This window comes from Melanostigma gelatinosum (assembly GCF_949748355.1).
Source record: "Melanostigma gelatinosum genome assembly, chromosome: 4".
Lineage (NCBI taxonomy): Eukaryota > Metazoa > Chordata > Actinopteri > Perciformes > Zoarcidae > Melanostigma > Melanostigma gelatinosum.
The window spans coordinates 4283136-4406222 of NC_136637.1; the positions used below are offsets into that span (position 1 = coordinate 4283136).

Sequence of the window (123087 nt, forward strand, 5' to 3'; positions counted from 1 at the left end):
AAGCACCAGACTTTTCCCTCTCGTGTGTATGCGTCACCTCTTACAGCAGAATTCCATGTCTCATGACTGTTTTTCCGACCCACACCCAAAAACATCTGTTCCTGACTCACTCGGTCTGCTGACACACATTTTCCACATCTCAGCTCCAGTACACAGAACATTATTATAATCAGTTTTTACATTTGTTATATAATGATCATAAACCTTATCTTTTGATTATACTTTAACTATTGATTTCTGAGTATATGCTTCCTGCTTTTATATCCTGTCTTTCCCCTGAACGTGTATGCATGTATCCAAGGCGGCTTTCTCTGTGAGCTCAACTCTTCTTGACAAAAGGAAATGACTGACCTGTCTGAATGTTGTTGCTTTGTGTTGCAGGGAGGATGAAGAGGGGTTGGGTTACGAAAAAAAGGCTGGATGGATGGATGAAGGTGATAAACAAACCAGTCTGTAGAGACCCAAAGGAAGAGCACCACAGCCACCAAATCTAATCACCTGCTCATCAAGTGAAGAATATTTGTCATACTGACTTCAGCAAGTCATTATTAACGTCTCTGTTGATCTTTTAAAAAACAAATAGTTACTTGCTTTTCCTTTTCAAATATAAAAATACATTTCTGAAAACGTAGTTACTTTGGTTTAAATTGTCAGAAATTGCACAAGACATGTATGGAATGTTGCAGCCATAAAAGGAGTCTTTTGGTTTGAATATTTCCCTCCACATTCATGAACTGCTCTAGTTTTCTGGCACCACCAGAGGGTTAACACAGAAGAAGAAGTGATAGAATGACTTGACTCTATGGGAATTAATAAGGCTGTTCATATGATATGACACCGAAGCTCTCCGAGTGGTTTGATGAGAATGAAAATGATGTGAATTATATGCTGTGGCCTTTTTGGTCGTAACATCTCAACCCAACTGATCATATGTGGGGGCTCTCCACCACCATCAAAACAGCAAATGAGTGAATATCCAATGCTAATCCCTCCAGTTTGCTTCCACAGAGAATATATGACAAAAAGCAGGAAGGCTGGTCTGGAGGCTCACAGTGGAACAACATTTTGTCTTTATGGTTGGTCCTTCCATTTGTGACTGATCTATTCACTGGCTTAGATTGTTCTAGTGAAAGAACTGGAATTCTTCAATCACCTACAAAATACGTGAAAAATAACTATTGTTGTCAAAATGTCTGTCTCAGTTGTCTGTATTCCTGTCACATTCTGCCACTATGGCCGAATCCCTATCCGGCCCCTACACACTTCCCCTACCCACATCCACTTCATTTGCATTTTTGCGGTGAGCGTCCGCCATATCCCAAACCAATTTGCGGGGAGTTGAAGTGGGTTATAAAACTCTCCAACAGCGAGTCTATATCAATGCTGACTGAATCAGCTGCGCTTACTGGCCACGAGCAAACCCCTTTTGTCTTTGTCATGTAACATGCTCTGTACAAAAATATACTTGTCACTGCTCAAACTAAGTTTTTAAAAGATGTTAATTTATGGGTTACATTTAGGAAATATATTCATATCTAGAGGTGTTCTTCCAGACGTGTTCATTTGATTGTAAAGTACTGTTTATTTAAAGGGACTGTTTCAGAAACTAAGCAGTTTGATTATCTGAGACCTGAAACTGGATAACAGTTACCTGCCTGTTTTGAACCTCTGAATGATCTTTTTTGGACTTTGGTTTCCTGTCCGCTCCTTTGGATTTGTTTAGACTGCCTTCCGGGTTTTTACCCTTGCCTGCCTCATGACTTCCTTCTTCCAGGTTATCAATGAATGAACTCCATCCCTCTGTCTCTATTGTCTACATTTGCGTCCTGTTGTTGTTGCCTGTATTCACCAGCCATGTGTGACAAATTCTGCATAAGCAAGATTTAACCTAATAAACTAAGGAAGTATTAGTTTTTATTAGTCTTGATTTCTTCTCACTTAGCCATTATTAAACAACGTATTTCAGTTTTTTCAGAAGCTCAGCTAAAATATTTCAATCAGGAGAGACAAGTCAGATAAAGAACAGAAAATTGATTATTAACAGATTATATGTGATGATAAAGTCTTTGGCACTTGGACTCTGCAGGGAGATTTGTAATCGAGGAGTGTCTGCCCTGAGCAGCAGAAGATAAATCCCCCAAAAGGAAAAGTTAAACCACAGCCTAATATTTCCTCCAAAGAATGTTTACTTACCAAGACGGAATCAAACGGGTCACAGATGATTATTGATGACATGAGCTGCTAAGAGATGAGGCATAACAAGGAGCATAAGATAAAATAAGATAATCCTTTATTAGTCCCGCAGTGAGGAAATTACAGGATTACAGCAGCATAGTAGAGACATAGTAAAAAAGACATAGTAAAAACAATGTATCAAAACAAGTTTCATAAATAAGTAATAAACAGTAAAGTATATTGACTAAGTAAAAAAGTAAAAATCCACAATAACTAAAATATAATTTTAACTAAAAATATAATATATACAGACAGAATAAGTGTTGTATTGCACAGTGTATTTATATTGCACACACTGTTTTGTGTTTGGTGGTCTACTGGGAGCATAGCTGGTTGTGCAGCCTGACAGCAGCAGGAAGGAAGGACCTGTGGTACCTCTCCTTCACACACCGGGGGTGAATCAGCCGGTGGCTGAAGGAGCTGCACAGAGCTGCCAGGGCGTCCCGCATGGGGTGGGAGGTGTTGTCCATCAGGGATGATAGCTTAGCCATCATCCTTCTGTCTCCCACCACTTCCACCGTATCCAGAAGACACCCCAGCACACTGCTGGTCTTCTTGATAAGTTTTGTTTAGTCTGTTCCTGTCAGCTGTCGAGATGCTGCTGCCCCAGCAGGCCACTCCATAAAAGATGGCTGATGCCACCACAGAGTCGAAGAAGGTCCTCAGGAGTGCTCCCTGCACTCCAAAAGACCCGAGTCTCCTCAGCAGATAGAGTCTGCTCTGACCCTTTTTGTAAAGTTTATGTGTGTGGTCAGTCCAGTCCAGTTTATTGTTCAAGTGAACACCCAGGTACTTATGAGTTCTCACGATCTCAATGTCCATTCCCTGGATGTTCACTGGTACCTGTTGTGAAAATAAAGCTGTCTTTCACACTTAGAGCGGGTTTAAGAATGAAACAGAAAGCTCTCAGAGGCGTATAGTTATATCAAAGCAATAGATTTATTTATCAACAGAGTTATTCAGCCCAGCAATTAAACATGCATGGGATTTCTAATAGTTTCACTTCGCAGAGATCCACCATCAGAACACACTTCAACACGGCAGTGTGAAGCTTAATAAAGGGTTTCACCCCTTGATACACATTGGTCAAAGTCAAAGATGCAGGCGTGGCACATTTGTATGTGTATGACACCTGGATGGAGGCCGTGGACGTCCGTCCACCTTGGCCCCTCCCAGAAGGCGTTGGCTTCCATCAGTGTGTGTGAAATGTTGCATGAGTGCGGACCTGAGAAACAAGTTGTCAAGAAAGAAGGCTACTTAGGGCGTTGTCCCTGAATCTCTCTGTCTATTGTTCCTTCCTTATCTTCTCTAAAGATGGCGTCCTGTTCCTTGTGGCGCAGTTAAGTCAGTAATCTCCCTCCTGCTTCTCTCTGGCCCTAGTGTGTGCTGTGGGCACTGTATGAGTGGTTAATAGAACTACATAAGCTAATGGTTATTAGAACTACAAATATGCTAGTGATTAATTAAACTGTATATAAGCCAATTGCTACTTAAAGCTGCATATAAGCCAGCTGCTGATTAAAGCTGTATATAAGCTAATTGCTGATTAAAGCTGTATATAAGCTAATTTTATCAACAAATCGGAGGAGAGTGTTTACCCTGGCAGAAGTCCACCACCAGCTCTTTGGTGTCACTTTGGATGGCTTTAATTCAGATACTGAGTTTGCTAATGCCCTCAATCGTTTTTATATTAGTTTTGATACCTTTGATTTTAGTAATGAAATTTAGTAATGAAATTCAGGAACTGAACTACAAACTGGAAGACAATCAGCACTTTGACATAGACCAAAAGGATGTGGAAAAGGCCTTCCTTTCCATAAGAGTATATAAGAGTCATGGACCTGACAACATCTGTGGTTGTTTACTTAAATCTTGTGCAAATGAACTGAGTCCTGTATTCCACTACATTTTTTACACGTTTTTACAGCCACAGCATGTACCTAAGGTCTGGAAGGATGCTGTGGTAGTCCCTGTTCCAAAATCCAGTTACCCCAAAAGTCTAAATGATTTTAGACCGGTTGCTCTCACATCAATTGTAATGAAAACTTTTGAAAAAATGGTAAGGTCAGAAATTTTAAGGAAAACTGAGCCAGCACTTGATCCCTTGCAGTTTGCTTGTAGGTGACACAGAGGAGTAGAAGATGCCACAGTCACTTTGTTTAATTTACTTTTTAAACACTTGGAGGGAAATGGATCTCATGTTAGACTTCTATTTGTTGATTTCTCCTCTGCTTTTAACACAATTCAACCCCATATTTTAACCAGTAGGCTTTTAGAACAATTTGACTTAAGTCACAATCTTGTGGGCTGGATTCTTGACTTTTTAAATAATAGGACACAAAAAGTGAGGGTAAATGGAATTCTGTCCGACCAAGTTTCCTCCTCCACTGGCTCCCCACAAGGATGTGTGCTTTCGCCCCTATTATTCATCCTCTGCACAAAAATGTGTTAGAGCAGGTATGAAAATAGGACCATCTTAAAGTATGCAGATGACTCTGTTGTTGTTAGTCGGCTCTAGGACAATGAGACCAGCCACGGCCCGGTCATCGACGACTTTGTGAAGTGGTGTGAGGAGTCCTATCTTCAACTAGAAAATGCATTTCCTGCTGAAAATGCGTTGGAATGCTGAAAGCTGAAATTAATCTCAAATTTTTTTTTGAATGGGTTTCTATGGAGAAGATTTTCAAATCCTCTTAAACTTCTTCAACTTTCAAATCCTTCAACTTCCTCATACTTTCAGCTACAGACACCATTTCAACTTTCAAATGTTGAGAAAACCCTCATCTATTGCCAACATGATTCAGCTTTTTGATATCTTTTAAACTTTTTGAACTGCAGCAATTTAACTTTTAGGATTTTTCAGCCCTTTTCTGACTTTATAATGGGTGTGTATTGCGCAGCTTAGAGTGCGTGATGTCATCGCTAGAGTGAAGAGCAGCTTGAGATTCTTGTGAAAAAAACATTTGTATTTTGCCACTGTGTCCACAATCTTCACTCTTCATGCATAATTTCTGGATGTAGAAGTAGCTAATATTGTCCTTGTCGTAGAAAAATTACTGTGGAATCCCACAGATTTCCACATTTGACACGGAAGCCGTTAATTGAGAGGAAAACCAACTTTCTGCTCCATAGAGACCAATGTTGACCAATTTTGCTTCAAAAACATCTTCTACAGAACACGGTACCCCATTTCTAGATCGCCAGTTAAGCCACATTTTTTACACTACAGACACAGGATTTTTTTTTACAGGATCTGTTCTTCAACTCATCCTTCCCCTCAATTATTAATATCGGAGCAATAGGAGCTACGGTTATGGGAGTTTTGAGGATTTGTTTGAGAGGTGTTTCCCTGTTTTATCTCCATGAAATGGCTTCAGGCATACAGGTGTTCGCGATTGAGCCAATTAGTGATGTTGATAAACACACAGACTCACAGACACATGCGCACATACACTCCTCTCCCTCTATCTCTCTGTGTCTCTCTCTCATACAGTCATTCAGGTCTTAGGCTGCGTTCACACCGGTTGCGTTGATTTTTTGACGCGCGTCGAGATTACATACAAAGTCTATGCACAGACGCGATGAGACTGGCGCGCCGCGATTTTGCGATGGCGCGGCGCGTTGGACGCGTTATTGCAGTGCGGTGGACGCGGTGGACGCGTTGGACGCCGCAAAATCGCCAACGCGCGAGTTGAAATTTTTCAACTTCAGCGACATAATTGCGTGACGCTGTGGCGCGATAGCCTATCAGCGTTAAGTTGCTCCGCCTGTCATCACTGGCTTCCTGCCGTTGTTGAATCAGGAAATAAATCCTGTAGCCGTCTGTGTTCACCCAGAGCTCTACGATACCTCATATCAATAGAGACCGGACCAAACTATGTGTATGCATGTGTGTGTGTAAACCATACGGTACAAACAATGAATAGACGCTGCCGTATTTACGTCTACGTGACGTTATTGAGTGCTGGTGGAGCTGCTACGATGTTAGCATAGCCTAGCACCGATCCATCAGAGCTCCATTGAGAAGACCAGTAACCTACAAATCGGTATCATTACGTAGTTATTTCGGAGTCCCTTTTTGTCGGTTTATTGCCGTTGAATCACAGCCAAATCACTTTATTTTGTGTTCCTACAGCTGTAGTAAACAGCGACCGGTGGCTTGCTAGACAGTGAATACAGCTCGATACAATCCACGGAGCTCCTCTGAACAATATTATGAACCAGACATGACGGCGTTTGGCATTCCGATGTTTGAGGGACTTCCACAACACGTACAAAGCAGCAATTGTCCTTATTCCTTTCATGGTTGACAGCGGAAAGAAATGGCGGCCAGGTGAACGGCTTCCAGGACGATAAACCACGCCCCCTCTCCGGCGCTACGAGATTTTGCGGCGTTTGGTGTGAACACGACCGGCGGCGCGTTGGACGCGATTTTGCAGTGCGTCAAAAAATCAACGCGACCGGTGTGAACGCAGCATTTGGGATCTTTAGATGTCTTTCCCCCCTCCTCCACCCCCCCCCCCCCACACACACACACACACCCCATTTTAAAATAAAAGCCGCACACACATGATTTGTTGCAGCTGTTACGTGTTGCATCTCGGCCAATCAGACATGAGTATTCTGATAAGTTTCCTGATTCGAGTGACATTTACACACACCGCGACACAAGAGGGAGAGACGAGGAAAGACATGGCAGAGCAGGACAACAGTCATGTAAGCTGTAAAAGATAAAACATCGGACAATCTCCAAATGAGAAAGTTTGCCAGAGATATCAGAGCCTCTCTCTCTCTCTCTCTCCCTCCCTGTCTATGTCTCTCTCTCATACAGTCATTCAGGTCTTAGAGACTTTTAGAGGACCCCCACACACCCCATTTCAAAATAAAAGCCCCAAAGAGTGAATTCTAATTGAAATGCTTGTGATCAAGCCAGGCATTTAATAACCTCTGTTTGTGTGTTTAACAGCATTCCAACAATTAAACATATCTAAAACCAAAGACATGATAATTGATTTTAGAAGACATGCCCACACACATGAAGTAATATCCATTAAGGGTCAGACAGTGGAATGTGTGCAATCTTACAAATATCGTGGGACAATTATTGACTCAAAGCTGAACTTTGAAGCAAACTGTGTAGCCGTGTGCAAAAAGGGGCACCAGCGTTGGTTTTGTTTGAGGAAACTGTCCTATTTCCACGTTGACAAAACCATGATGAACTTATTTTATTGTGCTTTTATTGAATCGATTTTATCTTTTCCTTTGGTGTCATGGTTTGGAAACCTATCTTTAAAGAACAGAAACGCTCTGTATCAAATTGTGCTCACTCTACTGTGTCTGTAGTGAGTGACTGCTTTCTCTGTGTCTGTAGCCTGTGTCTTGTGTAACTGTGTCTGTAGTCAGTGACTGCTTTCTCTGTGTCGGTAGCCAGTGTATTGTGTAACTGTGTCTGCAGCCAGTGTCTTGTGTAACTGTGTCTGTAGTCAGTGTATTGTGTAACTGTGTTTGAAGCCAGTGACTGCTTTCTCTGTGTCTGTAGCCAGTATATTCTATAACTGTGTCTATAGCAGTGGCGGGCCGTCAGGGCCTGCAAGGCGTTCTCTGCTGGCCTAAACAGAATCACAAAGCTATTTATATATATTTTTTTAAACAAAAAATAATAAATTATAATTTATTTTAGAATTTAATAATTTTTCTTAAATGCACTACATGTATTATAATTTATAAAAATATTTTCCCCATTATCTTATTTTCTCATTGCACAGCTACTGTCTTCCTCAGTTGCTCTCAGTTGCTCTCAGATCTCACCTCTGTGTGTTTATGTAAGAACAGAGCCAGAGGCCTGCAGACTCGGCTCTGCCGCCAGTGCAGATTAAAGTACATGGGGACGATATTGTTGATTGTCATAGTGTTCAACCAATCAGATCTTTAGTTTGCCATGTTGGGCGTATTCTTTGACGTGTCAGCGCCGTTAGCGGCCTATAATGACGTCAGCATTACGTGCAGCTCAGTGTTCATCTGTAGCTAGATGCAGTGTGCTGTGATTGGTCAGTGGGCGAGCACGTGACTAAAGTGAAACTTGTGCTTGCTAGTAGAACTGAGGTTGTTAGCAGTCAGAGTTCAAGTGGAAAGATATGGAAGAAATTATGGCATTTTTAGTTTTTTTTACTTAGCTTTGTTTTTTTAACATCAAATGGCGGAAGGACGAGAAGCTGATTTAGTGGCGGAGTTACTGGGAACGCCTTTCTCAAGAAGGACATCAAGCTTGTAAATAAAATATATTCATTCACTGTTAAATAATATGCGCTATACTTGTAAAGCTTATATTGCGGAGTTGTGAGGTCACTGTAAGTAGGTCAAAAACGCCGAATGGGGCATTCCGTCACCCGTTCGTACGATAGGAACAGATACAGTGGCCCTGAAAGTAACGCTTGCTTAAACCACCAGATTAGGGCAGAAACTGCCATCGAAATGAGTAGGAGAAGAGCTCTTTTTATCTATTCACACAGAGACTTCGAAATAGTTTAGAACTGCACCCTTTTTCCTTTTTCCTCAGCACCTTAAGTGTTAACAATATGCTGTACATCAACATTTCACACACACTGACGTTCCAGAGAAGGCGGGTTCCGGACGTGAGCCATTGTGGGTGAAGTTGCCCAGTGCTCCATCAGGCTATTTGAATGCTAAAAACAAATCCGCCTCTGCTTTGATTTTGACCAATGGCTCCACAAGGGGAACCAGATGGACATGCCTGCTTACTCTGTATAAGCGCTTTTAGGTTTCACTTTTGCACTCTTTGCTTTTGCTAGGGTCCGTGCACGTTTAACTGCTGGACATAATACTTCTGTCACAAATAAATGTTATTGCTTGAATTGCGCTAAACGCCTCGATCTCAGTCTGTTCACTCGATCTTCATTCTTAACAAGCTGCCTGAGCACCAAAAGTACAACACCAAAGTACGGCGGGACACGTTGTCTGTAGCCAGTGACTTGTGTAACTGTGTCTGTAGCCAGTGACTTGTGTAACTGTGTCTGTAGCCAGTGTCTTGTGTAACTGTGTCTTTAGCGAGTGACTGCTTTCTCTGTGTCTGTAGCCAGTGTTTTGTGTAACTGTGTCTGTAGCCAGTGTCTTGTGTAACTGTGTCTTTAGCGAGTGACTGCTTTCTCTGTGTCTGTAGCCAGGGTCATGTGTAACTGTGTCTGTAGCCTGTGTCTTGTGTAACTGTGTTTGTAGCCAGTGACTGCTTTCTCTGTGTCTGTAGCCAGTGTCTTGTGTAACATTGTCTGTAGCCAGTGACTTGTGTAACTGTGTCTTTAGCGAGTGACTGCTTTCTCTGTGTCTGCAGTGTCTTGTGTAACTGTGTCTTTAGCGAGTGACTGCTTTCTCTGTCTGTAGCCTGTGTCTTGTTTAACTGTCTGTAGTCTGTGACTGCTTTCTCTGTATCTGTAGCCAGTGTCTTGTAACTGTATCTTTAGCCTGTGACTGCTTTCTCTGTCTGTAGCTAGTGACTGTTTTCTCTGTGTCTGTAGCTAGTGACTGTTTTCTCTGTGTCTGTAGCCAGTGTCTCGTGTAACTGTGTCTGTAGCCAGTGTCTCGTGTAACTGTGTCTGTAGCTAGTGACTGTTTTCTCTGTGTCTGTAGCTAGTGACTTGTGGAACTGTGTCTGTAGCTAGTGACTTGTGGAACTGTGTCTGTAGCTAGTGACTTGTGGAACTGTGTCTGTAGTCAGTGTCTTGTGTAACTCTGTCTGTAGTCAGTGACTGCTTTCTTTGTGTCTGTAGCCAGTGTCTTTTCTAACTTGTGTCTGCTGCCCCTGTGCCAGCTGCCCTTTTGTGTGGAAAGCAGTGGTGGCCGGCCAATAGAGGGCCACGGTGTATGGCCCCACCCACCTTGAGCCACAAAAAAATAAAATAAAAAATGATAATATTAAAAATGTTTTTTTTATAATATTAATAAATTATACAAATTGTCAATATTTGTGTTTTTGAGCTATGTAATATACCCAGTAATATTTGTAAAATAGGATATCTGCGCAAAATAAATGCTTTTCCCTGCTTGTCCTCTCCGCTGGTGCACCTCTCAGCTGTCCCCGTGCAAGTCTCTACTGCTTGTACATGTGCTGGGGCCAGATCGATTTGGCCCAAGGAAGACGGGTCTAATAAGCAGCTTAGCCAATCACTGATTAAAGAAATAAATGAGTGACTTACAATTTAGCCAATTGAGAATGACCATGGCCATGAGAATGGCCCTCCCGGAAGTCTTTTTCTCCCGGAGTGCCCGTGTCTAGTTCTCATCTCGCGTGTTCTCGCTACCCAGCTGGACGACGGTCACCAGCTTGCGGTAAAGAAACACAACGAGGAGGTGGATAAAAACCGGCACATTTTATCAAAAATAATTGATTGTGTCAAGTTTTGTGGGGCTTTTGAGTTGGCTTTGCCTGGGCATGACGAGACTGACTCCTCGGACAACCCTGGCTTGTTCAAGGGACTGGTGGATTTTGTTGCGTCCCTCGACGGTGTGCTGGAGGAGCACCTGGAGACAGCCAGCGTTTTTAAAGGGACGTCGAAGACTGTACAAAATGAGCTGTTGGACTGCATGCTGTCGGTTGTAAGGGATTACATTCTGGAGGAAGTAAAGACCGCTGATTTTATCGCCATTCAAGCAGACGAGACGACGGACATTTCCACCCACTCGATGCTAACGGTAACGTACAAGAGCGTTTTAATGCTCTGGCTATGCTCTCCATGGAGAAGGAACTTGTCACATGCCTGACTTCAATAAGAAGGTCATTGAGAGGTTTGCCACTCAGAAGAGCAAAGTTCCTTTACAAATAAAAACATGCAGGTTTCCTCACCGCACTGATTGGGTGTTTCTCCAACAAACAAGGTTCATAGGGGCATCTTAAAATATACTTGTTCTATTAGACTATATATATATATTTATTATAATATATTCATGATATTTATATTGTATATTTATGATTATATGGTATTTATATATCATACTGAATATTATTATTATATGATATATATATATATTAATATACTGAATTGTATGAATAAGATGTCCTTATTATGTCAGTGTTGGAATAAATGATAACAATGTAACTGCAAAGTACTAATGCGTTTTTGATACCCTTTTTTTTTTTTTTGCATTGAATTATACTATTTGCTGAAATTGATTGGATGGCCCTACCCAAAAAAAATCCAAAAAAAATCCACCAGCCGCCACTGGTGGAAAGTATTGTGACTGCATCTTCCACGTTTGTGACTCTATTGTCCACAGACAGACAGACAGATAGACAGACACCTGAAAAAGTACTACACACCACTCCTTTGGTAGTTCTACTACATTCCGTGTCTCCAGGACCAAACTTTGCTATGATGAATCACACACAGACTCACAAGGTGAAACCAATACCAGCTTTGCTGTCATTGCTGGTAAAAATAGGCTACCATTTCCCATAGTTGATATCATGTGACTTTCTGTATATGGATGGCCATTGTGGTTAGTGTCCACCATCTCACAACCAGGTTCTGTTGGGGGTTTAAAGACTCTGACCCAACAACAAATACTTGTCAAGGGGGCAATTAACAGATGAATACAGTGACAACTACTGGTGACACAGCCATAATAGTTTACAGGAAGTCCAAAGTTCTGTTCAATGATACTGAATCAAATCTGTCTGGTGAGCTTATTATTTGATAATAAACAGCATTTTAAACATACAGCCATAAGAGAACATATTTAATTTGTATCTGTTCCAATTAAACTCTTAAAAAATACAGTTTTCACAGTTTTTATGGAACAGTTTTATGAGGGCTGAGAGCGTAGCACTGAATAAAAGCTGTGCATTGACAGAAAAAGCACAGCAGATTCTAAAGGCACAGAGGACAGAAGAGAGGGCTGTTCTGCTCTGTCATTCTGTAAATGTAAGGTCTGTTTGGGTCAGGGGTTTGGGTAATGGAGACTGTGTTTCTGTGTGTGCATTCTATCCTGTAATTTTCTCTCTTTATGTTCTCTTTGTTGTTCTTCTGGACCAACACTGATTGGCTTTGGGCTGCTATATTTATGCCTGATTGGCTGGATGTTTACACCTCTGAGGGCGGTTAATTGCTAATTAACTTGGGGGGTGGGAGCCAGGAGTTGATTGATTGGACAACTAATTACAAGATTGTGTTTTAGTTTACAGTATATACACGTGGCAGGTGGGCTGTCTCACATTGCTAAATTCTTACGGTAAAGTTTCCGTTCTTTCCTCTCCTGCTGCAGTAAATAGAATGTAAAACGCCACTGAAAAGAACAATAAAGAGCAAGGTTCCATAAATAATGATGCCAGTTAAAGGCGAGCCTAAAACAGCAGTTTGACATTTGGTAGAGTAGTCCTGACCTTCTCCACAGTAGGCTGTGGTTAGTCTAATCCAGACACATCAAGCCCTCAGCTGAAAGGCTCTAGCTCTGTGGGCTGACATAGACACTAACCTAACCACATTGTTGCCACACCCTGAAAAACCTGCGGTCCTCCACAGTATTCTCTGCTGAGGGTAACACACTGTGAAAAGGTTGGTTTACAAAGAACTTTTAAGTTCACGGTGGTCCAGAGCATTAATAAAGCAGCAAACCATTATCTATGTAAAGATCAGTGACCAGACCAGACTCAAATTGGGGAGAACAGGATGAAAATCAACCAACGGCGTCACGTCATTTTATCTAGTTATTTCTCTTACTTTCCACCTCCATTTTATGTATGAGCTGAGTGCTGCTTGATATATGTAATCCCATGTTCCCAATGTATGTATTTCACACAAGAGGCTTACATGTGCTGCTGATTTAAAACTGTTATTCAGTAAATATTTGAAACTGAAAAGCACTTCTCTTCACATCTCTACTTTCTTATATGTAACAAGCAGTAAACAATGGCTTACAATATTTCTTAAAATAATCACTGCAGGCTCTGGATCGGAATGAACCTTGTACGTGTAATGTGTCTAGAAGCCTGTCAGTGAACTGTTGTGCAGCAGTCCGTTGCCCATACAGGGATCTAGTTCCGCAAGCCATAGTCCTGGACCGGTACAGGCAACGCACTGCTGCACAGGTCCTTCAGGGGTGCTACAACAAATTATTGCGATGGTTCGCACAAGTCGAGAGTTACTTCTCGATTAAAAAGGGACAAGTACGTCTAAAAAAAGGAAACTGACTCTTTTGTAAAATGGATTTTCTTTTGTAATGTGTTTAAAAGCAGCCCACAATCTGTTATGTTGTTATTGGCATGTTATTATTTATTTTCTAATATGCTACTATGTTTTGTGCAACTGCCCTTTTGTCACATACATACAGAGATAGAGAATTGAAGGTGACCTTTGGAAATTATCATTAGACCAATACTATGTCGGTATTGTAACGACTGAAGGGAGGATGTCCTTATTACTAGATGATCCAGTATTACAAAAAGCTCTGCTCATTTAGAACTTCTTGTGCTTTCTTAGGGTTCTCAACAACACCATGAAGGGTTCCAGTACAAAGTCACAGAATTATGTGAGTTCTCCTGCAAAACCCTTTTGGGTGTGAGGAATTAAAATTAAAATGGGCACTGAGTCACAGTGGATAGACAGACAGACCATGTCATGTTAAAAACGGGTTTGACCTAATTTGTGTTTTGACAATCTATGATACAATTATTATGTATTTATGTCATACCAGCTACAGGAGTCCCTAAGAAGCATTTTCTGTATGCATGTGTGAGTGTGTGTGTGTGTGTCTACTACTTCCTAATCCGCCTCTTCAGAGTGACAGCCTACTCAGTTGGTTGCTGGTACTTTTCTCCCACTTGGAATCAGATAGAGTGACTGGAACTTGATTGGACTTTATAAGCTGGGAGTCCCTGTGTAAATCACTGTTGGGCAGGTGCTGAGAGACGCTGGACAAACAACTTTCGGATCTATTCAGGACTCACAGAGGACTAAGAGTGAAGTACTGAGCCGTATATGGGGGTGATCAGAGTAGACCTAATTAACAAAAGCTGCAGTCTTGTGGAGTTTTACTTGATTAGAAATAATTCACAAGACTTTTATTTCAGCTCATGTATGAATCTTTTACAGCTTCTGTGGGGAGGATTTACCGGAGGCTGTGGGAGATAGGAAGAGTGGCAGGTAAGAGGCTTGGTGAATAAAGAAAGAACTGCTACAAGTAGAACACATGGTGGACTGGGACTTGTGAAAGTCTCTACTGTCAGTGTTTTGGTTCAGTGGGAGTCTAGCAGGACAGAGAGGAGGAACAGAGCTGGATCAGGCTGGCTCTGTAGTTCAAAGGTATGTTTTATGTTGTGTAGGCTGTGTGGTTAAAACTTCTCTGAGTGAATAATCTCTTGTCGGAGTTCCTGAGACTGGATTCATGTGTTGAACCAAGAGCACAGACTGTCAGATTTCAGATGCATCTTAAAATATTAACGCACTATTACATTATCACATAATCTCTACCAAGCTACAACTTGGATTTACACGAACTGGGATCTCCCAGGACTGGGATCTACAAGGACTGGGATCTACAACAATTGGGATCTCCCAGGACTGGGATCTACAAGAACTGGAACTGAACTCAAACAGGACAGAAACATTATTACTGAGAAAAGGAGCAAAAGCACAACCCTGTACTGCTAGTTGGTCGGATTTACCACAGATCCTGTTTTTCTCCAAAGCTGTCTCGACAATTCAACACCTCCTCTGTTGTCATAGCGATGTCAGCTACACCTGGAGATTGCGGTGAGGCAGACAGCTCAGTGAAGTGGCAACTGTGTTATGATGTCACTGCCAAGACATGGTGGATGGTGAGTTTGACCTCTGACTCTTGACTTCTCTAGGGGTCTTACTGGAGAGGGAATCACTACGTCTCTGGTTGTCTTCTAAAACTGATTCTAATGGAATGTTTTGATCAGATTTATGACTATGTTTAATCAATATTAATATACACACACTAAAAAGAACACTGGACACTGCAGAAACATTTTTCATCAGTAGTTTTATGATATTTAAACTGAATGAAATTAAACATTTTCAGCAGTCAACAGCCACACAGTCTCACTGCCGCTGAGATGTGCCAGATTACTGATTGTTTTATTTGCACACAATTGATAGCTGGATTGTTTGTACAGTTACAACTGTTTATGTTGGTAGCAATCAGAAATAATAATACTGTTCTGGGAACACAGTTAACAGAGGTCTCTGATCTGGCAATAGTTTAGCAAATGTTTTTGGGAAAAAAATGCCTAATTTGTGTTTCAACATTACTTACGGTACTTGAATTGTGCACACAGTATTCCTGCACAATGAGGGACTATGAGCGATATTTCAGGGTGACCTCTGCATAAAGTGGCTTAGATCATCTGGATTGGCTGTCGGCTTGTTGATACTCTTTTAAACTATTGTTAGTCATGCTATCACAAGCAATAAAACCAATGACACAAGCTACAAAAATGAAACCTCCATTGTAATTAAGTGTAGTTTTATTTTAAGGAAGAATATGTTCGCAAACACACGAGTCAGATACTGTCCTTTCGATGTCCTTTTACCTTCTAGTGTGTTGCAACACTTTTGACAGGCTATAAGCCTCCCCATAACGCTCCTGAAAATATGTATTACATGGCCTGCTTATTGTATTTTGTATGGAATAGCCAACCTAGATTATTTTTGTGAGCGAGCAAGCGAGAAAAGCAGCTAAGAGGCAGAAGCTTTTAGTCATTAAGGTCTGTGTGTAAAATGATAAGAAACAGAACCAAGGGCTACCCAATAATTGAAAAAGAATGGCAAATCTAAATGAAATATAAAAAAAACTAAAATTGCACTGTAGATCAATAACGTTTTAATTTCAAGCCATGTGTAATATATATGATATATTCCTATTCGTGCACATCTGGTAGAGTATAGGAACTCTACATCACTATGATATTTCATATTTTTATTTTAACTTGTATTTTTCTGTCATTAATGACTTTGTCCAATTTTTCTTTTTTTATCATATTATTATCTTCATCATTTCAGTATAATATTACTGGGACTGTTTAACAGCTTTCTGTCATGGTACCCTGTTAAAGCTCAACACTGTACAATAACAGGTCATTCATGAATTTCTAACCCTCTTAGTATTATGGCTGCATGCTGCTATCATGTTGTTCTGTTTTGTGTATAATTATTGTGTGGATTTTGTCGTACAAAAATGTGCAGTGTTGGATATGCTACACAACTGCAGAATTTAAGCATTTTTTGTTTTTCTTGTCAGTGAGATGACAGCGAGAGCATGATAATTCTAGTATTTATTGTTCCGTTTTGTTGCAAACTAAAGGGCTAGTGCCTCCAGTCACATCCAGTTAACGTTTAAACTCACTAGGTGGCAAGGGATATGTAGGAGGGCAGCAGACAGCAATGATCATTATAATGAAGGGGGAAGACGAGGGATCACACACAGAGCAACCTGCATGAAGAGACAAAGCAGCATTGACCCAAATACACATTTCTTTATATCTGCTACATGTTGAATATTTTAAGAACCAGTATTTTGGAAAATTTACTTTTTACAGTAAATGAAAGGAAGGCCACTGGCTGATGATCAGAGGTTCATGGTAGATAATGGTCAGAGTGCCAGGGCTCTCTTAATTTGAACATCTGTTCTGACACTGACAGACCAATGTAGCTAAAACTCAATGGTTGTGATCAGGTTCCCTGGTTCCAGTTAGAATATAAGAAAATATTCTGGGAAGTGAACGGAGAATGTACCGGTAAGTGAATGCTAGTTGTAGCGTAATGGGGTCAAGCGTTGTTTATGATGTTATTTATCAATGATCCTGGAGAATTGTGAGTGTCTCAAAATGTCTTCTTGTTGTTATAGTTAATCTGTAAATGTCGCAGAGGATCTAAAGATTGAATAGATGCCATTTGTGCTCAGCCCTCTGACTTCCCCTTCTTAATCCTCTCAACTGTTCAAATTTCTGCTGGGAGGCTTTTTGATTGTTTTGTTTTTTGTGTTTAGAGCATCCACAACACCAACAGTGTATTACTCAGTACTTTAAGTCAGTTAAAAAGAAGTAGATGCAGGAGCACAAATAGTTGTTCTTTTGTGGCTTAAAGCCACTGAGGGGCTGCATAGACTGTAGCATTGTTTAGTTGTATCTAGTGAAATATCAGAGTCCAGTTTCTGCTTCTTTGCCTTTGATGGAATATGTCTTGCTCACCATTCATGTACTTCAAAGTGTTACATGCAAGAATCCTCATCAACAACACAGCCTTCGCTAGAGAACTGCGGTGGCCTTCAGATAACATTCAAACAAGAAAGGCTCTCTCTAGAGCCAGTGTTTCATTTGTCCGTTCTGGGCTACTGTAGAAACATGGTAGTGCAACATGGTGGCTTCTGTGAAGAGGACCCGATCCCCATGTAAATATGATGGGCTCATTTGAAGCTAACGAAAACAACCCCATTCTTAGTTTCAGGTGATCATACACTAATCAAGACTTAGTTATGAATATATCATTCTATTGCTTTAACTGTCCATCACAGACAAAGACAGTGAGAAAGACCTGGACTTGTCACAGAAAGTCTCATCAAACACTCTTACTGTGGGATGTTTGGATCCAGCAGAAAGAGGCTGAGCTCTGTAAGCCCAGCGGATGAGTCTTAAAGCAGATCATTTGTGCACCAACATCTGTCCTCTGGATGCTTAAAGAGACAAAGCGCTGCTTACTCCTCCTCTCCCACATATCGCAGCCCCAGAAGGTTATGCAGATGGCACTCTGCTGCATTCATGCACCATTGACAGTGAAATGCTGCCCTCTAGCAGCTAAAGAAAGGGTTTACCTATGTGTACCTCTGAGTTTTAATTCAGCCACAAATTATATTAGTCAGGACATTCAAGTATACTTTGGGCACTTGACCACTACTGCTAAACTCTTTTCACTGCGTCTGCTGTACTTATTTAAGAAATGGTGTCAAGTTTCTGATCAGGTGTATTCATTTCCAGTGTGTGCAGTGGAAGTAAGTGTGGTTGTGTTTTCTTGTGGCTTTCCTGACACAAAGAGCACCAGTTTTATATAAATCCCTTGCATATGAAAGTACATGCTGCCAAACACTTGTCTTTGTATGTAATGATTTTACAGTTTTAATGACCACAAACCTAAACTATTGGTCTGTGTTAAAGTTATCGGGTTCATTAATAACGGCGATGAGCATGCAACATAGATGCAATAGTAAGGAGAGGATTTTTAACATTGTTTTAATTTCTGGGCAGACAATTATTACATGATTAACCTCAACCATCTACATCACTTTCATTGCACCACAACGGTACATGTTCACCATGCAGTAATGAAGAGCCATTCTGAAACAACTCATTCTGTCTGCTGACTCCATGGAATTAATACTGTATTTCTTGTTATTCTTATTCTGCAACCACCTTTAACTTCGGTTTGTAGGAAGAGTTTCAGGTATGTATGTGTGTGTGTGTGTGTGTGTGTGTGTGTGTGTGTGTGTGTGTGTGTGTGTGTGTGAACCTCCAGGGGGAGTCACTATGCAGATTGAAGGAGGCTGAGTCAGCAACTAACTGCTCCACTTCTCTTCAAGGACACACACATACACGCGCACACACACACGCACGCACGCACACATACTGGTACTGATCATAATACCTGGTTGATTCAGTGGCAAACCTAGTATATGTCCTTTGTTGGTAGGAATGCGGTAGAGCAAGGTAAGCAATGGTCTGGTTTTTTTTAAGGTGTACAAAAACCTCTTAGGGTCTACTAAAATTGGGATTGCACTGCAGAGACTACACACGATGTGTAGTTGTGAAGGGTGCACAACAGTAGTAGTGCCAGGGGTAATTTTCTGCTTAATATGGTCCAGGGATACCAGATACACTGGAAAAGGTACACCGCTCAGGCTGTTGACCGAGGAGCTTACTTTTCAAATGAGGTCCTCCATGAAGTCTCTGACTACTCGCACATAGGTTATGTTCTCTTTTACAACTTCTGAAAAAGTCTCTAAAGCATCCATCCATCCATCCATTATCCAAACCGCTTATCCTGTTCAGGGTTGCGGGGCGCTGGAGCCGATCCCAGCTTACATTGGGCGAAGGAAGGGTACACCCTGGACAGGTTGCCAGTTCATCGCAGGACACATATAGAGACAGACAAACATTCATGTTCACATCAACGGGCAATTTCGAGTCTCCAAATAACCTAAGCTGCATGTCTTTGGACTGTGGGAGGAGAACCCGGAGGGAACCCACGCTGCAACGTGCAAACTCCACACAGAAGGACCACCCGGGATCGAACCCGGGTCCCTCTTGCTGTGAGGTGACAGTGCTAGCCACTACACCACCGTGCAGCTCTCTAAAGCGCTCTAGAGCTCTAAAGCTCTCTAAAGCATGCCAGGTGTAATCGTATACATTGCAGAATGTAAGTTCGTAGTGACTACAGTACCCTGAAACATTTTACCCAAGCTTTGTAATTGTTCTTGTTCGAGGAGGTTTTTTTTTTTTGGGAGGCCCTGAGGCTGAGATTCAAATTAAGTATAAAGGCCTGAAGGTTGACGCCCTAGGGAGCAGACCATTTCTGTCGTTTTTGGCTTTTCTTGCCACTTCTTCCTCTGTGACTAGAACCTTTGTGCAAATAAATAAACATCTATTTAAAAATAAATAAATAAATATACAAACATATCAGAGATAAATAATATCACATTGCAGGAAGAAGCAGAAAGCTAACTGGGCTTATTTGAAGCCTCCACCTATATAATATTAAAATTTCACAATATTACACAGAACATAAAATGAACATGCATAATATATGACTACCTAAAATAGTATTGACAAGATATGAAATATGATAACAATTACATTACAAACAACAAAAGAAAAAGAAAATGTAATTGTGTCGATGTGTTAGAGTGTGTGCGTGCACATGAGTGCATGTGTGTGCGTGTGAGAGTAAGCGTGGGCTTGTGTTTGTTCAGGGGATATTGGTTTATACTCCTAAGCAATGGTAATGCTACAAGTCCCTAAGAGTGAAACAACTATAAATATAATATAACAGCTAAAACAAGAAAGACATGAACATTCATACATAAAATTACAGCAATTACATTTCATTTTAAACACCTTTTTAAACATTTTTTAGAGGAACTTTTTTTGTTAGGTGGGAAAAGTCATTCATAATTTGGTTCCCCTAAATCTTACTGAAAATTGACCTCTGCTAGTAAGTAATTTAGGAGGATTAAGGTCTGAAGATTGATGAGTTGAGTAAGAGTGAACCTGTGAATTGACTTTAAAGTAGGTCTTGAAATTATCAGGAATATTCCCTTCACCTGAAAGTATCTTATCAATAAAAACACAAATTTGAGAAATATTGATGTCATAAATAGTAAGAATCTGAAAGTTTCTGAAATAGTTTTCTCTGAGCTCATCCACTGCGCCCGCTCTCCCTGCTCTCCCACTCACTAGCTACGGTAATCCTTTTATTGTCAAGAAATGTTCGCCCATACAAGGAGTATGTCTCAGTGAATTTCTGCATAACAAAAGACACAGTGCAAAAGTCTAAAGGCATAGTAAAAATTTGGGTAATTTAGCTAGTGTCTCTTTCAAGGGAGCAGACCTTTCTAGTATCACCGGCCTGAGCAGCTTCAAGGCAGTCTGGCAAATAAATCTACACACTCAACAGAGCAGCAACGTGCTCACACAGTGTGGGTCACGGAGCAGCTTAGCTGCATTGCAGTACAGTTTCACAAAAGGCAACAAGGAAAAAACAAAACAGTTACCCACATCCAACCTACCCGCCGACTGTCTTTACTGGCTTCATATGAGGCTAAATGTCCACACAGTCTCTCTGTATTACCTAATGTTACTCCATTACTCCAGCCTGTGGACCTACAATTGAAGCTAGTCACATTAGCAGTGCAACATGCTAATATTAATAGGCAAACAGTATAAATATAAATATACAGCAACCAAAATTACATAAAAATGGCAAAACTTATAGCTTAAGTTTGACGTTACAAGTTTTTTTTTTATTTGTCATTGTATGACAGGGTTGCACATCAAAGTTTAGATTGTAGTCCCAATTTGCTACATAAGAAAAAACTATATTGTAAATGGAGGGTGGAGAATGAATTAAGGAGTCTCACAGAGGAAAGAAGCTGCTTTGAAGTCTGGTGGTTCGGCAGCTGATTCTTCTGTATGTCTTTCCAGACGGCAGGTCAACAGGATGTGTCTGGGGTGGGTTTTGTCTTTTATTATCCCCTTAACTCTTCGAAGGCTCCTCTTCTCACCAATATCACTGATGCTCAGTAGATGGTACCAATGCTGTTCTGGGTGGTTTTAATCCCCCGCTGTAGAGCCCTCCTGTCCTGGACCGTGAAGATCCCATGACACTTTGTAATGTTTACAGTCAGGATGCTTACTATTGCACCTCAATAATAACAACAACTTGGCACAGGAATTTAGCCGTCTTAAATGTCCTAAAGAAATACAGCCGTTTCTGAGCTTTCTTCACCAGGATGGAGATGTGTGATGAGCATGACAGGTTGTTTGTGATGCTGATTCCCAGGAACTTGAAGCTGCTAACTTGCTCCACCTAAACTCCATTCATGTAGACAGGTCTGTGTGTCTTCACCTCCTATTTTCTAAAGTCAATCAGCTCCTTGGTTTTATTGACGTTGAGCAGTCGGTTGTTCCACTCTCCAAGATTGTTGATTTCCTCTCTATATGAAGTCTCATTGTAGTTTATGTCATCAGCAAACTTCACAACAGAGTTCTCTTCATGTTTGGAGTAGCAGTTGTGGTTGTACAGTGTGAACAGGAGGGGCTGAGCACACAGCCATGGGGGGCTCTGGTGTTCAACACTAGAGTGGAGGTGCTGGGGTCTCTTTGTGAGGAAGTCTAATGACCAGTTACAGAGTGAGGTACTCAAGCCCAAAGTGCCACGTTTACTAATCAGTTTCATGGGGGAGATTGGGTCGAAGGTTGAGCTGAAATCAACAAACAACATTCTGATGTAGGTGTTGTTATTTGTAAGATGAGTGAGGGCTAAGTGGAGAGCAGTGGAGACGGCATCCTCTGTGGATCTGTTGGCTCTGTATGCAAACTAGTGAAGGTCCCGGCTGGCTGGCATGTTGTTTTTGATGTGCTGGAGAACCAGTTTCTCAAAGCACTTGGTCTGAAAAGGGGTGAGTGCCACAGACTTTTAAAGTACAGGAACGATGGTGGCTGTCTTGAAGCAGGTGGGAACACTCCTGTGACAGTGATATATTGAAAATGTCAGGTCAGTTAGCTGGTTGGTACATGTTATCAGGCCCAGCAGCTTTACTCAGATTCACCCTCATCAGGGTTTTCCTCGCATCCCCTGTGGATACTGACAGTGACTTAAGACTTGACAGCTGACTCTTTGTTGAGGAGATCAAAGCGAGCATAAAAGGTGTTCAGCTCATTTGACAATGTGGCCTCACACATGATGGGGGCGCTCCTGCTTTTATAGCCTGTGACATTCTGGATCGTCTGCCACGTATCTTTAGTGTTGTTGGTGTTGAGGTCTCTCACCTGTCTCTCTTGACGTCTCCTCTTCGCCTCCTTGATGCCAGCTTTCAGTCTTGATCTGGCGATGCTGTATGCTTCCTTGTCACCTGACTGAAAGGCAGCTTTTTTGACTTTGGATAGTGCCATCACCTCTCCATTCATCCAGGAAAAGGTAATGATTTTATTGTCTTTATGATCGCCACATCATCAACACATTTGCTGATATGTCAATGTTAACATATATTCTTCCAGGTTGATGTCATTCTCTTGGGTGGCAGCATCCCTGAACATGTGCCAGTCTGTACATTTAAAAGTCATTTAGAGCAGCTGTAGCTTCATCTGTCCACACTTTAACTGTTCTTTCTGATGGTTTCGCCCGTTTAATTAGCTGGCGTATGGAGACAGCAAGAGCAGGGAAATATGACCTGATTGTCCAAAGTGGGAGTGGGGGAGAGCTCTTTGTAGCTGCCAGGAATACCTGTGTAGACATGGTCTTGGTCTTGTGTATAGAGTGGTCTCGCCGATGTAACGATCTCCTTAGTTACGAGGTCTGTCCGCCATGTTGGAGTACATACAGATCCTACATGGCGGCGAGTAAACAAGGAAGTGCGGCGAAAATACCATACTTTGAATTACTGGATAGTGCATCAAAGGTTCGCTACCTGGCCAAATTGAAGGTTATTGGTAATTTGGATCCCTATACGATGAGTGCAGATCGTTTCAGTGCCGATCCTATTTATCTTCCATCTGTAAACTACGCCAACATCTACACGTATCTCGTGAACACCCCCAGTCCTCACACAAAAGACGAGTTGGCGTGCTACAAAGGGCTCGACGCTTATAATCAGTTTGTCAGTGGATGGGTCCGAGACGTCAAAGCAACGGTCGTCGGGAATTCTCATCTCGTCATTGGAAGGGTTAATATATACAGATCTGGTCAGATATTTAGCAATATTCAATGCTTACTCAGTGCAAACAGACACGTGTGTTTGTTTACATTGTACATGCACGTCATTGTGTGCGTGTGTGTAGGAATTCACTTTAAACTAACCCCTAACTTCACCCCCCCGCCCACACACACACACATATATATATATATATGATCTGACGTTAAACTCATATCAAGCAATGCTGAGGCTGCATCTATGTGTTTCGCCTGTTGTACACGCTCGACACGTCTCTGGCACCGACTGCTGTCACGGGCCGATGAAGCTTCGGTAACCTTCTCATGTCCAAGTTTAATTTATATTTCCTTTATTAAATACTGTTCACAAACGAATTTGTAAATAAAATCACTGAGCACTTATAAAGTGATCCGCACATACTCTAGTGCAGGGATTCCCAAAGTGGGGTGCGCGCACCCCTGGGGGTGCGCGAGCTGCCTCTAGGGGGTGCGCGAGAGGAAAAGTGTAATGGCGGTCTGATGGTGTAATAATATTAAATATTAAAAAAAAAATGTAATTTTAATTTTAAAACTGTCAGGTGGGACATCTGAAGCTATCAGTCGTAAAAGAGGAGAGGGACAGAGAGAGAGAGAGGAATCGGAGGCGAGGGGAACGGAGAGGTGCGTTATTGGGGAGAGACCGGGAGAAGAAGTCGAACGGGAGTCAGAGGAAGATGAGACGGAGGAAGGAGGAAGGGATAGCACAGACAAATCGGGAGCACATCGGCCCATCGCGGAGTCAAGGTGAAAAAAGAGGAAACGAGAGTGAGCATCAGACTGGGAAAAAAAGAGGAAATATGATGAAAAGTATGTGTGTCTGGGCTTCACTTGGATTGGCAACGCAGATTCCCCAAAGCCACAGTGCGTGGTGTGCAGTGAGGTTCTGGCTAACAGTCTGAAGCTCTTATTTACGTCGCCACCTGAACACCAAGCATGCCAGTGCAAGTCAAAAGCCCCTTACATTCTTTATATCGAAATTGGAGGAGTTACAAAACAGCCAAAACAACTGGAGTCTCATTCATGTGTTGGTCTATAAATGACGCACTACGGGCTTCATATCTGGTTACAGAATAGCGAGAAAGGGGCTACCGCACACAATCGCCGAAGACGTGAGCTTGCCAGCTGCCAGAGAGATGGTGGAATGTATGATTGGGGAGAAAGAAGCAAAAAAGTTGGACATGATCCCGGTGTCCAACAACACTGTGTCGCGCCGCATCGATGCTTTGTCCGAAGACATCCTGGCTACATTAGTCGCTCATTAATTGTAAATGAAATGTGATCATCTGCCTCTGAGCCTGTGCGTGTGTCCTCGCATCCTGATTGCTCTTTAAAAGTGACGCCTTGTGTCACTGAAAGTTATTGAAACTTTGTTGCAGTGTTTCAGGGCGTTTTCACACCTTCAGTTCGTTTGCTTTGTTCTGATTCAGGGATTAATATGATACAATGTTGCAGTTGCTCCTTTGTTCGGTTTGTGTTCACACTGCAACATTTAACAGCGGACTAAATCTTGTAAACAAATGCCACGCGCGAGCAAACTGTTCTCTCATTGGTCCGATTATTATGCGGCTATGAAGGCTTAAAAGGCTCTGTTGCTTCTTTTTTTTTTTTTTTTTTTTTAAGGGGGGGGGGGGGGTGCGCGAACCCGGTCGGGATGTAGAAGGGGGTGCGCGGCCTAAAAAGTTTGGGAACCGCTGCTCTAGTGTACGCCAAATTCCATTCCTTTATATCTCGAGAGATGCGTGACAGCCATTTCTGGCGACGTCGCTTGGATAGCTCCTTCGTGTCATTTCCTTGATGTGTAATGACCGCTGGCAAACCAAAGAATGATTTCTTGTCTCTATCAGCTCTGCTGCCACAACCAAAGACAGCACAAAAGTTCACCACCGATAGGTTATGCGACTCAGCCGTGCATGCCAGTGGCTTTGTGTGTACTCCAACATGGCTGACAGCTAAAACTGTGACGTCACATGAGACCACTCTATTATTTCCTCTGGTGGCGATGTGGATATGCTGATGGAATTTAGGTAAAACAGAGCTGAGGTTTGTTTGATTAAAATCACCAGCTAAAATAAAAGTACCATCCGGTTGTTTGTCATGTGTCTGCTGATGACCTCATACAATTCCTGCTGTGCATTTTTTGAATTTGCATCCGGAAGAATGTAAACAGCAGCAACAAAAACACTGGTGAATTCTCTGTGCAGATAATATGGCTGTCATCTTAGCATTAAAAATGAGACATCAGGGAAACATTGTCCATCGACTTTGACTAAGTTTGAGCACCAAGCATCATTGATGTTTACAAACAGTCCCCTCTTCTTACCAGAGTCCTGCATTCTGTTGGCACGGTATACAGTCCGCACGTCAAGTGCAATAGCTTGACTGGGACGTTATGATGAAGCCAGGTTTCTGTAAGGATGTGTGCACAACGGTCTCTGATCTCCCTTGCTGGGTCAGCTGAGTCTTAATTCATTGATCTTTGCTAACCAATCACTATTGAGCAAACGATTGAGAGATGACGCCATAATTATCCCAAATAGACACGGCATCTATTCTATTACTTGTTGGGTTGAAGATTTACAATGTGTTGTAAAGCCATGGCAGTTTGAGCTTAATGTTACGGTTACAGACCAAAATGAAGAAGACTAAGAAAAGTAGAGAAGAGGGACCGTGATACGCCAACAAAGACACCACAGAAGAAAAAGCTGTGCCAGAGTCACAAGCCGGCATCTAGTAGCAGAAAAGCAGAAGAATATAATAAATGTTTTCAGACATCAGAGCAGAGTGGTGTTTGCTATTTCAATCTATATAGAACAGCCTTGACAGCAGTGTCAGTTTCGTCTGCACTGCATCTCCATTGTCATGATTACTATTCCTCGGTCCACAGGGGACAGCAGCCTTAGTCCTGCCCCTGGCCTGATTGGCTATGTATAGTTGCCCTGCTGCACATTGGTTGAGTACACTTTAATGGAGAAACAGCTGTTTCACATCAACATGCCAGACAACTCAGTCCACTCGAACTCAGCAGAGTGGGATGTTTCAGAGATCTGGACCCAGGCAAGGCAAAACTCAGAGTATTAAAAACAAAATGAACGACTAAATCAAGTACATGAAATATAAACTGCCACTTCTTATAGAATTACCGGTAGAATAAATCTTCACCAAGGAATAAAACAAGGAAATGTATAAGAGAGAGCCGCACCAGCACACACACACTGCGCTGCTAGGCAACACAGTAGTTTTCTTTTGTTCCATTCTCACAATTTATCAGGACATTTTCCTGTGACTTATGTTTTATCACAAGTACATGTGTGATAAAAAAGTACTCTATCACTTTTAAAAATACAAATACACAGACAAAAAACCAGACTTCATAATGACATTAAATGTAGTTACTTCCACCCCTGGAAATAAACAAAAACCAACTGAATGTCACCTGCACAAGTCCATTACCTCTAGTGACCCGTCCAATCAGCGCATCTCTTCCTAACCCCTCAGAACCTTAGTTTAACAAAAATTGTATTGTAACGGCTTACTAGCTTTAAACTGCATCTTGTGGTTTCCTCAGCAGATGGAGTTTGTTCAGTTCATGGCAACTATGGCTCAGTGGTAGAGCAGAGTCGTCCTTCAATCAGAGGATCGGTGGTTGAACAAACATTTGTTTTATTTAAATATATTTATATCCCCCGATATAAAAGAGCGCTGTACAAGAACACAAGGAATACGTTTAGTTTTTTCAATAAAATGCAACAAAAAAAAAATCAGCTTTTTATCCAATCAATAATTAATTAATGAAAGTAATCGACAGATTTGTTGATTAATTAATTGCTCAAAATAGTCCTTAGCTGCAGCCCTATGAAAGAGGGGAGAGACAGTGAGGAGAACATATGTTACATAAGTAAGTGAGTGGGGAAAGGTGAGGATCAATATGCCTAGAGTAGAAAGAGGCAGTAGGCCTGTTAGAGGAGAACAGGATGAGAGAAAGACTGAGCCAGAGAGAGAGAGAGAGAGAGAGCTGGAAAGAAGTAGAGAGTGAATATAGCACTCTTCTATTCTGCCGCAACCTACCGGGCGGGCGGGGGGTAACTGCCGTGGAGCCTGAAGCTTGACGCGGGACGTTTCTGGTCCGCTTTACTCCATCTGGCACGCGCATGATGATATAAATGAATATGGGATGATAACGACCGATAGCGTGAGATGGGCAGGCGTTGAGATCAGCTTTAACTTCCCCCGGTGGCGGCTCAGCTTCGAAATGGTAGGACAAAACCTGTTCCGGTACAATGATGTAGTAGAGTGCTCCTTCCTATTGGTGTGATGTTTCGTGTTTTCCAAAAAAAGACGCAATGCGAGGAGTTGAGCGAGTGACATTATGCTACGCAGCTTAAAGTGGAGCAGAAAGCGGCAATGGTTACATCCCTCTCTCTATTACAGCAAGCCGCTTTCTCCATTTACCTCCGTCTTCAAGTTTATAGCCGCGTTCGAATACCATAGTCCGACAAGTGACGCTTGTCAATGGAAAGAATATGCCGCTGAATTTCATTCAACAATCTGGCAATTAAAATATCCCTGGCACCCAGGCAAATATGCACACCTTGCACAACACAACTTGAAAACAATGTTGAATTGTCAGGATACACTCTTCCATTCGGCAAAACATACGACTCACGAAACACCTCATACTTTATCAAAATCTTAACTCTTAGAATCGATTCGTCATTTCGTCACACACTGTGCTGAGCGGAAGCCAACAGTGTGACACGATTATAAAAGTTCATATTTTGTTGCCATTAAGCCAGTTTTTAGCATTGCATAAAGGCCGAATTTGGCCAAAGACCATCTAAACGGAGATGATTTAATGTCACACACGAGGCGACAAGCATGTCAGACATTTAACACGTAAATTTAAAATTCCTACAGTTTTGAATGCAGTTTGGAGCAACGTCGCCTCCTTGCGGGCGTACTAGCGTGACACTGGCACATCTGGCTTCCGACCACTGGCGGCGCTTTAGTTACTGGACAACATGATTTGGTGTGCGTGTATATCAGCGCATGGTGTCGCGAGTGAAAGGCGTATGTCTTAGAGCGTGCAGCGACAGGCCTGTCTGCATTGCCCCCCCCCCACCCGCAGGACGGCAGAGGCCAAGTTAAAGTTCAGCTCGATCCTTCTCCCTGTGTGTGTGTGTGTGTGTGTGTGTGTGTGTGTGTGTGTGTGTGTGTGTGTGTGTGTGTGTGTGTGTGTGTTAATCAGCAGAAAATGGCCGCAGTAAGAGCCAGCGGGCTGAGTTAGAATGACAGGCCGACATAGGGCCTCCTGCCTCGGCATAAACACAGCTGCAGTTGTGGAAGTGAACCACTAGACAACTGCAGATGCCACTGTAGAAAAGAGAGCAGCCAAATGTTGCCCCTCCATCACCACGGGCTCTATCAGAAGAAACAGGACACCGATTAGGCCTACATTTCATTGAAGCTAAAATTGAATGCTGCTCCAGTTGAAGGGTTAGAGCAGTGATTCTCAACTGGTGGGTCGCAGGCCTTTGCATGACAAAAAATAAAAAATAAAGTTGTGATTCTGTTTTGAAGGGCATGTTTTATGCAGCGGAATTATTCCAGCCGTTACGGCGCTTGTTCAGCGGTGCAGGAAAAACACAGACCAATGCGTTGTGAATCACATCACGTGATGCAGCTCAGCCAATCAATCTTTTTTTTTTTTACTTTATTTATGAAGAACCACGTTCTAACCTTTATTGATGAAGAGCCACGTTCACTCAGGTTTAGTTCCATCATTGTTCATACTAAAATGATGATGGAGAAGATGTAAGTAACAATACTACATAACATTAAGGAGCAGTTTTAGTTTTTTATGCTTATCTGTTGCTAAGAAGACACCCCAGAAGATGGGTCACTCAGGTATAGTTCCATCATTGTACAAAGTCAAAGAATAACTGCATGATATTAGTTTTGATGAATAAATATATTTTAAAATCAAGTACGTTTCTCCGGCATTTATAGTTTTCTACTGTACCGAAACGTACCGAACCGTGGCTCTACTGTATCGTACCGAACCGAACTGTGAATTTTGTGAACCGTTACACCCCTAATATATCATTTTAGTGTGAACAATGATGGAACTAAACCTGAGTGAACGTGGCTCTTCATCAATAAAGGTTTGAACGTGAATTCATTTTTTTTTTTTTCATTCAAACGTATTGTTCGGTTCGTCATGCGTACCGAACCGTGAGCCTCGTACCGAACGGTTCAATACGAATACGCGTATTGTTACACCCCTAATATATATATATATATATATATATATATATATATATATATATATATATATATATATATATATTTGGTTCGTGGCTTGTCATTAAGGGGTCATGGTGGGTCCCGCAGCCAGACCAGTTGAGAACCACTGGGTTAGAGGACTGTATATTATACAACTTATTTCTAGCAACAACAATAGGCTAACAGGTCAAAAGACTTCAAAGTAAAACATTGTTTTAAAAAACAAGGAAGCATAATCAGTGCAACCGTTTATAAGTGTAGAGACAAAAACATTTTACTAGAGACCACCTGGACGATCTGCGATCGCACCAGCCGTGACGTGAAATCAGGTAAGGGGCATAAAGTGGGGGCCAATGTAATGTTTTGGGACTCAAGCAGTTGTGACGTTAACACTTTGACAAAATCTGTCCACAGACATAAACACTAGGCAAAGTACTCCTACCTCTAGTAGACCTCCTCTCAAACTTGTATAAATATGCCTATGAAAAAAAAATATGGCTATGAAATAAATAAATGAAGCAATAAATATATAAATCAACCAATTAAATAGGTTTCTATTTTAAATTGTGTTTTCCAAACGATTTCAGGAGACTTTGATTTCAAATTTCCATATTTTTCTTTTTTCAGGGGACTTCAATTTAGTTACGTGCACATTGGTGCTTTGGTCTGAATAATGAAATGCAATTCATTTTAATAGAATAGCATACGGATATATATCAACCAAACCTATTTATTGGGCATGTCCATAATCTACCTTTGTGACATGTCAGCTGCATTATATATAAATTGAAGTTGTATCTCAATTACAATGACAATAATTGTTTTTAGCAGTGACGGAGGAAGTATTCATAGCATCTAAGTAAAAGTACCGCTCTGTAAAATACTCCATTTTACAAGTAAAAGTCCTGGGTTGGGAAATAACAACGTGAAAAGTGCTTGAGTATTATTAGCAACATGTACTTAAAGTATTCCGAGCAGAAACATGCATTCCATTGTTCTACAGATTATTCTGACTGTATTAATGTATAAGTAGCATTTTGGTGGAGGTGTAGCTAATATGAAATATTTTACGTAGTGTTGAGCAGTTAACAATGTGTTAGAGTTTAAAACAGAAGGATGCGAGGCTTCAGCAGGCCGCAGGGAGATTTCTGCTTCAAGCTTCCTACTGCGCACGCGCATCAGAAAAACGGAACTGGATCCGGTTTCAAAATTAAACAATATTTAATGTACTACACAAAGTTCACTTACAAACTGAATCAACTAACAATAGTAATGTTCTCGAGAACAGAGACCACACGCACGCGTCCTCCTCACAGGTCTGGCTTCTCCAGGTGCTGAAAAAGAGGAGCGGATGTGGTCTGAGGAATGCTCTCCAGAAAAGTATTTTATATGTCATAAAACGTGTGACTGATCCTCTGTTGATCAGTGATTGGCTCCATTTGACTTCTGTCCCCTCCCTGGATCGATCCTTTAATGAAACAGCTTTGCTCCTTGCAAAACATCTGTCTTGACTCCACCTCTGGTCAGTTGTCCTCCCCACTGACCACATCCTCCATTTGCTGCATGTCTCACTCAGAATCCCTGTCTGACCCTCAAACTATTCTTACAGTGTTTTAATACCTTTAGTGACTATACTTTTATGATTTAATACATTCAATGAGTTAATATACTGTAACATATAATATCCTCTATAAGTAAGAATATTGTAAACATATTGTGACTAACATATTATTGTGACACTTCTACTCACCACTAGGGGGGTTATTTAATCCTACTTATAATGTGTTTAATACTGAAATTCTCCACAATACTATATAAGCTATTTATATTTGTGTAAAATATTGATATGTTAAGTGGCATTACAAGTTGAAGAATATATATAAATATATACTGTATATTAGGGGTGTAACAATACTGGGGCTGCAACAACGAATCGATAAAAATCGATTATTACAATTAAAAGAGTTGGCAACGAATTTCATTATCGATTCGTTGTGTCGGGCGATTATTACGCCACTCAATAAGTCGCGGAGATGTTTGAGTATAAAAAATAAAAATAAAAAAGAGCGGAGCAGAGCGGAGGTAGAGGAAAGACCATCGGAGAGACCCGTAATGTTGTTCTGAAACACATGGCGGCGGCAGAGAAATCAGTACGACCTAATGCCGTGTTCACAGGTCTCCCCGGGGACTATTTGTGTTCATTCGCTCTGGACGCGCCGCCGCTTATCGCCCTGAAACTGTCCGCCATTAACCATGGAAAAAATAACCTATATTTCTGCTTAGTACGTGTTGTGGAAGTCACAGATATCCCGGGAAACAAAACGCTGTCATGTCTGGGTTCATAACATTGTCCAGAGGAGCTCTGTGGATTTTATCGAAGTGTATTCACTGTGTCTTGCAAGCCACACGTCGCTGTTTACTACAGCTGTATGAACACAAAATAAACTGATTTGGCTGTGATTCAACGGCAATAAACCGACAAAAAGGGACTCCGAAATAACTACGTAATGATGCAGATTTGTAGGCTACTTGTCTTCTCAATGGAGATCAGATCGATCGGTGCTAGGCTATGCCATCATTGTAGCCGCTCCACCAACACTCACAATAACGTCATCTAGACGTAAATATGGCAGCGTCTATTCATTGTTTGTACCATATGGTTTACACACACACACATTTATACACATAGTTTGGTCCGGTCGCTATTGATATGAGGTATCATAGAGCTCTGGGTGATTAATAAAAAAATAATCGCCAAATTAATCGATGATTAAAATAATCGTTAGTTGCTGCCCTAAACAATACACATATTCATATTGAACCGTTCGGTACAAGGCTCACGCTTCAGTACGCATTACGAACCGAACAATATATTTGAATAATACTATTGCATTTGGAAAATTCAGAAGCTTAAATTGTGGGAAATATAATGCGCTCAACAAGGCAAATCATCCGACGTAACAGACAACGTACTATCTGACACTCCCACCACGTAACAAAAACATTCTACTCTGGTGAGGTGGCTGTGGCTAAGTGGTGTCCTTCAATAAGAGGATCGACGGTTCGATCCCCGGCTCCGCTAGTTGCATATGTATGTGTCCTTGACCAAGACAAATTTGGGGTTAACCCCAAATTTGCTCCCGTAGCCTACGGTGTAGAAATGTAAATAGCTTTCTGCTTTCTACATCTGCTAAATTACTGTAATGTAATGTAATGTGAGGGGAAAGGCTCGCTATGCTAAACTAGCTTAGCAACAGCAGCACACACGCTACAAACTATCCCCAAAGCGTTTAGGTAGCTATTCCCTACTGATTCACACAGGGCTAAAGGTATATTTATAGCCTCAGATGTGAGACCCTACTCTACACGAGCCCATTTCGCCAGACCATAATTCCTACTTTATAAATTAAAAAAGAAAACAAAAGCTCAAACAGAGAATCAAATGTCTGAGGTTCCCGCTGTTGCTCTCACAACAGACGGCCGGATGTCAGGACTACACAAAGCTACCTGACTGTAACATGTTCTTCAGACACAAAGCTGCGTGACTGCAACAACACATTACCTCACTACTGAATGGAGATAAAGAGCCATGTTCTTCAGACACGCCCCCTTGAGAGTCTCACCAGCGAGGATTTGGCATTTCTGCGTCGTATTGAACCGAACCGAGAATTTTGTGAACCGTTACACCCCAAGTATATCAAGTACTATTTCTCTCTAAGATGTATCCTCATGGAGTAGAAGTATAAAGTAGCCGCTACCTCAAATGTGTTGTCAAGTACAGTACTTGAGTGAGTGTATTTAGTTACATTGCAGCTGAATTTTGGATGTACATCATAACCCTCCGCTGCTTGCTGTGTGGGATGAGGCCGATGTGTTCGCCTCTCTGTGTTCGCCTCTCTGTGTTCACCTCTCTGTGTTCACCTTGGGCTCGTCTTGAACACAGATAGTGATCGCGTGAAGGCCAGCAGATGGATGCTGAGATGAAGGGAGCGTCAGAGGCCTGTGTCGGGAGGCACAGCAGCTGCTGCTGCGGCTTTAAGCCCGTTTGGGATGGGCTCAATTCATAACGTCATTACACCTTCTTTTATTCTTCGCCCCCTCATCTCCTTCCCTCTCGAAATGACACCGTCCCCCATTCTCTCCACAGAATGAATATTCCGAACTTTTTCGGTGTTTTTCTCCCGGCGGAGCATTTTTCCGGAGACTCAACTTTTCTGGCGTGTCATCATTTCTGGAGTTAACGCAGCAGAGTCATCCGAGGTGACCGGAGCTCTCATATTTGGATCGTTCAAAACCCAGCGGAGCAGTCCAGGAAATGCAGCGTTTTCTCTAACCCGGAGGTACAGCTGCCGAACGGACTCAGCGGGAAGAGCACGTAGGAATGTGCAGGAACTAACGGCGAGCCTCGGGATGTTTCCGTTAACGGAAAGCCTGGTGCGATTGTGATTCATCAACATCATGTTTTCTCCTCTCGCTGTGGCTCAGGTAAAACCCGCTGGTCGCTGCTGTAGCAGAGCCTGCCCCCACATGGAACTGTGTTGATTTATTGATGCAGTGTAAATGAAGGAAACCCAGACTGACTAATGTCTGCACTCAAAGCATTTCAACTAGACCTCGCTGCAGAATAGGGCAGACAGCGGTGTGATTCCTATCAGCAGCAGGCAGTGGAGGGTGGAGAGCTGCAGCACATAGACGGTACCAGGCCGTTGCAATAACACGGTTGTTAGCTGGGACCTGCTGACAGGAGATCACCTCTACTGACCTTAGTCAGCTTGTGTGCTATGCGGGGACTTGACAGAAAGCATTCCTCCACTGTGCCATTAGCTGCCCACCGTATTCCTCTCTTTGGTTAGCTGTGACACGTGACACATGTCACATCCATCTGTTTGGAAACAGACTTTTGACCCTCTTGTATTATACACACCTACTGGTGGCATATGCACATCTAAATTCCTAAAGTGTAGTTTAAAGAAAGTGGGGCATCTGTTTTACTGTGAGAGTTATGAGAGAGGAGAGGTGGTGTACAGTGTGATGGTCACTTTTCAGCTGATGTTGGTGTTCGATTGATATTTCTGTCATAATTTTTAATTATGACCACTGTGGTCCAATAAATGACAAAACGTTGACATATTCAGGTTTCTCTCAAGAACTTACTTTTGTCAAGATGAAATGACTGAAACATTAAACTAATACTCAACTCTGCTGATATGACAGTTGTTATGTCTGCTTTTACTGTTGTTACTGTTACTACTGATCACTACCCCTGTTAGTCCTTTTATTCATACCACAGCTACACAGCACTGCTGTTGCTGTTATCACTACTGCTGCTGTCTGTACTTTTGAAGTAGTATTGCTGTGCTACTAGTAGGGGTGGGGGAAAAATCGATACAGCATCGTATCGCAATATCTTTTTAGGGCAATATTGTATCGATACACGGAAGCCAAGTATCGATCTTTCATTTAAACTCTTTGGTACTAGAATAATAAAATCAATTGCTTTTTCATTCCACTAGATGGTGCTGAGTTTTTTTCTGGTGAGGTCAGCAGAGGTCTTGGGTCAGCGTGATTGGTAGAAAGTTGGTCAAAACAAAGATGGAGACATCGGAGAAAGAAATCAGAAATGCACCGTCCGCGTTTAAATCAAACGTCTGGACTTATTTCGAATTTTTTAACAAGGAAGGGCATGGATATGACACCGTCGCTGCATTTTTTTCACAGACTCAGCCGTGCCCAAGCTCTACAGAGAAGTGAAGCTTAAAGTTGAGGAGCATTAATTTGCGATGCGTGGACGTCAAGGGCAGTGGATTCCTATGTGACTATAACAGCACAATATCTCACAGAGGACTGGCGACTGCTGTCTCTCGTTCTCCAAACTAGAGCAGTACACGTAAGTCGCACCGGGGCAAACATTGCAGACCTCCTGCAAAATGCAGCACAAGAATAGGGGATTGCCGACAAAAACCTGGTGTTTGTAACCAACAACGCGTCTAACATGGGCGTTGCCATTCATTTAGCGGGATACCTGCATGTGAAGTGTTTCGCTCACACGCTCAATCTGGCCTCACAACGGGGTTAAACCTGCCAACAGTAGCCAGGCTCATGGGGAGAGTGCAGCGCATAACTATCTCTCTGCCCATGGCGTCCCTGCATCGCAAGTTATACTGAGTTATATAACTCTTAAATTGTACTTATATAAGTTATAGTTCATACACTGAGTCCACACACGTTTGCATTCAGCTAAGTTGGACTATGTAGAGACTGTAATACAAACAGTTCAGTTTGTCAGGTGCATGCAACATTTATGACAGGTTTTTATGACAGTGTTGGTCAGTCTGTCTGCTGGACAATCCCATTTTGCTGCAATAAAAGTGATTGTGAAGTGAGATGAACAGACTGAAAGCTTTTATCTTATTAGATAAAACATGTTGACAAAGTTTTCCTTTGGGGACATAATTTGCAGTTGAAAAAAGGTGATGAATCGCAATATATGTTACTGCGATATGCTGAGTATTGCGATATCGTGATAATATCGTATCATGACTTAAGTATCGTGATACCTCTGGTGATCCCCACTCCCTAGCTACTAGTGTATGCCACTGCCACTACCAAGGCTGGATTACCAATTTGGCAGCATCACAGGAACCCAGGGGCCTCAAGATTGCACATTGGTTAAGGAATTTACACCATTTGCAAACAAGATCAACGTAAGTGGATGCTGTATTATTGTATTATTGCTTATCTTGTGCTGTGTCAAAATCAAGGTGTAAGACCTTTATTATTTGACTTTGTATTGTCCTCACATTGTGTTGCTGAATATAGGAACACACTGCTACCATGTGTGATCTGCTATGATCTTTTGGGTTTGTCAATAAAAGTCAAGAAACACAATGTTTGAAAATGACACGCGGTAGAACAGTGATCCCCACTAATTAAGTTAGTATGGGGAAATCTATAAAGTATATTCAACGTGTCCTCATCCAATGGTTCGTACGAAGCTGATGAGCTGTTTGCAGTGATGTTTCTGCCCTGGTCTGTACAGCTCTTTGATCAGTGTGGGTCTTTTATAAATACATTTGATTGGTTGATATCTTACGATTGGTTAGGTTTAGGGTTCAAATAATTACAGAAATAGCATTACTTAAGTATGTAAGTTGCATGACACGCTGATTTCACACGGATCTGAACAGCGGCCTCCTGGGAAAAGTTCCTCCCTACTTTGTTGCTCTTGATACTACTTCACCTCTCCTGGCTCACCATTATGTGGATTGCATACAAATTGATTTTGTGAGTTATATACAAATTACATACAATTACATTACATCTCTAAGGAAATTAGAATTATGAAATGTGAATTATGAAACTTTCACACACATGTCTAATAGGATAAAGTGATGACATTTTGGACAGACGCGTTACATGGATGTAAACTATTCTTGTTTTAGTGTTTGCTGAACGTGGGTCTCATCTAATGATGACTCATGTAATGATGTTGGTGAAGGGGGTTTTCATATCTATAGCGCAGAGGATGTTTCTATGTTCGTAAGATTTAGTGTTTGTCTGTTGGTCCACTGACTTGGAAGTCAGACACAGTTCTGTCATCAGTTACTCTGCTGAGTTTCACCGCCATCATTTTTAACTCTCCTTGAAGACAAATTCTGTTTCCACTTAGACACACACAATATAATTGCTCGGTTTTCTTTTTTCTTTTGTGGATGTCAGGCTGCATCCACATTAATACGTTTCTGTTTTGAAACATGGTTTTAAAATGAAAATGATCTACCTCCACACAGGCGTTTCAGCATCGTTTTAGAATAGATTTCCGTCCAGACTCACAAGCCAGAAAATGAACATCACATGACTATTCACGTACACTGGGCATGCGGGTAAACAAGGAAGTAGATTGGTTGCTTAGTTACAGAACATACGGAAAGAGTAGTATTTTACTCTTTTATATTAAAAGGTCGGGATTGATACTAAATATCAAACTATATAATCTTCCTCTATAGACTTAAAGAGAAGAATTTAGTGAAAGAAACCCGTTATATTTTATTTTTCAAACTTAGTTACAAGGCTGCATATCTTGCTCCCTCTCGCTCTCTCTCGCTCTCACACACATCAAATTTACTTACAAATCAAAGTTTTACTAGATTATGGGTCAAGAAATTTGATCAACACAGGTCTCTCACTCAATTCCCCTCGGTTTTGTTGTTGTCTGTTCTCGTACTCGTTTTATTGTGAACTTCACAATAGTTGTGCAGAACAAAATAAGCATTATCAAGAAACAGAAAGTCCTCCGTTTTGTGCCTGTCCTCCTCAAAGCCGCTAACCGTGACTTCAGACGTCTGCTGCATTGGGCTGATAACAGTATGTGCCTGTCCACAGGACAAGTCAACCCCAGAGTTTTCAAACTTACACAGCATCGGTAGAATTTTCAAACTACTTTGTTTTAGTTGCTCTAAAACTCCGGAGTAGTGTGGACTCCCGGCCTAAATGTAGCTTAAGATATGCATTCCAAAACCGAAACGTAGGAGTGTGGATGTAGCCTCAGACAACTAACCAGGAATGTATGTGTGATTTCAAGGCTGTACCGAATAGTTTGAATTATTATTATTATTATTATTAATAATTATGAATAACTATTTCTCTCTTTAACACACAGGCAGGTGTGAATGTGAGCGTGAATGGTTGTCTCTTTGTTTCAGCCCTGTGATAGGGTGAAGTTCGTGCAAATCGGATGATTTGGATGTCACATAAGGCTGACTTCCTGTGGTCAGTAGGTGGCACTAAGACTATGACTCAATATAGGCATGTAGATGTAACTCTTAGAGGCCGATCACACCGAGATGCGTCGCAATAGGCTCTGCTGCTTCAAAAACGGCTGATGAGCCGGTGGAGCAGGGGTGGGTGTGCAACCGGACGATCAATAATAATAATACATTTTATTTATAGAGCGCTTTTCAGTATACTCAAAGACACTTTACATCAAAATCATCACATAAAAAAGCTATACACTAAAAACATAAAACAAACAATATTGGTCACACATTGAAAGGAGTTCTGAAAAGGTGAGTTTTGATTTGGGATTTGAACATGGAAAGATCGGTGCAGTCTCGGATGTGTTTGGGGAGAGCGTTCCAGAGAGGGGGCAGATATGGAGAAGGCTCTGTCGCCCCATGTCCGGTGCGTGGTCCTGAGTGGAAGGGACAGGAGGTTGGCATCAGAGGAGCAGAGCCGACGGGATGGAGTGTGGTGGTGGAGCAGCTCGGTGAGGTAGGAGGGGTCCTGATTATGGAGGGCTTTATGAGTGAGGAGAAGGACTTTGTATTGGATCCAGTGGAGATTCTGGAGAACAGGGTTGATGTGATCGCGGGAGTGGGTGAGCAGGCGAGCAGCAAAGTGCTGGATATCCTGGAGTTTATTTAGGATTTTGGATGATGTGCCATGAAGAATACTGTTGCAGTAGTCGATTCTCGAGGTGATGAAGGCGTGGATCAGAGTTTCAGCAGCAGATAAGGAGAGTGATGGGTGGAGACGGGTTATGTTTTTTAAGTGAAAAAAGGCAGTTCTGGTGATTTGTTTGATGTGGTGTTCAAAGGAGAGGTTGCTGTCAAACATGACTCCAAGGTTGTGGATGTGTGGGGAGGGAGACAGTGGAGTTGTCGATGGTGATGCAGACGTTGTGACCGGTTTTAGTGAGGGATTTGGGACCGATGATGATCATGTCCGATTTATCACAGTTGAGTTTGAGGAAGTTGGTTTTCATCCATGATTTAATGTCAGTGAGGCATTTGGTGAGAGTGGAGTGAGTAGCAGTGGTAATAGCTTTTGTGGAGATATAGAGCTGGACATCATTGGCGTAGCAGTGGAAGTGGAGACCATGTTAACATATGATATTACCAAGAGGGAGCAGGTTGAACAGGATGAACAGAAGAGGACCAAGCACTGAACCCTGGGGGACACCTTGAGACAGAGGAGCAGTGGAGGAGGTGCATTTGTTGATACTGATGAACTGTTGTCTGTTTGTAAGATATGATTTAAACCAGGAGAGAGCAGTTCCGGTGATATTGAGGGAGGATTCGAGGTGGGAGAGAAGGATGTTGTGATTGATGGTGTCGAAAGCTGCAGTGAGGTCGAGGAGGATGAGAATATTAAGGTGACTCGTGTCTGAGGAGAGGAGGAGGTCGTTGGTGTGAAATGTAAATAATTCAATGCAGACATCCAACTCTTGGTGTTGCTTTATTGTTGAATAAGGAGGATGGGAAATTTATATAGTTCATCATAATTAACTATTGCCACGCCTAAATAATAATAATCCTGTTACTTTATTGCTCGGGCCCAAACAATAAAAACAACAGGTTCCTTGTCTTATTGATGTCAGGAAGTACAGGTTCTAGATAGGACCAGATTGTTGAGTTTGTTGTGGACCTTTAAAACACAGTCAACTCCAAGGTTTAACATTTAAAGCTAGGTTTGGTAATTAGGTTAGGTAATTTATTTTTAGAAAATGATTTGTATATATATATCAGTGGCGGCCCGTGCATTTTATACCTGGGCCTTCACTGCTGTCCTGCAGCTTAACACACGTTAGGGCCGCACGATTATGGCCAAAATCATAATCGCGATTATTTTGATCAATATTGCGATCACGATTATTTCACGATCATTCATTCATTTCAGGGACAACATCTTTTTATTGCACTTTCACATTTAAATGAACAAGAACACTGCTTCCACTTACATTGTTGTGCTACATTCCAGCTAATGTACACGTCTTTGCATCAAAATAAAACTTATGGTTCTTATTCACCTGAAGCAAAATAAAATAAAATTTTTACCCAAAATAAAGGGCTAACTAAAAATAAATATGCCATCAGAGAATGCAACCAAATGAAAACAATTCAGGTCTATGCAGAAAAGGCAATAACGAGGTGTTAGGCCTACAGGTTTTTGGCAAGAAACACCAGCCTGTCGACATTTTCTGGCTTGAGAGATGAGCGAAGGCAGGTCACTACATTTCCCCCAGTGCTAAAGACCCTCTCTGAGGGGGAACTTGTGGCCGGAATGCACAAATATTTTTTTGCCAGCTTTGAGAGTTGTGGGTAGATTCTCTGGTGTTCCCTCCACCAGTCCAGCGGGTCCTCCTCACTGTCAAGGTTGGCACACTGTATGTAAGACTGTAGCTCAGAGGCTACAGCTTGTTGTTCCTGGTGGGGAGAGGATCTTGGTGTGGTTCCCTCAGCGGTCTTGAAGAAGCTCCCCAAGGTCTTCTTTTTCTTTGAAGTGCTGGGTGCATCCTCAACGTGGGGATCAGTTGGGACCATCTTCTTGAAAAGAGTATGGTAAATAAAATATGAATGCCAAATGTAATCTAATGAAACATATTTAACATCCATATCCAGAAAGTAGATTACAGCACATTAAATCACTTGATTTCATTAATTTATAATAAATTCTGTATGTAATCACAATAATTACCAACCATGCTCGCAGATGCAGCCATCTCAGAAGTAAGTCTGGCTTGGATTGGTCCAACCCTGTCTACACTAACGTATCTCAGCTTGAACCGTGGATCAAGAGCAGAGGCCATGTCAAGCAGTTCTTGTGTCCCAGGATCCTTGTATTTTTCATCCAGGTAGCTCAGGATTTTGGTCTTGATGGTGGTTGTTAGGCCTGGATCATCATCGTTCACTTTCAGGATAGAGGAGCTGAAAAGGTGGAGGACTGGCTTGACAAAAGAAACACTGACATACTTCTCACTGGTAAACTAAGTCAGAGGGCGGAGGGATTTGTAAATGGCTTCCAGTACGTCAGTGTTCTGCCATGTTGGGATGAGGTGTCGGGCCTTTCTGTCAGTGGACAAGACTTGAGTGATGGCCCTCTGCTGCTCCAGGACTCTTGCTATCATTGCCTGCCTTGATCCCCACCTTGTGGGGGCACTCAGTCTTCAGTGCATGCTCTGGAAGCTTCAGCTCCTTTTGTGCCTGTGCTAGCTCCTTTTTACGCCTCCAGCTGTAGGAGAAACTGCTCACGAGCTTTTTGCAGATCCCCACTGCACGGCCAATCCGAGGATCTCTCATTGCATTCTCTAAAAAAGAACATGAGATTCATATGTAAAATTAAAACACAGAATAAAACCTTATATACACTTCCTTTTTAATGTTTCATTTTCACGTGTTCTTTTAAGATGTTTTCTTTTTTATTATTGATCTTACTCACCTATTGCTAGATGGAGCCTGTGGCCAAAGCACTGGAGCCTAGTCCATTTATTCAGAGAAGCTGCCTTAACGACGTTAGATCCGTTGTCTGTTGTAATGCAGACAAGTCTCTCCTCCTGCAAGCTCCAAGAGGCCATCGCTTCCCTCAGTCCCTGGGCAATCGACTCTCCTGTGTGGTCTTGTGGGAAAAATGACGTCTGCAAGCATCGACTCTTCATTGCAAAATTACCATCGATGTAGTGAATTGTCAGGGACATGTACGGCTCCATTGTTCTGCTTGACCATAGGTCAGTCGTAGTCGCAAAATACTCGACAACTGTGACATCCATTTGTATTTCCCCCCGACGTTTTTCATACAGTGCAGGTAATGCCTGTTTGGAGAAATAATTGCGCGAGGGGATCTCACTTGTCTAGTGTCTTGACCATTTTTCTGAAGCCTTCATTGCTAACAGTATTTATTGGACACATGTCTTTGGCCAAATGAAATGCGATTGCATCCGTTATTTCAGCGTGTCTTTTGGAGGTGGATGGATACGCTGTCGCGCTATGCAGGGTGGCTGTTATAGTTTTCTGGGTTGACGTTGGACATGGACGGAGATGCAGTGAGGTAACGTTAGTTTTGGCCTTAATGCATTCGTCATACTGTGGTTTGTGGTGATTTTTCAGGTGGTTGAACAAGTTAGTTGTATTGCTATGCGGCGCAGACACAACTCGAACGCACTCTGTGCATATGATTTGTTCTTGCTGAACATCACTTGGCCTAAATCCCAAAAACTTCCAGACAACGGATGATGATCCTTTTCGAGGGACTAGCTCCTTGCCTTCTGCTCCTGACATTAGATTTACCTTTCACACGACACCCGTGACCGTCTGTTCTGCTGTCTGTCTCTCTACTCTTCTACTCGACTGCAGACAGAACTTTCCTTGAGGCTGCCGCTGCAGGTTGCGCACATGACACGTCCCAACTCATTCGCCCCCTGGTGGTCGGCTGACTGTTAGTTGAAGATGCGCTTGATTTGATATGTAGCAGAGCACGCATTTTAAAGGTCAATATCTCTGACGATCATGCTCATTTAATCGTGGCAGCCAAAATCGTGATCGCGATTAAAATTCTATTAATTGTGCAGCCCTAACACACGTATTTGTATTAAACCGTTCGATACGAGGCTTACGAACCGAACAATACGTTTAAATAATAATAGTGCATGTGGAAAATGCAGAAGCTTAAATTGTGGGAAATATAATGTTTTCTGCGCTCAGACAACGGGCTGTGTAACCTCTGAACCCGGAACAAAAAAACAAACAGCTGAGGCACCACACATATTCTGGGAGGCTACGCTAAACTAGCTTAACGGGAAAACAACAGCAGCAACACTCATTCTGCTACACACTCGAGGGCACTGGCCATTCAGATATTAGATGTAAAAAAACGCCCAACATGTCAAACTAAAGATCTGATTGGTTGAAGACTATGACAATCAACAATATCGTCCCCATTCACTTAAACAGCAAAGGGATTCACTTGTGAGTCTGAAGACCTTGGGCCTCTCTTCTTACCTAGAGACACGGAGGTGAAATCTGATTGGATAAAAGCTCTACTTAAAACAAGCTGCACTGGAAGCAGAGCAACTGAGGAAGACAGTAGCTGTGCAATGACAAAATAAGATAATGGGAAAAATAATTTTATAAATTATAATACATGTAGTGTATTTAAGAAAAAATATGAAATTATAAAATAGCTATAACTTTGTGATTCTGTTTAGGCCATCAGAGAAGACCTTGCTGGCCCTGACGGCCCACCACTGATATATATAGATATCTATCTATCTATCTATCTATCTATCTATCTATCTATCTATCTATCTATCTATCTATCTATCTATCTATCTATCTATCTATATATATAGATATATATATATATATATATATATATATATATATATATATATATATATATATATATATATATATATATATATATACCACTTTGAACTGATGAGAAACAACACCAGCGACCCAACAGCTAAGTGGAGAGCAGGGCCGTCCTTCAATCAGAGGATCGGCGGGTTGATCCCCGGCTCTGGCTCTGCTAGTCGCGTGTCGATGTGTCCTTGAGCAAGACACTTAACCCCAAAATTGCTCCCGTAGCTGTGCCTATGGTGCATGAATGTGATAGAATCTGAATTGGAGCTGGTGAATCATCTCACTACGTATCAAATACACGGTAACATTTACACAACATTAACGATCTCGATCGTTAATCTCGGCGATTGTTGAGCATACACGTCCCGTTATAAGAATGACACAGTAACTTAAGCAACACAAACAAGATAATAAACACAATGACAAATCTAAGCCCAGAGTTGAGTTCCTCGGCGGAACTCAGGCGGTGCGGCTCCGTGCGGTGATAAACTCTATGCGTCAGAGATACTTTCTTCGGCTCAGTGAAGGGAGTGTTTCTTTCCTTACGGCTGGAACAAAGTCGACTTGGCTGGAAAGAAGAAGAGGAATGCTTCTCTTTCTCTGAAGAATCTGTTTCTTCACTTCTGCAGGAAAATTGTCCGCTTCCTCTTCCATGATGCGAACAAAAACAAAACAAACAGTCCAGTAGATTAGTCCAGTGAATGTAAAACTAGGATTTTCTTTTAAAAACAGCAACGTTGTGTTCGTGCGTCCTTTCACCGACAACGTCAGCGGAATAAGCGTCGCTCAGTGGTTTTGTAGAAACAGGGCCAATTAGAGGACAGTGTTGCATTTGGGTGAAGAGTTCACACCTAGATGTGAACTTCTTTCAGGTGGGGGTTTGGTTGCTACAGTATCTACCCAAATCAGGATGGGCCTTGCCTGCAGAATCGGCAGGCCCAGATCTTTGTTTCAAAGCACATGGCGAAGCCAAGCACATGGTCCCAACCGTACGCTACAAGCTAAAATGCTAATGCTATAAGCTAGCAGCCTGGCCCGCATCTTTAGCTGCATAAAATGATACTAATGGTGCTAATTTCGTTTTGAATTATTGGAATCCAGTAGTTAAAGTACTTACTAAATATGTAGTTAATGTGAAGCCTCACGTTTATGTTGTCAGCTTGTTAGGGCCCGAGCTACCGACAACGTAGGGCCGCGAAGGCCCTATTGATATTGTACCCGTTGGGGTAAACGTACGCATGGTTGGAGGACTTGCCATGCATGAAAACTCACCAAATGTTGGGGACTTTTCAGGCCTGGTGAATATAGCCATCTGAAAAATAATGCATCTTTCTGTGTTCAGAAATGGCTCTCTAGCGCCCCCTACAATCGGACCGGCGACGCCCCTCGGCCAGCATGTCCGATTAACTTGAAATTTGACACACATGTCCACTTGAGCTAGAGCTACAAAAAAGCCAATCAGACCCCTAAGCTCCGCCTCCTTAGATTTTCCGCCATATTGAATTTAGTGTAAAACACAACTCTGCGAACTCCTCCTACATGCTTAGTCCCATTACTACCAAATTAGCTGTGGATCATTCTTGGACCTACGTCATCAAAAATTATCAAAAGCTTTTTGATATCTCTTCGTTTACAAGATATGTATCAATAAACTTCTTAGGGGCGTGGCTTAATATCAATACACATAACTTCTCAACCGTTTGTCCTAAAATGACAAAACTTGCAGCATATGTGCACATCGCATCCTGTAACATACCCTGAGAATTGTTTTGCATTCGACCACTAGGGGGCGCTACAGTAAACCCGCAAAGCCTACTGGCGAAAGGAAATGTCTGATGTAACTCAGCTGGACTTGTTCCAAACGGTCCCAAACTTCACATGCTTGATAACACTCATGGCCTGAGGATGTCTACAAGCTAATTTTCCCTAATACTCACAGCGCCATCTGCTGGCGAAACGAAATCTGCCGTTACGGTTTTGTAGGCGTTGTTTAAAGTGACAGACATACGATAATGGCAGTACAGTTTGAAGTGCCACCATGCCGGTCTGTCAGTGACGGGGGCCAAGGCACAACAACAAGGTATCACCGTGGCATTTAAGAAACCGTTTGTGCCAGAATCAGACCGGGCTAAAGCTATTACAACATCTATTGGGGTCTTTATTGCTGCAGACCTGAGGCCATTCTCTGTTGTGGAAAACAAAGGATTTCGAAATCTGGTTAAAGTGCTCCAGGGCAACGGAGAGCTACGTGACTGTGACCGCTCACTTAATCACGGCAGAGTGGGAGATTCATAGTCCGGTGCTGCAGACACGCCCCCTCTGGGAGAGTCACACAGACACACACCTGGCGCAGGTGCTGACAGAAGCAGTAGAGTGGAAGGTAGACAGGCCCAATAGTAATATCCCAGTCACCACAGAAAGGTCTACCCTCTCCCCAGTCAATGTAGATATTCTCATCTTCTTGAAAAATGTTTTAAAGTTGCAGACCATTTCACAGTAACGGTAAACATTATTTCAGAGTATTTGAATGACATAACCTCACAGGAAGTAAACATAGACCCAAATCGTTTCCTAGCAGTTCAGTTCAGTTGAAATAGGCTCACTGACTGTTTTCTTCTTTCAATATTGATCAAAGGACGAGGGTATCAACATACCTCATGTTGCACTTAAACTTAACAGAATTGAGTATTCTTGAATGTTTAATTTAAATTTATTTATTTCATTTTGTTTCAAATTAGACATCTTCAATATTCATGCTTTTATGTAAGACTATAGCCCAAAGTTCTTTGCTTTAAGTGTTCTTGAAAGGTCTTTCAAAAACCGTGATCCAAACCGAACCGTGAGTTTTGTGACCGAGTAAGCACACACTTATTTTACTTGACTGTACAGACAAAATGTGCACTGCATATATACTCCATATTCATTACATTTCATATGAAACATTACATGCGTTTGAATCACGTCTTTGTAAGACCACTTTCTGCCGACCAGTGTAATATGACTTTAGAGAAATATGTTTCCAGTAACCAATATCATCTCTCTTTCAACCTACAACTGAACAAATCATCAACATTTTCAAACAAATTCCTGTTTTGTGACATGTTGAATGTTACATTATGAAACATAACGAACATTATGAAATAGCGATGTTTCATTCGCTCATTTTCTCAGAAGAAATTACAACTTGTATTCAAATTCTTTTATCAATAGTATGCCTTTTAAAGGTCCCATATTATGCAAAATGCACTTTTCATGACTGTTAAACATAAATATGTGTCTCCAGTGTGTCTACAGACCCCCAAAGTAAAGAACACTCTTTTTCTCCTGCTCAATCTATCTGAAAAGCTGTATAAAGTACGTAATTAGAAGTCCCAAGCCATGTTTCCTGATGGTATAGCAGAACCATCTTCAGCTGGGTGACCCCAACCGCTGACTTCTGCAGAATCCACAGCTGTTCACCATGGTGATTTTCTGACTATCACAGACCTGATCACACAGTTCAAGCAAAGAACGCTACTTGTTGGCTGCATGAACCGACAGAAAAGTCTTCATGTAACTTAACAGAATTGTTTCCCAGTCTGGACAGTTTAGCTAACGTTCCAATAAAAATATTGATCAAAATTATCGTGTAATGTTTTTGTTGATTTAATGGTGTTCAACATCAGTTTAACTTCTTACCTTTTCAACTACATATCATTTTAATGATTAAAACCTTTACTAGAGTCGATAAAAGTATGCAAACACCGGTGAATTAGCTGTGCACCGCTACTGTCCTAGTTCGGCCTAACTTCGATCCTCGTAAACACAATGTGCTGCTGATTTTTTGGGGATAGTCGCTTGGTACAGAGTCGCCAAAATTACAATATCATCAATGCTGTCACCACATCCGGGACCGTAGTTCTGTCCTTCACAATAAGAGATCACGCTTCAACAACTCCAAATTGTGCAATAAACGCTCCTTAATTTCCATTAGTGTATACCACCACCTGCTGGATGTTTTGTTAAATTCTTCTCATGTCAATGCAAACACCAGCTGATGCATTGAATTTAACAATTATGCACACATATCGTACATAACAATTACTATCATAACACAGTGCAGAGTAAGAGTTACATTAAAACACAAGTATTCATGATTGAAAAGCCACATTGTTAAAGCAAAAGACAAATAACTTTATTGAAAAGATAATGCAAATATTTATTTAAAAACAAACAAAAACAAAATTAAAAATTAAATAAAAAATCAGGACACAAATAACATTTAAAATAATCATCCTTGTCCCAGCCTCACATGGTGTGATACCATGTGTGACAGCTGTCACACTGTTTCCTGCACCGGCCACACCCTTAAACTGTCGGCTCCATCTCTTCAGGAGTGTGACCTATTAACTGAATTTGTTTAACTTTGAATTAAAGAAAATGATCAGATTTTCATGGGTTGGCATACAAAGAAAGTTAACATGAAGTACACTACCGGTGGATATCGTGGGTCCAGCAGACGACGAGCTGGTTGATGAAGGTCTGGCCTCTGCAGGTTGGGAGGCTGTATAAAAGCATAACCATGTTTTGTTTACTCTTCATCATGGCTAATGTCACCATCATGTTATAATATTGTTTTCAGATTAGTTAAAGCATTTACAGTGGGAGGGAGAAGGACTTTGGGACCCATTGAGTCCACATCCCACTGCTAATGTTGAAGACTCTAAAGAAGGAGTGGCTCACTACAGACAGATCTCCTGTAACACCAGAGAAGTCTGCCTTCAAGGGTCTGAAGAAACTCACATCCAGAGGCTGAAGGATGTGAGACGTATATGGTGGCAGACACAAGAGAATGAGCCCCACCCTCTGTCCTGCCTGGACCAGCTCTGGATCCAGGTGGGATTGATGTCCATCCATGATTAGCAGCAGCGGGCACTGGGGTCCGGGCAGTAAGGCGATGGTGGTGCCGCTCCCTGAAGTTTATCCACCACGTCTGGCCAAGCACGGTGTTAGGTGTTTCCTGGTGGCGGAGGTTATAAATGGCCAGAGAGTGGGCCAATACCTGGGGTTGTGTCAGTGGAAACCTGTGACTGGCAAAATACAAACAGTACTCCACGAGGGAATCTTCATCTTCAGGGGTGAGGAGAGTCCTCTGACCATAGACACAGTCAGGACACCCTTCCACTGACTCGGTCACTCAGGCTGGACTTCGGGACCCCAAACTGCTGGGCTGCCTGCCGTAGAGTGAGCCTGCCTGCCTTCACCTCCTGTATAGGCCTCCTGGGTCCACTGCCTCGTCTTCCTGATTTGCCAGATGTTTGCCATCTGCAAATACACATTCATTTTAGCACAGTAAGAAATTAAATTCTAAATTAGTTTTAAAGCCACATTTCATGTCTCAATAAGTTGAATAATTCTATAAATTGCCAGATTACCATGTATAGACATATAAATATATTTACCTTAAACCATTGCAGATTTACACACACGTTACCTGCCTTTCTTACTTTGACAGCTTATTCCAGCTTATTCCGGTCTTTTCTACTTCTTGATGTCTGCTTTCTGCTCTTTTCTGCTTCTTGATGTCTTTCTACTCTTCTCGTCTTGATGTCTACTTTCTGCTCTTTTCTGAGCAGAGGTAACACAACGGGTCAGACAGGGATACTGGACCCCGACAGTACCCCCCCTTAAGGAATGGATTCCAGACGTTCAACCAGACAAAAAGGTCACTGCTGCTCCAAGATGGCAGCGGCGGGAACTGGAGGCCGCAGCTGCTCCGAGACGGACACTGGAGGTCACTGCTGCTCCAAGACGCCAACTGGAGGTCGCTGCTGCTCCGAGACGGCAACGGCTGGCCCAGTCCAAAGCCCTTCCCCGCAGTAATCCAACCACGTAGGAGACCTTGGAACCGTCCGATCAAATACCCGTTGGCATAGCAACAGGAAGCCGTGGCACTTCCCCAGTGTTCCGTCATAGGGATCCGGAGACAGCACCGGGAATTCCCAGACCGGCGGAGTGAGGACTGGAGGGAATAGTGCGGGTGCTGGAACTGGTGGAGACTTGACTGTCCGAGTTAGTTCTTGCACGATACAGCCAATCCGGGAAACTTCAGATGCGAAACTTCTCATTTCCTCCAGCAGAGTGTTATGTCTGTACAGCATAGCTGCTCCTTTGGTTGCTGGGTCCATAATGGTCAGTTTGTTGTGTCACGGGAGTTCACGGTTAGGACCCAATAGCAAGACCACAGGAGACAGAGTCCGGGATAACAGATGTTATTTGCCAGAGTAAAGAGGACAGGAAGGTGTAGAGCCCGTGGCTCGACACCGGAGGGTAGGCATATCGACAGTGTGAGTCCTGTGGCTCGACACCAGAGGGTAGGCAGATCGACGGTGTGAAGTCCGCTGGAACACAACGGAGGGCACGGGGGTTTCCCGGACCGGTGGACACCGGAGGCAGACACTCGAGGCAGAAGATGATACGGGGTTGAAGCGGGTGAAAGACTGTACGAACTGACAACCCCAGACTGCAGGACCAGAATTGATATAGTGCCAGGGGAATGGTTAGTGGGATCTGAGTCTGGTGTGTCAGCCTGCGGGAGGTAATCGGCTGGAGTGTCCGCAGCTGTGTACTAATCAGGGGTGTGGCCATGGGAGGTGTCTGGAGGCAGAGGAGAAACACAGAGCACATGGCACACAATAACAAACAGGGAAATGACAGAACACATGAGGAGAGGAGATCAGGGGAAACTGAGGTAACACACAATGGGACAGACAGGGATCCTGAATCCTGACACTTCTCTCTTCTTGATATCTGCTTTCTACTCTTCTCTTCTTGATGTCTGCTTCCTGCTCTTTTGTCTTCTTGATGTCTGCTTTATGCTCGTTTGTCCTTCTTGATGTCTGCTTTCTACTCTTTTCTGCTTCGTGATGTCTGCTTTCTGCTCTTTTCTCCTTCGTGATGTCTCTGTTTTCTATCTTTTCAGGCAGGAACATAAACCACACAAGAGAGAAATTTGAGTCAAAAGCATTACATTTTGGTTAACCATATATACTGTATAGCCTATCTACATAAACAATATTTCTAATCATAAGAGCCACTGCTGGCTTTCAACAAATATACAAACAGTCTCTCTCAAACACACCAACATTATTTGCATCATTTATCAGATCATTGTGCATGAATATACTTAATGTAGCCTGGCTTATGAAAAACAAGAAAAACATTTTATTTGACTTATGTCTGCTGTTATGTTTCAGAGCTAAAAACAAACAAAACAGCTGCCTACCTTCATCTAGCGCTACTTTTTCTCAGACATACTCCTTCCCTCCACTCGACTACAGAATATGTCATACATTAATGCTATATTTTTATTGGGTAGACAATGTAGTGTAACGCTAGCTACAAACTACACTCATATGCTGACTCATATTAGCAGTACGGTGAAAATGTAGAGACACTTTTCAGAGTAAAGACCATCACCCGAGCGTCACCCAAGTGTTCTTTCTGCTTTCTCTCATCAATGTCATTTTCCTATGGAATTTAGACATGTAAACATCCATATATATTCATGAAATTTGACACGTATATTCATTGTTATGTATGAATTAATATTACTTACACTTTGATGGCGATCGCCGAAGAAACTGACAGTGGAAAGTGCATCATGCCAGAAACGTCTGAGCCAGGCCAATAGCGGGTAGCGCTGCCCGAGCCGGGAAACAGATACGCTACTGCCATCACCTGAGGACCTGAACACTCAGTGGATTAAGTTTATTTTGAGGTGTTTTAGTTTTTTTTACTGAAATGTCCTCACAACAAAAGGAAAACTCATTCTCAACGAGGGTCAGTAACATCTTCAAAACTGAATCTCTGGATGGATCTTTACCTGCTGTCTAACCCAACTTCAAACATGGAGCTGTAAGTTTTGCCACTTTAATGTTAATTTATATTACTGTGTATTTAGCAGACTGTCTGTTAACGTTAGCATGCTGCAATGCTAATGCGGCTAGCTTCAATTGTAGGTCCACAGGCTGGCGTAATGGAGTAACATTAGGTAATACAGAGAGACTTTGTAGACATTTAGCCTCATATGAAGCCAGTTAAATAAAGACAGTAGTGGGTTGGATGTGGGTAACTGTTTTTTGTTGCCTTTTGATTGTGTACTGCAATGCAGCTAAGCTGCTTTGTTAGCATGAAGGCCCATCTGCTCCGTGATCCACACCGGTCTGTGTGAGCACGTTGCTGCTCTGTTGAGTGTGTAGATTTATTTGCCAGACTGCCTTGAAGCTGCTCAGGCCGGTGATACTGGAAAGGTCTGCTCCCTTGAAAGAGACACTAGCTAAACTAACCTAATTTATACTATGTCTTTAGACTTTTGACTTTTGTGTCTTTTGTTATGCAGAAATTCACTGAGACATACTCCTTGTATGGGCGAACATTTCTTGACTGTAAAAGGATTACCGTAGCTAGTGAGTGGGCAAGCAGGCAGTGTTGCCAACGTGGTGACTTTCTCGCTAAATCTGGCGACTTTCCAAAACTTCATGGCAACTTTTTTTTGTCAAAACCTACTAGCGACAAATCTAGCTACTTTTTCTGGTGTTGTTGGAGACTTTCTGGTGTTTTGACTCTGACGTGAAAGCCCCTCGCATAGCAGTCCCAGCTGCAGAAAGAGGAGACCCACACTCCGTGTCCAGACTGCAAATGAATCGCGTATGCGCAAAGCCACCGCTGTTCCCGCCTCTCCTACAGCGCTCATTACAATTATGCAAAGTAGGCGATGACTTCATTTAGCGACTTCTAGCGACTTTTAGGACAGCCAATAGCTACTTTCCTTACTGAGGAGTTGGCAACACTGCGAGCAGGGAGAGCGGGCACAGTGGATGAGCTCAGAGGACACAGCTGTGGATCAGAGCGGAGGAGAAATTATTAGTAAAGTCTGTAAACGTGTTCTTGCTGCTTCTCAACCACGGAGAGCTAATTTAAAGACTTTGCAACTTGAATCCTGTCAGTTTCAATGTTGTCTCAGGCTAAATAATATGTAAAAGCAGTTGCGGATTTTATACGCATTTTATACCTGGGCCTTCTGTGCTGTCCTACTACATTTGAACAGCTACGGGGCAGATACATGAATGATGGGATGCATGATGGGATGCTGTGTCATTAACAGACAATGCATAGTCAAATCAATGTAATTAACACAATGACAAAGTCATAAGAACCAGTCACATATATTTATATGACAACAAAGCATGACACATCAATCCAGCAAACCTGCAGCGGATCCATGCATTCCACCACACAAGAGCACGAGCCATTCAAATATTATTCATAAATACGACACGATAGACAAATGAACAGTAGTAACATTACCGCAGATGTAAAAAAACAAATGCAGTTTGTTACTGACCGAATGCTGTTCACTTAAAGACAAAGTCCATCCTCCTTTCTTTGTTGACAAAGAGTTTAATCCCAGTACATCGTTTCAGTTCCAGTAAGAAGTCCTTCTCGATTCTCAGTGACAGTCGAGCCTCCCCAGTTGTATTTCGCCGGTCTGCGATGGCCGGTTCGCAGCGGGGCCGGGATCCCACCTCCGCCAGCGTGCCCGCCGGCCGTGGAGCTCCGTTTCCCTGCGAACGTGTTCGTTCATCTGTAGATCCCCTCGGGTTTCTCGAAAAGTTTTCAAAAGCACCGTAGTGTCCTGCCGTGCTATGGCACCAAGGCGCTCAGTTAAAATGAAACACATTCCCAGCCATAAAATGTGCGATGCTGTCAGCCAGGAACACGTTCATAAAAATAAATAAACTACACCAAGCAAAACCCTAAAAATCTTCTAATTTCTTCCATATCTTTCAATTTGAACTCTTACTACTCCAACTAACTTCTGCCAGCTTCCTTAAATTTCACATTAGTCACGCGCTGGCCCACTTACCAATCACGGCGCACATTAATGCTGACGTACTTCGCAGGCTCCCTGGGTAGCAGTGGCACGTCAAAGAATACGCCCAACATGTCAAACTAAAGATCTGATTGGTTGAAGACTATGACAATCAACAATAACGTCCCCATTGACTGAAACTGCAAAGGCTCTCTAGCGGGCATCGGGCCTCTCTCCTTATATCGAGAAATAGGGGCTGAATCTGATTGGATATAAACTCCTTAAAACAAGCTGTGCTGGAAGCAGCACTGCAGGCTGGAAGCAGAGCAACAGAGAAAGACGAGCTGTGCAATGAGAAAATAAGCGAATGGGAAAATTATAATACATGTAGTGTATTTGTGAAAAATGATTCAATTATAAAATAGCTATAAGTTTGTGATTCTGTTTAGGCCAGCAGAGAAGGCTTTGCTGGCCCTGACGGCCCACCACTGTGTAAAAGTGTAATAACAATGTCTGTAGCGACCAGCTGAACAGTGTGTACAGTTACTAGGATCATTATGATTCACAGATACTGTCATATTAGTGACACACCTGTCGCAGCACCGTAGCAATTCCAGTGCAACATACATGTTGAAATACTGTCAGCAGCCCTCGGTCTCTCCGGTCACGGTCTCACTAATTATCACTCGGCCCCTATTTGCACTTTCTACTCAGTTTACAAGCTTTTGGTTTACACAACAGTTACAATCCTAGTCAAATGCTCTGTGTAATTAATTTATTCCTCCATACTAGATAAAACTGATTCATCATTTTTACTCTGTTTGTAGCTGTTACCATAACTACACATGTAAGATGATGATGCTGTAGTAATGTTGATGTTACTACATGACAGTATAATGTAACAGTGAATCTGCAATGTTTTACAGGTGATCTGAGGGTCCTGATGCTCGGTCCTGAAGCTCCCGTCTGATGAGGTTTACCTGAACCCAGCAGACTCTCCACACAGTATATGAGAAACCACCACTGACCTGAGAGCTCCATCAGCATCTGACACAACTTCAGTCTACAAGAAACCCTTTACTGATGGAGCGCATGATCTGGACAGTTTACATACAAGTTATGGCTTTGCTACTTTTTGCATTATTGTTACGCAATATATATTTTAATGTCAGTAATAAAAAATATGAATAAAGAGCTTTATTTTTAAGGAGGTTTTTCTTGTCATTTTTAAATTTACAATTAATGATCTTGTGGTATTGGACAAATATAGCATGTTCATTCACAAAGGTTTTATGTAATAACACTGTTTAAACAGGTGATATGAAAAAAAATATTTATCTGTTTCAGTCAAACGTTATTTGAGGAGACAGATGACAATATGAATTATACAATATGATCTACAGTACTTGGAAGTAGGGCTGCAACAACGAATCGATAAAAATCGATTATTAAAAGAGTTTGCAACGAATTTCATTATCGATTCGTTGTGTCGCGCGATTATTACGCCACTCAATAAGTCGCGGCGATGTTTGAGTATAAAACAAAAAAGTTGAATTGAGTTGCCATTCGCGCCGCCGGTCTCGCCGGGGACTATTTAGCTATGTCCCAATTCAGGGTCTGCATCCTTCTGAGGACCCAGCCTTCGCGGTCTAGGTGGGCCGTGTCCTTTGAGGACCGCGTAGGCCAGTGATTCTCAACTGGTTTTCAGTTTTTAGACTCTGACTGGACAGACTCATATAGGTGAATTCTTCCAACACTAATTTCTCTTTTTAGAAGATGAGAAAAATATAATATTGTGGCTTTTTCACTTAACACTGAATGAACTGAAATTAAAGCTGCAGGGCAATTCAGTGAAATTAATGTTTCTAAAATGAATTTCGTTACGTAATTTATTTTTAAATCCATCCGTTATTTTACTTGAAATAATAAGAAAATTTATTTATGCATTTCTATGTATTATTTATAATCCATCCAGTCAAATTTGAAAAGTGAGAATAATAATTGTTAAAATATAATTGATGTGTTCTTTATTTGATTTGACAGTTATTGACTACACAGAGACGTTACTACTACTAGACTTCTTGAATATAGATATACCCAAATTATTTATATATATATATATAATTTGGGTCGTGGGTCGTGGCTTGTCATTAAGGGGTCATGGTGGGTCCCGCAGCCAGACCAGTTGAGAACCACTGGCGTAGGCTAGACCGTGCGGTCTCCAATTGGTTTCAGAGAAATAAAATAAAGCTGCTAGAATGGCCCAGATGATCACCTGACTTGAATCCAATAGAAAATCTATGGAAAGAACTAAAGATCAGAGTTCATAGAAGAGGCCCACGAAACTTTCAAGATTTGAAGTCGGTTTGTTTGGAAGAATGGGCCAAAACCGCACCTGAGCAATGCATGCGACTAGTTTCTCCATACAGGAGGCGTCGTGAAGCTGTCATTACCAGCAAAGGCTTTTGTACAAAGTATTAAATCAATTTCAGTAAGCTTGTTCAATACTTTTTCCCTGTGTCATTCCATTTTTTTACACATAACTTCATTTCTGAACCAATTTGTTTGCATTTCTTTGTATGTATGGATGAGTTGGGTTGTTACCGACATCTGGTGAAATGTCAATAGCACCTTTAGAAATATATTTACTGAGAAAAATGGTGACGTGTTCAATAATTATTTTACCCGCTGTGTATATATATAGCAATCCTAAGGCAGAGGAAATCAATCAAGACAGTTAATATTAACAGCAGCAAAACAAATGTCAGCAAACGTGTTTATTAACTTGCAGTAACACATGTGCATATATTTTTTAAATAAGTTCTGGTGCTGGTGTTTACTCGTTATCCAGCTTGACAAGCATGACAAGTTAGCGTTAGCTCATTAATAACAGTAGTAAAGCAGGGGTGGTATAGTTTGCAAGACTAAAGACACGTTTTTATTCACTCGCCTTTTTTGGCTCATTAACATCCGATTCATCAATTAATCGAATTGCAGCCCTACTTGGAAGTCTTTCAAACAATCTGAAGCTTTGACAATTTCCCAGCATAAATATGGCAAGAACTGTCTAACAAGAAAAAATGTTTACATAAGATTATCAATTCCACCTTCAGTTCTGTTGACATGCTGCCTGACATTGTATATAGTCATGGTAACAGGCACAGCTCCTACACTAATCAATATACCATCAATATGATCACTTTTGTATGTTTATCAAGTGTCATTTTACCAGAAATAATCACCTAACTACTGTTTCAGATCTATTTTCCACCGTAACACGTTAGCTCTGTATCTCACATGGATGTATAAAGATACAGTATCTCCTCACATCAAATACTTTTTTCTTCACTGGGCTCTGTCGATCATTTCTCACAAATATACAGTGAAGGAAATCATTATTTGATCCCATGGCGATTTTGTAAGTTTGCCCACCTACAAAAAAAAAATGAACGGTCTATAATTGTACTAGGTTTATTTTAACAGTGAGAGACAGAATATTAAAAGAAATACAGAAAATCACTTCATATAAAAGTTATAAATTGATTTGCATTTGATTGTGTGAAATAAGTATTTGATCCCCGAGCAAAACATGACTCAGTAGGTGGAGAAACCGTTGTTGGCATGCAGAGGTCACACATTTCTAGTAGTTGGTCACCAGGTTTGCGAGCACCTCAGGAGGGATTTTGGTCCACTCCTGCAGATCCTCTCCAAATTCTTAAGGTTTCGATAATACTTGTGATCTCTTTTAAATGAAAAGATTATTAATGCAACTCCATTGCATAAAGTTATTGATAAACACCTGGTCATTTATGCCTGGCAAGCTTTACTACTTTATCCACACGTTAATGAGACGCTTGGCTTGATGCTTTAGGCAATAAATCAATTAGAAGTTTTGTTAATGTACAATGTTAAAATGTCTAGGTTGTTAAAAACATGTCAGTCCACTATGAAGGCAGTTGACTGCTGGAGTTTGCATAATCATTTTGCATAATCTTTACAAAAATCTGATACATCACCATATTTGGAAATTCCACGTGCAGTTTTCATATATGTCCAAAACATGTTTTCCCATATGTATGTAGATTTCACAAATGCTGATTGACTGCAGCTCAGAATCGTACACCACCCCATCCCTAACTTTTTCACTCAGCCTCTCCAACCTGTCCATTGGGAGAACCGTGAACACACCATGGTTCAAAGAATCAGAGCAAGGATTATGAGCACACAGCTAATGCCTTTGCTATATGTAATGTTATATAATGATATGACAATATAAGCTGTTTCTGTATCTTCTGGACATGTTATTTGAGTAGCCATCTATAGATAAAATAAAAAAGAACCAGATCAGAGTATCTTTTTTTGGTTATCCCACTTGACTAACCACAAACAGATGAGGTCCACCAGCTTATTCTGAAGCTTCCAACAGCATCTCATGATCATGGAACAATGGTTGTTCAAACTTTCCATCATTCATCTATTATATTTTATGATCATAAAGTGCTCAAAATAATGGACAATTTAAACATCTACAGTTTTATGACAACTAATCACCACTGAATGCGTCATATGGTCGCAAACTCTGGAACAAGAAAGTAAATGAACTTTGAGTTTAGATTGCTTTTTCAGAAAGCACAGCCAGAGTTCAGGAGGATCAAACCGCTATCCTAACGGCCCGCTTTCCTCCTGAGCCACAAAGCGAGTGAAACATATATTGATTACCACCGAAGTATATCTGCTTTGTTAGATGGATGACTTAAAGCTTAAACATGTCTGGAAAATAGAGCCCCTGCCTCATGTGGGATCTGAGGACATTGTGGTAAAAGGTGTGTATATAATTGTGTGTGTATTTACGTTCATGTCTATCCGCCATGTAGGATGAGTTCCATCCGTTCATTGAGGCTCTGCTGCCCCAGGTCCGTGCCTTTGCCTACACATGGTTCAACCTCCAGGCCAGGAAAAGGAAGTACTTCAAAAAACATGAAAAACGGATGACCAAAGATGAAGAGAGAGCTGTCAAAGATGAACTGCTGGGGGAGAAGGCAGAGGTGGGATGGATAAATAGAGTGGAATATAGAAATAAACAATTATGTTTTGTTTTACAATTCAGGCTTGAATCAACTTCTGATAAACAAACGGAAGACTTTTTTCTCAATCCAGTATTTTACAATATGTTAAGATACTTTAATATTCCCATATATTAATACATTATTTAATAAATGAATTGACTCTCTAACTCCCTTTTCAATATCATCCGTTCCTAGGTGAAACAGAAGTGGGCCAGCCGTCTTTTGGCCAAGCTAAGAAAGGACATTAGACCTGAATGCAGAGAAGACTTTGTCTTGTCAATCACTGGGAAGAAAGCTGCGTGTTGCGTCCTGTCAAACCCTGACCAGAAAGGCAAAATGAGACGCATAGACTGTCTTCGACAAGCTGACAAGGTAAACGTAATAGTGCAAGGTTCACTTCCAGTAGTTTCTTCCTCAGTCTGTTTGCAACACAAACCAGAAGGATAAGTAAATGTTGATGAAGTTGATGATCTTGTCTGCTCGCTGTAAAATCCAGCTGTTCCTGGGGCCGCAAAGTTTTAGCTTACGTATTCTATCCCCAAGGTTTTTTCATAAACAGAAGAATGGTTTTCTGAGAAAAAATAATACTCAAACTATCTAAATAGGAAATAACTAAAACATCATTCAAAATCTGTCAGCCATTTAATGTCTTCTTTAAAAGTTGTTTAGATTATTATCGGGAGTATCACATGCACACAGATATTTTCAGTAAAAGTGGACCTCATTATGTGAGTGGAGCCTCCATGCACAACGGTGATTTACGCCCCCATGTGACTGGTTGCGGCTTCCTAGCCATGGGCAAAAAAACGTAAAAGTGGTGCTGAAAAGCTGAGCGAGAGGTCCCTTGAGGCTGATGCAGTCAAATGTTTTCAGTTAGGCACCTCAGTAGAGTGTAGATAAAGGTACTGGCCGCAGAGAGAGCAGCCCACTGAGCTCAGGGTTACGAGGGTACCAACCAATTTTCTTGGTAGGGCTGTGCCACATCCAATCAATTTCAGCAAACATCCCAGAATGATTTAATACAAAAAATGAAGGCATCAAACACGCATTACTACTTTACAGTTAAATATTTAACATTTATTCCAACATGAAAAAAAGTAGATAACTTTGACAAACACGTCAGGACATCTTATTTTTGTCACCCTCACAGGCAATTCAGTATAATATAATAATATATATCATATAATAATATTCAGTATAATATAAAACACACTCTCACACACACACACACACACACACACATATATATATATATATATATATATATATAAAAATATAATATAATATAATAGAACATGTTTATTTATTGAGATGCCCCTATGGACCTTGTTTGTTGGGGAGATAAAGATCAGGAGAAGTAAACATGAAGTGCACCAGCTAGCCAAACCTTTGTGGTGTACCAGCTACTAAAGAAGCTTCGCATGTACTGCTTCCCTTCACGCTCCTCTGCTGTCTAATTGTGAAGTCTTTCACCTGCAGTTTCCACGCCAAAGTTCTCCTCTGAAATGGGGTTTGGAGGAGTAGTGCCCGCGCTCGCCTTGCCTAGTGTAGAACACTAGTCCTGACAAGGACGCGCAGTTTAAGGGCAATACAAGTTTTGCCCCACACTGAATGTATTTGAGGACACTGATTGGCTACATTGTATGTCATACATTCATATCTTTAATCAGCAATTGGCTAAATTGCTTTACCTAATGATGGGTAATCGCGATGGGGCGATTCTTCCAGCGCCCCATCGCTGCTGAGACATGCAGACAGGCGCATAGGACGTGCAGGAAAAGCATATATTTTGTGCAGATATCATATTTTACACATATTACTGGGTGCATTCCATATTTTAAAAACACAAATATTGACAATTTGTATAATTTATTATTATTAAAAAAACAATGTTGTGGCTCAAGGGTGGCCGGCGCCCTCTAGTAGCCAACCGCCACTGATACCAACATTATATTTTTTTATTTAAAGGTATCTCATCAAACATTTATGGTCTATGTAAAAATACAGTGGTATAATGTCTACCTGAGCAGAGAATGAAGTCTCTCCCCCTCTGTGTTGCTTCTCCTTGATTTGTTGACACAGCGGGCCACAAGCCCTTCAGTGCATGTTAGTGCATGTTAGTGCATGTGAGCGTGACTCACTGGCTAGCTCGCGACCAAGAGAAGTCCCCTCAATATACCAGATAACTGTAAAAAGTAAATACAGGCTGACAACATTAACGAAAGTAAAAGTTGGGTAATGATACCATTTTGTTTATAGCATTTCATTTGATAGGTCAAGTAAAGTTGACTGGGTGTTATCATGTAAGCAGTTGTGGCATGCAAAATGTTGACAATTTGGGGCAACATGGTCAATAATTTAATGAATACAACTTTCCCCACACTGCAAATCAAGAAAAATATCCAGATTACAGATCCATATGTAACCTAGGTTATTATAACCTCAAACAAATACAAAGTTAAACAAATAATACATTTAGGGTAAACTAAATAAATAACAGTTATTAAGGTCATTGACATCATTTGACATCGTAATGATGGCTTACACTGTTGGTTTTTGCCATTTACTTTGTGTACAGCGGTAACAGCCAGTGTTACTGTAGCGCCGCTTGCTGGAGACAGAGGAAAAATAGAGAGAGAACAGTAGATTGTGAGAGACGAGTCAAAGAGAGGTCGCAAACCAGTGAGGGGAGAAGGAATATAAGAGCAAAGAAAGAAGTTTTGAGGAGTGTAAACTTTATTTTTCCATTTTTTGAGGATTTTGTGTTCCTGCTGATGTTGCTGGAATCTTTTTTTAAAATTTTGAACAGGGATTTGATGAGTTAAAACTGTATTTTTTACATGTCAATTAGCATGCTATTTCCTTGTTTTTCAAACTGAATGTGCAGCCAAAATTGCCAGTAGCTATGTATTTAGTGCATTTCCTTGATGTAAAGGGAATTGAGAAACTACATGCAACAGGCATGGTCAAGTTTAGCCTCGTTAGTATTGTTTGGTAAATGGTGCCGCCATTATAGGGTACGGTACAGATAAGTAACATATATTCAGGTGCAAGTACTTAATTTTGTGACGGAATATGTAAGAATATAATATTTGTATGTATATTGCACTGTTATACAACAGGCCAGGTATGTTATGAGGTTAGTTATGAGGATGGCTTGGTGTTTACACACACAAAGCTGGGAAATGAAGATGGCAAGCCACCCACCCATAGGAGAAATCATGTTGGATAGGCATCAGGGGTCGGCAACCTGCAGCTCTTCAGCCCCTCTGTTGCGGCTCTCTGAGTCTACATCCAAACAAATACGTTTTTGTTTTAAATGATCTCCGTCCACATGGCATTTCAGCATCGTTTTCTAAATAAGTGGTCCCCAACAGGGCTGCAGGCCGCTACCGGGCCGTGGATCATTTGGTACCGGGCTGCACAGAAAGAATAAATATTATATTATTTCCGTTTTATTGATTATCAGAGTCTGAAAGAAGTTTTATTTTGTAAAATTACCGGATTCTCTCGCATTTTCATCCGCCTGTGCCCCTTGACACATGTCAAGACGCTCGTCTCGCTCACGTGATACGTTACCTCAAAAATGAAGCCCGCAAACTAGCGAAAATTTGTAAAAAACTTTTGGAGAGCGTCTTTGCAAAGGGGAAAGGGCCACTAAGGAGACAGAATAAGAGCTACAACTTCCAAGAAAAATAAAGCTTCATTTAACAGACAATATCAGGAGTCTAATTAAATATCAGGAGTAATTCCGACGTGCCAAGCCCGCTCTGCAGAATATGTGGCGACAGAAAGATCAGCTGCTGTAGATTGTAAATGACGGTGGCCTTAAAAGTATGTTTGAGACAACAACTCTGCTGGTGTTAAAATCAAGGCTGAATATCCTGAGATCGCCACTAAAGCACTGAAAACCCTGCTTCCATGTCCAACATCCTCTTTGTGAAGCGGTGACAGCAATCAAAATAAAAAGGAGTAGACTGGGAACACACTTCGGGTGTCATTGTCTCCCATTACCCCCAGATGGGACAGTCTCGTTGCAGAGAAAGAAGCTCAGGGCTCCCACTGATTCAGCGTTATTGTGAGTTGTATTTATTGAAGCATTTTATATTTGTTTTCATGCTGGTCATATTTTATTTTGTCGTGTTTTTCCGCCACACCTTGAAGGCCGGTCCGTGAAAATATTGTCTGACATGAAACTGGTCCGTGGTGCAAAAAAAGTTGGGGACCTTGTTCTAAATTATCTCCGTCCAGACTCAAACGCCTGAAATCGAATATCACGTGACTATTCACATACAGTGGGCATGCGGGTGGTTGCCGGTGTAAACAGGAAGTGGATTGGTTGCTCAAAGCCGCTAACGTGACTTCAGATGGGCGCTCCGTAGGTCTGATAACGCCTTGACACGCTGCTTGCTCCAATAACAGTTGCTTCCTCCGTAATAATGCAGACTTTAACTGGACAACAGCTGCTAGTAAAGACAACAAGGTCAGTAATACCTGACCTTAAATAAACATGTTTTAATATTTTGTCAACTAAAATGTGCGTCACATCCTATTACACCTGTCAAGAGCCTTTCCCTGCAGGTGGCTAATCATGATTTTCAGACCCCCGCCCTCGGTAAACTACCAATGGATAAATCCAAAAAAAGAAAAGAAATAGAGTGTAATTCTGCGTGGACGTATTCATTTACTTTCACTGCCAACGATGCTTGCTTACCTGTATGTTTGATATGTGCAAACAATGTAATGTTGAATGACACTTCCAGAACAAACACACAGCATTTGCTCAAAAGTATCACGCTGGAGATAATTTCTCAACTGCTGCAGCAAACTCTCTTAATAAGAGTTTGATATTGTTCGAACGGGTAAAATAGCAATAAAATGTCAATAATTGTCTTTATTCTTGTTCTATAATTTCATAAATACAACAAACTATAGTTTTTGTATATATAATATAACTATATACAAAACTTTATAAGCTGTGATATCAAATAGCTTTTGGGGCTCCAGACGGATTTTATTTGGTGGAAAATAGAGCAAAATGGCTCTTTGGATAGTAAAGGTTGCCGACCCCTTACTAAAGTGAAATAAAACAGGGAGAAATATTTATTTTCTTCGATTTTGGTTTCATTTTGGAGGGTTTCAAGGAATTTAAATGAACAATTCCTCCATGTGTATGTAAGGTATGTGATTTGGTACCAATTTATATGTATGTCCACTTCTATTTGTCTGCATAAATAAGCAGGCAGTTCAAACGTACTCCTTAATCTTTGGTCTGTTACTTCTGACTTCTAGTTTAAAACTTTAAACTGCACAGATGACTTGAAACTATTCAGGGTATGGTTCACATAAAGGGAAGTCCTCATATTGTTATTCTCACCTTGGCCAGAGTTAGATTTATGCTGTTTTCGGTCAACAATTATTGTGTTTTGTCTGTTTCAAGGTGTGGAGGTTAGACCTGGTGATGGTCATCCTATTTAAAGGAATCCCATTGGAAAGCACAGATGGAGAGCGGCTGGTCAAGGGAGGCCAGTGCTCTAATCCAGTCCTCTGTGTCCAGCCTAAACATATCTCTGTCTCTGTCAAAGAGCTTGACCTCTACCTCGCTTACTATGTGCAAGAGAGAGGTATGTACGAACACACACTTTCATTGAGGTAAAATTCAAACACTGACTCACTACATCAGGATGTTGAGAATACAGCCAGGAGAATACACCTACATACTTTTTCTCCTCTGTTTGTATGTTGGTTTCAGGCTTCCCATTCTGTTTAAAATGAAAGCACTTGTCAGATCGTTGTCAGAAAGGTTCTGAATCTAAAACAACATGGAATAAATCTTTGGTAATATTAGCTATTAGTCACAATAAAAGCCTACCGCTGCCTTGATGTTATAATGGATTTAAATTGAACCACATGCAGGTAGTGGGATGGTATCATTTTCATAGTAGAGCTTTAACATTGCTTCATTTCCCTATCATCTATCTATCTATCTATTTAGCTATCTATCTATCTATCGATTTATCTATCTATTGATCTATCTATTACTTAAAACTTTTTAACCTGTTACCACTCCAGTAAAATTTGCCTAAAAAGCCTATCCAAGGCATACCCAAAGTAAATTGAAAGCTGTTCTTGAACCATTTGGAGTACATGCATGGTTTTGATCTCTTTTGAAAGGTAACACTCAGATTTCACTGTGAGTGCGACTGCCATTGAGTAATAGAAGTTTAAACACACTGAAGTAGAAGGTTGTTATTTCCGCCTGAATATTTCTTTGCAAACAGATGCCTGCAGATGACTATAGCTGGGACTTAATAGCTGGAAAACACAATGGGACCACAGCATGAGCCTTACCTAGTCCAAGTTCACATTTGATAACAATACCACAGAAAATGAATATTTTACACATGTTTTTCTAAGGGTATGTCTAGGCACTTTCCAAAAAAGGACATTTGGAAACCATGGTAACATTCATAGGCTGTGTAAAAATGTGTATTCATAATTCAAACTTAAGCTTATTTATGTCGAAATACAGTAATCTATAAGTTATTTCGCCATTATTGACTTTCCTAAAGTCTCAAAAACCACACGTTGCATTTTACGCACGCACAAACGCAGGGAGCTGACTCGCGGTTACTCAGGTTACTTCCGCGTTCTGCCTCTAAATCTAACCCCTGAAGCTGTATATCGTTATTTTCGAAATTTCATTGGCTATACGAAGCATCAGTCATCAGAACGATCGGTTGCAATTGGCTCGAGCTTTCCACGAAAGAAGAGGGGCAGGCACTTTCCATCAACGCTGACTCTCGTTGGCTATTGTAGGCTGTGGACAGGACATAGAAGCTCCTATTGGCTCAAATGAGGTGTCAATCAAAACGTCAGAGTGCAGCTGCCATTTTGAGACACAGAGACCGGCAAGATTTACATGCGAACTGAAGTTACGTTTGAAAATATATAAATAATTAGGCATATCTGCCGGCTAATTTGAAATGATGCAACAGCAGTCCGTGGGTATTTATGGACGTAATAATGTGTTTTGGACTAAATATTTTACTGGATTGGATCGTCTGGACCTTTGGCAATGTAACAAGACTGTTTTTGTTGGAATATTATTTATGGGTGGCTTTCTATGAAGCTTCATTGGTGAGTTGCCTCGATTTTGTAACTGTTTGTTTGTTGGTTGGTGGTCTGACAGAGGCGTTGATTGTACCAGTTGTTGTGATTGTATCTTGAAAGGGTTTGCATAAATCGAATCACAAGAATCTTAGCTTTCCAAAGATATGTCACATCACCTATACCTACCTATTCATAGCAGTTGTGTACATGACACAGCAGTTGTGTACATGACACAGCAGTTGTGTACATGACACAGTTAACAGGCCGTCGGAGTGTTAAGAGGTTCTCTACCTCTTTCCACTGTTACTACTGTTACTGTTACTACTGTCGGCAAATATGAAAAACTAAATTATTGACATCAACAGAATTATTAATGTCAGTAAGATTATTAATTATAATAATAACGGTGTACCACTCTGAGAACAGGGATCAATAACCAAACTATAAACTAAGTCTCATAATTAGTTTTCACTCACAATGTCAATAATAATAATAATAATACATTTTATTTATATAGCGCTTTTCATGACACTCAAAGACACTTTACATTAAATCATCATATAAAAACAATACACTAAAAACATAAAACACACAATAGTGGTCACACATTAAAAGCAGTTTTGAACAGGTGAGTTTAGATTTGTGATTTGAATGTGGAAAGGTCAGTGCAATCTCGGATGTTTTTGGGGAGAGAGTTCCAGAGGGAGGGGGCAGATATGGAGAAGGCTCTATCGCCCCATGTCCGGTGCTTGGTCCTGAGTGGAAGGGACAGGAGGTTGGCATCAGAGGAGCGGAGCCGACGGGATGGAGTGTGGTGGTGAAGCAGGTCGGTGAGGAAGGATGGGGCCTGATTGTGGAGGGCTTTGTGAGTGAGGAGAAGGATTTTGTATTGGATCCGTTGTGGGACGGGGAGCCAGTGGAGGTTCTGGAGAACAGGGTGATGTGGTCACGGGAGCGGGTGTGGGTGAGCAGGCGAGCAGCAGAGTTCTGGATGTATAGTCAAAGTACTGTTCCACATTCAGAGTGAACAGTGAAGGTTGAGTTCGAGCAACAGGCTACAGCTATTATCACAATACACATGCGCAAAGTAATCCCACCAGGATTTTTTTTTTCCAGTTTTTTTTCCTAGTTCTACAAAACTTGTTCTACAAAACTTGTTCAAGAGTTTTTTTGTGTGCGTGTTTTTGAGTGAGAGAAATAATTGTTTTGTAGAACAAGTTTTGTAGAAAAAAACAAAAAACGAGTCTGCATTTGGGTCCTTGAACACACCACATCATGAACCGGGGCAAATCCGCCCTTGAGCTTGTGTTGTCCTCCTCATTGCGCTGTCCCCTTAATCTCATAGTATCCCAGCCTTTCAGAACCCGTTGGTGATGATGGATTCTTTCACACTGTTCCGGGCTGTTAGGATCCACTGGCAGACTTGAGAAAAAGCTGATCTTCTCTGCTCATAGCTCTGAATAGCATTTACGGCTAACTGGCTTGGCCAGTTGCTGCTAGCACAACAGCTATTCAGAGCTATGAGCAACAACAGTTATTGCCTCATTGCTTTTCGTTTGGTAGCCGTGAGAGACCTTAGTCTGTAATGCAAGTATGTCTGCATGAAAAGATGTACAAAGATATATTATATATTCGCTAATGCTAATCGCGGTTAGCATTTCCCCATTGGCCGTAATGTTAAAATTAGCTTAGAAGCTAGCGACATGTTATGATGTTCATAGAAGACAACTTTAGTACTGTTGAAAGCATCTTGCTGTTCAACGGGGACACCTGCGGCTTGTAGACCAGTGTGGCTTATCTATGTCCAAATCCTTTTTTTCTTTTAAAAAATCAGCTGGTGCACACTATATACTGGTGCACACTATAGTCCGGAAAGTACGGTAGTTGTTGAGATATTTCAGTCTGGACCAAAGTGGGAGACTGACCGACAGGCATGTCCATCCTTAGAGCCACACTGCCACCATGGCTGAAAAAGTGCAATGATTATCCATATCTGAATTAATATGGAGATAGATCATTTCTAAAAAGCTACTATTTGTCATGACAAGTGGTTCTGAGGTCTGTGGATGTTTTTGAATCATACTCGGAGTTGCTGTTAGTGACGCAGAAGTTATTTGGGAACGTCTGAACTGAGCTCTTCTTTCTCATTGGTTGGTTAAAACCAAGTGTATAAATATGTTTAATGCAGCTATAAGTTGACTCCAAAAACAACTGAAAGAACTCAGTGTTCACGTCTGGTTTTCATATTGTGGCTTCAGGGGCTGTAACACCATTAGCAGTTTTTAATGGGACAGGACAGCAGAGGTACAACAGCACCTGTAGTGACACCAGTGACGCCGGGTCTCTGCAGCATCAATACAATATCAAGTGACTGCACAATAAACATGATGGACAGCCAGCCAGGGGAACAGAGGAGGCTTTGCAGCAAGGATGTGTGGAGGGCGAGGGCTCTAACTCACTGTGCTCTCAGTGTCAGGACTGTGATTTTAGGACTGTGATTGTAGACACAGGTTCTACTCAGCAACATACTCAAAGAGTGCTCTAAAACCTATGCTGTTTCTAACAGCACCATAGGAGTAAAGTCAAAACGATGCAGTTTAGTTGTTATTGTTTACTTGACCTGAATGTGCACTGGAGACATCGTTGGGTTGTATATTTCCTAAACTGACTGAAGGCTTTAGAAGGTTTAGTTTGTGGACCATGGTCCATATCTCAAAAACTTTCACTTCGTAAGATGCAAAGTTACAGCATTTACTACTGATGGCCCTTCTGGTGGAATATCAATCTTGATTCCACCTGCAGATGTTATCAGCTCAGGCAAACGTTATGATATACAGTATTATCTCTCCTCTCCAGGGGCGGACTGGGGGAAAAAAGTGGCCCGGGAGTTTACTGTCAGACCGGCCCACTCAATACACGGCGCGTTGCCCACTCAATGCATCGCACGTATCGACCAGTCAGTGGCCTAAAGTGGCCTGGAAGAATACCCATACACTTAACATTATTTTGGATGATTACAAAGAAATTACATCATATGTTTTTTCTTAATAACATTTGGATCCACCAATTTGCCTGGAGGACACATTGAATAAAATAATACTCGCTCTTGTAACACTCCAAGGTAGGTATAGTTTGCTAGATGCAGTAAATAACACTTTGACAAACACATCAGGACATCTTATTATAGTCTCAGTATAATATAATAATAATATATATATCATATAATAATATGCTGTATAATATAATGATATATATATATCATATAATAATATATATGTCATAATAATATATATATCATATAATAATATGCTGTATAATATAATGATATATATATCATATAATAATATAATAATATATATATCATATAATAATATATATATTGTATAATAATATATATATCGTATAATAATATTCACTATAATATAAAACACACACACACACACATATATATCATGATCTATTTATAACTATATATCATGTCTTAGCAGGTGCTTCATGTCTCTCACTCCCGTAACTGTCCGTGCTGGATCCGTCCCCGTTGTTTTAAAAAGCTAAATGAGTTATTAGCATGACGTCATCCAGCTAGCCAAACCTGTCTGGTGTTCAGCTGGAGAAGCTTCGCATGTACTGCTTCCCTTTCCTGCTAGTCTGCTGTTTGCAGTTTCTCCGCGAAAGTTCTCCTCTCGAACGGCTGGCGCTCGCCTGTAGAGACTAGTCCGGACGGAAACGTGCAGCTTGGGGCAGAATCCAGTTTATTTCTATTTGAAGACGCTGATTGGCTAAATTGTATGTCACTCATTTATATCTTTAATCAGCATTAAAGCATCATTGGCTAAACTGCTTCATAGACCCGCCTCTTTGGGGCAGATTGCATGCTGGCTGGGTGTGTGTGTGTGTGTGTAGGGGTTCTGCCGGCTCGCAGATCGAAACCATGAGTGTGAATACAGATCGCGAGGAGTAGTATAAATATCACTCAGCGATTATTGACTTTAAGTATTAGAGTAAATTTAACGTGTTCTGTGAAGCATAGAATATAGTGGGGGTCGGAGATCTCAGGGCGAAATAAATAAAAATTAAGAGTTAAAAGATGAAATCTAATAATTATTTTAAAGCAAGCATGTATTACATAACAAATGTAAAGTGATTTTAACAAATGTCAACCTGATAATAATAATAATAGGTGTATCTGAGAGAGTGCAGTTTGTGTGAGTGTTTAAATTGAGGAAGTAAGCAGGGTGAGGGGAATGTGAAATCCTGAAGGGATGTGGAAATAATGGCCGTTGAGAAGAGAAGAAAAGAAAGAAGAAGGAAAAAAGCATAATAATGAGGAAGGATGAAATCAATGATTATTTTATAAGCAAGTGTGTGCTAAATAAAGCGATTTCTCAAGTGCATTCATCTTGCTTACGTAGTAAATGTTCCTCGTGATAGTAAAAAGTTAAATCTATGTATATCTAACAACTGAGTTCTGAATGGTTATCCTAATGACCTATCCACTTAACAATCCCTTATGGCTTTATATGTAATCCAAGCCGTTAAAACCAAACCTGGCAATTTACCAAGAGCACGGATCCAAAAGAGGAAGCTACCATAACTGACGCGACAGGTAGGTGCGCCCGGGGCTAGGGTGGCCCCTCGGCCGAGTGCGTGTTTACCGGAGGAAGCAGGGAAGACGTCGGGAGTAACGGTAGTTAGCAGAGCCAGGCGAGTTCCTCGAAAGAACACCAGCTTGCCAATCTTTTAATAGAGAGCTGAGTCAATAAGTAGCCCCGTATCGGGCCAAGGAAAACCCCCGGATCTAACAGCAAGTATGTGTGAGACACACCAGCTAAGAGAAACCCTGATGGATGTGTCAAAGTGTTCTTTCCCCTCACTTACCTGTTTCAGAAGTCAGTTCTCGTTCTTTTTGTGACTCTTAATCCGGTAACCATGTCTTGTTAAAATTGTCCTGATGTATGGATAGATCAAGTCTCTCTCTCTTCAGAGGCAGAGCAGAGCAGCAGTCCCAGTCGTACAGGAGTGGGTTCTGACCAGGAGGACAGTCGAACCGCCACCATGGGTAATGTAAAGGATACTCCATCATGGATGAATATTCAGTTTTTCACTCTGTGGAACCTGGTTATTCTGTAATGTACAGTACATGCATACTATTTTTGTCGATGTGTAGGACTGTTTTTTGAAAGTAGGACACCAAATGGATGGTGGTTGCTGGATCTTTTTTTCTATACAAAGAAGAAAATATTTCAGATCTGATTCGTATCAAACAAACAATAGTAATTAATATATACATATATGCATATACATATATTGGGCTGTACAACATATATTGAATTTAATTGATAATGTTATCATTGTTTTAAGTCACATCATTAATGCTTTCACTATCTGGCATGTCAATCATTTCGCCTTAATAACATAAGACTAAACTTCTCTCTTTGTGCCTGGAAGGGTTTGAAGGGAAAAGAAGGGAGTCACATGGCCTGAAAGGCAAAGTTATATAATCTTGGGGCAGTGGTCTAATCTGCCTGATTAAACACTGATGAGGACCACATGCCATGACAATTGGTGCACTGGTTTTGTGTTGGACCAATGCTTTAGGATTATTGTTGGAATGCTGTTAAGCATTCCAACAATAATCTGTTTCTTTATTCCACTATTTCTTCCGTCCCCCGTTTCGTCGCAACGCTTCTTCTTCTTCATTTTTTAAGCTACAGAAACCGTTCAACTATCAAAATGTTCAGCTCCTTCAGCTCATGTCTGCTCATTTTCTATTTCTAACCTTTAAACTTTTTGAATTATTAAGCTTTTAGCAACTTTTTTTTTAATGGGTTTCTATGGAGAATATTTTCAAATCCTCTTAAACTTCTTCAACTTTCAAATCCTTCAACTTCCTCATACTTTCAGCTACAGACACCATTTCAACTTTCAAATGTTGAGAAAACCCTCAACTATTGCCAACATGATTCAGCTTCATGATTCAGCTTTTTGATATCTTTTAAACTTTTTGAACTGCAGCAATTTAACTTTTATGATTTTTCAGCCCTTTTCTGACTTTATAATGGGTGTGTATTGCGCAGCTTAGAGTGCGTGATGTCACCGCTAGAGTGAAGAGCAGCTTGAGATTCTTGTGAAAAAAACATTTGTATTTTGCCACTGTGTCCACAATCTTCACTCTTCATGCATAATTTCTGGATGTAGAAGTAGCTAATATTGTCCTTGTCGTAGAAAAATTACTGTGGAATCCCACAGATTTCCACATTTGACACGGAAGCCGTTAATTGAGAGGAAAACCAACTTTCTGCTCCATAGAGACCAATGTTAAATTTTGCTTCAAAAACATCTTCCACAGAACACGGTACCCCATTTCTAGATCGCCAGTTAAGCCACATTTTTTACACTACATACACAATTTTTACAGGATCTGTTCTTCAACTCATCCTTCCCCTCAATTATTAATATCGGAGCAATAGGAGCTATGGTTATGGGAGTTTTGAGGATTTGTTTGAGAGGTGTTTCCCTATTTTATCTCCATGAAATGGCTTCAGGCACACAGGTGTTTGCGATTGAGCCAATTAGTGATGTTGATAAACACACAGACTCACAGACACACACGCACATACACTCCTCTCCCTCTCTCTCTGTCTCTCATAGTCATTCAGGGCTTAGGGATCTTTAGAGGTCTTTCCCCCCTCCTCCACCCCCCCCCCCCAACCCACACACACACACACACACTATTTTAAAATAAAAGCCGCACACACATGATTTGTTGCAGCTGTTACGTGTTGCATCTCGGCCAATCAGACATGAGTATTCTGATAAGTTTCCTGATTCGAGTGACATTTACACACACCGCGACACAAGAGGGAGAGACGAGGAAAGACATGGCAGAGCAGGACAACAGTCATGTAAGCTGTAAAAGATAAAACATCGGACAATCTCCAAATGAGGAAGTTTGCCAGAGATATCAGAGCCTCTCTCTCTCTCCCTCTCTCTCTCTCACAAATTCTTTCTTCTCTCTCTCTCGCTCTCGCTCTCTCTCTCACAAATTATTTCTTCTCTCTCACAAATTCTTTCTTCTCTCTCTCTCTCTCACTAATTCTTTCTTCTCTCTCTCTCTCTCCCTGTCTATGTCTCTCTCTCATACAGTCATTCAGGTCTTAGAGACTTTTAGAGGACCCCCCCCCCCCCCACACACACACACCCCATTTCAAAATAAAAGCCCCAAAGAGTGAATTCTAATTGAAATGCTTGTGATGAAGCCAGGCATTTAATAACCTCTGTTTGTGTGTCAAACATGATGATTATGTCTCCTCTCCCCCTTGTTGAAATTACTTTTCACTCCTCTCCCTCTATCTCTCTGTGTCTCTCATACAGTCTTTCAGGTCTTAGGGATCTTTAGAGGTCTTTCCCCCTTCCTCCCCCCCCCCACACACACACGCCATTTTAAAATAAAAGCCCCACAGAATGAATCCTAACTGAAATGCTTGTGATGAGCCTGTCATTTAATAACCGGTTTGTATTTATCTAACATTATGATTCTGTCTCCTCTCCCCTTCTCCCCCACACCCCACACCCCATTTCAAAATAAAAGCCCCAGAGAGTGAATTCTAACTGAACTGCTTGTGATGAAGCCTGTCATTTAATAACCTCTGTTTATGTGTCAAACATGATGATTATGTCTCCTCTCCCCCTCCCTCCCCCACCCAGTCCCACCCTTTCAAAATAAAAGCCTCATGGATTAACTGTATTTAAACGTTTCGCTCAAAATTTGGCTTTTTTTGTTGAAATAATGAATACTCTTACTAATACTGCGACAACTACTACTACTGCTAATATTTATAGTATTACCACTACTACTACAACTTTTGCTGTTGCTACTATTACTACTACTGCTACTGCTATTACTGCTACCATACATATTATTACTGCCACTACTGCTATTACTACCACTACCATTACTATTATTACTGATACCACAACTGCTAATACTGCTATTCCTGCTACTACCAGTACTAATAACCAGTACTAATACTACTACAGCTATTAGTACGACTGCTGATACGACTACTTCTTCTACTTCTTCTAATTACAAATACTTCGACGACAACTTCTACTACTACTGCTACTACAAATATCACGACTGCTACAACTAGTACTTATACAAATGCTACTCATACTTATACTGCGAATAATACTTCTACTACTACTACAACAAATATCACTACTGCTGGAATTCTTTTAAGCTACAGAAACCGTTCGAATATCAAAATGTTCAGCTCTTTCAGGAGAGGGGTGACAACTTCATATTTGTAATCTTTCAACTTTTTGAATTATTCAGCTTTTTGCAATTTTTTTAAAATTGGATATCTATTTTCAGCAATGTTTTTGAGATTCATTTCAGCTTTCAGCATTCCAACGCATTTTCAGCAGGAAATGCATTTTCTAGTTATATAAGGTTTTCAAAATATGAATACAATTAATTCCAAACCCAATATTGGGCATAGCAAGAAACTGGAGAGACTTCAATCTTAATGTTACACAATGCAAAGCCAACACATTGAAAGAATGAAACAAAAGAAAGGTAAACATAACATAAAATCAAACTATCAAAAGAGATAATTCCACAAAGCTCGACAGAACATCTCATCCCACTGCTTGAGATGCACACGAACACAGCAGACATTTCTAAATGCAGTTGTGTTTCTACAGATGGTCCAGAGTTCCAGGAGAGTTTTCTGACATCAGGCGTTTTCAGTGTCACTGAGCTGGTCCAGGTCTCAAGAAGTAAGTGGCATTTACTATTAGCTTTAATCTTTACCAACTCACCACCACCATCCATTGTAACACCAATCTTTTGTTTCAGCTACATTGAGCATGTCACTCCTTATGATTGAAGAGTTGGCACAGTACAGCGCTATATTCCATCAAATTTAGAAAACATGAGTTTCCCAGTCATAATTATAACTTGGATGCTGATGCCAATACTAATTGCAAGTAAGAGGCTGGTAATTATTGCATTATGACATGAACATGTCTCAACATGCATGGCATATTTTGGAGGGTTGCTCTTTGGACTTGTGTGGAAATAAAAGTGCAATTCATGCCAAAAAGAGTACAGTGATATTAGGGGTGTAACGGTTCACAAAATTCATGGTTGGGTTGGGTACGATACAGTGGAGCCACGGTTCGGTACGTTTCGGTACAGTAGAAAACTATAAATGCCAAAGAAATGTACTTGATTTGAAAATATATTTATTCATTACAACGAACATCATGAAGTTATTCTTTGACTTTGAACAATGATGGAACTATACCTGAGTGACCCATCTTCTGGGGTGTCTTCTTAGCAACACATCAGCATAAAAAACAAAAACTGCTCCTTAATGTTATGTAGTATTGTTACTTACATCTTGCTTACATCTTATATTGTTACTTACATCTTGCAAAAGAGATTTTTAATCTCAATGGGACTACCTGGTTAAATAAAGGTTTAAAAAAAAAAAATTTGGTTCGTCATGCGTACCGAACCGTGAGCCTCGTACTAAACGGTTCAATACGAATACGCGTACCCTTACCCCCCCAAGTGATATACATGAACGCATATATTCGCTCAACTTCAGCTGTGCCACTCCACCCACCTCAGTGAAAGTGAAATAAATATACAATGAGAAAAAAACTGACTTGCACCAAAAACATGGCATTGCAACAAAACCTTCTACATCAGGAGTCTTAACACAAGCCACAAAACACTTCACCATACATAATTAATTGTAAGTGTTTAACAGGACAGTTATACAGTAAAGTGAACCAACAGAAATGCTAACGGATGATTCAAATTAACATTAGCACATTTTAAAGCAAACTAATCCGGTGTGTCTGTTTTACATCTGAATATGATAATCTGAGGTATCATCTTTACTCTGTCTGCTGCTCTGAACTGACAGACATATCAGTTTTTTTATTAGCTTCACACTTTTGCAAGAGGGATGTAATAATACAGACAACAGATTTAGTCAACTCAACCAAAGTATTTAAATACATATTTCATTTTCAATATGTAGTGTGTGTGTGTGTGTGTGTGTGTGTGTGTGTGTGTGTGTGTGTGTGTGTGTGTGTGTGTAGCTCCAGTAGTCACAGGAGTAGGACCTAGTTTCTCTATGGGAGAGCTCCAGGGTCATCTGGCCTACGACCTCAACCAGCCAGTCAGCCTTAGACGATCACTGGCCAGCACCTCATCCAGCGGGTAATCACACACACACACACTGACTAACTTTTATTAATCCTTACCGTCAGAACTTTAGGGAATGCATAAGCAGCTTTAAAATGACTGATGTCAGCCCTTACCATGACTTTAAACTAAGCTTAGTTAGACCCAAGTTAAAACCCTCAAACAGCCTTTGAAACAAGTTAGACTAGCCAAAATGTCCTCATCTGGCTCCCTCTGTTGGTCATATTAAAAGGCCCACCCTCAACCAAAGTCTGTATTTCCAAACCAAATATCACATAACAAGTTGACAAGGCTGTCCTGATCCAAAGGCACCACAAATGCTGCCTTGTTTTCTCAAATGTGGAGAACATTTTTGTTGCATCATTCACAGTCTCAAATCCATTATGTGCCTGTCACTAAGGATTGGGGAGGGTCTGGGTAGATGGATGAGTGAGCGAATGGATGGATGGATGGGTGAGTGAGTGAGTGGATGGATGGCTGGATGGGTGAGTGAGTGAGCAAATGGATGGATGTAATGGATGAGTGAGTTGATAAGTGAGTGAATGGATGGATGTAATGGATGAGTGAGTTGATAAGTGAGTGGATGGATGGATGTAATGGATGAGTGAGTTGATAAGTGAGTGGATGGATGGCTGGATGGGTGAGTGAGTGAGTGAATGGATGGATGTAATGGATGAGTGAGTTGATAAGTGAGTGAATGGATGGATGTAATGGATGAGTGAGTTGATAAGTGAGTGGATGGATGGCTGGATGGGTGAGTGAGTGAGCAAATGGATGAGTAAATGGATGGATGGAAGGAAAGTGTCAGTAGATAGATGGATGGATGACTGAGCTGATGAGTGAGTGGATGGAAGGATGAGTGAGTGGATGGATAGATGGAACTGTTAAGAAGTTAAGGGGTGTCACTCAGTGTTCTCCAGCCATAAATGCAAGACAGACTTTGAATCCAGTTTGTAATAAAGTCAAAGATTGTTCATTTCCATACAGCCTACTAAGGCTGAGTCCTTACCTTGGCCTTTTGTTGCATGTCAACCTCTCTCGATCTAGCCGGTCCTAACACAGTGTGGAGGACCAACTAGCCTTCACTATTATCTGTTGTCTTAACATTAGCTTCAATGAATAGACCCATGGTTGAGTTACCTACCATGACCATAGCATAGCCAGGCCAGATTCAGATTCATTCATTCACAAGTCGTGGTGTGGAGTAAAAAACAAAGAACAAAACAGCAGTACAAAGGTAAACAACCAGAATAAATCTTTAGCTCAAAGTGAGTCATGTAAAGAGAGGAAGAACATTACTCCTGCAAACTGTCCTTGGTTTATCTGCCAGCGCAACCACAGTCCATGGCTTTAGCTTCTGTTCAGAAGGAATGCAGAAATTGTTGTGAGCTAAAGCAAAAGTAGTATGTAAAAAAATCACAGCGTTCAATAATCACTTTGTGTATTTACTCTCGCTTGCATAGCTCACACTACAAACTGTAGGTTTTGTCAGTGGAGCTAGTCAGTGTCATGTATTTGCTAAATGGTGTCTGGCTGAGAGCCGGAGGTTTATTCATAATGATGCTGTCGCTGTGTGAGGTATTTTAATGAACTACTTCAATCACGATCTAAATATGATTGTAGTTGGACTACCAGCAAGCTACTGCAAAAAACTACTAGTTTGATTACATTACATGCACTACTCCCCAACACTGGTTTAACCTTTTTGAAGCTTTATTTATGGACAATAATCTAATGCATAGACGTCAGCTATTATTATTATATTATTATGCAGCCGTTGACCCCAAAGAACCTACTTAAGAAAACACTTTGGATGTATACTTTCTAGCTCTCTGCTTCCACTACTTCACACAGTGCAACATGAAACCATAATCCTAGATGTCTGAGTGTCTTTATATATGTCTGCAGGAGTAAGCGTCATAAGTCTGGCTCTATGGAGGAAGAGGCTGACAGTCCAGGAGGGGAGTATTACCATTCACCATCCTCTCCTGCCAGCAGCTCCAGGAACTGGACTGATGACATTGAAGGAGGTAACGGAATAAGACAACGTACATCACATTTATAAAAATAAATAATATACATTATAAATAATAAATAATATACATTATATTTATAGTTAATAAAGATATACATCATTTTATTCTGTTTGGTTGTATATAGTATCCCCGTGGTGAAATATATCATCAAACACTAACTCACGTGCTTCTGCAGAAACAAATACATTATTACAAAGGGAAGTAAACAATCTCACTTTATAGACACAATGAATAGCATCCCCCACCAGAACAGTGACACTCTAGTCTACAGCAATACCAACCCTTGTTCACAATAGATCTTCAGTGTTCAATGTTTTAATTTACAGGGACAAGGAATAATAGCTTGTTCCAAAATATGAGCTAAGGTCTACAATCAGGAAGCTGAAAGTGCACGAATTCAAGCCAAACTCTACAGTAGCAATTATCCTCTGTTGGGACTTCACTTAATTTATAGTTTGGTTATTGGTTCCTGATGTCAGGGTGGTGCCCCGTCATTGTCAACATTTGACATTAATAGAAACATTAACATTAATAATTGTATTTGTATTAATAATTTAGTTTTCATATTTGCTGATAACCAAACACGCTCCTGACAGATCACAACACCTCTAATACTAATGAATGATGGAAATCAAGGTTAGGACTGGACACGGGGATCAGTGTGTTGTCAGCAGTCATGTGGGTGTTGACTTCTATAAAGTGACAGCTCAGCCACTGTGCATATATACGAGCACACAAGATGCAGCAACAGCAATGAAGACTGACAAGGGCAAAATGAAACTGAGCGGAAAGCCCTCCACCGGCTCAGTCATTGACAGCTCTGTGTGGGTTTAATTACAGTATATGTTAACTATTAGTGATGGAATATGTGTATATCAGATCACATAGCGTACATGTCACCATTGATCAAGCAATATCAGAGAGTAAATGGTAATTGGACTTGTATAGCGCTTTTCTCGTCTTCCAACATCTCAAAACACTTTTACACAACATGTCATTGACCCATTCACACCCATCCATACAGTGATGGCAGAGGCTACCATGCAAGGTCCCACGGGAGCAAGTTGGGGTTAAGTGTCTTGCCGACTAGTGGAGCCGGGGATCCTGTGGTTGAAGGACAACCCCCTCTACCATTAAGCCACACTCGCCCCATAACAGAGAGGAGAGGAGTACTCTGTCAGAACGTTAACCATCAACTGTTTATTAGAAGTGGACATGGTCTCGATGACGTCACCCATTGGTTTGTGGACTGCAGTTTTAAAGACTAGATTTTGTTATTTTGGACAATGCCATATTGGTTTTTGGCCATCTCCACCTTGTTTTTTGCAACCAGAAGTGGCATGAGAGGGTGGAGCTAAGTGCAACAGATCGCTAAATAAGACATTTTTAGGCAACACAAATGTTACAATTGACATTGATGGAGTGAAAACACACTGTGAAAGTGTTAAAGTTGTACGACGAAAACACAGACAACTCCCAGACCGGACAATGCTGTTGTGGCGACCTGTTAATCACAAAGTAGCCCAACCCTAAAGCATACCTTGCTTTATCATCTATTTTACTCTAACTGGACCCTAATTTACTAAATGAACATCGTGCTGTATTGAAGAAGACTTGAAACTAGAGATTGAGACCATATACACAATATTTAATAAATAGGTAATAAATCAAGAGAGAAGTAGAGCCATTTTCTCATTAACATATATACAACTAGTGAGTAGTTGCCCCCTGATGGCCATTAGAAAAAAATGCACTTCACCACTGGCTTCACTTTTTAGACCCAGCGGTTGCAGCCTGACGTTAACACAGGAAATACGCTGCTGGCTTGGATTATATTCTAGTTCTAAACTTAAAACACAGATTTAGGGAGTTTCAGCAGATTGGATAGGATTTATATACAGTTCATAAATACATTTTGCCCAACCAGCCAATTCATAAATTAATCATATTATTAAAAAACTTCAGAGGCTGATCATGTCTTCAATCGTCAATCGTCATAATTAACAAACATCAACATGTTTATTGGAGGAGGGTACTCTGAGGAAATGTCTGATGCATCTAGTTTCACAGTGACAAACTGCCATAAAAGGCCAATGAGGCAATGGTGGTGCTGGAGGCTTTAACCCAAAAAGTTTCCAGTTCTGTTGGTTCAAGCATCAATACATACGTCCATCTGTGTTTTTATTTTAGGTCTGTCTCCTCCAGTGAAGAAAGCAGAGCTGGAAAGTCCCTCTTCCCAGGAAGACTCGCCAAGACTGGGCTCCTTCACTCAGCACCACCGGCCAGTCATAGCTGTTCACAGTGGTCAGTATGCATAAATATATATAGTGTACCACACACACACACACACACACACACACACACACACACACACACACACACACACACACACACACACACACTCACACACACACAGATGCAGTTATGTCTGAAAAAATGACAATGTTATGTGACTTCACTGAAAAGTAAAACGCTGGCTGTCTGAAATGGGTCACCCATATGTGCAGCCAAAGAAAGAGTCTCTCGACGACCAAAGTGTTGAAATAAACCCTGAAGATAGTGCTTCTAACGTGTGAAGGTGAACTCTGTAAAGACACATTCCCAGCTATCACGGATTTCATCAACATCATCTGCACGCATTAGAGCTAAGGCCGCGGATATTATTCCGGCGTGATCTTGCTTCCAGATCCGTTACCTTGGCCTGGAGGAGTCCCTGCTGTTTGAGGCAGTAAAGCAGAGCGTCCTTCAGCTCGGACTTGACGGTCTCCGTTTCCTCGACTCGGTGCTCTGCTTCTGCTAATCGTGCGCCATGGTTGCTGACATCTGCGACGACATTTTGTAGTTTTTGATTCATCTCCATCTTAAATTTGTTGAATTCCTGTTTAATGTCGTTTCTAAAGTCATTTTTAAAATCCTTTAGTTCCTGTTTGAGTTCGGTTTTCAAAATTTGTATGTCTTTGCACAGGTTTTGGATGGCTTCAGCCGTAGACATAACCCCCTCGTCTGCACGAGGCTCCATTTTCTCCACCGTGGTTGTGTTGTCTTTCGTTGTTTCTTGTCCTGTTTCTTCGCTGTTCTTGTTTCTTCTCGATGCAGCTTTCTTGCTTCTAGCCCCACTCATTCTGGATCATTTTAGTTTTTTAACAGCTGTTCTCTTGTGTCAGTGGGGTCTTTTCTTCTTAATTTGACCAGGAGAGTTTTCGATCTACATCGCCATCTTGAAACGCTCACCGGAAGTTCCAATCCAGTGATTCTTAACCATGGTTAAGAATCGTGGGCCGCGAGCGCCACCTAGAGGGCCGCAAACAACTTTCAGTTTTGCACCTGTGGGCCGCGGGACCGCATAGGTTATCAATTGAAGACACCAGAGATATTAGTTATCCATGAGACGCTCAGTTACAATATAGCTTTCCACCACCTGGTGGCGGTAATGCGTCAGTCAGTTGTTTAACAAGCTTCAATAAGCAGAAGAAGACGCTCAGCTAGCCGCTATCCCAGGGATCGGCAACCTGCGGCTCTTCAGCCCCTCTGTTGCGGCTCCCTGAGTCTACATCAGGGGTCCCCAACTGGTGCACCAGATCTGGACCCTGGGCCTAAATCCGATAGATAATTAGGAATTATATATATTAGGCACTGAGTTTATACTTTAACCGGCGCGTCTTATCCAGCCGTTACGGCACTTGTTCAGCGGTGCAGGAAACACACCGACCAATGCGTCTAAATCACATCAGGTGATGCAGCTCAATATGGGTATTCTGACAAGTTTCCTGACTCGAGCGAGGTTTAGACACCGTGACACACGGGGAAGAGACGAGGAAATAGAAAGAAGAGCAGATAAATTGTGCTGATCGAAGAAGATATCTTGCATGACGTTCTCCAGAAAGAGAAACGTGTTCAGAGAGAATATATTTTATAAGCAAGAATGAACAGAATCTTAAATGTTAATTATTCCCACAGGCAGTTAAATCCTCTACCCCTGTTAAGTGATTTTCCCTGCAGGTGGCTAATCATGATTTTCAGACAATAAAATGCAATAAAATGTCAATAATTGTCTTTATTCTTGTTCTATATTTTCATAAATACAACAAACTATAGTTTTTGTATGTATAATGTAACTATATATACAACTTTACAAGCTGTGATATCAAATAGCTTTTGCGGCTCCAGACACATTTTATTTGGTTTTATTTGAAGCCTTCAAAAATAAAGCGACACTTAGCGACGAAACATCCAACGCTCGTGGGAAAGCCTGTTGGGCTTCTTGTTGTGTATGCAGGTTTACATACACATGATGAATAGACTTGAAAAACTGTGTCAAAATCCTGTTTTGAAGAGTTTAGATTTCACTCTTCCCTTTACTGACCAGACAGATGCTTCTAGAGTAGGTCCTGGAGCAATGTTATTGCAAAGACAGGATGGAAACCAGTTGACTGTGCATTACATCAGCTAAAAACACTTCCCAAGAGAAATGAGGTACTCAACAGTTGAAACGGAAGCTCTGGCTTTAAATTAGCTTTAGACACCTTGAATTATTACTTGATTGGCAAAGAAACAAAGAAAAAAATTAATTCCAAAAGCCTAAACTGGTTTAAACCACGTCAAACCCTCAAAATCTCAACTATGTCTGAGATTTGGTTCAAACCACAACACACTAGTGGGCCACGGGAACCCCAGGGAGTCCCTATGACATGGCCCTGATGTTACCACAGCTATATAAGCCAGGGTTACCTTCACACTGGGCTGTCCAATTTGATTCGATTCGTATGAAAGGAGGCAAAACAACGCTGGTACCTTTAGAGAAAAACTGCATTTTGCATTGCAGTGGATCCACAAATTGAAAGACACTAATGCTAGAATTACCAGATGGTATTTTGTCTCCCTAGCCTTATCGTTTTCAGGTCCAGTATAGACCAGGACACAAGAATGAATGAATGAATGAATGAATGAATTTTATTTATATAGCGCTTTTCACAGACAGTACTATCACAAAGTGCTTAACAGAGCAGACATTTAAAAGCATAAAAAACACAATGTGACCCTAGGGTCAATAAATTACATACACAGAGTGAATAAAAAATGTTAAAGAATAAAATTAAAATTAAATAAAAATGTAAAACAAATATTAAGAGCAGGTCTAGGACATGGGTTTACTTTTACACAAACGCCAGCCTAAACAGGTGGGTTTTTAGCTGGCTTTTAAAAGTATCCACAGTATCTGCGAGGCGTAGAGTTGCAGGCAGAGCATTCCAGAGCCTCGGGGCCACTGCCTCAAAGGCTCGGTCACCACGGGTCTTAAATCGTGTGCGTGGGACTGACAGAAGACCTAGAGCATTTGACCTGAGAGTGCGGGCGGGTGAATAGGGGCGAAGTAGATCAGCTACATAAGTCGGAGCCTGACCGTGAAGTGCTCTGTAAGTGATGGTGAGAATTTTGAAGTGTATCCGAGATGCTACAGGAAGCCAGTGGAGAGATCGGAGTACGGGGGTGATGTGAGACCGTCGGTTTGTCCTGGTGAGTAATCTGGCGGCAGCGTTTTGGATGACCTGCAGACGGTTAAGAGCAGATACACTGAGTGATGTGAAAAGTGAGTTGCAGTAGTCAATGCGAGAGGAGATAAATGTGTGTATGATCATTTCTAATTCAGGCGTTGATAATACAGATCTCAGTTTACTGATATTTCTTAGATGGAAGAAACATGACCTGGACAGCTGCTTAACATGAGGGTCAAATGACATGGAGCGATCAAAGAAAATCCCAAGATTGCGCAGGTTGCAATGGGAAGCAGAGGAGAGAGGACTAATAATCTGCCTGATCATGGGGACAAACTCCTCTGGAGCAATAACTAGGACCTCCGTCTTAGAGTCGTTGAGTTGCAGGCAGTTTTCTGCCGTCCAGTCTCTGATGGCATTGACACAGTCCAGGAGCCTAGTTAATGTGAATGCCTCGCTGGGTTTGAATGACAGATGAAGTTGGATGTCGTCTGCATATAAGTGATAGGACACATTATAGCTTTTTATGATCGGTCCCAAAGGTAACAGATAAAGGGAAAATAGCAGAGGCCCCAGAACCGAGCCCTGCGGTACACCACAAGACAGTGGAGAGGTAACAGACACAAAAGCACCCACAGAGACATTGAAACTTCTGTCACTGAGGTAAGATGTAAACCAGTCTAACGCTATGCCAGTTATGCCCACCCAATCACGTAGCCTCTTAATCAGGATGTCATGGTCTACAGTGTCAAATGCAGAACTTAGGTCCAGAAGAACTAACACAGAGCAGTCACCTGCATCAGCACACATGAGAATGTCATTTGAAACCCTCAGGAGAGCGGTTTCAGTAGAGTGTTGCTTACGAAACCCAGACTGGAACTTGTCGTACATGTTGTGCCTCTCCAGTGCAGCAGTAAGTTGTTTGGCCACCACTTTCTCTAAAAGTTTGGACAGGAAAGGCAGTTTTGATATGGGCCTGTAGTTCATGGGCAAAGCTGGATCTAAGTTAGGTTTCTTTAATATGGGCTGGATAGTGGCATGTTTGAAATAGGAAGGGACAATTCCTGTAGACAATGAGGAATTGACAATAGATGTTACTGCAGGGCCAATAGTTAACAGAAAGTTCTTAAATAGAGAGGATGGAATTATATCCAGAGGGCAAGATGATGGCTTTGTTTTGTTAATTAAGTCCATCAGGTCTTGAAGGCTGATAGGCTGGAAAGAGCCCATAACAGCAGGAGATTGCGAGGAGCTACAAGTAGCCGAACAGATCCCAGGCTGAATGCCAGACCTAATACCTGTTACCTTATCATTAAAATAGATCAGGAATTTGTTGCAATCGTCAACAGAATAGCATGGTACAGTGGAGACAGGTGGTGAAACAATTCCTCTAATTGTGTCAAACAGAATCTTGGGATTTTTCTTTGAAGAAGAGATTAGGTTGGCAAAATAAGCAGTTCTAGCTTCCTTTACTGTGGTATTAAAAGAAACTCTTAGGTCTTTGAGATGTAAACGATGCACTTCTAGCCCAGTAGCTTTCCAGAGCCGCTCTGCCCTGCGACACTTCTGTCTCACGCTGCACACAGCTTCTGTCATCCACGGAGTAGTGTTATAGGCAGCCCTGGTCCTTTCCTTAAGAGGTGCCACTTTATCCAGCAAAGTGGTGCAATGTTCATTAAATGACTGTATCAAGTGTTCAACATCATTGAGATTTGTGTAAAAGTCACAGCAGAAGTGCATCGAGAACTGATCAGCTGTACTCTGAGTAATAATGCGTGAGTGGAATGTTTGTTTCAGACACAAGGGGTCAGCATTGACAGAAAGATCAAAGAAAATACATTTATGGTCACTGATCAATAGGTCCTCACAACGGGTATTATCAATATCAAGACCCAGAGAAAACACAAGGTCCAAGGTGTGACCACCCCTGTGAGTGGCGCCAGAAACATGTTGCGTGAAATTAAAAGATTCAGTAATATTGAGAAACTCAGTAGCTATACAGTCTGTGGTATCATTGACATGCAGATTAAAATCACCAACCAGAAGCACTTTGTCTAGCTTGATAATAGAGGTCAGAAAGTCTGTGAATTCTGATAAAAACTGACCTGCAGGACCTGGAGGTCGGTAAATTAAAAAACAGTAAACCGGCTTTTGCCGGCCCACTTTAGTCAGCTGTAGTTCAAAAGTAGCATAGGATTCTGTGCTCCCCAAGTGGCAGGAAAACTGATTCTTCCAGACCACGGCGAGGCCTCCACCGCGGCCTGTCAGACGCGGTGTCCCAACATAAGAACAGTCCACAGGGCAGAGTTCATTGAAATGGATGCATTCCATATTCTGTTGCCAGGTCTCGGTCAGAAATAAAAAAGCCAAATTATGACTTGTGAACAAGTCATTTAAAATGTGAGCCTTGTTTGTTATAGAGCGTGCATTAATCAGACACAATTTGATGGGGGAAGACACTGTGTCGTCATCAGCACAGGAAGCTTTGGGGGTATGTGCAACATGACGGATCACTCGTGCAGCACCTCGAAACCGACCATAACTAGGGCGTGAGCGCGAGTCTGTGATTCTCACGGGAATGCTCATGGGTCGTGGAGTGGAAGTTACGTTAGAGGCTGGAGATCCTCCATGCCGCCAGGGGGAGCTGGTGTTGCTTGTAGGGGATGAATGCGGCTGATGAATTATCGTAGAGGAAGACTGACAGCGGACAGGGGATCCAGGTGTAAACAGTCAATCATGTGAATGGGAGTGAACAGCATACTGTAAATTAGCCGCTAGCAGGCGGCTACCCAGCTTGTTAAAATGAATACCATCCTTCTTAAAAGCGGAAGAGCGGCCCCAAAACAGATTAAAATTGTCAATGAAGCTCACGTTGTTGGTCCTGCAGGCGGCCTGGAGCCAGGTGTGGAGGCTGAGGACTCTGCTGAACCGCTGTGATCCACGGCCGAGTGTTGGACTTGGACCACTGATAAAAACAGACAGTCCACAGCTGTTTAAAAAGCTTAAAAGATTTGTAAAATCCATCTTGGTCAACTCGGACTGGTGGAGGGCTGTATCGTTGATTCCCACATGAACGATAATTCGCCGAATGGAAGACGGGAGGGCGCGCATCAGGCCAGGCAGTGTCAGCAGGATGTCTGGAGCCGTTGCTCCGGGGAAGCAGTGTGTCTCTGCGTTGAAGAAACGGGTGTTCCTGATGATTGAGTCCCCGACTATCAGCGTCGTCGGGGCGAAGAGGGGACGAGGCGGCAACACTGCGCGTGTAATACGCGTGGATGGAGGCGAGGATTCAACCAGTGGTGGCGGAATGTCATCGCTGACTTCCTGTCCCATTTAACGTTTCTGGTTAAAGTAAAACGCGGACAGGTACTGTTAAGTTTAATCATTGTTTATTGGTTCACTTTGCATTCCATAAGTTAATCATTATCTTTCATTGTTACATACCCACCATTTGTCCCAGAGTCAAAAGGAGTTGCCCACCCACTTCCTCTTCCTTCACCCTTGTGATCTGTCTGCATTTTTAACGATGTAACATTTTCTAAAGGTTAGTATAAAGAAATAACTTTGTTACTTCCCTGTCTCAGGAGATGATTTAAGTTACCTGCTGTCATGGTACGGACTAGATTTACTCCTGCTGTTGGAAACCTCTATTTAAGCAGATGCTTTTGGCTGTTACTGGGGATGAACATCAGTGTAAAGCTGCGTCCATATGATATTATGTAAATATGAGTTATCTTTATTATGAGTTGAGTTTTTTCAGTTTAGGCAAGTTAACTGTTTGTTTAGGAAATATATTGTTTTGGTTACACATGTAACAGGGTGCCACTATACCGTATATAAAACACCTTTGGTTTTCCGGACAAAGTTTCTCGTGTCTGCCATCTACCACTTTCTTAGCCACTCCTGTCAGGCTTCCTCACACATACATACGCACACGCACGCACACACACACACACACACACACACACACACACACACACACACACACACACACTCAAATAAATACATACATATTGTAGCGACCCTGTACAGTGACAGTAGAGGGGTCAGGTTGTCGCTTCCCTCTCTCTGGCCAATCACGGGACGCACTGTACACATTGGTCGGGGTGCGTGCCTGTGATTGGTGGAGCGGAGGGGAGGAGGGGGTTGCCTGTTCTGTGTCGGAAGCTAGTCAATGTTTTGTTAGACCGGAATCGGAAGAAGAGTTTTTGTTGTTGTGGAAAACACACTGTAGAAAAAGACGGATAATGTTCGCTAGAGTTGCTCGGCAATAAGAGTGACGGTTTGTGTTAATAAACCTCTTGCAAGGACTCTGTCTCCGACTCGTAAGTGGAACATTACAATATATACACATACATACATGGAACAAAATGCAATTGACTGTGTTGTCTCATGTCTCTCTGTCCAGGTCTGTCTCGGAGTCTCCACCCCTCGTCATCTATTCATTTCTCACCCTCGTCCTACTTTCCCCACGGAGCGATCCGCTATCCTCCTCACCTGGCCCAGGACCCCCTCAAAGATCTGGTCTCATTGGCCTGTGACCCTGCCAATCAAACCCCCAACTCAGTGAGTACAACCAGTCAAAGAATATGTCACAAAACTCAGCTACTACTTCAGCTGAATAACAGCTAGCGCTTTACTGTGCAAATAATGTATGTCTTTGCAGACAGATTATTCTACTCTAGTTATGAATACAAACCAATACCAGCCAGTTGCAGTGCCGTAAGTGTAATACCAGCAACACTTTAGAACTACATATGTAGACACCAATGTGCACCATCTACTGATTTTTTGACAGAAGCTCCAACGCCACAATAAAATAAAATGACTTATGTAGGTTGACCAAAATATGTTGTTGATGTTGAACTTGAATTAGTTTGTTTACTGGTAGGACAGGTAGCTCTGGGAAATGATTCAACAAAACTAGCTTGTATGATGTGCCTGGCAAAACATGATGTTTGCCAGAAATATAAAGACATAACAAATTAATTAGCAAAATTTAAAAATGCTGAAATGTTCTGTTTCACAACCAAAAGCTGAATTTGAATTAAATTTGAGTATTCACTATCTAGATTGAGGTTAGTCTGTAAGTCAGTGTGTTACTATAAATAGTATTTTGAATATTTCATTTTTGCTGGTGGCATAAGTTGTAATTGAAAAAGCTAAACAAACAGACATGCACAGACACCAAGAAAGCGAGAGAGAAGAAACAGCTAACATACAAACTATTACATTTGCAGCACCTAATACTTGTTTTGTTTGCACTGCTGCTGCTATCACTTTCATTTCCTTAAGGATTTGCAGGTTGGTATTTATAGAACTAGTCAGACAAAGACTGGAGTTTGTGACAAGGCAGCTTCGTATGGTTCAATAGAACTCTATAAACAACCACTTAGTGTTAATGTGAGCCCAGACTGTTTTCTACATATGAGACATGCACAGTGCCACTCCCTGTTAAGTCATTCGCGGTGAACTTTGTTTATGTGAGGTGAGTTCCGAATGTGATGATGAACTGCCCCTCTAAGGCTTTTAGCTTCAGACTGCTAATGAATTGTAAAATGTTTTGGATGTATTATTTAGGACGACAAAGTAGAGCAGCATTGCGACACGTGAAATTTCACTTTATCTCTGTTTGATTGTCTGATTTTTCCAGCTGAATGGCAGCAACCAAGGGAAAGTGCCCAGTCATTACATCTCCTCTCAGATGCTGGCCCCCTCTGGACCTGCACCCTCCCTGGCTCCTCCTCCATCCTCCTTGCCCAGGCCGACTCTGCCTACAGAGTCCAAGGCCACGAGCACCTCCTCTGATGGGGGAGTAAACTCACCCACATCACCCAGTAAGTGGTCAAAACGTACTTATTTTGTCAGTGTTGATGTGTGGCATAACGCATGATGTATATGTATATTTTAAATCTTCCAACATCTTCCAATATGTTATCATTTATAGTTAAATACAAAACAGGTTGAGATACAAGTGCAGAAGAAAGATAACACAAAGGGTTTACTGGTGTAAAGGCTCCTGGGGGGTATTCCAGACTGACAGACTCCTCACTATGCAAGCACTCAACCCCAGTTTTAAACAACGATATAATGTTGTGCATTACCCTGATCTTTGTTGTTTTTGTTATAATAATAATAATAATAATACTTAAGAGTAATAATTATTTGTATTATTACTATTAGTGGCAGTAGTAGTAGTATAGTAAACACATGAAAGAGCCACTGGTGACATGTTCCCACATTGTGACGGCCAAGTGTTACTTTGTTCCTCTCAGCTCATCATAAGAAATGAGTGCAAACACGGAACTACTTCTTGTTCTTGTAATGACACAGTGACTCTGCTCATTTGGTGACGAACCTCTTAATTAAATCTTTTCTATCCTTACTGTAAGGGACTCATTTATATGGAATAAATATATTCCATAAATACAATTGTTTATACTTATATTTATATTTAGTGCAAAAATGTTCTGTGGTTATAATATGAATTTGATTTGTTTGTATTCAGCTTTGGACTTTCTTCAGTCAGTAGGCACAGGAAACTGGTTGGATTTCTATGAGTTCAACAAGTTTAAATAAATAAATGATGCCGCGTTCACTGTACTTGATAAAAAAAAGCTTGTTGAATCATAATATTATAAACTTTAAAAGAGGTCATACCAACTTATGGGAAATAAAGTAAATAGATGCAAGGAACTGTTTTTTTATAGTTTGAATAGATCAATTGAAACTGAGCGGGTTCCAATCATTTCAAATGATCCTTAACAACAATTTGTCATTACAAACCACGAAGAACTTAAACAACAATGATAAAAACAAGGATAAAATAATTAGGAAGGTTAAAACACAGCTGCCCTTCAACAACAGAACAGAATAGTGAAACATCACTGAGCTACAAACTCATCAACATATTTCATGAGTGAATAAAACCTGAAGGCCACTCTGGCTTTCAGCAGCGACACAAACATTGACAGCAGCCCCTTGCCTGAAACATTTCCCTCTGGATTTGTCCTTTAGTAAATGTACAGTTTGGTCTGTCCCACTATGAAGTTCAACAGCTGCCGCTTCTTTACTTTTTTATAACCAGCACCAAATATAAAAGCAGTTTCAGACCAACTCTTATTGCAGTTTAAAAACTAAGTTTTCAAAGTTTCCAACAACACTTCAAGTCTCTTATAGTCCAGAAAATCGTGAAAAACAGTTTCTGGTTCCTGACAAAAAAGGACATTTATTGGACACAGTAGGACTTGTTAGATCCTGGGGTACTTCTGGCCCGATACGGGGCTACTTACTGACTCAGCTTCGATGCGTGGATGTCTCGCAATCGGACTTCACTGAGCATTGGGCAGCGTTACTTTCTACCCAAGTCTCTTTTCCTCGGGTCTTTCGTACACGGACGGCAGCCTCTTTTGGCCGCCGGGGTTCTTCTTTTTGGGCTCAACGTACTCCTTTTCCGTCGAGCCCCACGTTGGGCGGCACGTGTTAGATCCTGGGGTACTTCTGGCCCGATATTGGGCTACTTACTGACTCAGCTCTCTATTAAAAGATTGTCGAGCTGGTGTTCTTGCGAGGGAACTCGCCTGGCTCTGCTAACTGCCGTTACTCCCGACGTCTACCCTGCTTCCTCCGGTCTGAGTGCACTCGGCCGAGAGGCCAGCCTGGCCCCGGGCGCTCCTACCAGTCGCGTCGGTTATGGCAGCTTCCCTCTTCTGGATCCGTGCTCTTGGTAAATGCCAGGTTAGGTTTTAACGGCTAGGATTACTTCTAAAACCGTAAGGGATTGTTAAGTGGATTCGGTCTCTAGGATAACCTTACAGAACTCAGTTGTTAGACATACAATGGATTTAACTTTTTACTGCCACGAGGAACTTTTACTACTTGAGCAAATAAATGCACTTGAGAAATTTACTTTAAATGCAGATTAGATATTTATTGCAGGTTATATTTAGTTAGTTAACAAGGGTTAAGCTACAGCTCACATAAAATGTTACTACACTTGATTCGTTACTTTAATTTTCTTCTTAGATTATACTCATTAGTTTTAGATGCCGAGACGGCTCGGTTGGAGCTGGATTTTCAATGGTGCGATGAAAAGGTTCTTTTGGCGTTGTTAGGAGCGAAGGTCCGGCCGGACCCTCGGTCCTCCTGCTCCCGCAGCGGAGTCCGTTCAACAGTCCTCAAGGCTCAGTACAAAGTCTTTCTAGGACTGCCGCGTTCCTCCGTTGTTCAGTTGTTAAAGTCGAGCAGTGGGGAGAGGAAAATCTCCATCTTTCAATCTTTGTCCACCAACAGCGGGTCTTCTTTCCGTGAACAGAGACGAAGTCCTCGAATACTTCAGTGGCGATCGTCTGTATCTTCTTCTCAGAGCGTCTGGACGGCTCGTGTAGAAATCCCAGCCTGCGTATCGCAAGCATCTCCTTTTATCCTTGATTTGGGCTGTCTGTTCCCCCCCCTCCTATTCTGAACACATGATCTTTATCCCACCCTTATGTGTGTGCTTATGTATGGAAAGTACCGGAGTTCTCCTCTTGCTTCTATGAGTCATCTCTTGCAACAGACTTTGCTGCCGCGTGTCTGTTTTTCCGACCTACGCCCAAAACATCTGTTCCTGACTCACTGTTTCTGGAAGGTTCCATATTCCCCCAAAACTCCTTTCATACACACACTTTTCACGTCTCAACTCTGTTGCACAGATCATTATTATAATCAGTTTTTACATTTGTTAAATCACTCTATGCATTAAACATTCGTTATATAATGATCATAAACCTTATCTTTCGATTACACTTTAACGATTGATTCTGAGTATATGCTTCCTGCTTTTATATCCTGACTTTCCCCTGAACGTGTATGCATGTTTTCGAGGCAGCTCTCGTGATCTCAACTCTTCTCGACAGACTGATCTTTGAAACAAAGGAGTTGACAGCCAGTCCCCCTGCAGGATTCTCCACTGACCTTTTGTTTAAAGGTGCTTTACAGCCTTCAAACCAGTTTAAACGCTTGGGTTGTAAAACCCAAAGAACAAGAGACTTCCATAAGATCTCTAATTAGTGACAGATTGTCAACAATTGACCTGTCAGGAAGACAATAATTTTGGGCCTGGTGAAGGACCTTGGCCATGACCTTCCTCACACTATTATACCACTTCATAGTCTGTAGACTGGACACCAGTTCTTCATTTCCGAAGGTGCCTGTTCTACTGCAGCTTCTTTTTCACCGTTACTTTTCCTGTCCTCTTTCTCTCTGCTTCACTTGCTTGATTTGACTTCTCTCGTGTCAGTTTTTATACTGACTTTGCTGTGTCTCTGCTGTCCCCTCACCTTCATACTGACTTTGCTGTGTCTCTGCTGTCCCCTCACCTTTACAATGACTCTGCTGTGTCTCTGCTGTCCCCTCACCTTTATACTGACTTTGCTGTGTCTCTGCTGTCCCCTCAACTTTATACTGACTTTGCTGTGTCTCTGCTGTCCCCTCACCTTTATACTGACTCTGCTGTGTCTCTGCTGTCCCCTCACCTTTATACTGACTCTGCTGTGTCTCTGCTGTCCCCTCACCTTTATACTGACTCTGCTGTGTCTCTGCTGTCACCTCACCTTCATACTGACTGCTGTGTCTCTGTTATTCCCTCATCTTTGTTCTGACTCTACTCTGTGTCTGCTGTCCCCTCACCTTAATTCTGACTCTGCTGTGTCTCTATAGTCCCCTCCCCTTTATTTTGACTGTACTCTGTCTCTGCCGTCCCCTCACCTGTATACTGTCTCTGCTGTCCCCTCAGCGTTGTGCTGACTCTAATCTTTCTCTGCTGTCCCCTCAGCTTCATTCTGCCTCTGCTGTGTCCTTGCTGTCCTTTTACCTTCATTCTGACCTTTTTCTGTTGCTTCTGTCCCCTCGTCTTTATTTTGACAATGCTGAGTCCCTGCTGTCCCCTCACTATGTTCATTCTGACGCTGCTGATTATTACAGTATGAGTTGCTATAGCAGGCAGCAGCGAGGGGGTTTGGGCTTCACAGAGCTGAGCAAAGTCACTTTAGTGGGTTTAATGCTGTCTAAAGACAATTGATGCATCTTGTCAGTAATTGCACACAACATCTCTCCAGTCATATGTCTTGGCATGTCAAATAGAACTAGAAAATGCATTTCCTGCTGAAAATGCGTTGGAATGCTGAAAGCTGAAATGAATCTCAAAAACATTGCTGAAAATAGATATCCAATTTTTTAAAAATTGCAAAAAGCTTAATAATTCAAAAAGTTGAAAGATTACAAATATGAAGTTATATCACCCCTCTCCTGAAAGAGCTGAACATTTTGATATTCGAACGGTTTTTGAAGCTTAAAAGAATTCCAGCGGTAGTGATATTTGTTGTAGTAGTAGTAGAAGTTGTAGTAGAAGTATTATTAGCAGTATAAGTATCAGTAGCATTTGAATAAGTACTAGCTGTAGCAGTAGTGATATTTCTAGTAGCAGTAGTAGTAGAAGTTGTAGTCGAAGTATTAGTAATTAGAAGAAGTAGTAGTATCAGTAGTCGTAGTAATAGCTGTAGTAGTGGTCGTAGTATTTTATATAACAGTAGTAGTAGTATAATAAGTAGTAGTAGTAGTAATAATAAAGTCAGTTTTTGAAGTAGCAGTAGTGGTAGTACTAGTAGCAGTCGTACTAATAGCTGTAGTAGTATTAGTACTGGTAGTAGCAGGAATAGCAGTATTAGCAGTTGTGGTATAAGTAATAATAGTAGTGGTAGTGGTAGTAATAGCAGTAGTGGTAGTAATAATATTTATGGTAGCAGTAATAGCAGTACCAGTTGTAGTAATAGTAGCAACAGCAAAAGTTGAAGTAGTAGTAGTAGTAATAGTAGTAGTAATACTAGAAATATTAGCAGTAGGAGTAGTTGTCGCAGTATTAGTAAGAGCATTCATTAGTTCAACAAAAAAGCCTAATTTTGAGCTAAATGTTTAAATACAGTTAATCCATGAGGCTTTTATTTTGAAAGGGTGGGACTGGGGACTGGGTGGGGGAGGGAGGGGGAGAGGAGACATAATCATAATGTTTGACACACATAAACAGAGGTTATTAAATGACAGGCTTCATCACAAGCAGTTCAGTTAGAATTCACTCTCTGGGGCTTTTATTTTGAAATTGGGTGTGGGGGAGAAGGGGAGAGGAGACAGAATCATAATGTCCGATAAACACAAACCGGTTATTAAATAACAGGCTCATCACAAGCATTTCAGTTAGGATTCATTAACAGCATTCCAACCATTATGCAGCAACTGTGGTGATGTTCGGACAAACCGTCATTGATTTATAGCCAGATTTGCATCAGGCCCATACACATGATTGGAACTTGTGTTGAACCCTATTGAGCAGATTCAAAATAGTTTTACACACATGGTTCAACATTGTCATGAAACATATCTTGTGAGTATTGTTGTGATTGGACAAAAAAATTCAGATTTATATTCTGATTTGTGTTTTACAATGCTCATTCTTGGGTTCAGCCTTCAGTGCTGGGGATAGTTTTGGCAAACTCTCCATCAGTACTTCAGCACATTGTGGATTCATAGACTGTATATAAGAAGTGGATGTAATCATCGTGACTCTTGTTTGTGGACTGCCGTTATGAAGCCTCAAGTTCGGCGATTTTTACATTGCCATCTTGGATTATGTCCGTCTTTTTGCAACCGGTGATCGGAAGTTACAATATTTGAAATGCAGAGGAGTGACGTAGCGACGCCTTATACGGCTTTGGTTGTGGCAGCGACCTTTCAATTACAGTAAGCCCGCCCTAAAGCACCATAATGGACCATCATTTTAGAAATGAACATCATGCTGTATTGAAGACTTAAAACTAAAGCGATTGAGACCATAAACTCATGTTTACAATGTTTATTACTGAGATGATAAATCAAGTGAGAAGTAGAATTATTTTCTGATTGACTTCCATACAATCGGGCTTCTTTGTGTAACCGGAGGAGTCGCCCCCTGCTGGTCAATAGAGATAATGCAAGTGTTAAGACACTTTCCCTTTGGTTTCACTCGGCAGAACCGGAGGTTGCCAACCGGCTGGATCACACTCCTCCTCTGCAACAGTCTCTCATAAAAGGCCACAGTCCCATCCCTCATTTCTTAATTTAGCAGTGTATGTGTGTATCTTCCCCTGTTGCTTCTCCAGCCCAAAGAAATAGGACAAAGAAATTGTTTCAACATTGAAACTGTAGCTCTACAAGAGCCTGCTTGCTCTCTCTTGGAGAAAAAAGCAAAATCTCTCTGTATTTCAGCCACGTCTTGTCTCTGTTCTATAGTGTTTTGCTCCATGACAAAAAAAACACAAAAACTATCACCAACAAAGAAAACACTTTTTAACAATAAACTGCAGAGAAACACCAACCACTCATCCCACCAAAACACCAAGACTGAGTGAGCACAGCCGTGACACGGGAAAACCTAGAGAAACCTGTGCTCTTACTGCTCCCTTAGTGAGCCTGAAACAGACTTGGCCTGACACGCTCTCACCAAATGTGACAAATATAAAAACATTAGGGAAATATATATATTTTTAAATGCATTCAAGAGCCAAAGATTTTCTACCGCTCTCAGGTGAAGAAAAATGGCCAGTTCTATTGAGGGAGGACCCTAAGGATTGCTTGCCATAAACTGAGGAACAGTGAGAGACAGTGACAGTAGACTGCATTTTGTTATTGTTGTTGGTTGTTAGATTTCTGTTTCCTGTAATATTCCAACCAATGCTTGAATTTAATTGATCTTATTGATTTGATATACATTTCACCATTTCAATAGCTTTGGCACTTGACAGGTAGTCAGGGAGAGAGATGACGATCGGGGTGGAAGATCCAGCAGCTCAGAAGGGAGGAAGTGGAGGTGTAGAGGGGGTTGGAGGAGGTGTAGAGTGGGTTTGAGGAGGTGGAGGTGAGGATCGAGTTAGAGGAGGTGGAGGAAGAGAGGGTGTTAGAGCAGGTGGAGTTGAAGAAGGGGTTAGAGCAGGTGAAGATAGAGGAGGTGGAGATGAAGAGGGAGTTTGGAGATGAAGAGGGAGTTAGAGGAGGTGGAGATGAAGAGGGGGTAAGATGAGGTGGAGCTATAGTTGAGAGCAGTGCTGATGGTGTCGGTATTTTTTCATCTTATAACAACATCTCATGATGTTGTTATGATTAGAAAAAGAGATATTATGCCAGGCAGGCTTTTGATGCCTTAGAGGAGAAAAACACAGAATAATAAATGTTTATAATTCTCCCGACAAATCTCCAACAATCTGTTTATTTAAAATACTTTATTATCAGTAGGTTATACAATTGTATTATGTGGGGACTTTAACACAGTTACTGAAAAAAAAGACAAACGTAGTAAGAAGTACTTTAAATGGAGTCCAGAGGGCAAATCTTTAAAACAAGTGAAGAAACTAAATTAATAGATGTACTGTAAGGTATGTAGATATGTAAACCCTTCAGGGTATGAATTCACCAGGTTTGATTTAAAAAACAAAACCCATATAAACTGAATTTATGTATCGTCACACTTCAAAGCAATAAACTATAGAACTGTATTAAATGACTCCTCAGATCAACTCTTAGTAAAAACAACTGTGTCTTCTGGAACCTCAGCTAACAGAGGTTTCTGGAAGCTAAATACTCAATAGGAGAACAAAAGAAGACTAGATAGATAAGGGGTTTGAGGAGGTGGAGATGCAGAGGGGGTTGGAGGAGGTGGAGTTGAAGAGGGGGTTAGAGGAGGTGGAGTTGAAGAGGGGGTTAGAGGAGGTGGCGATGCAGAGGGGGTTAGAGGAGGTGGCGATGCAGAGGGGGTTAGAGGAGGTGGAGTTGAAGAGGGGGTTAGAGGAGGTGGAGATGCAGAGGGGGTTAGAGGAGGTGGAGTTGAAGAGGGGGTTAGAGGAGGTGGAGATGCAGAGGGGGTTAGAGGAGGTGGCGATGCAGAGGGGGTTAGAGGAGGTGGAGTTGAAGAGGGGGTTAGAGGAGGTGGCGATGCAGAGGGGGTTAGAGGAGGTGGAGATGAAGAGGGGGTTAGAGGAGGTGGAGATGCAGAGGGGGTTAGAGGAGGTGGAGATGCAGAGGGGGTTAGAGGAGGTGGAGTTGAAGAGGGGGTTAGAGGAGGTGGAGATGCAGAGGGGGTTAGAGGAGGTGGAGATGCAGAGGGGGTTAGAGGAGGTGGAGGTGAAGATGGGGTTAGAGGAGGTGGAGGTGAAGAGGGGTTTAGAGGAGGTGGAGTTGCAGAGGGGTTTAGAGGAGGTGGAGATGCAGAGGGGGTTAGAGGAGGTGGAGATGCAGAGGGGGTTAGAGGAGGTGGAGGTGCAGAGGGGGTTAGAGGAGGTGGAGTTGAAGAGGGGGTTAGAGGAGGTGGAGATGAAGAGGGGGTTAGAGGAGGTGGAGATGCAGAGGGGGTTAGAGGAGGTGGAGTTGAAGAGGGGGTTAGAGGAGGTGGAGATGAAGAGGGGGTTAGAGGAGGTGGAGATGCAGAGGGGGTTAGAGGAGGTGGAGATGCAGAGGGGGTTAGAGGAGGTGGAGTTGAAGAGGGGGTTAGAGGAGGTGGAGATGCAGAGGGGGTTAGAGGAGGTGGAGATGCAGAGGGGGTTAGAGGAGGTGGAGTTGAAGAGGGGGTTAGAGGAGGTGGAGATGAAGAGGGGGTTAGAGGAGGTGGAGATGCAGAGGGGGTTAGAGGAGGTGGAGATGCAGAGGGGGTTAGAGGAGGTGGAGATGCAGAGGGGGTTAGAGGAGGTGGAGGTGAAGATGGGGTTAGAGGAGGTGGAGGTGAAGAGGGGTTTAGAGGAGGTGGAGTTGCAGAGGGGTTTAGAGGAGGTGGAGATGCAGAGGGGGTTAGAGGAGGTGGAGATGCAGAGGGGGTTAGAGGAGGTGGAGATGCAGAGGGGGTTAGAGGAGGTGGAGGTGAAGATGGGGTTAGAGGAGGTGGAGGTGAAGAGGGGTTTAGAGGAGGTGGATAAGGGGTTAGAGGAGTTGGAGGTGAATATCATGTTAGAAGAGGTTGAGGTGAAGAGGGGGTTAGAGGAGGTGGAGTTGAAGAGGGGGTTAGAGGAGGTGGAGATGAAGAGGGGGTAAGATAAGGTGGAGGTGAAGATGGGGTTAGAGGAGGTGGATAAGGGGTTAGAGGACTTGGAGGTGAATATCATGTTCGAAGAGGTTGAGGTGAAGAGGGGGTTAGAGGGGGTTAGAGGAGGTTAAGGTGAAGAGGTTGTTAGAGGAGGTGGAGGTGAAGAGAGGGCTTAGAGGAGGTGGAGGTCAAGGGGGGTTAGTGGAGGTGGAGGTGAAGAGACGGCTCGAGGAGGTGGAGGTAAGGATGGGATTAGAGGAGGTGGAGATGAAAAGGTTGAGGAGGTGGAGGTGAAGAGAGGGCTGGTGGAGGTGGTGGTGGTCTGATGTTAATACTCAGGTAGTGATGTCTGATCAAAAGACAGTGATTTCTTACTGTGAGTTCACAGTTGAAGGTTAATGAACCAAACAACATACTCTTCCTGGTCGTTTCCACACAAACTTTAAACACTGATGAATCCAACTGTGGACATGTCTCTTCCAGTGCTTGGTTCTCCATAAACAGGGTTTAGCAAGTCAAGAAGCGTTGTAGGTTTGTGGTTTGCTTTGCTGAATGTATTGTAATCCTTTATTTTTTTCTATAATCTGTATTTTTATAGAATTGGTTGTCCTGCTCCATAAAAAGTGATAGTTGCTCTTGTATTTGTTATAGCTGTCCATAGTGGGGTGTGATACTTGACTTTTTATTGTCCAAATCGCATCCAGAATCAGCAACTGAGCCAGGGGTCCAGAATTTGTCCCCAAATAGACAACAGAGGAAACAATGAACACACATGACATGATATTCTGCTAAATTCCTGCAGTAGAAGTGGGTTAATATTACCAGGTGTTGGACATTTTGCCAGTTCCACAATCTGGAATACCTCTCAGGTCAGGTGTAAACATATCAGCTGGGTGGAGTTTGACTTCCTGTCTGCAATAGACAGACAATAAAGACAGGGTTGGCCAGTTTGATGCTGTTCACTGTTGTAGCTGCTTATTGATATGGACAGATTTCATTTGAAGTAGGCTACTGCCTTTTGCAATTTAATAAGCGACATGGCATTATGAGAGACAGTATGAGACTGATGTTGTTAACGCAAACACCCTCAGCATACTCGGCCCCTGGGACACCCCCTGCCAATCGCACCTCCTTCGTTGGAGTCACCCCTCAAGACCCAGGTGGACTCTACCAAGCCCAGGTTAGTATGGTTCGTTTGACAATGTTAAACTCAATTTAGAAGAGATTCAAATCTCCAACCCAGATTATTGGAGGGTTAAGAGCTCCAGAATCTGCAACGAAAACGAATCAGTGGCCGCTTACTCGTAATAGTATCTCGTCAGGCAAATAGTGGCAGAAGATGCTTCTATATGCTGAGGTTTGGATGTATCCTTCTCTGAGACCTCTGCCATTCCCAACATAGATAAGAGGTCAATAGAAAATTAATAAACAAATCGAATTGACTTTGTGGTGCTCAACAAGCCGAGAACGGCCGTGCTCACAATAATTTTTTATCATGCCGTTATCTCAAGATCACAAGTTGATTAAATTGTGATGAGATAACAAGAAAACCAACTCATTATATGGAGAAAACCAAAGGTCGTCTCAACCTATTACTTCTCGTGTTTATCAGAGATCAGGAGTACAATGCCAGCATGTTTAGATGACTGAGGTCAAGCCGTCTCCATGGTTAAATCAGCTGACACTAAGGTAGTAGTGCACTCATCTAGTGACATTAATGGGAAATGCATTCAAGCGGTTCAGATTGAGCTGAAAAGTATAATATAATATGTTTCTATTCATTCTATGAAGCTGACAGCTAGCGGCAGACTTCACAAAAGTTGTACACAAAATACATATGTAAAACAAATAAGATTAATTTGATTTTGTTTACAAGAAGTATAACACACATTACCTGTGTCCCTTATCAATAAACAAGAAGATACCACTAAAATGTGAGGGAAATACTTTTAATCTTTTAGTTTTGGGCCCCTGGGGGAAGAAATTTGAGTTGCAGACATCTCTGACTACATACAGAATGTATTTTGTACTTACCCTTTGTGAACACCTTGTATTGAAAACAGGAAGTAGTCACATGTATACGCTAACCTCTAACCGTTACCGCTAACCGTTGCTAGCTGTCAGCTCGCATAGAGACTTTTTAAGACCATTCCACAGTAAAGGAAAACGTTCCAAATGTCAGTCAGCTGATTTGATTGTGGAGATGCGAGTGACATCTCTATGCATGCTGGCGTTGTACTCTGATAAACATTATAAGAGGAAACCATCTTTTGTTTTACTGAGGAAATTAGATAATTAACTTTTGATCTTGAGATAACAGAATTCAAAAATAATGGCGAGCACAGCTGTTCTCGGCTTCCATACATAGTGATCATTTTAATATCAGTTACTTTGTCTACGGAGGATGTATCCACTCTAGACTGCGAGCTGTCCTTTCAATTTTGTTTTGCTTTCCTCTAAAAGTTGCATCTTTGAACTCTTTCTTGAATCTACTGACACCCTCTGGTATTAGTTGTATGATTGCTTTCAATAAAAAACTCAGTGCTCTGTGGTTTTTGTGGTACTCTGACGAGGATCACATTTGACAGAATCTCGTAATAAAACTTGTAATCTATCTGACAATAAAACATTGGTGGGAAAATGAACACTGACAGGGAATCTAAAACTATGAGTGTCTCAGATGTGTGCGCTGTGAATTGAGTCTGTAATGGTCAGGCAGTGGTGAGGTGTGTGAGTGGCTCAGTGTCAGGAATGAGGCTATTGCAGCAGGGTGGTAGAGAAGTGGCAGTAGGTATACAGTAAAAATGGCAGGTTCAAAGGGAGGTGTGTGTTTGTATGTGTGTGTGTATATTAGGGGTGGGAATCGCCAGAGAGCTCGCGATACGATATTATCGCGATGCTTGGGTCACGATACGATATTATCACGATACATCACGATACTGCGATATATCACGATACTATAGTGATAACATATATTGCGATTTATTACTTTTTTCAACTTCAAATGATGTCCCCAAAGGAAAACTGTGTCAACATGTTTTATCTAATAAGATAAAGTTTTCAGTCTGTTCATCTCACTTCAATCATTTTTATTGCAGCAGAATAGGATTATCAAGCAGACAGACTGACCAACAATGTCATAAATGTTGCATGAACCTGACAAACTGAACTGTTTGTATTACTACATAGTCCAACCTAACTAAATGCAAACGTGTCGACTCAGTATATGAACTATAACTTATATAAGTAGGATATGAGAGTTATATAACTCAGTATAACTTGCGATGCGTGGACGTCGAGGACAGAGAGACAGTTATGCGCTGCACTCTCCCCATGAGCCGGCTACTGTTGGCAGATTTAACCCCATTGTGAGGCCAGATCTCTCTATATTTGTTTTGATCAACTTCCTACCAATCACGCTGACCCAGGACCTTTGCTGACCTCACCAGAAAATAACTCAGCACCATCTAGTGGACTGAAAAACTAATTGATTTGATTTTTCTGAAATAAAAGATCGATACTTGGCGTCCATGTATCGATATAATATCGCCACGCAAAATATCGCAATACTATGCTGTATCGATTTTTTCCCCCACCCCGAGTGTATATACATAGATATAAAACACGTTAGACAACGTAAGCATACATGATGACACAGAAACGTATTGTGATTGCAGCAATTTTGTTATTCCTGGACAAATAGCAGACGTCTTCGATTTGTGGCAACCCAGGAAACTCAGAGACAATGGCTATGCAACAAAAAGTGTCCTTCAATAGGGTAAAGGGGGATGGGGTTAAAGTTAACAAAAGATTCCTTCCGGTTGGGGTCTTTGGCTATTCAGTCTACACCCAGTGGGATTCAGTTCCTCCGTCCTGTGTAGGTAGAGCAGAGGAGAGAAGTGAGCCTGCTGGATTACCACCCGTTTCATGCAACTTGTCTCAAGTGGTTCAGGATATCCTCCTTGTCTTCTGCCCAGTCTGTCTGCCACTGCTGCTTCCCAGCTCTGTGCTCTGTGCTCACTCTAATCACCTGATGGGCTGCAGGTGTGACCAATGCCACGTGCCTAGTGGCTGCAGCACCTGAACTGGATAATATACTCCCTCTATCACCTCCCCCAACCTGAGCTTGGGGATCCGCCCCGTGTTGGGTCTGCTCGGCTTTTCCCCCTGGTTTGTCACAGTTTGTAAGAACCGTTCATTCAGTCTCATTCAGCGAGCGTGTCTCCACTCAAGACATTGGTTTCCGCTCATTTATTGGTTGTCCAGCTTCCCTTGTTTCGAGTGACTGCTCCACAGTAGTAGTGAGTGGGATGGGAACATGACGCCGGGTTGCCAATGCCCCCAGCTTTCCACTCTCAGCAATCACATCAGCCAGCCATAGCAGGGGAACCCGGGTCCAGGATGCCTACTTCAAGCAAACCTCAGCAAGTTGCCCTTGCTGGGGCACCTGGCAGCGGGATTCCAGTGCCTCCTGCTGCCTAGATCCAGCAACCTAAGCCACTTTCTCCAGTGGGGTGTTCTGCAACAGAGACGCCAGGTTCCTCTGTCTCCATCAGGCCTCACAGCTCATGTCAGCTGGAGGCACTGGGATGCTAGCACCCAGCTCTCCTCCACAGCCCTGACAGCAGCTAGTTCCTCCCATACTTTATGATGGTCTTCCCTCTCAACCTATTTATCCCAGCAGGCTATGATCAACATCATCCCGTAAACCTCAAGTTCTCCTCTTCCTGGGCAATCCAATGCATCATTCCCCAAGGGCAAACCTTTAGTTATCCCCTGCTATTAATCACTTCCTCCTACACATCACTCTGAAACGCTATCTCACTGGACCGTTCAAGTTGCGCTAAACTCTGTTTCTGGCTCAACCGTCTCGCGTACAGGAACAGGATTATTATCTCCTAAAATGATCAAGCAACAGACCCTCACAAATTGGTTCCCGATGCAGCTCCCTCTGTTAGTTTTGGGGGGGTTTGTGTTAAATCAGATCCCGGAGCTCGCAAGTGAATGCCAAGTCGTTTTCTCTTCGGTCTACGAAATCTACCCAATAGTAGTCACAGCCACAAATGGACTTGCTGGACCACAAATGGTCCAGCAAGTCCATCTCTTTACTCTCGACAACCTCGCAGTTGTTTACCTTATCATCAAAGGACGCTGCAATGCCCCATCCATCATGCAGATCACGCTCTGTCTAATCCGGCACTCTTATTACACAGCAGTACCTTCTCCACGCAGCTCAAGTCCGGGCCACTCCAACGCCATCATTTTTCTCATTTCTTAATCCAGAAGTTCAGAAGTTCAACTGTCTTGGAGACAGTGGTGGGCCGTCAGAGCCAGCAAGGCCTTCTCTGCTGGCCTAGACAAAATCACAAAGTTATAGCTATTTTATAATTTAATTATTTTTCATAAATAGCTTTAAGTAGTGCTTTTATCCAATCAGAGTTTGCCCCTATGCTGTCTCTTAAGTAAAACATATCTGCCTTCAGAACTACAAGTGAATTGATTTGCAGTTTAAGTAAATGGGCACGATATTGTTGCTTGTCATAGTCTTCAACCAATCAGACTTTTAGTTTGACATGTTGGACGTGTTCTTTGACATGCCAGAGCCTTCTAGCTGGCCTACAAGTACGTCATCTTTAATGTGCGACTTGATTAGTCAGTGGGCTAGTGGGACTGTTGCTCGCAGAACTTTGTAGCAGTAGAAGTTAAAGTTTAAAGATAAGCAAGAAGTTTTTACGTGACATTACATTGTTTGCGTTTTGGCATGTTTGGCGGTGACAATTCTACTATCTACTGCATTAATACGTATTCAAGAAAAACAACTGGGTAGGCTCGACTGTCATCACTAGCATCCATGGCAATCGAGAAGGACCTCTTGCTGGAACTAAAATGCACCGATGTACAACCGTGTCATTGTAATCAAAGAAAGGAGGATGGACTTTGTCTTTAAATAGTGAACAGCAGCTTTGGTAAGTAAACTGCTTCTTTTTTTTTCTTTTTTACATCTGAAGTAGTGTTACTACTGTGTTCATTTTTCTATTGTGTCTTTTTTATGATATGGTTAATATTGTTCCCTCTGATGTGAATAATATTTGAATGGCCCGTGCCCTTGAGTGTGTGGTGGAATGCGTGTTTTAGCACTGCAGTTTTGCTGGAATGTGCAGAGGCCTGTTGAATCATGTTATTTGGGTTTTATGTTATTCTACCTGCTTTGTTGGCATATAAATATATGTGAATGTTTCTTGTGAGTTTGTTCTTGTCATTGTGTTTATTACATCGATTTTGACTATATGCATTACCAGTTAATGACTAAGCATCCCGTCATGCGTCATTCGTCATGTATCTGCACTCTGCAGTTAGTGTATGTGTAGCCCTCAAAAGGAGCGTGTTTGGGTTATCAGCATTTAAGAAACTGAATTCTTGACATCAACAGAATTATTAACGTATGTAACAATTATTAATGATTATTAATAACAACGGGGCACCACCCTGCGAACAGGGACCAATAACCAAACAATAAAACTAAGTCTCATAATTAGTGGCCACTCGTAATGTCAATAGTCGGGTGCGACTACACATTCGAAGTGACAGTGAAGGTTTAAGTTCGTACACAAGGCTACTTACATACAGTTTTATTACACACATATGCACAAGTAATCACAGACGACTGCTCCTTAAAGTATAACAGAGTTTATTAAATCAAAATAGTAAATGATCAAATCAATTAATATTGCAACCAACAACGCTATCATACAATTTTATATGCCTAATATCTAAACAAATGAATAAAATGGATGAGGATGTATGTATGTAAGTATGTGTGTGTGTGTGGGTGAGGATGTATGTATGCAAGTATGTGTGTGTGTGTGAGTATGTGTGGAGCCTTATTGAACTTCAGCTAAGCGACCACCAGATGGCGGAGTCGAGTGACTCTGACAAAATGGCGGAGAGGTTGCTGTACGTAATCACGTGTGCCGATGCATCGCGTGAGTTGGGACAATAGGGGGCAACGGGGTTACCCAGGGGCTGCTGACTATGTGTATGTGAGTTAGGAGAGAGAGGGAACGAAGAGTGAGAGTTTTCACCCACAATCCGGAGCTCTATGTGTATGCAAGTTACGGAAACCAGGAGAAATAAAAGGGCAGAGAGAGGAATCAGAGTTTCTGTGTGCGGTGTAGTGAGTGTGAGGGTCGCAGATCGTATCTTGCACAAGCTGCCGTTGTCGCTTCGCGAACTGACGACACTTGTGCACGATAGTCGCGTTTCCACACTTCACTCACAGAATCGATTCAAGGAAATAGAGCAAGAAACAAAATTAAATCAAATAATCCCCAAATAAACAGATCTCTATCGCTGCGGTGAGATGAGCGTTTATGTTTCTTATCACATCTCTCAAGTAATAATACACAAACTCTGAATCTACCAGTAGTGACGGGTCTAATGCAGACAGTTACAGCAGTTGAATACACAAGCGGGGCTTCGGGTCCGCGATGGATTACGCAATACCTTGATATCGCGCGACAGTAACTTCTCACAACAAAATAGGGGAACATCAACACATAAATGAAATGACCTGAATTAAACTTAAGTTAATTTAAGCTAAGCTATGCCCAGATACCATGAACCTTACTTTTAGATGCTTCGGAGCAAGGGAAAAGTGTTCGTGGGGAAGTTGTCCTTTTTCCTCGTCAGGAAGGGGCGCAGGGGGAGCTTGCTGGTCGGAGCCGAAGCCGGCTTTCCAGCCGGCTTCGGGCCGTCGTGGCGTGGGCTCGATCTGGAGCGAAACGCAGGTCCGATCTGTACTCGCTGCAGAGAGGACAAGTTAACTTCGGCTGAGACGACGTGGTCCGTCCGTCTCCCCGGGAATCATCGGTCAGGAGAGGATTAGACGTCTTCCTGCCGGAGTGTGCACACAAAAAGAAAAAGAAGCGGAGACGGGTCGTGGGAGGGATTCGTCTCGGCGGGGTAAGGGAGCCTTACTCAGTATTGAACACGGCTGTTTCGTCCAGCGAAATGGCTCGTGTCCTGTCAGGGTTTGAGGAGGGGAGAAGGCCGTTGCTTCCTCGTGGCCAGCGTTGCTAGCGTGACGCTGGAGGGGAAAGCTGAATCTTCTGTGGCCTGGACGGGGGTCCGAGCGAAGAGAGCGTTTATGTGCTCCCTAGCTCGACTGAGGTCGAAGGGAAAAAGCGTTGAGATGTGAGTTGCTGGCAGTTTTGTAGAACAGTGGTTGAACCACAGGGGTCCTGGTGCTGTCTTGGCTCTCGGCCAATGAGATTGCGGCGGTGCATTCAGGTGACTTCAGGAACCATAGTTTTTGGGGGGGGAAAATTCACACCCTAATGTGAAATTCCTTCAGAGGAGGTTTGCTCTCATCAAACCACAATCAGGATGAAACCTTTGCTTGCAAAAGGGAAGGCCTGATTCTCTTTGTTCACAGCACATGTTGAAGCCATATGGTCAGACCCCAACACAGTGTTATGTGAATATGCAGTTTTTACACAAAAAAAATAATAACCCGTAGCTGTGGCATCATAATGAGGTTATTAAAGTTAAACTTAAAAAACTTTAACTTTATTAGAGTCGTCATTATACGTTTTTTACATATACATGAAATGTGACCTCTGCATTTAATCCATCCCTAGCATATTGGGAGCAGTGGGCTGCTGATAAGCAGAAGTGGGCTCAGAGGTAGTTCCACTGTAGTAGGACAGCACTGAAGGCCCAGGTATAAAATACACGGCCCGCCACTGCTTGGAGACACCCATCCTACATTGGTTCCTCCATATTCTACACTGTAGTTCAACTTGTAAATCCTGAACTCCATTCTTGATAACCTTTCTCCCTCATCATTTCATTCAACTGGTCATCTTGGAAGAGTTCCCACCACTTCCTCGACTACACCATAATCTTCCCGTGGTTCAATCTTGTCCCATGACTTTTTTTTAGTCGGATAAGCTTCTAATCGAACTCTTATACGGTAGCCCGAGCCTGGCCTCCAGCCGTCCTAACTGTCTAACCTAATCCATACATTCTCACCCACCTCGCCTCAGATATTCCAAGTCCATTACTTAAACCCATGCCTTACCCTTGCATTGTAGGGTTTAGACAAATTGCTACCCCCACTACATTCGCTCAGATCTCAACTCAGCTCAATATAGTCTCAAGTAACCTTGGTTTTTTTGGGTTCGTTGTGTCCAGGTGCTTTAGAGTAGTCCCTATTGAAGCTCTCCACAACGCATTTGGCTATAAGCGGATGTACGACATGAAGTTCAAGCTTCTCATATCAATCATGTTTTCCTTTAATTCATCTGTAAAATGCTTCTATTTGATGGTGTAGTCCTTGCTAGTGAAATGTATGTTTCTTTTGATGAGTGAAACATGTAAAAATAAATGGGAGTGGGAATTATATTTCAAATAACAGCTTGCAAAATCAAACAGTACAAAGAAGCTTCACCACGTTGCAATGGACAGTTTTCTGAACGCTGACGGTGCTTTCTGGTTCATTGCATGTCACACTCAGATGGGTCCAAAAGTTTTGGTCGTAATTTGTTTCAGACTGAAGGATATCAGTTTGAGGCATGGCAGAGGCAATGCCTGCCTGGTGAGTGGTAGCACAACAATGGAAAGAGCAATTTACTCAAAATGATCCATCTGCGCTGCTCTGATGTTTGAAAAATACCGCAAAAAATAGCTGTAGTACACACAGGCATTTGCTGTTTATAGTGTGTTGTTGGGAACGAAAAGGAAAGTTTGAGTTATCAGCATCTAAGAAAACTAAATTAATGACATCAATAGAATTATTAATGTCAGTAAGATTATTCACGATTATTAATAATAACGGGGCACCACCCTGCGAACAGGGACCAATAACCAAACTATAAACTAAGTCTCATAATTAGTATTCACTCACAGTGGCGGCTGGTGGAAAATGTTCTAGGTAGGGCCATCCTATCAATTTCAGCAAACATCACAGTATGATTTAATGCAAAAAAAATGTAAGTATCAAACACTCATTATTACTTGGCAGTTAAATATTTAACATGTATTCCAACACGAAAACAATCAGTAAATAACACTGATATAATATAACATGTTCATTTATTGAGATGCCCCTATGGACCTTGTTATAGGAGGTAAAGATCAGGAGAAGTAAACATGAAGTGCAATTATGAATACTGATGTTAAATTAAGCTATGATGAGTTTTCACTGTTAATTTAACATCTCTATTACATGTTGATGCCTCCATGACCAAGTTAAGCAGATGAGACTGAGGACAGCTATGTAGAAGAAAAGATGTTCACTTTGTCTAATATGTTGACAGAGTTCTCCATGTGTGTCCTGGTGTTCTCATGTTTCCTTACCTCCTCATCCCTCACTCCTGTAACTGTCCGTGCTGGATCTGTCCCCGTTGTTTTAAAAAGCTAAATAAATGATTACCATTACGTCATCCAGCTAGCCAAACCTGTCTGGTGTTCAGCTAGTACAGAAGCTTTGCATGTACTGCTTCCCTTTCCCGCGAGTCTGCTGTCTGATTGTGAGGTCAGGCTGATCTGATATCAGCTCTTTGGCTGCAGAATCTCCGCCAAAGTTCTCCTCTCAAACGGGGGTTGGAGGAGGAGTGCTCACGCTGGCGCGGGCGCCTGTAGAGACTTCTCCTGACGAGAACGCGCAGCTATGGGCCAGATCGTTCTGGCCCCAAGCTGAATCTATTTGAGGGCGCTGATTGGCTCAATTGTATGTCACTCATTTATATCTTGAATCAGCAATTGGCTAAACTGCTTCATAGACCCGTCTCTTTTGGGCCAAAACGATCAGGCCCCCCAAGCTGCGCGTTCTCAGAGTGTCGTGCACACAGACAGAGAGCACGAGCAGACGAGCACACAGGCTGAGAGGACGAGCAGGAAAAGCATATATTTTGCGCAGATATCATATTTTACACACATTACTGGGTACATTCCAGAGTTCAAAAACACAAATATTGACAATTTGTATAATTTATGATTATTATAAAAAACAATTTTTTTTTTTTTTGTGTGGCTCATGGTGGGGCCATGCCCCATGGCCCTCTATTGACCAGCCGCCACTGTTCACTCACAATGTCAACAGTCAAAGTACTATTACACATTCAGAGTGAAAGTGAAGGTGAGCAACAGACCACATATCCAGCTGTTATCACAATGCACATGCACAAAGTAATCACAGACAGCTGCTCTTTAAAGTATAACACAGTTATAACGATACAGTAACTTGAGCAACACAAACAAGTTCTTAATGAACACAATAACCTAAATCTAGCCCAGACACCGTAAGTAGCCTTACTATGAGGTGATTTCGTGGTTGAAGATGTGGTCCTTCTGAGTTTATCGGTGGAACTCAGGCAGCGCGGCTCCGTGCGGCACAATAGATTCTCTCGGTAGCAGAGAATTTCTTCGGATCAGTAAGGGAATTCCCGTCCTCATGGCTGGCACAAAGTCGACTTGGTTAGAAAGAGAATCTGTCCTTTTTCTCTGAAGAATCCGTTTCCTTCACTTCTGCAGGCAAATTGTCCTCTTTTAAGGATGCGGAACCAAAACAAATACAAATCTATTCGTCCAGCGAATGTAAAACTGTTAAACCTAGGATTTTCTTTTAAGGACAGCAACGTTGTGTGTGTGCTCCCTTGTCGACCGAGATCGAGGTATTAGCATAGAGATGGGGGAGCAAGGCTGTTTTATGGAAACGGGCTGAACCACAGTGGTCCTGGGGTGTCTGTGGCCCTCGGCCAATTAGATCGCAGTGTTAATATTTTATTGCTATCGCATCTAAACATTCCTCTTATCACAAATCCAAATCAAGCTCCAGGTTGCTCTGCAAACAGGAAGGCCTGATTTCTTTGTCTCAAAGCACATGGGCGAGGCACATGGTCAGATCCCAACAGTGTCATTTCGGGTTAGCCACTGTGTTCCCCATCAGTTAATTTGGTCTGCAACTGATTGAAGCTAATCAGGAAAGTTCTATGTTCTTTTAAAATGTTCCACAAAGTCGGTCAGCACCAATCAGTGAAATATGATCTTTATTTGTATTATCAATAGCTTCACAGTCTGTAAGAAGTCATAAAAGATGTACAAGCACAGCTCAGCACAGCTTTTCTATCCTTACGGCAGTGGTTCTCAACTGGTCTGCCTGCGGGACCCACCATCACCCCTTAATGACAAGCCGGGACCCACGACCCAAATTATATATATATATATATATATATATATATATATATATATATATATATATATATATATATATATAATTTGGGTATATCTATATTCAAGAAGTCTAGTAACGTCTCTGTGTAGTAAACTGTCAAATCAAATATAGAAAGAACACATCAATTATATTTCAACATATCTTCAATTATATCTTCTCATTTTTCAAATTTAACTGGATGGATTACAAATAATACATAGAAATACATGAATAAATGTTCTTCACATTTCAATTAAAATAACGGCTGGATTAAAGAATAAATTACGTAACACAATTCATTTTAGATAAATTATGTTCACTGAATTGCCCTGCAGCTTTAAACTCAGTTCATTCAGGGTGAAGTGAAAAAGCCAGGATATTATATTTTTCTCATCTTCTAAAAAGAGAAATTAGAGTTGGAAGAATTCACCTCTATGAGTCTGTCCAGTCAGAGTCTAATGACTGTGGTCTCTCTGGTCATTTTCTCTTTTGGAAATCGTCTCATGATTTGACTTTCACAACTCTCACTTCAACAGTCCTGCTCTGCTGTCTATATCCTCGTCTCTCCCCGTGTGTCACGGTGTGTGTACATCTCACTCAAGTCAGGAAACTCGTCAGAATACCCATATTTGATTGGATGAGCTGCATCATGTGATGTGATTCACAACGCATTGGTCAGTGTTTTTCCTGCACCGCTGAAGAAGTGCCGTAAATGCTGGAAAAATTCCGGTGCATAAAAAATGCCCTTCAAAATAAAATCACAATTCTTTTTTTTTTTGTCAGGCGACCCACTGAAAACGGGGCCGCGACCCACCAGTTGAGAATCACTGCTTTACGGCACTTGTTCAGCGATCCAGGAAACACACCGACCAATTACATGCGTTGTAAATCACATCACGTGATGCTAATCAGCCAATAAAATACGTGTATTCCGACAACTTTCCCGACTCGAGTGAGACAAGTAAAGAGAATGAAGAGTAGGAGAATTACGTGAGTCAGAGAAGTTATTTCACATGCTTGTCTTCAAAAAGAGAAAAGTGTTCAGAGAGACCAGCGAGACCAGAGTCTTTAACCAAGAATAGACTTTTATGTTAATTTATCCCACAGGCAGTTTAAAACCAGTATGTCTCAAATGTTCAGAGACCGTGGCGATTATTAAAAGCAGTAATGTGAAGTGCCACTACGAGACAAACATACCCACTCACATCTGAAATAAAATCACAGATAATAAACAATCTAAGAGCCCAATGTGATCAGAATCCTAACACATGAATTCACTGTCCAACCCAACGATGATGTTAACAGAGAGGAATAGTTATTATAGAACAATAATTAACTTTTTTATTTGACATCAGTTGTTTACCACATACAAACGTTAATACAACTGTTGGCTACTTCAATATATATGGGACTAAATCACAGCGCAAGTTTGACATTATTGTGAACTTTGCATGAGGAAATTCTCTCGAAATGGACCCCTGATTTACTGTGTTGATTACCAATGTTAGGATGTATGTACTTGTGTGTGTGAAGTGTGCAGGCTGAAGTTAAACATTTCTCATCTTGTCTTTGTCTCTGTTCCAGTCTTGGTATCTGGGCAACTGAGTGACCTGTGGAGGAAAGGGGATTGTCAAAGCAGCACTGCCCTGGAGGAAAGGAAACGATGCTGTCATGACATTACCAGAGGAAAAATATATTCATCTTTGTAGAAGTATAACATGTGGTCATACATATATATAAATATACAGTGTAATATATTTGTACATCTGTATGTACCCAGAAGAGACATTCCGTGTTCCTGGAATGGATGTCAGCCTTTAGCCCTCTAACCTGGGTCTCTCCAATCCAGTGCAAGGCCTCCTCCCTGGGACAGACCTCATACCCCCTCAACACCCAGAAGCCCCTCTCCGCTACAGGTGCTGCTTATAATATATATGCAAATAAGCCTCTCTTTTTTCTGAACTCATTAGAAAGAGAGATCCTGTTGTATGTAATGTTTCTTTGCACTTTTTAACATGTTGAGTTGAAACAGCAGTTTTTTTTCTCTCTTCCCACCAAAACACAGATGCTTTGTCTTTTTTATTGACAATCATCAGCCTAAAACCATTACGGTGCTTTGCTATGCTCATGTGTTTAAGACTGTTTGAATATGCTTTTGTATCATAAATCAAAGCGTAACAGTGAGCTATATTTTATGCCTGCTCAAACACATCATCATTTTGTCATGACAGTATTGTTTGGAGGAGACATGCACCTGCCTCTGAAACCTGGACCATGTGGCAGCATTAGACTGGCTGCTGATCTCAATGTGTTTGAAACTGTAGCATAGTGTGTGTGTGTGTGTGTCTGTGTGTCAGATTGTGAGTATGGTTCCTACATTTACACCCTCATCCCTGCTCTGTTTTAAGATTATTTCTAGATTTGGTTTGTGTCTCAGAGAGCACAGTGACAGGTTAGTCCTGGTCGGAAGGTAAATTAGAAATAGATACAGCAGGCACAAGGATTAAGTCCATGATGTGGCATGTTAGCAAGCTGGCAGGCTGTGGTGGGTTTCTCTTGTGCATGTTGATGGTTATGGTTCTGACTGACTTGAAGTTTCATGTTCAGCTCCAGAATGGTCTAGAAGCAACCCGACTTCATCAGTCTGCAGCAGTAGGGTTTGTGTTGGAGTGAACAGAAGGACAGGTTAGCCACAGTGATATGGTTGGTTTCAAGTCCAACCTCGATGGTTTATCACCGGCAGCAAGGAACAAGTCAAGCATTTCAAACAACAAGTTTGCTTGCTTTTCTATGTACAACCAGTCCAATCAGATGGAATGGCAAGCCAATTTGCGTTATTCACATGAATTCAACCGCTGGAGTGTTTCCATGGTCCAAAGACGTTATACTCCATGATTTGGTCACTTGCATTCCCTGTGCAAACAGTAGGGGAGAAGTCACGACATTATTTTATAGCAGTGGTCCCACAGGTGTCCTCCATCTACCTGGAATGATAAAATGTCTTCCAAGGGCCAAACCAAAGTTCAAATGCACTAATTCCCACCATGTCTGAGCAGTGGACCTGATGTACATCCAGGAAAAAGTATGGGCAACATGGGGCATGGGGTGACTGTGGCTTAGTGGTCGAGCAGGGTTGTCCTCAATCAGAGGATTGGCAATTTTGGTGTCCTTGGGCAAGACACTTACCCACAAGTTGCTCCCGTAGCTGTGCCTACGGTGTGTGGATGTTAGTTAGTCCTGCTGGGCACCTTGCATGGTAGCCCCTGCAGGTGGCACCTTGTGAAACACCCAGTGGAAATATTGAATTCATTCAACGGTGTCACTTTCGGAAAATAATTGATCATTCCAGGTAGAAGGCAGACATCTGTGAAAGTTGCAACCCGCTGTCGTAAAAGATAACTCTCCCCTGGCTCAAATTGAGCCAGTGAACCAGCTGCACACAGCATGCAGCAACCAGAGTGTCTGTATGACGGCTCTGACTCGAAAATCCCCAGAAACGTTTTTTCTTTTGCCCCTTTGCTTTTTTAAATGTTACTGTCAAACTGTGTGATTTCTTTTTTTTTTTTTTACTTACACAGAAGGATCTTCATAGGATCTTATGCTGCCTAGGATCTGAGTCATTCTGTTGACTCTGCATGCAATAGGGGCATGTTTATGCGCATTGCATTCATTCTGATCACAGGTGTCTTTTCCTTTCCCAGGGTAAGTGTCAGTGTCTGCCAGGGGTTCAGCATTTCCACTGAAGGTGCCGATATGAGCTGTTTGGTAGGGCCAGGTTTAAGGTTTCGTTAAAGTTGGCTTAAATCTGATGTATACTGCATGGTGCTGCCCTGGTCGCTGTGTTGACCTAATGAATGCATGGCTCAAACTGATGATACCTCTCCCTCTCTATCCCACTCTTCCTCCTCCTCCCCTTTCTCCCTCTGTACTCTGTATTACATCTGAAGACAGTGGATTGAAGGGCTGTCTATTTCTTTAGATTTTGATAAAAGCCCTGTTATTAAACTTCTATTTTGCACGATATTTCATGAAACACATTATGTGCCTTGCCCTTTCGTTAAAGAACAATAATACATTATGGAGAAGTGATATACTTTTCATGATACAGCTGATAGCACTTAGAAAACAACAATAAAAAGCGGCATGTGTGCTTGCTTGACATTAACCAGTGTAGCAGGTAGACTGGGGCAGTGTATTAACTGCAAGCTCAAAGACAGCTTTCATCAGCTTCAGTAGAGGCTGGGGCCGCGCTCATCCTCTGCTACTATCCACCTGAAGACTGTAAACGTCTGCAGTGAAATGAAAAGTCTGACATTTAGGGAATTCCACATGTTTGCTATCATACTCAGTCTCATGAGAAGAATGATATCCGTCATTCCACCGTCCAGCAGCCCACACATAGCTAACATCCCAACCCTGGCCCTATTATCTCAGCTCAAGGACCATTTGCTACCTTTGGTCATTACATTCGACCTCATCTCACAGGTTTCATCAGCCAATGAGTCGGCTCTGGTGCCATCCAGTGACCAAAGTATGGAACTTTGGTCTGCTGAAAACAAGTGGTCACATACAGGGGAGATCTCAACCCATATGACTTGATGGATGGCATCGGTGTTTATGATTTGCCCCCCAGATTCTGTATCACATGATGAAGTTCTATACTTTGATCATGTGACAAGTGAATCATCCCCATGACAGCTGAGCAAACTCTGTTACCAAGGTCGGGAATGACGTGGACACAAATGTGTCATCATCTTTTTCTTGGTAACACTAGAAAAGAACGGTAGCACCCAAAAACCTGGACTGTTCCTTTAAGAGGGGATTTTCAATGACGATCACCCTGCCATAACCAGGTGTTCTCATAGAGCTGATCTGGTTCAGTAACTCAGCTGTTTCAAGCTACAGTGATGGCTCATAGTTGTGTGTGGATATTGACAATGTTGCTGTGTGTGACACAGTGTTGAAAATTAACTGTATGTGTGTTGTCCCTAAATGGAGAAGCCAGTTGGTTGTGAATTAAATGCTATCGCGGGGTACAGTTTGACTACCTTGTATCTCAAAATTGCACTTTGCAAAAGCAAAAACTTTGGTTCTGAATGTGAAGTCTGGTGGTTAAGTATTGCCTAATTGTTCACATCCTGTTCCTCCTAACACTCTAACAGTTACAAAATCGAGGCAACTCACCGATGAAGCTTCATAGAAATCCACCCATTGTTAATATTCCAACAAAAACGGTCTTGTTACATTGCCAAAGGTCCAGACAATCCAATCCAGTAAAATATTTACCGGTAGTCCAAAACACATTATTACGTCCATAAATACCCACGGACTGCTGTTGCATCATTTCAAATTAGCCGGCAGATATGCCTAATTATTTATATATTTTTGAACGTAACTTCAGTTTGCATGTCAATTTTGCCGGTCGCTGTGTCTGAAAATGGCAGCTGCACTCTGACATTTGGATTGACACCTCATTTGACCCAATAGGAGCTTCCATGTCCTGTCCACAGCCTACAATAGCCAACGAGAGTCAGCGTTGAGGGAAAGTGCCTGCCCCTCTTCTTTTGTGTAAAGCTCGAGCCAAAGTCAACCGATCGTTCTGATGACTGACGCTTCGTATAGCCAATGACATTTCAAAAATAACGATATACAGCTTCAGGGGTTAGATTTAGAGGCAGAACGCGGAAGTCACTGCATAACCGCGAGTCAGCTCCCTGCGTTCGTGCGTAAAATGCAAAGTGTGGTTTTTGAGAGTTTTGGAGACTTTAGGAAAGTGAATAATGTCGAAATAACTTCTACATTACTGTATATCGACATAAATAAGCTTTAGTTTGAATTATGAATACACATTTTTACACAGCCTAGGTATGTTACCATGGTAACCATGGGTCTCCAAATGGCCTTTTTGGAAAGCGCCTAGACATACCCGGAAATATCAGGAAAACATGTGTAAAATATTCATTTTCTGTGGTATTGTATCAAATTTGAACTTGGACTAGGTAAGGCTTCATGCTGTGGTCCCAATGTGTTTTCCAGCTAATGGTATTCCAAATGGTTCAAGAACAGTTTTCAATTTACTTTGGGTATGCTTTGGATAGGCACTTAACATTATTGTTACTCAACTTGACTTTTAGGTCATGTTTTAGTTATTGCTCGAGTTATTATGTTGCTTGTAGCATTAGCTATAATGCTACAAGCAACATAATAACTCTATTATTAAAGCTATTTAAACACACCAGTGTGTGTAAAATATGTAAAACATGGACTTATCAGTCCTAAAAAGGATGTATAGAGTGTCTAAGTTTGTTTTGTTTGTGCGTTTTATTTTGGCTTTCTTAATATGGTGGCCAAGGCATAGTGCAAGGGAGCCATTTAATGGGTCAAATTGTGGGTGGGCTGCTTTCAAAGTTTAGCCATGTGAGGGATGATGAATGCTTGTTGTGGGAGAGACACAAATTTGGAAGTCAAATTAAGTTAATTGGAGCTAGAATGCGCACCTCCACTAAGGTAGCACAGTCCTCTAAATTTGTTATTTTAATCTGACACTGAATCAGATTCAAGTTGATTGGTGATAGACCCCAATGTCATGCTGATAAGCATTTTTACAATAATATTGGGGCTTTAAATGGGAATAGGAAAATGGGACCCTACCAGACCTGGCTAACTCAGGTCCTGTGTTAGGTCTTGGACATCACTGGACCCGCAAAGACCTCTCGTTAGGAGTTCTGTGGCAATTGATGAGCCAAAGTGAAAAGTGCTTTGTAAATGACCACATGAAGGCGCTATCCCTACAGATGTAAACCTGACACTAACATTTGTATAATATAATGCCGCACAACAAACACACAACAAAGCTCAACATTGCCATGCATATAAATCACCTTTCTGGGAGGGAAGTGCAAAGATTATGTATATTGTAAGGCTGATGTACTGCAGTGGCTTTGTGGGTGATGGCCAAGATTACAGAGCACATTGTACTTTAAGAATATCATCACTGCTTAATTTTGTCTAGCAGAAGCTCTGTTTGTAGCTTAGAATTTTTTTTTCATTTAATTTCTAACCCTGGACTTGTAGAGATGATGTTTGTATTTTTCCTGGCTACCAGGAGAGGTTTGATTCTGTGTTGAAGCAGGTTATGAAGTGTGAATCCTCTTCACTTTGATTATATCGCTGACAACAATCAATGCACAAAGAAAGTCAAATGGTTCCCTACATGACAGCAGCCAGCTGAGTGGAAGACAAATCCACTGGGTTGTGAAGGTGTGTCAGCTGTGCAGTGGGATGTCTCTTCATTCCATTCTACAAAATGTACTGAATAGAGACATTTGATTATTATAAATGAAATACCCCCAGCCAGCAAAATTGCACAAGACATACAGTAAGCCCAGGCCTAGTCTACAGTATACGAAGCACACTCTGACAAGGTGAAGTACCGTGCAGCTTTCAGTGACTGGAGTCACACTGCTGGTAAGAATAATCTCCACTTTGAATGTTGACAATTTCAAGTCAAAAGTGTGGTGAGGGGGGAATAATGTGTTCATCACAAAACTGAACTTGGAGCAAAAATAGTAGACATCAGTTCAGGGCAAACAATGTGCTCTCTCGGGTCAGAGAACGTCACACCATCACTTTCTCTGCTCTATTCAAATATACTAGCATGCAGACAGCATGGACAGAGAATGACAGTGCCTATCATTTTACTGCTAGTTTTCTCTTATTTATTATGTGCTTTGCAATATGTGTTGTTTCAAACACGACATGGTCCTGAAGTAACAAGCCATAAACATCCCAAAGAGTTGAAGAAAATCTAGAGTAAACAGACCAGGATTCATAGCTCATGGTTCTTCACTTTAGGTTGGATCATGTTCAGGGATAAGCGGTGGCCTAAACCCCTTTGTCTGCTTTATCTCTTGCTCAGCACACTGACCTCATAGGACCTTTTCACACAACATATTTTGACATGTCAGAGTTGGAAAAGCTTTATTCCCTGGTATTGTGCTTGTGGTTCAATGTCACACTGAAACACATGATTAAGTAGGAGCTGTTAATGTTATTACTTGCCATTCCTACTATGGCAAGTAGACCTATATACTATGAAAAAGGCCTACTGCTGACAACATAAAAAGGATGATTACATTATTATTACACACATAATAGAAATTGTTGTGGAATTACATGCAGCAAACGGTCCTGCAAGCCAGCACACTGTTAGGGCCTTTGTGCATTAGTTATAAGGTTGCTGTTGGCAACCAAAGCATTAGACTAGAGAGATGCTGAGCTGTGAATGGTACTTTGGGCGAAGTAGGAGAATGGCCAGCGCCAAGTATTGGTCAGTTATATTTAAAACCCATTTATACCGATAGTTAATTCTAAATATCATATTAACTCGTCAACAATATGTGTGTGCCAAATAACAACTCTGTGTAATGAACAATATAACTTGTAGGACACACAAAGAGACTCCTAGCGACGATCTTGCAAAGCGATCACACCGGCCAAAACTCAAATTCTTCCCCACTTCCTACCCCCCTACTTCTGGCACCCTTGCCCGGACCACAACCATCTTTGAACCTGGCATTCATTTTGTTCTAAACTTAACACCTGTAATGTTTTGTGATTTAAGCGGTTGTGACTCTTCACAGACATAAACACCTGGCAAAGTGCTCTAGACCCCCTCTCAGGTAGTCCTGCTGCAGGAGGTGTCACCTGGACCGCACTTTGCCATGATGACACATACAAAGACTCACAAGGTGAAACAATACCAGCGTTGGCGTTGCAGCTAATAATTATGCACATAAAGATGCAGTGTGTAGTTAGTCATTATGTACTATTTAGCCTTTGATTCAGCATCGTTTCAGCGTTTGAGTTATTCAGCAACAGTTTGTTAGGTAAGTATCTATAGGAACAAATCATTACATACTGGTTCATTATTATGTTCTTTACAATCCTAGAATTTTTTTCAGGAGCTATTAGTTAACTATGCACTCATTAGCACTTCCTAATTTCATCCTTACTAGTTGGGGACTAGTGAGGATTTTGAGTACCTTACAGTTTACTGTCACTACCACACCTTTATGGAGCCAATGTGTTCCATGCAGTTGTGAGTATCCCCAGTGTTAATAACGTAACCACTGGATCCACCTGATGGTGTGTTAAACTTGGTTGGAAGCGGCTAAGATGACATGATTGTAGTTTTGCCCTGATGGCAGGTTCTGAAATCCGGCCTACTTTTATGGAAATGTGCACTCTAGGAATTCAAAGATCTTTTAAATTGTTGGCTAAGGGCTGATTAACATGTTCCCTCTAGATCTAGATCTTTACAATACAATCCAAGTGCTATTCTGACCACTGTTGGCAGAGAATAACCAGACAATGTTTCTGTACGACTCCTGTTAAGATGCATCATATCAGAATCATAACTGTTTAACCATTGTGATTGGCTGGTTACGGTTGGTGTTGTAAGCCGTTTTAATTGTAACAGAACTGCAGGGGGTGATTCCTGTTTGTTAGCTCAGCAGCTGCAGTCGATCAGATCTGTAGCTCAATGCTGTGTGAGGAAAAAGGGTATCTAAACAATTGAGTTTTGTGGGATTGGGGCCTGTTTTCATAGAGGGCTCTTTTCTATAAACTACTTATGGTATTCAACAGTCTACCCTACTGCTGTTGTTGCCTGAAAATGTAGTAACTCCAATATATGTTTCTTTTTGATATTTCTTAATTGAATTGTACTTTTTTAATGGCCCTTCAAACCCCTTTCTGTAATTCAGACTCACAACAGTTGGAAAACCTCTCTTAGTTTCTGAAAATCTGATTTTGTAGTGCTACAAGTTTCCTGTGATAGTGATGCCATATTGATTCCTTTCTGTATCTGCGGGTACATTACTTTTGCACACTGTATACTCCATGTGCCGAAGACAGTTTGTTATGAACAAAAAAGTTGTTTCTCAGAGAACATTTTAATGCAGTCTCATATTTCTCATAACTTAGATATTATAGTAAAGGACTGCTTTGCTTGCTTCCAGAAATATATCCCTTACATCAGAGAGAGCATAGGCATGAACAGCTTTCATCAGTTATTGCATGACCACAGTCCAGGACCACAGACCTTTCACATGAACTGTACATCAGGGTAATATATAGTTGTTCTGCTATGGAATACCAACACTAAATCTTTGGTAATCAATACCTCAAAACAAGGGTGAAGTGAAGTCTATTACTGTATATATTGGAACACCTCAGAGTGCTTTATCATACCATGGCCACTCCCTAAAGAACACTTTAAAGAAAGGACTATGCCCCAAGTTTCTTGTCTAACTTGACTAATTAACTTGCTATACAATTTTAATTGACACCTGACAGCCAACACACAATAAAACATGACTTGATATCCCAATATAAGAAAATTATGAATGGGGGAGAGCCCATTTCTGTTTCTTATGTTCCAGATTGGTATAGCTGGTATTAAACCTGGCCTGAGATGTTCACTGTGAAAGGGGCTGCTGCTCTGGGCTGGATGTAGTTTGTAGCAGCTTTGACAAGAGCTTTAAGTACTTTTTCCTTAGGATGTTTTCAGGTGAAGCTGTCAATATTCAACCTTTATTTGCATGATGTAAATTGTTCTTCTTAGACTGCATTTGGACAGGGACAGGAAATGTTTGAGTGACAGCTGTCTGAATCAGTGTTTCTGACCTAATGTTATTCTGCTGTGGGGGATATTAACATCTTTGATAATATGTCATTATAACCATGTTTAGTCATTGCTATCAGCAACTGCTGTTCAGTTCATTACTGGAAATTAGTATGTTTCCCTATGCAAACATATATACCATTAATAAACAAGATGTACCACAACTCAGCCAACAGACCTCCCGTTTGTTCATTTTATTCATGTCTGCTTGTATAATGACTGTGGAGATTTGCCTGCACTCTTAATACAGAAAACAGCCCCGCATTGGTGTTGACGTGTAGTTCCATGTACAGGTAAGACATGAAATATGATCCAGCAAGGCCGGTTTGAGGGTTTATGCACAGCAGGTTATAATACTATGAGATAGGATATTACAACCCTGAAAAGTCAATTGTGAGGTCGAACAGTAGAAATATGTGCCGTTACAATGTAATCTACCAGAAAAATATGCTTGCATGTATTTGATAGGCCAATGCAGGTACTTGCCATAAGATGTCATATTGTAGTGTAGAAGCATGAAGTTTCTTGCCGGAGAGTTTAGTGCTGCACCCACCAAACTGGCCACGGTCAATTTAATTTGTGGGCTGCGTTTTTTTCATAATGATAGTGAAAACTATTTGGGAAGACCGGTCAAGGGACTTGATGCATGGAAAAGTTTCTTTGTTGGACTTGTGGAAGGAGATAAAAAGTGATGTGGCTGGACAACAGGCAATGGCATTAAACTCCAGATCAAACCAGTTTGGTCATGTAGATTTAGCCTAAGCCGATATAATGTAAATAGAAGGCCTGGTCAAACAGCTTAAAGGTAGTAAAGGGCAGGGTTAAAGAATGGTGTCAACTGTCAAAGGCTCAGTAGATACCAACACTAGGTGTGTGTGTGTGTGTGTGTGTGTGTGTGTGTGTGTGTGTGTGTGTGTGTGTGTGTGTGTGTGTGTGTGTGTGTGTGTGTGTGTGTGTGTGTGTGTGTGTGTGTGTGTGTGTGTGTGTGTGTGTGTGTGGGCTGTCAAAGCATTGAGTGTGATACCGGAACACACCAGCCACTTTGCATCATGTCTCGTCACTTGACAAAGGTGAGTGCAATAAGGTGGTGGCACACTCACGCGACAGTTTGTAGAAGGACAACGGTACCGTGAAGGAGCAAGCAGAAGACGTGGTCAAAGAAGCAGCGAGTCCGGAACCAAG

At 41.7% G+C, this 123087-nt stretch overlaps 1 protein-coding gene across 2 annotated transcripts; it reads left to right on the top strand.

Annotated features, from left to right (window-relative positions):
- The first annotated feature begins 27794 nt into the window (after positions 1-27794).
- nfic (nuclear factor I/C) lies at positions 27795-113254 on the top strand. Of its 2 annotated transcripts, XM_079266787.1 has the most exons (13): positions 27795-27975; positions 58871-59041; positions 59258-59434; positions 64503-64686; positions 71160-71234; positions 74885-74959; positions 76298-76418; positions 78312-78433; positions 80630-80743; positions 88337-88494; positions 89582-89765; positions 100096-100184; positions 112803-113254. In XM_079266787.1, exons 1-13 carry the CDS (start codon positions 27895-27897, stop codon positions 112821-112823), a joined length of 1572 nt encoding a protein of 523 aa, XP_079122913.1. In that variant the 5' UTR covers positions 27795-27894; the 3' UTR covers positions 112824-113254. The 2 variants fall into 2 exon arrangements, with proteins under 2 accessions (XP_079122913.1, XP_079122912.1); XM_079266786.1 differs by lacking the exon at positions 100096-100184.
- Positions 113255-123087: the final 9833 nt, after the last annotated feature.

Coding starts and splice junctions, on each gene's coding strand:
- nfic (XM_079266786.1), top strand. CDS start 27,895: ATGATAACGACCGATAGCGTGAGATGGGCAGGCGTTGAGATCAGCTTT. Junction 59,042..59,257: donor TGCTGGGGGAGAAGGCAGAG/GTGGGATGGATA, acceptor ATCCGTTCCTAG/GTGAAACAGAAGTGGGCCAG. Junction 64,687..71,159: donor TTACTATGTGCAAGAGAGAG/GTATGTACGAAC, acceptor CTCTCTCTTCAG/AGGCAGAGCAGAGCAGCAGT.